This window comes from Dysidea avara, chromosome 4 (genome assembly GCF_963678975.1).
Source record: "Dysidea avara chromosome 4, odDysAvar1.4, whole genome shotgun sequence".
Classification (NCBI taxonomy): domain Eukaryota; kingdom Metazoa; phylum Porifera; class Demospongiae; order Dictyoceratida; family Dysideidae; genus Dysidea; species Dysidea avara.
In genome coordinates, this window is record NC_089275.1 from 32,632,952 (window position 1) to 32,777,130 (window position 144,179).

The 144,179-nt window shown below is 36.8% G+C and overlaps 4 protein-coding genes across 5 annotated transcripts in view; 3 read left to right on the forward strand and 1 right to left on the reverse strand.

Moving 5' to 3' along the window:
• Nucleotides 1-21,003: 21,003 nt before the first annotated feature.
• On the forward strand, nt 21,004-29,968 carry LOC136254710 (uncharacterized). Its single transcript, XM_066047447.1, has 11 exons — nt 21,004-21,617; nt 21,672-21,866; nt 21,925-22,092; nt 22,169-22,230; nt 22,349-22,704; nt 22,810-23,088; nt 23,756-23,915; nt 26,130-26,222; nt 26,277-26,390; nt 26,437-26,522; nt 29,662-29,968. Exons 1-11 carry the CDS (start codon nt 21,248-21,250, stop codon nt 29,867-29,869), a joined length of 2,091 nt encoding a protein of 696 aa, XP_065903519.1. The 5' UTR covers nt 21,004-21,247; the 3' UTR covers nt 29,870-29,968.
• Nucleotides 29,969-31,202: 1,234 nt separating this feature from the next.
• On the forward strand, nt 31,203-68,926 carry LOC136254708 (uncharacterized). Its single transcript, XM_066047445.1, has 19 exons — nt 31,203-31,297; nt 36,357-36,439; nt 37,784-38,287; nt 39,094-39,285; nt 44,871-45,356; nt 46,599-46,793; nt 47,623-48,129; nt 52,292-52,486; nt 52,539-52,727; nt 55,288-55,473; nt 55,532-56,401; nt 56,463-56,524; nt 56,919-57,253; nt 59,397-59,675; nt 59,799-59,958; nt 60,677-60,769; nt 60,822-60,935; nt 60,983-61,068; nt 68,600-68,926. The coding sequence occupies exons 2-19, from the start codon at nt 36,376-36,378 to the stop codon at nt 68,808-68,810; spliced, it is 4,728 nt and encodes a 1,575-aa protein (XP_065903517.1). The 5' UTR covers nt 31,203-31,297; nt 36,357-36,375; the 3' UTR covers nt 68,811-68,926.
• Nucleotides 68,927-70,592: 1,666 nt separating this feature from the next.
• LOC136254711 (putative beta-lactamase-like 1) lies at nt 70,593-84,416 on the reverse strand. 2 transcript variants are annotated; one of them, XM_066047448.1, is made up of 11 exons: nt 84,280-84,416; nt 79,089-79,271; nt 78,844-78,984; nt 78,380-78,504; nt 76,905-77,060; nt 76,355-76,489; nt 74,393-74,510; nt 72,581-72,659; nt 71,665-71,808; nt 71,499-71,608; nt 70,593-71,042 (listed from the first exon to the last, which is right to left on the reverse strand). In XM_066047448.1, exons 1-11 carry the CDS (start codon nt 84,343-84,345, stop codon nt 70,713-70,715), a joined length of 1,587 nt encoding a protein of 528 aa, XP_065903520.1. In that variant the 5' UTR covers nt 84,346-84,416; the 3' UTR covers nt 70,593-70,712. The 2 variants fall into 2 exon arrangements, 1 of the variants encoding a protein (XP_065903520.1); XR_010700697.1 differs by having other exon boundaries at nt 71,023-71,042; nt 71,499-71,619.
• A 54,047-nt stretch (nt 84,417-138,463) lies between these two features.
• The window catches only part of LOC136253244 (uncharacterized), a 48,727-nt gene continuing 43,011 nt past the window's right edge, over nt 138,464-144,179 (forward strand). The window contains exon 1 of the mRNA XM_066045879.1: nt 138,464-138,737. Coding sequence (XP_065901951.1) covers nt 138,501-138,737 — 237 coding nt within the window. The 5' untranslated portion in view covers nt 138,464-138,500. The remainder of the gene's footprint in view (nt 138,738-144,179) is intronic.

Below are 144,179 nucleotides of genomic sequence, written 5' to 3' on the forward strand. Positions count from 1 at the left end.
ATTTTACTATAGCTTTACATTTGTGGCTTGGCATTCCTTTGTTCCCTTCTTTACCACTCTGTACTTGTCTATCTGTCATTGACCAGTTTGGTGATCATCTGCTGGGGTGCTCTCATGGTCCCTTGAGGATCCAGCATCATAATGCTTTAGTGTCTGTTGTACACCATGCCTTGCTCCAAGATCACCCTGGTGTTCTTAGGGAGCAAGGCATTTCATCTGACCAATCTCGTCCTGGCAACATATACCACCCTGACTTTCATCTTGGTCGTCCTGCCTATTTTGATCTCTCCGTCAGGAGTACCACTCAGTCTGCTGTCATATCTTCTGCTTCTTCTCATGCTGGGGTGGCCGCTGCTGTTGGTGAGATAGGTAAGGACAACCAATACCAGGACATTGTGAATGATAATGGAGGAGATTTTATCCCTCTTGTATGTGAGACCTTTGGTATTTGGTCACCATATGCCCTATCAATTTTAGGATCCATAGCTGACAGAACAACTGTTAGAAACGGTTTACCTCGAAAGTTTGCTAGGCGCCAACTTCTCCAGCAACTGTCTGTGACTTTGTGGAGGTACAATGCGAAAATGATACTCCGCCAGTATTCGCTTACTGCTGAGGACGAACTTCCTGACTTTGACATTGGTTAAGTTAAGTACGTAGGTAGTAATAAGTATATAGTTAGGTAATAAGTAGTAGTATGGTGTAGTTTTCAGTATGTACGTGTGCTATGTCCCATTATTTATAAAAAGTATTGTCGTGGGTCACATATCAAACAATTAAGCGACTTTTTAAAAAAAATTTTATTCACAAGATACACGCGACTACACTGGAAGCAGGTTTCCAAGGCTCTGTCATGGAGCGTCAGATAACTTTTAAACCTTTCCCCGGTTCTAGCAGGAATGACCAGCATGACATCTACTTTCACGTAAAATGTAACAGCTTAATACGGCCTTTTTCATGGTACAAAGTAGGGGGTTAAACATTACACATAAAACCATTGGCAATGAAAATATTGGCTCACCCCAACAATCCAGGCGCAAACTTTTTAACGAATCCCGGTTATACAAGGCTAGATCGCTCCTTGCTTGAATACTTCAGCTAGTTATTCCGTTCGTGACAAACGTTTTAGATGATACAAATAATTTTATAAAAATCACCATCTCAATCCAATAGTCGGGTACCCCGGCTGAGCACTGATTATTAGTGATGCGCACGCTATATTGCATTGGCGAGTTGCAATGGAGAAGCATTCTGTTTTTGAATGTTTAATTCATCAACTTTTTAATGGTCAATAGGCCTTGTACATCATGCTAATAACACGTTAAACTATTTTGATCACATGATCCAAATTTGTATTTTTGTACATATAATCAATTAAATATTTTTACAAAAATGGTCGTTATAAAAGTTTCAAGTTAGCTGTTTGCAGTTCTCCAGCATGTAAACCTGTGGAAAAAACAGTCACATTTTAATTGGTGAACTTTAAACAATCTTTATCACGTACACACTACACACATGCACAAAATCACACTCACACACACACACACACTACACACACACACACACTACACTACACTACATATTCACATAAAAATAAAACACTACAAGGTATGGTAAGGGTTGTTTACGTTAGTTAATTTTGTGGTGCACCACATATAGCAACAAGGGAAATATGTATCTGTGATCAAGAATTTAATTTAGATTCTAATATCATAATTAGATGGTCAGACTACCTTTGTCAACTAGAGATGAACTGACTTTTGGTAAAAAGCGAGGGGTAGCCAATGCCTTGGGACTCTTGTATGCTATGTGAGAAATCCAATCAGAAATACACAAATATTTTAGAAACCAAATCCTAGATCCAAAATCACGTAAAAATAATGGAGAAAGTGAGTTTAACAAAGTAGACAATGATCGATCACGAATAGCTAGAACAAGATGTAGATCAACAACGGTACAGGTAGTTACTAGTTAGCAATCTCACTAAATGCTTTTTAAATACATAAAGATTGGGACTCTCGTACACACCATTTGGGTGCTTTGCGTGGGCGTTGGAAACCCCTCTGGTACACCATTTCAGTGTTTTGCGTGGGAGTTGGCTACCCCTTGGGAAAAATAAAAATAATAAAAGACTATACAGAAGCTGAGCCTGTACAGAAGATGAGCCCTGCACAGCTACCTGGACTTCTTTGTACAAAGCATACACTCACCTTATTTGCACATTGCCCAATCGTCATCATGGATGCTTCCACCTCCCACCATGCACTAAAGTAATAGAAACATCATTAAATAATATAAGCATTAATATTATTATAGCATAACACAGCAGCACAATATTACAGCATGATAAACAAACCAAAGTATTTATACAGAAAACTACGTCATAGACATTTAATCGTCTTTGAGCAAGGCCATTTTAACGAAGGCACAAATTGTGCGTGGGCATGGGCGGGCAATTCATTACATTCTGTTCGCCGTTTATAACTATCACTGGCAAACTAATGCATATACAATATCAAAGAACGTATATATTTAAACAGTTGCATGATACTTATAGACTGTTTTTTCACTGTCAACCACTTCTTGTGCATGGGCGGCCCACCACCCCTCCCCTCCGCACCCTCCCACCCACCCACCCCCTATATGATATACGTGCTATACAGATGAGCATATAAAAGTTGCTAAATTAACAGATTTTTGTAGAATCAGTTTTTTTTTTAAATTCTAATTGAACAAACAGTACATTTTCATACTATAGCTGAATGACATTAAAATATATTGAATTGTTCTGATATGTATTGTCGTCAAACTCACCTGGAGCTACTGTATGATTGATCATTTGGTAGTTCGTTCTCGCCAACGACTGGGTGTTATTTATCATGTTAAAGATTATCTTGGTCAGAGTGGTCTTTTTAAATCTTTTATTAGCCCGGTATGTGAGTATGGAAACCTTATCTTTAGGCCACTCCTAGAAAATACATTGTTTCCCATTTCCTGCCCGCATGCAGATTCTCTTCCCGCATGGTCATTCATTATTGCTGTCAATATTTATTATTTATCCTGTGACTGCATAGGCAGCATAGCAGTGACTAGTTTAGCATTAAGAAAGCCCTTTTAGCTAGCTTTTCACTGTTAAGGTTCTTAGTTTAAATATTTCTACTGTATTCTTACCTGTAAGTTAGTTATGAATTTCAAAAATTAGTGGAATATCAATAATGGATAATGAACCGCCCGCCCGCATGTATTTTTAAGGTCAATGAAATGGGAAACAAGGAATTTTGTTGGAGTGGCCTTATACTCATCTACTTAAATTAGACTCCATTCAGAAGATGGCTGAGAGGTTGTATGGTACCACCTTTTTCATCACTTACCTCTCGTCAAAATGCCAGCTCTATTGGCCTGTTGTGTAAATTGTTGGATTCACGATGTCGGGGACCTGTTCAGAATTTTTGCTTCTGTTATTCCTTTCGCCATGTCACAGATGACTTGACAGTTTGTCACTGCAGCAACCAATAAAATATAATTCACTGGACTTATTTATTAACAGTTTTTTGGGCACAATTCCTTCAATTTGGGCCACCATCCCATTGATTTGAGGTATTACTGAGGTATGGTCTGCCCTTCATCATTTACTCCAGCGACATGTTAACTATTGTATATTATGTACTTGTACGTAGCTATCATATATGTGTGCGCTGTATTTGACACTGTAAAAATAATACAATAGTTAAATGCCACGGGAGATGTGTGTAGCCATGATGAAACGCATAATCATTCTGGAGTTTAGGCACAGCATTTAATATTAGTCGAGTTAGCACAGTTGTATAACATAACTGGGAGCTGAAGCCTTCAAGTTTAGGAAATTATTGTTTGCACTAATGAGGGCAAATAGCTGCTGTTCGGTGTTGCCGTAGTCTGTAGCTCTATGCCAAATGTACTGAAGGTCAGAATCAGTTGTTCAGTGTGATGGAGAAGTTTTTTGATGGCAAGAACAAATACAGTAGTAATAAATAAAACAACAACAACAATAAATTAGACTATATTTAATCAGTCAAGTCTATAAAGCAACTCTTAAGTCAACTGCTGAGTCCTTAAAAGAAGAACGAAAACAACTTAGATCCCCTTAGACAAGTTATTGCTGAGTGAAGTAGAGAAAAGGTTAACTTGCACCTCAGTCAGTGAAGTGTTCTACTCTAAGACTGCTCAGAATGCTCAGACAACCAAGTAGCGATATGCTTGTAAACTACAGTAGTCATTGGATCCATTCCTTCAGTGCATGAAAAAACCAAAGGAGTAAAAGATTCATCTTCCACCTCCCATACCATCTCTTCATACGTACATCCTCTTTTTCTCCATCTCCACTCACCTGTAACATTGTGGTAGAGATATTGAGCAGTATGAGGGGGCTAGAGGATTGAAACACAAAGGCATGCTCAACTGAGAATGGCTTGCCACACACTGAAGGTAGTAATGGTTGTCGCCAGCAAATATCAGACAAAGAGCATCCCGAAAGGTCTCTTTGTGTAAACTAAAACCATATTCAGATAGGGGGAGTATAGTTAGCCAACTGGAAGAGCCCTTTTCAGCAGCTAACATTTATGAAACGATGCAAGGATGGTGTTAGCAAAGGTAAAAAGAGCACCACGACACTCTACAACAGATTGATTATGGGTACATACAATGAGGAGTTTTCCGGTCCGTGTGCATATAGATATTCATTACGTGTTAGCTATAGTTATGTAATACCTGTGGAAAATTGCATTACATACAGTACGTGTTAGCTATTCAAAAATAAAATTTTAGGTTCCGGGCCTTTGTTCATATCCGTAATATTATAGCTTGTCTTTAGGATCTGTAAATTTGACAACACTCACTCAAGGTTGCATAAATTTAATTAGCCACTACCGTATAATGGATTAAAAATGTTCAAATGAATTTAATTTTTTGAATTTTTAGGAAAACACAGGGTTTTCAAAAATTAAGCTCTTCGAAATTAGTGCAAAACAACAATCAATTGTGTACCTAGCTACATTGATCAATCAGCTTTGCTTGCTTCCAGCCTTGATGTGCAGCTACTGTAGTTACTATGTCATGCATCGCTGCTTCAAGGTATCAAGCAAGCTTGCTGATCCTAATTAACCATTGTCTAAGGAAATGCTAACAGAAGCTATAAAAGCAGCTAATGACAGCATTTAACAGGCCACTAAAAATATCGGCATCAGTGCCAAATGAAGCAGAGGAAAGTATATGACATTCACAGGAGTGCAACATACCCAGATGGTAAAATATGTTATAGACAATGGAAACAAGGCAACAGTTGAGCACTACAACAAGGAGTTCTGTGTCCAGCTTAAGGAGAGTATGCTTAGTACTTAGTATTATGAAGAGGTTTAAAAGGCGTAGTAAGAATAGACAGTTTGCTGAATCGGAGAAGGCCACTACTCATGGGTGACATACTGGATTATCAGGTGCAATCTTATGTTCGTAGTACTGGAGGAATGGTCACCACTATACAATGAATTTGGCAGCTGGTGAGGCTATAGTGAAGACCCACAACAAGAAGCTTCTACATGATGAGGACGGGGATAAGACATCTGGAGGGCTTATCAAACTAACCAGATTCTGGACCAATCCTTGATTGATCATGTGTGTTTTGTCAAAAGGAAAAAGGAAAGCAGCAACAGCAGCAAAAATAGATCCATTATACTTTGCTGAGCTAAAGGAACAGTATCTCTTGGATATTAAAGTAGTTGTGGAAATGTAAAAAGTCTCTCCAGAATTTGTCTTCAACTGGGGCCACACTGGAATTAATATTGTTCCAGGGTCACCATGTAGGATGGAGAAGAAAGGGAAAAAAGAGTAGAAGTTGCTGGGCTTAACGATAAATAACAAATCACAACTGTGTTTTGTGCTAGCCTTGCTGGTGAATTTTTACACTTGCAACTAATTTACCAAGGAAAGACACCAGCCTGTTTACCAAGCCATGATATGCCTTTCTGAACAACTGGAACATAACACTTATTCCAAAACCACTGGAGTAATGAGGAGAAGATGAAGGAGTACATTCACAAAATAATTATTCCTTATGTTACAGCCAAGCAGAAATATTTCAACCAAATCACACAGCACCTAGTGATCTATGATGAATTTAAAGGGGCAACTCACTCCAGCCATATTCTCATTGCTTGAAGCAAATAATATCATTGTTGTTATAATAAAGGTACCCGCAAATTGTACAGACCAACTACAGCCAATGGATCTGTCTGTCAATAAGGCTGTAAAAGATTTCTTGAAGAATAAGTTTCAGATTTGGCACTCACAGGTGGTAGAAAGGTTTTACTGGGCAACTGCACCAGGAAATTGCACTCTTGTGGATTTGCATATGAGTATACTTAAGCCACTTGGAGCTGAATGGCTTTTCAGTGTCTATCAGTATCTACAGAGTAATAGTTCTTTAGCCAGGAGTGGATTCCGAGCGGTAGGTACTACCAGTGTTTTTGAACTGTAATTGTTTATAGGAACATTATTTTTAGTAATGACTTCAATATTTGTAGCTATGTATTAACTGCATTGACTAAACAGGTTGTAAATTGCAGTAACCAATCCTGACAGCCAACTATAGAAGAAAACTCAAGACAATCTAATTTTACTGCAAAACCACATTACTATAAATACAATCCTAGACAGTCTAGAATAGAATGAATACAATTACAAAATTGCATCATAACCATAAGTGCATGTCACAGACTACCTGTCTAGGTTGCTAGCTTATTATTGCAACAGTGATCAACTGTTGATGTACCATGTGCTAAAAGGAAAGGTAAACAACCACCTCTTTCAAAACACTGCACTAAATGCAGACGCATTGCTTCCTGGTGGAATGGCTTATGGAGATCCTGTACAAAACAAATGACTGTGGCAAATGCAATTGCAAAAAGTCCACAGTCTCGGACATCCTGTTGCTTATGAATCTTGGCAACATCATGTTTATTGGAGACTCCAAACATTTCATGTACAATCGCTTGTCATCAATGCTGTCATACAGGGAGTCATACACCATCACCTTGTCTGATCCTTCTAGGTGAACATTGGAAGCAACAATCCAATTGTTGCCATGTAAATAAATTACTTGTAAGCATTGCCTCGAGTCCACTCTGCCTCTTTGCTTGCAGAACTGTATTCTGTAAATCACTGATACGTAGTTGGAAATTGCTTTTTAAGTAATTTTTGTGCAAAGTTTATAGTAACATGATTCAGCTCTTCTCCATTTAAAATCTTTCCTTTAGTAGACGAGCGTGGCCAGTCTTTACCCACTCTCGATCTACCTGTACATTTGGTGTCTGCAAATCAGTGTTTCACCAAGCGTAGCAGACCATAATTATTTCTTTTTACACATGATAACCTTGTATAACCATTTCGACTTCGATAGAGCGTGTCATTGCCATGTCCCCATTTCCAGTCATTTAAGAAAGTTGCCACGCTAATATAAGAAATTGATTATGTAAGCATCACGTGTGATGCACCAGTGTGTGGGTAACTGGGACATGACTTGTACAAAAATAAAACATTTGAAAATTGTTTAGTGGCTATGCTTCGAAAATTTCCTTCTTCAAAAATAACCCATTATCATAGTTTTCAATACTCAAAATAGCAATACAAGCAGGCGAATTTGTCTCTTTTGTTTATTTAATGACACTAGCTAGCTACTAGCTTAAAATAATGACAAAAGTAAATGACAAATATCAAACAGAATACAATGAGGAAAACTAGAGAAAATAAATAAATGATCAAGTTCAGATGGTACTTGCAGTTGGAATACTTGCAAAAGACTCCTTCATATCTCAATTACATATACTAATCATCACATTTTAATTTGATTACATGCACGTGGTTAATTATACAGATGTTGCAGAAATCTTAATTAGTGCATGGAACTCATGTACGTAGTTGCAGCATGAGCCTATCTACTACATTTCTCTTCAAACAAAAACTTGGAAAGTTAATGACATGTCCATACATAACTCAGCTTTTTTTTTTTAGATTTAGCTACATGTCACGGAACAGATTCAAGATTGTTTGTAAGCAGTATAAGATGGGGAAAGGCTCTCTAATAGCAAAGATCAATATAAAATCTGCCTATCGCTTGATCTCTAAGAAAGCTTTTTAGGCCTCTAAATTTTATTTTTAACTAAAACTATCAATGCTTTGGGCATAATCACTATCGAAATACATAGCCATAATTATGTGTTTTATGGTTTAATTTTTGAACTTATTGTTACATTGTATGTCACACTTTTGTTTATGAAACCAATTCACTTCTTCAACATGCATTTCTTGTTTGCCCTGTAACCTCTATTAATGTCAGAAATTTTTTCTTTCCAGACTTCATTCTATAATTACTCTTGATGTTTACTGTATATAATGGAGAGTATATACGTGTGTAGATGTACATAAACAATGAAAATTTGGTGCAACATGCAAAGCAGGTTGGCGGATAAAAATTTGGTGAAATTAATATGCAGCCAATATTATGATTTGCAAAAAAAATTGTAAACTAAAGTCATGTCAAACTTTCATCATTAATTTATGATGTTCTTGACATTAAATATTTGTTATAATGTAGAGTGTAGAAACTGACAGTGTGTAACCTACAAGATAGAAGAAGCACTGGTGCTAGCGGACTAATAAGGATCACTATAAATTTATACATAGTATGTTTGTATACATGTATTGTTTTAAAATAATATACATGATGAAAAACAAGATTCCAAGCTTGTTTTCCATGGTATGCTATGAACATAAAGTACAACTAAGAGTGCTTCATATCTCTGTAAATTATAGGTCAATCATGATAACATTACTTGCTTTTGTTTTGATCCTGCTAAATGTAGATCTTGGACTTTCAGGTAAGCAGATACAGTATATGCACAAGATTTGCCATTTCTGGAAATATTGTATGTCACAAAACGTTGACAACTGAAAGTCATTCATAAAAGTTGTCATCAATATGAGCTTTGAAATTTGTGGTATTTATATCGACATTTCTTGATCTACCGTAATGAAGCTAATGTGACAATTTGGTACAAGAAGAGAGCCTAAGGATTATGGTGAAATCGTTGGTATCACTGTTATTAACAGACAAATACCATATTTCCTCGTATAAATGCTGCATTTTCCTTGTAGTTATATTTGCCAAAGTTTTGAATGAAAACCTGTCTTGATTATAAGCTTGGGAATTTTCAACACATTTGGAAAATAAACACCTGGGATGTTAATGGAGTCTTCTGTTAGTAGCTTTTATTCTTTCCCTTGCTACTACTGTTCTTCAAACTTACTAATATTATGTTCAAAGCTTTCTGAGTAGTGAAAGTGCTACGAATGATCATGTGAGTAGTCCATTCGAGTCCGCATGCATACAAATTATGTATCATACAACTGTTTTAGACCTTCACTACACTTCTTTATGTTTATGTAGTCAACACACTGTGTAAAAGTTGTCTATGCCCACTGGTGTTCTAGCATGACTTGAATTTGATTAAACAACAGAGGTCGCTTTACGGAGGTCACTCAGACCTATCCAAACAAAATTCCCAGTCTCAAATAAGGCTCTATTCAGTTTACAGGTCAAAAATGCTGGGAAGAAAATATAAGTCCAGGCTTTTATATGAGGTATGAGAAAATATGATAATGAATAAAAATAAAAACTGGTTGCTGGAAGATATAGATTTTTGAAGAGTAGTGTCCATGAATGCACTCTAAGATGATGGATGGGTATCTTAAGAATTTTCCCTTTTGTATTGCAGTTATGTAAGGAAAGTTAAGAAAAATTGGAGCATCTGGATTCAGTGAAATGGAATGGTGGACTGAAATATAGAATGGTGAGAATGGCGAATTGGATAATTTCACCTAGTGATGGCCACTTTTACAAAGATCACCTCCAAACAAAAAAAAAACAGACCAATTTATGTCTAAATTGCTGCTATCTTCTTGTTTAGTGTGTATCCCATGGGATGGTTTTGTTGATCTAATTTCCTAGAAATTCCTAATTAATTCCTTTTAATTAGCTAATAATTTGGCTACCTTTTTTAATAGTGAGTGTAGAGGAGAAGCCAAATTACCAGCCAATTAAAGATAAAAGGAATAATAAGAATGCGGCAAGACTGCATGAGTCAATGATAAAGGACCATTGTTAGATTTTTTAATTTTTTAGACACACTAGATATCAGTTTCTTTAGTCACCAGTTACTTTTGCTTTTGTGGACATGCATTTTTGTACAGTCAAGCTGTTTTTACATAGGTTTAATGTCACTCTGGGCATGTGGCGCACAATTAGATGGATACACTCTAAACAACACGATAGTAGCAATTCAGATAATGTGGTCTGATGGCCTTTATATAGAGTACTAGGTAAAATTATCTAATTCAACTTTCCTGCCATATCACTCCACCATTCCGCTGAATCCAAATGGCTTAAATTTTACATTTGAGTAGGGATCACAGATAAAAGCAATGAAAGAATGAAGTCATCTACACTAACAGCTACATGTACTAATAGACATTTAATCCCCAGTTCATTCATATATAGCCTAGCTGTCAATGGTGTACCATTGACTAAAGACTAAAGAATTCAATATGCACATAAAAATCAATTGTGTAACCCAACACATGCCCTAACTGTCAAGTGATGTGGCTATTCTACTTCATTTTCAACTATGACTATATGTTTCACTCATTATAATTATAGTGTTACAAATGAAGGACAGTATGAGAAGTGCCTCTGCAATCAATCTATTAAATATGAAAATATAGTTCTAACACTGAAGCCATGAGTCAACACCTCCGCGACAGTATAAAGAAAGAAATTGGACACAAAAGAGGACAAAGGTAAGTCCATGATACATGTACTGTGTAGCTGCTACAGTTGGCAGAACGACATGTCTCGGGCTGATGCAATGTCAACCAGTAAAGAAATCAAGCCCATAGCATTATGCTTTGGCTTCTTATAATTTAGTCAATAGGGATTTTCCCACATGACTATTATATGGTACACCACCTTGTGAAGCTATCCAACATGATAAAACTGCTAAGAAGTGTGCTTGGATTTTAGTAACAAATCTAATCATTATAAGTGCAGCTATCCACTCCTCTTGATAGTAACTTAAGAGTTGTTTCAAATAATTTAATTTCATAGATCTACCAATGGAAAATCTAGAAAATTCTATGTGTGCAGTATTAGAAGTCCTCAAAAATGTGCACTTTATTAGAGAGTATTATAAAAGTATTAGTACAAAATTAATAGTCAAAGAAAAATATGTATGCTATATAATACAATTGTAACTTCTCCCTTTATTGCATTAGTAGATCAGGTGAAATGTGGTTTAAAACAAGCACACTCCAAAGCCAGCTTAAACGTACCATCTTTGTAGTGTATAAGATACTTAGGGGTATATAAAATACCCAAAAAGAATTGCTGTAAAATACATGCAAAACAGTGAAGCTGTTCAAAAAGTGCGGTCTTCAACAGTCGGGGTAAAAAATTGTGAAATCAAAGGTGGCAGCCAAGAAATGACTGCAAAGGTAAAAAAATTAATACTAATCAATTTTATATTAGCTGTGTGCATTATGTTCACATAAATTGATTGGCATAATTCAGCTATTTCTTGGCTGCTACAGTACCTTCTACAATTTTTTTCACCCAGGTGTTTGAAGGCCATACCCTTTTTACTGCTTGAGTGTTTTTGCATGTATAGTAAATTACATAAGTTATAATGAATAGTCTTAGTCATACAGCTGTATGCACACTTTTACAGTTGTTTGGACTTTATTGTTAGGTGGTGGAAGTTGCTTCAAGCAAGTCTCAGTACAACAAAGTGGGACTGCAGCATTGCTACCACGACTTCAAATTATAGTTCCACGTGCTAATTTCACTTGTAATGGTAGAATAACTGGTATAACTGCTAGTATGATGAAAGTCGGTAGTGATGGAACTGATCCATCTGTTGAAGTGTGGCATCCAAGAACACCCAGTATGGATGTATTCGATAAAGTGGATGAAGTTCAGTTAGCAGAAAGTGAAATAGTTGAAGAAGTTGATAATAATAACAATACTTACTGGCTAGTAAATATAACTCTTAATGATGATAGAATTGAGTTTGAAGCTGGAGATGTTATAGGATATTTTCATCCACCTGACACACGTTATAGAGTGTGGAGTATTGAAACTGAAGGATACAGGATTTTTGCTAATGAATTTCCTAATGCATCAAGTGTAATTGATTTAACTGACAAGGATATTAGTGTGAATAACCGACAACCATTATTACAGTTTACAATTGGTATGAATAAAATGTTGTAGCTAAATTTATACTTTATCTAATCCAAAACAGCCAAGCTGTAAAAAAAGTGTGCGGCCCTCAGAAAGGCTATGGTGAAAAAAGATGTGAAATCCAAGGTGGCGGCCAAGAAATGGCTGTGATGGTAGGTTGATGGTAAAAATTTTAATAATGACAATTCAGGTGAATTTTTGTGCCGCTTCACAAAAATTCACCTGAATTGTCGTTATTAAAATTTTTACCACTAACCTACCATCACAGCCATTTCTTGGCCGCCACCTTGGATTTCACATCTTTTTTCACCATAGCCTTTCTGAGGGCCGCACACTTTTTTTACAGCTTGGCTGTTTTGGATTAGATTTCATTTCTTTTTGTATTTGTATACCCCAAAGCCGGCCTATGGCCAGCTTTGGGACTTTTTTAACCTATGTTTTTTTCTTTACTACAGGAAGAAGAAAAGATGAAGTAGATGTACTTTAAATATTTTATCAGTAAATGTACAAATTATATATACTGTATAATACATATGTGACCGGATTTGCGAAAAGGGGTCCAATTTGCCAACTTTGACAATTGATAACTTCAGATTGGAAAGAGCTATTGCCTTGATATTTGGGCAGTGGTGAGCACCACTATAGCTGAATACATGGTGAAATGTTCAGGTTAATAATTATGTTACTTGAACACTGAGTTATGGTCTCCAACATTTACGGAATTGGATGTGTGTGGAAGACCCCTTTTCGCAAATCCGGTCACATATATTGATTACAGAAATCTCCATGGTGGTTTCTTTGTAACTGAACACTCTACAAGGTGACTTCTTCTAATTGCTCTCTCTACAGGGTGAATTGTTTGTAGCTGAACGATCTACAAGGTAACTTCTTCTAGCTGATCTCTCTACAGGTGATGTGTTTGTAGCTGAATTTTGTATAGGTGATTTGTTTGCAGCTGAGCTCTTTACAGAATGGTTTCTTTGTAGCTGAACTCTCTAAAAGGTAACTTCTTCTAACTGATCTTTCTACAGGGCAATTTGTTTCTGGCAGAATTTTCTACAGGGTGATTTCTTTGCAGCTGAACTCTCTACATGGTGGTTTCTTTGTAGCTGAACTCTCTACAAGGTAATTTCTTCTAGCTGATCTCTCTACAGGGAGATTTGTTTGTAGCTGAACTATCTACAAGGTAACTTCTTATAGCTGATCTCTACAGGGTGATTTGTTCGTAGTTGAATTCTGTACAGGTGATTTGTTTGCAGCTGAGCTCTTTACAAAATGGTTTCTTTGTAGCTGAACTTTCTCCAAGGTAACTTCTTCTAACTGATCTTTCTACAGGGTGATTTGTTTGTAGCTGAACTATCTACAAGGTAATTTCTTCTAGCTGATCTCTCTACAGGGCGATTTGTTTGTAGCTGAATTCTGTACAAGTGATTTGTTTGCAGCTGAGCTCTTTACGGAATAGTTTCTTTGTAGCTGAACTCTCTACAGGGTGATTTGTTTGTAGCTGAAATCCCTACAAGGTAACTTCTTCTAGCTGATCTCTCTACAGGGTGATTTGTTTGTAGCTGAACTCTCTACAGGTGATTTGTTTGTAGCTGAACTCTACAAGGCGATACTTCTAGGTGATTTCTCTACAGGATTCCTTGTTTCTAACTGAACTCTCAACGGTGGGTGATTTGTTTGCAGCTGAACTCTCTAAATGGTGGTTTCTTTGTAGCTGAACTCTCTACAATGTGACTTCTTCTAGCTGAACTCTCTACAAGGTGACTTGTTTCTAGCTGATCTCTCTACAGGGTGACTTGTTTCTAGCTGAACTCTCTACAGGTGATTTGTTTGTAGCTGAACTCTCTACATGGTGGTTTCGTTGTAGCTGAACTCTCTACAAGGTAACTTCTTCTAGCTGATCTTTTTCACTGCATATTTGTTTGTAGCTGAGTTCTCTACAGGGTGATTTGTTTGCAGCTGAACTCTCTACATGGGAGTTTCATTGTAGCTGAACTCTCTACAATGTGACTTCTTCTAGCTGAACTCTCTACAGGGTGACTTGTTTCTAGCTGAACTCTCTACAGGTGATTTGTTTGCAGCTGAACTCTCTACATGGTGGTTTCTTTGTAGCTGAACTCTCTACAAGGTAACTTCTTCTAGCCGATCTTTCTACAAGGTGATTGAGTTTTTTGCAGCTGAACTCTTTACATGGTGGTTGCTTTGTAGCTGAACTCTCTAAAAGGTGACTTCTTCTAGCTGAACTCTCTACAGGATGATTTGTTTGCAGCTGGATTCTCTACGTGGTAGTTTCTTTGTAGCTGAACTCTCTACAATGTGACTTCTTCTAGCTGAACTCTCGACAGGGTGACTTGTTTCTAGCTGATCTCTCTACAGGGTGACTTGTTTCTAGCTGAATTCTCTACAGGTGATTTGTTTGCAGCTGAACTCTCTACATGGTGGTTACTTTGTAGCTGAACTCTCTACAAGGTAACAGGGTGATTTGTTTGTAGCTGAATTCTCTACAGGGTGATTTATTTGCAGCTTAACTCTCTACAAGGTGACTTCTTCTAGCTGAACTCTCTACAGAGTGATTGATTTTTTTTGCAGCTGAACTCTCTACATGGTGGTTTCTTTGTAACTTAACTCTCTACAGGGTGATTTGTTTGTAGCTGAACTCTCTACAGGGTGATCTGTTCATAGCTGAACTCCCTATAAAGTAACTTCTTCTAGCTAATCTTTCTACAGGGCGATTTGTTTGTAGCTGAGTTCTCTACAGGGTGATTTGTTTGCAGCTGAACTCTACATGGTAGCTTCTTTGTAGCTCTACAATGTTACTTCTTCTAGCTGAACTCTCTACAAGGTGACTTGTTTCTAGCTGATCTCTCTACAGGGTGACTTGTTTATAGCTGAACTCTCTACAGGTGATTTGTTTGCAGCTGAACTCTCTACATGATTGTTTCTTTGTAGCTGAACTCTCTACAAGGTAATTTCTTCTAGCTGATCTCTCTACAGGCCGATTTGTTTGTAGCTGAACTCTCTACATGATGGTTTCTTTGTAGCTGAACTCTCTACAAGGTGATTTCTTCTATAGCTGATCTTTCTACAGGGTGATTTGTTTGTAGTTAAACTCTCTACACAATAGATTCTTTGTAGCTGAACTCTCTACAAGGTGATTTCTTCTATAGCTGATCTTTCTACAGGGTGATTTGTTTGTAGTTAAACTCTCTACACGATAGATTCTTTGTAGCTGAACTCTCTACAAGGTGATTTCTTCTATAGCTGATCTTTCTACAGGGTGATTTGTTTGTACCTGAACTATCTACATGATGGTTTCTTTGTAGCTGAACTCTCTACAAGGTAACTTCTTCTAGCTGATCTCTCTACAGGACAATTTGTTTGTACCTGAACTCTCACATGATTGTTTCTTTGAAGCTGAACTCTCTACGAGGTGATTTCTTCTAGCTGATCTTTCTACAGGGTGATTTGTTTGTAGCAGAACTCTCTACAAGGAAACTTCTTCTAGCTGATCTCTCTACAGGGAGATTTGTTTGTAGCTGAACTCTCTATACATGATTTGTTTGCGGCTGAATTCTCTACATGATGGTTTCTTTGTAGCTGAACTCTCTACAAGGTAACTTCTTCTAGCTGATCTCTTTACAGGGTGAATTGTTTGTAGCAGAACGATCTACAAGGTAACTTCTTCTTACTTATCTCTCTACAGGGTGATTTGTTTGTAGCTGAACTTTTTACAAGGAAACCTCTTTTAACTGAGCTCTGTACAGGGTGAATTGTTTGTAGCTGAACTATCTACAAGGTAACTTCTTCTAGCTGATCTCTCTACAGGATGATTTGTTTGTAGCTGAACTATCTACAAGGTAACTTCTTCTAGCTGATCTCTCTACAGGGTGATTTGTTTGTAGCTGAATTCTGTATAGGTGATTTGTTTGCAGCTGAGCTCTTTACAGAATGGTTTCTTTGTAGCTGAACTCTCTACAAGGTAACTTCTTCTAGCTGATGTATCTACAGGGTCACTAGTTTGTAGCTGAATTCTCTACATGGTGGTTTCTTTGTAACTGAACTATCTACAAGGTGACATCTTCTAGCTGATCTTTCAACAGGGTGATTTGTTTGTATCTGAACTCTCTACAAGAAATCTTCTTCTAACTGATGTTTTAACAGGGTGAATTGTTTGTAGCTGAACTCTCTACAGGGTGATTTGTTTGTAGCTGATCTCTATACAGGTTACTTATTTCTAACTGATCTCTTTAATTCTGTTCAGGGTGACTGCTCTATTAGGATGACTGCTCTATTAGAGTATCTCGATCTCGCACTTGCTACACCAAGTTGGATTTCGTGTTATAACTCCGTGGATTTAAGTCTGATTCTTCTACACCATTGAAGAGCCTTTCTAAGATGATAACTCCATCTGTACAGCGATTTTGAAAGCATTACCCCAAGCGGTTTACCTGGTAGGCGTGGCAAGCATAATAATAATAATAAAATAAAAATATTAAAAATTAGCTAATCTCGATTGCGTAATTGTTACACACTGTTGATTTTTTCGCTGTATCTTCCTGGTTTTTAGCTCGATTTCTTTCAAACCACAAAAGGTTTGAGGTTCAATAGTTAACCTATTCACCCACCGATTTTCAGCTTCTTCCCATACGCGGTTTACCCTGTAGGCGTGACAACATATTGGTGTTATTTTTCGTGCATAATCGCTCATAACTCTTTGTCTGTTTATGGTATTCCAGCCAAAGTTGGTACCGAGATGCGCCTTTATACCCCCCTTCTGTGTGCCAAATTTCAAGGCAATCGGATAACGCGTTCGAGTTTTATAGCAGTTTTTGTAAGTGTGCGACAAGAAAAAGAAAAATAAGAAGAAAAAAAAAAAACGAAGAAACTCAGCCAATTTTTGAAGTCGCATTTCTCGGGAACGCGCAAAGCGATTTCGCTCAAATTTGGAATGTAGAGTGCTGCAGTTGGGGGGCATGTCCACAGCAAAAATCGTCTTGTTTCATCAAGGAAGCACAGAGCTACGGAGGTGCGAAAATTGCGTTTTCTTTCTTCCTGTCAATATACTCACGGGTGTTACGCGCCGGCTTCTTGGGCCGCACGACACACTACCGTGTGTCTTGATACATGAGTTTTATATCTTTAGACATCCGATGTGATATCCTATCAACACCATCCAATGGAGAAATGACATGTAGTTCTGGTAGAGTAGGAGTGGGTTATGAGGGAGACACTTGTAGTTTCACATGTAACACTGGTTATGAGCTAACTGGTAGTGACAACAGGACCTGTCAGGATAATGGAAGCTGGAGTGGTGAAGATACAAGTTGTAAAAAGGGTAAATAACTACACAACTACACATACATGTGAATATCTGTAACAGAGAAATAAATATAGTTAGTTTATAGGTTTTGTTCTAGCAGTGATAAAATTTTCTGGCTCTCCATATACTTTCCAGCTTGCTTGCCTGCTCATGGCGAGTTCGAATGTGTTTTGTTCTTGTAGCCCCAAGGGTAAAAAAAAAGTGTCATGTGCATTTGTCTACAATCATCATTATCATTTCTTCATATAAAATGCTTTCATACTTCTATGTGTGAGTGACTACCGGTATAACTACTGTATTCTTTGGTGGATTTGTCAATCATGGTGAATACTTTTAAGTCAAATCCTAACTCGATGTAATTGAAAGTTTTGGCTACAAACTCAAGTGCCTGCATGTACTGTAGCTTATTTTCAGTACAGTTGCTTTACTAATAGATTTCTCTTCTCTTTCTACTGTCTAGCACTATAATTCTAAAACTATACTCTCCATAACAGGCTGAAACTTTAACCCATTTTTTGTACACTGTAGATAATACTGAAAGAAATTTGGAAATTGTATTAACTAAGCGTAGTTTTGTTGAAATGGTTGCACAATACATATACCCCATCACAAATGTTTCATAAAGCAGTTGTTTTACTATAGCAAAGATTTTACCCTCAATGTTAGTTTAAACAGCATTATCATTGAATGCTCTGTTGGAGTATTTCACGACATGTATGTTCATGTAGCTGACAATTGGTATCGTTTCTATGCTTGCGCCTGCACAAACCCGATCATCAACTTACTGCACCTAGATCATACTCTGCTAACATTCTCATGATCACCAAGAGCTAAGGCCATAAAACCACAAGGCTGCATATGGAATAACCTATTTTGCTGTGTTGTATAAGCTTATGTGACATACTCAACCAATGATTGATCTGTTTAGTTATATATACCCATGTACTCAACTTAATATGCTATAGTGGAATGTCTTGGTATATATTATGATTGCTATCCAAGTAGCAGTACTGACCTGCATGGTTCCAACCTTGCTGAAAATATTTGTTTAATAATGATGGTATGATGGTTGCTGTATAACACACTAATTTGATATTACAGCATGTTGACTGGATTATGTTGATAAGGAGACTAGCTACTGACTGAATATTGCAGAAGATTTAGATACTCTAATAGAGCAGTCATGTGTCTTAATAGCTACACCCTTACTGTTATCGGATGAAAATTAATCATGCAGTGTTACAGTAACTGTGAAAGTATTGACCCTAGTGTATGACATGTATATTATGTGTTTGTCTATTTCAGAATGTATAGCAGGTGTTGATGTTTATCAAGGAGGAGATGACCAGTTAAGAGTTGATAGACAAGTGATCATTCCATATGTTAACTGTAGTAACGGCAATGGAAGAATAACACATATTACTGCTAGTCTATCACTAAATAATAATGGTAGTGAGTATCCTAGCTTTCAAGTGTGGCGTCCCATGTCAGGTGATCCCAGTGTTTATGAAAGAATTGGTGATGAAATTGTATTAGAAGATAGTGAAGTAAGAGCAATGGATGGGTACTGGTTAGCAGAGATAGTTGTTAGTGATAATGAGAGGATAGAGTTTAATTCAGGAGATGTTATTGGATGTTATCATCCATCTAATGTACGTTATCAAGTTAATACTATTAGTGGTAATGGATCAAGTGTTCATGATTGTGATGGAGGGAATATGACTACTGTTATTGTTATTGGTGATGATGGCAACACAACATCAGTTAATGCAAGCAGTGGAGATTGTATCACAAATCCTCAACAGCCATTAATTCAGCTTTTATTTGGTAAGTTGTTGCATTCTATCATCAAATATCTGTGTAATGTTTTATAGACATCCAATGTGATATCTTATCAACACCATCCAATGGAGGAATGACATGTAGTTCTGATAGAATAGGAGTGGGTTATGAGGGAGACACTTGTAGTTTCACATGTAACACTGGTTATAATTTAACTGGCAGTGACACTAGGATCTGTCAGAGTGATGGAAGTTGGAATGGTATCGATACAGTATGCAGGAAAGGTACATTAGCATACAAATACTGTATGTAACTAGAGTTATAATAACCAGCCCACATGCAATAATTTTAAGACAGATGAGTTTACATATTTCAAGGCATTATGTACGTAATATATATATATATATATATATATAAGTAGCAAAGGTATTAAGAATTGTACTAGCAGCAGAATTGAATTGTACTGTTGAGTATTCTAGTGGGTGGGAGGGTGAGTGGGTGAGTGAGTGGGTGGGTGGGTGGGTGAGTTGGTGGGTGGGTAATGTAGGGGTGGGCACTAGCTAAAAATGTGGGGATGACAATTGATGACTAGATATGTTATTATAGGGCTGGGCTGGCTCCTTAATGGCTAACATCAAAATCAGCACAGAACACGTTGATGTTAAACTTGTGATGTCTTATTAGTATCCAATTTACTAACACCAAGCTCACACTATTCACTCACAATTCACTCTGAAAAGTGTTACACAATTACACAACACGGTCTTCCCTAAAGAGTGGTGAGCGGTGCAGCACCACTCTATTTCTACTTTGCTCAAAATTATTTTGATGTGGTAAAAGGAATGTATACAATTGACTTTATTTTGCTGGGGAAAGCTCTGCATGATAGTATAGTCACATTAAGGTAATGTTCTAGAACTACAAAAGGAAAATAATAGAAGTTACCAAAATAATTTTATGCGTGTCTTAAACACTTCAGTAACTAGTGAAACAATACATAAATTGATATACCTGTTTATACATTGGATTTGCCTATTCATGAAAAGTAAGAATATTTTTGTCTTGTTTTTGTACCATAAAGTAAACGTGAGTTACTGTATGTGTGTTTTTGTTTACATTGTAATAAAATGTAACTTTTCATTGCCGTTTCTAAGCTTGAACAGCCTTCTTACTTGAAAGCATGAGTGGACATAGGTAAAAAAAACTGTACGTAAATTCATTACTCAGTTCAAGGTTACCCAATTCCATGGCCTAGCTGTTGCACTAGTGACTTACATGTATGATTGTATGATTAATTAAATCATGCAGTGATTGTAATTTATTAAGCATGTTCACTGTACAAATTGATTGTTTTGCTCTTCCTGCTGTCTACTACTACAAAAGTATTTCCCAGATAAGGCTAAAACTTACAGCTAGCCCATTGGTTTTTCCCTCTAGAACACAGAGAAGTCATAAATGAAGTTCGAGAAAATTTCACAGTGGTAACGACAGGTTTTCGCTCAGCGAGTTACAATATTTTTCTTATAACACCCATTATTTCACCCATTGTTTTCAATACACTTTATGAAAGGTACATTGGTGTGAAGCTATATGAAATTTTTTTGGAAATAGTTGTATGTGTGCATGATTTGTAACTGTTTTCAATATCCTGTCACATTTATTTTATGATGGTATCTTATACACACAGGTGGGATAAGTTGTTTTGATGAAGTCCCAGTTCAGCAGAGAGGAGACCGTAGTATTCCACCACAACGTCAATCAATTTTCCACGTGCTAATTTTACTTGTAATGGTAGAATAACAGGTGTAACTGCTAGTATGAATAGAATTGCTTCCGGAAAAACTGATCCTCATTTTGAAGTGTGGCATCCAATAACACCTGATGTGGAGTTTAATAGAATTGGTGAAATTCAGTTAGCAGAAAGTGAAGTAGTTCAAGTTGGGAGTGGCAGTAGTGTATACTGGTTGTTGAATATGTCACTTAATGGGAGTGACAGAATTGAGTTTGAAGCTGGAGATGTTATAGGATATTATCATCCACCAGACACACGTTATCAAATGTGGACTATTGCAACTGAAGGATACATTATTTATGGCAGTACTTTAGTTAATTCATCAAGTACATTTAGCTTAGCTAATCCAGACATTGTTGCAAATAACCGACAACCATTAATACAGTTTTTAATTGGTATGAATATATGATTCTTTTAAACTTTGTATGCATATTCACGTATGCTTGTAGACATCCGATGTGATAACCTATCAACACCATCCAATGGAGGAATGTCATGTAGTTCTGGTAGAGTAGGAGTGGGTTATGAGGGAGACACTTGTAGTATCACATGTAACACTGGTTACAGGCTAGCTGGTGGTGACAATAGGACCTGTCAGAGTGATGGACTTTGGAGCGGTAGTGAAATCACATGCAAAGATGATGGTACGTATGTTAACTTAATTTGTTGAAATACACACTTACGTATGTGGGTACCTAATAGACACAACCATGGATCAAGCTGGTAGTAATGATGGTAGTACAACTACTATCATAGTGACAGTGGTTGTGTCATTCTTTGTTGCGTTAATATCTTTCATTATCATCATCATCATCATCATATTATTGTTCATAAGGCAAAAAAGAGAAGAAAACACAAATAAAAATGCAGGTAATTTACCACTTACTGTGTACCCATGAACAAGTCATATGTATGTGCAACTATTTACGTACTTATGACTCCATAGAAATGCTACATCAAGTATATGTGACAGTCAATCCCAGTGTTAAATACACTACTGAAGAAAATGTAAGTTTTTAATACATATATGTAACTAAAACATACGTATGGTTGACTAGACTACATACTTACATAAACTAGTTTATGTGAAGGTATTGTATGATTATTAATGACTTATTTATTCTAGCCAAATTCACATAACTTGATTTCACCCAAGAAGGAGGATGGTGTCATTCTGGGTAATCCTGCTACAATCAATAATTATGAGGTGCCAGTAGAGAAAGATGAAGGATCAAATGGACATAGCCCAGATGGTTATATGGAACCACCATTTGATGGAGAGCCTGAGGCAGAACCAGATAGTGATGGCTACTCTGTGGCATATGATGATTCAATAGTAGCCAAACCATCTCAGCAATATACTAACAGTGGTGGTCATTATCAACGTCTCCAATCATTTGTACAACCTCCTGCTTGTTTAATTTCATTGCTTGCTCAAATTAAAGAGACTATGGTGATGGAAATATCATCAGATAGCATTTGGTATGTATTTGAATACATGTTATTACTGTGTACATTTAATGATGTTGTTGACACAAAGATATACTTATATGTAAAAAATTTGTTTAAAATAATATTCTTTTGTAGTACAGTAAAAGAATTGGGACATGGAGAATTTGGTGTGGTTACCTTGGCAACATGGACAGATGATAACACATCAAAAGAAGTTGCTGTAAAGACTCTAAATCAAAGAGCTTCACAGAAAGATAAAATAAAGTTCTTTCAAGAAGCAGCCTTAATGGCTCAGTTTATTCATGACAATGTTATTAGAACGTATGGAATGGTCACAACAGATCCTGCAATGATTATACTGGAGTATGCCAAAAAAGGTGATCTTCGAGGATGTTTAATCTCACTGCAACCTGAGTAAGTTGTAAAATTAATTTGATGTCAATATTTATAAAACCAAAGTATTGTTGATGCTGTGTACATACAAAACTTGAACAAACTGATTCCCTTTCCACCCACTACCCTCACCACCCCACCCATGGTGCAGCATGGTCCATGGAGGTGCAATACGAGTTTATTGAATAGAGTAGAAATATACCTACATATCTGTGAAAAATATGTCATTTTACAGTATTGGTGTCCAGGTTATGATGGTCAACTCATGTGTGTAGCTCATTACTAAAGCCATTTTGATGACTACATGATAATTTGCGTTAGAGAGCATTGTGTATTATAATTTTAAAGATATATTTGATAACTGATTCTTATGTATCATGTCTTGGTTTTTTGTACTGTATACCATTAATTTTCATTTAGAAGAATATGCTTTTATCACTCTCTATTGTCAGGTAGAATACACAATCAATCTGACAAGTAAAGTGAGCTGTCGTAAAATTGCACATGCATGTAGGGAAGATACCAGTGCTAATACAAGATACAGTACAAGTAAAAATTTCTATTATTAGCAACAATTACAGAATATATAAATCTGGCATACTGCGTTTAATACCTACATTGTGTGTATTTTGTATATTGTACATAGCTAGTACTGTACCTCAGCATTCATGTTTCGGTTGGTATTTAGTGTGATGGAAGGTGAAGAAGTTCCAGACACAGTACCTCCACTACTGCTAAAGTTTGCCAGAGAGATTGCAGCAGGAATGAACTACCTTGCTAATCAAGGATTTGTACATCGTGACTTAGCTGCCAGGAATATATTGGTGACCGAACAAGATGTTTGCAAGGTTAATGAATGTTTACTTATGTGACCTGCTCAGCAAAAAACCTGACTAGTTAGCATTTTCTCAGGCTTCGTTTTATGACTCTTTTGTTGTCTTGAGGGATAACAGAGCTTTCCCCAGTAAAATAAAGTAGAGCAATAATAATAAAAAAAACTGAATAATGAGCTGCTAAAGTTTCAGGTTAATACTCTTGGAGTTATAGCAATAGACTAGTCTCACATAGCCAGACCCTATTTCTCCACACAGCATTTATCGATGGGTTTTCACTCAGCAGGTCACAATTATACAAAGTGTTTATGTGACATGTCAAAGTATGTGCAGCACTAGCAAGAACACATAGTCATTGTTGTGTAAACCCTTATGGAAATATGCTTCAACTTTATTCACAAGATAAAACTATTGTACTGATCTCTCTATAGGATGACTCGTTACATATATAGCTAAACTGTCTATAGAGTGGCTTATAATGTAGCTGATTCAGAACTTTCTACAGCATGATTTATAATTTAGTTGAACTCTCACTTTTGTGTAGCTGAACTCTCTACAGGGTGACGTTTAATGTAGCTTGATGTAATGTAGCTTAATGTAGTAATGTAGGGTGACTAGAAATGTATCTCTCTACAGGGTGACTTGTAATTTGTAAGAAATCTTGCTAACTGAGAACCACAATGCAAGCATAATGAGAACTCTGAAGAACATAATAGGTGAAAATTATGGGAAATTTCTGAAAGCATTTTAGGACAAATTTTGAGCATATTTCAGGCCCACTGAACTCTCTATAGGATAACTTGCTACTAGCTGAACTCACTACACGATGACTTCTTATGTAGATGAACTAGAAGGTGACTTTTTACATAGCTGAACCAGGAGCGTAGGAAGCATGGGTTCCATGGGTACTTGGGCACCCATAAATATTTCCAGTTGCGTAACTAACGGGTGTCAGCACACTGTACTATATATTACTGAAAAGATCAAGATACTCTAATAGAGCAGTCAATAACTCTAATAAAGCAGTCGCAACCTTTTTTTTTTTTTGGGTCTTCAGCTTTACCAATGGGCACCCATAAGTTAAATATCTTCCTACGCCCCTGTGAACACTCTAATAGAATACAATGTAGCTGAATGTTCTAATAGGGTGACTGTAAGGTTATCTCAATTGCACACATGCTACATGTACATATGTGACCGGGCCTGCGATAATAGGGCATGTGGGCACATGATTTTTGCCTACTTTTTCACACTTTCATCACTCATACCTTTTTGTACCATTATGCTATGGCATTACAATTTTCAGCTTTTAATAAACATTTAATTGGCATCATGATGCAAGTTACAGAATGCAAATATACTATTCCAGCACTAAGATATGACCTGTAGAGTGATGGGGTGTAGTTTGTGCCCACATGCCCTGTTTTCGCAGGCCCGGTCACATATGTAGTTGGTTGTCTTTTAATCTGATTCTTCTATGACACTGAAAGAACGATCAGTCCATCTACATACCAATTTTCAGCTCATTCCCATAAGTGGTTTGCCTAGTAGCTAGGTGTAAAACTAATGTTTTCTATTCCCAAAACTCGATCACACAATTGTTGCACACATTTGGTTTCACATTATATCTCCGTAGTCTTCATCTCGATTCCTATCTTAAGGCATTCCTCGACGGCTAATCTATCCACAAACTGATTTTCAACCAATTCCATAAAAGGGTTTACCTTGTAGGTGTGATAGAATTTTAATCATTTTATGCAAATAATTAGTCATAATTCTGTGAATATACATTAGATTTGCACAACATTTGGTACTGGGATTTGTGTTTAGACCTGCAACAAATTTCAGCTCAATAAGATTACACATTATGTGTTTTTGAAATGTGTGCAAAGCAAAAAGATGAAGAAAAAAAACCGAAACTTTGGTTACGTGTATTTCAGGGTTGGGTAATGGAATTTCCTTAAAATTTGGCATGTAAACTGTTACACCACTCCTGTTAAATTCATTACATTAGGATAGGGGAACACACAGTATGGAAATCACACTTTCTTCCTGTTAATATATTGTATGTACCCAGTGTGGCACAGTAGCTTCTTGGGCCACACAGCACACTACCGTGTATCTTAATCATGTAGTTAAACACCATGTATGCATATGTGAATCTTCATGCGTCAATCATACCTATCATTTGTAAGAGAACAAGATGTAGTGTTTCTTTTTGTTTTGCAGATTGCTGATTTTGGAATGTCAAGAGATTTGGATGATCACAAATACTATATCACATCTGGAGGAAAGATCCCTGTTAAATGGACAGCTCCAGAAGTGGGTTACATGGCATGGCAATCACACTGTTCTTCATTGCAATTTGATCTACAGGCCCTCCAGTATAAAAAGTACTCCACTTTCAGTGATGTTTGGAGTTTTGGGTGTGTTCTTTATGAAATGTGGAGTTTGGGCTGTAAGCCTTTTGAAGAAACTCCAGTGAAAGAGGTGTGAACAATTTCTCAGTTGCATATATGTTGCATATCCTCTGTAGATTCTCACACTAATCGACAGTGGTTACAGACTTCCACCACCATCAGGATGTCCCAAGTTAATGTACAAATTAATGATTCGATGTTGGTAGGTTTATCTAATTGTTTACATGTACCTGCATGAGTACATATCTCTCTGCATAAAGTTATATGCAGTGTTGGGCAAGTTACTTTGTAAAAGTAACTAGTTACATATTACATATTACTTGCAACTGAACTATTTAGTTACAGTTACATATTACCCATAAAATAAAGTAACTATAATAATATTACATATTATATTACTTTGTGTCCACAGCCTTAAACTTTCACGTGTGAAACTACCACTTTATCACTTGACATGATTGCGTTGTTGGACAATGTACAAATCTTGGCTATCAGTAAGAAGCTGGTGAATAAGCTTCATTCAGTAGGCTTCGTTACTTCGTTGTGGCTAGGCATTACTCAGAGGCTAACTAACGAGATTAGTAACTTCGTTACTTGTAGTAATAATATTACGTAATATTAGACTCGTTACAGTAACTATATTACTTAGGTAACGCGTTACATTTGTAAGTGAAGTAACATGAGTTACATCCCAGTGCGTGGGAGTATCAAAGTGCCGCGCTGGGTTATAACTACCATACAGCTAGACAGAGTGGCGCTGCTACTGTACGATATATTAGTTATCACCCAGTGATAACTAACTTATCACCCTGTTGCGGAGCCACTCAGTCTCTTTCGTGACATCATAATAACCGCGAATGGCATTGTTTACCAATGGAACAAAGAGCCAAATAAGGAAATATTGATACAAAACACACCAATACAGCACTTAAAACTAGCTAAATCTTACAAGAAAACTGTTAACCCTTTACACAATAACACTACAAGTTACCAATATGATAGTTTAACAAATGTCAAGAATAGTCCGTGACGATTTTCGCTCCAGCAATCACTCCCAACGGTCACTATGGTGAAGAACTAACTTCCTCTAGCTTCATCGTTCTATCTCGGACTATGGTAGCCACTTGTTGGTCTTTATTTTTCTCTTGCACACCACGCGACACCACCATACCAATTTCTGACAAAGGCGAATCGTACCTGGAACCGCTGCTTCATAACACCGCCCTTCGCTACAGTTTGTAGGCAGTATGTAAGGTCTCTCTTGTAGCTACGAAGTAGAATCTCCACACAATTCGGACGAAATCTTGAGCACAGTGGCAGGAACTCAAACCGGAACTTAAATTACTATCCGTAAACGTCTGCGCACTCCCGCGCACTGGGATATAAAATAGTTATATTCTATATACTCGGATGATATCACCCTCGTACCGGGATATAACTATAACTTATATTACCTGTTTTTATAGCGTATTTCGTTATAATACTTTGTTACCACAAAAGTAATAATATTACGTAGCGTGTTACTTATGTAACGCATTACTCCCAACACTGGTTATATGTAATACTTCCTGTAACAGTAGAACATTAAAATTACTGTATTTATTTGGTTAAATACTACAGCGTTTATTACCTTAGTTCATACAATCGATGCAGCAACTATACAAATTTGACCACCACTCAATGCTTGAAAATAATGTTGAAGCTCTTATTTTTAAAATCGATCATGACACCACTCAAGAGTGGCTAATACTGAAGGTGCAGCATTTAACCAAGTAAATATGGTACATGTATTGTAGAGCACTACCAAAAAGGTACATACATAATTCTATGTAACAGCAGTGAAATTTGATTATGTAACAGTATTGAATGAACTGGGAAAGGTTAAGGATAATTTGAACTCTGTATAGCATAATTGCATTGGACACTGTGTTCTTTACCATGCATTAGCTTGTCATGGCAGCTGGTAAAAAGATTGAATGCAATTGTGTACTTGTTGAGTGTATATGTAGACTCTCTTACATATTAATTATATGCATGTGCTTATTTGTGTAAGACAACTAGTTACCTGCTAAAAATAAATACCATACTGAGTTCTTATTCAAGCCATAGCTACTTAATTTTCAAACTAAACTAAATAGCAGAGTGTGTGTATTTTAAGAAACAGCTGTGTAATAGTATTTCATGTGTAGTAGCACAAGTACAGATGAAACCACTGTTTGTATAAAGTAGCCCAAACAGCTGGTGTTACAGCTGTAGATGCTAGTGATGCTATTGTTCCAGAACACCAGTTTATTTTTATTACTTCTTTTGTACATGGGTGGAATCAAACAGAAAAATATTATTTATTTTCCATAAAGTACAATTGCGGTATGAAATTTTACAGACCGCCAACTTGAGCAGGTTATACTGTCAACAAACCTCAGGACCACTGGGTGTCATAAACATACTGTAATACTGTAACTCAGTAAGCAGCAGCTAAGTTTACAGAAGTTAACAAAAATTGCACTAATCAAAAGGCTTCTATAATACAAAGAAGCAGCAGTTCATAACTTACGCCATTAACAAGTGTAAGAGTACTGTCTTGTAGGTGTACTTGGTTTCAATGCATTAGAAAAGTTCCATTTATAAATTATTTAATAATTGTTCCTTGTGATACGTATATACGGTGTATATGAAAAACAAGTATAAGGAAAAATTAAGAATTTAAGTTCGATTAGGGATCATAGAAATATGAAGTAGTGGAACAAGGGAGATCTCCTGCACCTCCAGATATACTAGTCGACATTGAATCCCTACTTCAGTTTACACCCATGACTGAATTGGGAGATTAAAATTATTATGTTTTCAGGTGTAGGTGACCTCCCTTGTTTCATTTCTATGATCCCTAATCAAACTTAAAATTCTAACTTTTTCCGTACTATTGCTTGTTTACTTTTTTGTAACGCATTACAGTGGAAAGAATGGCACCAGGCTTTTTTTTTCATTCCCCAACTACCAATTGCTGGAATAGCGGAAGTGGCCATTACACTTTATTTTCAGCTATGTTCAGCCAGCATTAACAATATTATAGCACTTATCTTCAATTCGTGGTAGCGTCTTGGCCACCAATCTTGTGTTTCCATAGAACGTGTATGCTTTTCTGTTAGAACCCATACTGAATTCAAGTAGAGTCACCTAGTAGACGCAACCATAGTGCTTTAACCTAATATTCTAGGGTCCCAAAGTAGAATAAGTTTATAAGCAGCAAACAGCTCTGTTAGATTCTGTGCATAACCATATATGTATATATATGGGTAAATTTTAATACGGTTGCATCCACATGCTTTGTTCCCTTTGTGTAGGCATCCTCGCCCTAAGAGCAGACCAGCATTCATACTGATCACCAAATACCTTAACAAACCTGATGAGGAACTATTACAAATCAGTGACGATGATGTTCAATTATATGGAGACTTTGCCTCATCACTTGGGAGAACACTATCATCATCTTCTTCATCACTAAATTATGTCAGTCCGTGGCACCATGAACTACAATCAGTGTATAAATAAGTATAGTGGCTAGTCTTTATATAAATTTTGTGCATGCAAACTTGGATTGTACTTTAATAGCAGAACCAAGTGGGTGTTTAGTTACATGATATATGATAATATTGCTGAAATAGTTTTATGAGCATGCAAAACTTTCAACTTTGAATCCATTTATCAAATGATGATTCTATACCACAATAATCTATAATAGTAGCCAACTCTTTTAATAGTAAGTAGCCATGCTGATGTATACAAACAATTGCATAGTGTACCCAGTGTATTAAGGAATGGCTGATGATGATAATGCCAATCATTTTTAATGATTACTCATCATTGGCTTTAATATCATTGCAGCCATACTGTTGCTGTCACCTTTGATTTCACATCTTTTCCACCCTGGAATTTTTATGGGCTGCATCCTTTTTTCACAGCTGTTCATCTAAAGTGTAAATAATCAAAATAGAATATTTGTAGTAATAGTATTACTAAATCAAAATAGCCAAGCCCAGTCACTTACTGTACTATAATACAACAGTCGGGTGTTAGTTGTTGTTACACTGTAGTAAAAGTCAGCTCTACAGGGACTGATCCAGGGGGGTGGATGGGGTGACTAGCCACCCACCTTGCTAGGGCATGGAGCTACATGGTCATAGGGTTCATTTGTATTACTGGAGTGATAAAATACTGCAAACTAGCCATCCACCATGTATGGTCACGGAGTTACATAGCTACTTAGTTACATGCAGGGTTACTGATGTGTTAGATGATGACCCCAATCATATTAACACATAAAGTACAGCACCAGTACACATTCTTCAGTTTTGTTCAGTTGCACTAAAAAGTCTACATATTATTGTATCAACATGTAGAGAACTAAATCCCAGCATCCAACATTTCAGTCAAAACTGCAGCTGCTTCCAGATTTAATCACATTTCAAATTTTGCTCTGAAGGAGCATACCCCAGAAGACATGCTTTGCATGCTAAACTGTACTGGCTGAAGTTGGGTGGAACCTGAAACCCCACTCTGAAATTTTTTAGATCCACCACTGATGGCTCCTCAGGAAGTTAGTTGCTTAGGCTGTCTGCAGCTGGGGCCATGGATCAAGTCTCTGCATTGATTTGATATGAATGCAATACAGCAATACTCCTAACTCCAGCCTGGACCAGCCACCCCCTTAGTATTTTTTTTCTGGATGATGCAGTGCCGCCTGCTCTAGCAGCATAAACTTAACTATTAAATTTGCACAATTAGCTTATAGAACCGAATTCGCTTCAGAATGTTGGCTATATTTCCTGCCTCTGTGCCTTATGCTGTATCACGATCCAAACTGCACGTGATGATCTGCGCGTGACCGGAATTTTATCGAAGGTAGCTACGTAGGAGGGGCCACAATAAATAAGGTCATGAGACCATTAAGAAGAACTTCTTTATGTTGTGAACACTCCGGTATGTAATTATTGTACGCTTATCTAAAATGTAATGTTTATAGTGTGTGCTATATATACTGCCGCAAAGAAAGTTGCCTTTTCCAGGGCGTGTCCCCGTGTAATGCAGACTGAACGCAGTAATGAATAAAGTCTACCATTGAAGTAATAAATGAAGTGTGAATTTTGTGACCCCGAGATATATAGTCACTGTCAGGCCTAGTCTTTTAAGGAGGGTCCCTCGGAGCATAGATAGTATATGCTCCACTGTGGTGAGCTAGTGTCGTGACCGCTTTTTTTCTCTTCGTATTTGGGTGGGGGGAAAGGGTCTGGAGTAATTCCAATTAAGGGTTGCGAACAAAATAATTATTTTCTCGTTCCTCATACCGCTGCTGCAGCTACTAAATGATTTTTGCAACATATCACCAACGCCCCCGCAAAACTCTAAATTGTGTACAAAAATCCTAGTATTTAAGAAGTTCACTTCGTATTTCCATAAATATTTGTAGCTAAATACTATGTTAATTAAATTTTTTTTACCAGTCCGTTTAACTTCTGCTTTGGAATATAACTAACTAAAAAGGGATCACAGGAGCCTCAACAGAAACACAGGTTTACTACAGTATGCACAGCTAGCGCTACAGATTGATTAATGGAACATCCAGGCAATCCAGCAGTCAATTAGCTTTTCCAAAACTAATAATTATTGTTGAACCACTGTCAAAGCCATCCTCAAAGCCTCGCTCAAGCCATGTATCTTTGAGTCATTTTCTTTATAGATCGAGGCCTTTGTCTCGTAATTGAGTTTGTAAATGGATGAAAATAAAAATAGCCAGTTTTGTATGTGATTCCAGATTTCAGAATTTCTAAATATTTAATGCAGATGCTGTATGACAACTCCAGGTCATTGACACCCATATTTCTGCAACAGGTGCACAAAGCAAAAACATAAGTTTTGCTTTGTTCATGCTTGTTTGTAACCCTTCACCAGAGTCTGAACAAAATGGCCATTGGAGTTACACTAGACCCTCCTTCCCCCACCCAAATACATAATGAAAAAAGCAGTCTGGGCAAGAGTAGGGGTGGGTGCAGTGGCGTAACTAGTAACTAGACTAACACTGATACTAGCTAGACTGTCTGGTTTGGTAAGCTGAAGAGAGAGAGAAAAAAGAAAGGTCACAACCTGCTGGCAATGGCTGCCTCCCATTATATTGCTGATAATCAAAATCTTTCTTTTGTAACTGCATAGTTGGGTACAGTCGCTACACTGCTTCTCTGAACACTGTGACTGCTTTATTAGAGTCATTATGCTCTATTAGAGTATCTCAATCTTTTCAGTAATATAGTACAGTGTGCTGACACCCGGGACCGGGCCCGGGTTTAGTTACGCCCCTGGGTGGGCAGTACAATATCATATCATGTTATATTAATTAGAGTGAGCCTGAGCGAGCCCCACACTGGCAGTAGTTGATTCAACTGTGGACCGTCATGTATCCTAAAGTTTACACAAAGAACACGGAAGTCCATCAAGACGTGGCAAAGGTGCACATCACATGTTCTCATGCACGTGGCTAGTAACACGTTCTCATGTTTTTTTGGCTTGTGCAGGTGGCACGCTCTCTCGTGTAATGGCTAGCAATGTGCCAAGAAGTGTTGAAACTGTGAGTGGAAGAGAAGAGAGGCTGAGAAAAAGAAAGGAGCATGACAGACTTAGAAGAGATCAGGAAACTGATGAAGAAAGACGAGCAAGATTTGTAAATGTGTGCAATACCTAGTGCTTCAATTTTCTCATTACAGTTATGGCAGATTGGCGAGACAGAAGAAGGTAAGGAAGATGGCATCTTATGCCCACAACATGGCTATCTTACAACAGTGGCTTTTGACAAAGATAATACTCGTGAAGTCTCAATAAAAACGAAAACATATATAGAACAAGAAGATAACTTTGAATCTAACATACATCCAGTAATCAAGAACTGCCACATCTACTAGAATATGTTCCACAGTAAATCATCAAGCCTCAATTTACACAGCTTCCGCCAACCATATGTGACCTAATTTTAGAAAACCGTTGATATCCGCACAATTTTCAAAATGCATTTTACTTGTTCTTTGTTTTCTACAGGAACAGAGGAATGGACTAGCGAAGTTTCAACTTCATAAGTTAAGCAGCATTGGAAATACAGCACTAGACAGCCGGACGAGCAAATAAATTGATATGTACAGAAGCTATTGAGAAAAGAATCTACAGGCGCTTACATAAACCATCATAACTTACTGATACAACAGCGTACGAAATTGAATCTATGTTCATTGTGTTCGCCATGAATTTGTGCATCCACCAAGGTATAGTTTTTGTCCCAGGCATGCTACTGTGTTCGAGAAAGAAGGCAAATTCACTGAAAAACGATCATCGGTAAATTCTTTCATCACTGCAACGTAAACAAACGTCTGTAACTTTGAAATCCTTTCGTGCATGGAGATGAAACAAAGAGTTTTGTACTCCCTATGAACAGGCGAACACGATGATGCCCAGGATTTATCCATTGGAGGCTTAATTCGCCCACCAGTGAGGCGATAAAAACTTGCGTAATTTTTTTCTGGAGCTTGCGTTTTTTACCAATACTTTTAAAATGTGTTTTATTACTATTGTGCGTATATCGATGGTTTTCCAAAATTCAGTCACATATTATGTTTCATTTGATAGTTTAATGATTTGATCAAAACCCTTGATTTCGTTCAACTGTCATTGTATGTTCAGTTGATTGCATTAAATAGCTATTTACTTCAAGATCAGGCTCACCCCACAATGCTTTTAGCATCTGTCTAGTTATAAATATTGTGATTACTAAATTCCCACTAAATAGGTATAAGGTTCCATTGCATCAATAGCCTCATTGTAGACTACGCTGTGCTTACTCTTCAAGTGGGAAAACAAAATTGAGGTGTTAGCCAACAAACAATTTCAACAGAGGTGACAAATAGTACCCCCCATATTTGAACCAAATCCTGTGCATGTGCTCCCTGGTAGTCACACTAAGATTCCAATAAAATAATTATCACTCAAGCCCAACCTTGCTTTTCCCTTTATGACGGCTTGGCATATTCATGCTTTTAGAGCAGTCTTCACAAATTTTTATGGAATTTAAGAAAATTATTAATTGTTGATTTACGTTTCAGATCCTTGCTACATTTTACTGCCTATATTTAACATCATGTCTCATCTCACTGTGTATGGGAGCAAGAGAATGATAATTATATGTTTATATTATAAACTTCTTGATGTGAGTAATAAACTAACTTGCTTACATAGCCAGACATTGAGGAAGGCAGGCCAGATGGACTGAAGACCCACCCCAATGTCAGGAGAGGGGCTTTCACTCTTTTGCTTCTTAATAATACTGCAGGATTATGTAGTAGAGCGGCTAAGCGAAAAAATTGTTCACTTTTTGATAAAAGCACCAAACTTGGTACAATATTTGTTTAATTTATATATTAGATATGGTGCCATTAAAATTACCAATGCTCAAAGCACCTGACAAGTAAAATCAATAGACAATGTATTTGTGAAGCCATAAAAGTGCTCCATAGGAAATATATACTGAAACTTTGTATCTGCATAGTGATGGTCACATCCAAAAGCTAATCAAGAGAGGTGTCCATCCAGGTCATTAGCTTGCCATGTTAAGGAGCAAAGAGGTCATGGTATATGAAGCCATAGATGTACAGTCTATTATTTCTAGGGACCTGTTGATTTTGCTGGAAATTTTTTTGGCTTAATAGGTGGGTAAAAGTAATGAGCAAAATGCTGGCATAATAGGTACAATTTTTGTGAAGTGCACATAAAAAATTGCACAAAAGATCGAGATACTCTAATAGAACAGTCAGACATGCTAAAATATTGACAATGCATAGCGAATTGTTACAGGAACAAAAAGTGACAATCGAGATACCCTAATAAAACAGTTACACATGTTGATTAAGCAAATATTAGCTAGCTTCTTGCTTTACATGTTTGAAGTAATTGCTGATTGAGATACTCTAATAGAACAGTCACTTTAAGGCGAAACTGTAGCTTTCCAATTGGAAATATTCAATTAACATAGAACAGTGCTGAGTAAAATTTATAATTCTTGAGCAAAATATAGGTGAAAAATAAAAGAATTGCTGGAAAGAAAAATAGGTAGAAAAAAAAGCAAAATAGACTAGTCCCTAATTATTTCTGTACATATTGATTTATTTGCTGGTCTGGGTGTCTACTGCTGTATTTCCCACACTGCTTATCTTATGAAGCTGAAACTTAGCCAATCCATTCCTCTGTCCCTGTAGGCAACAAAGAATCAATAAAACAAATTTTGATAAATGTGCACATATCGACGGTTCTCTAAAATTAGGTCATATATAGCCTTGTAGTGGAACTCTAACTAGTTGGCCTTGGCATTGCTAATCACACTGCTTACTGCAGTCTCTACCATTGTGTTTCATCGGCATTTTCACTGATGCCTCTCTGTTAGTAGTAATGAAGTTGTACAGTTTATATGCAATATTCTAATTATTTATATTACATTATTTTGTATTATCACATAGTCTGTGTTATAGCAACATGAACATGCTACACTAGCTATAGCTTCATGCACTTTGAGTATGCAGGTAGTGGTAACCTCAGACTTTAAAGTTTCATTGGAAGATAAATTATTTCCTTAGGTACAGTATCAGTACAGAATAGTGCCGTTTGAACTGATTATAAAAATAGTGTGTGCTACTAACTTGGTTAGTGAATGAGTTTCATATTGATCATGAAGTACGTATGTATACATCATGTATGCTAATGCAAAAAGGATAAAACTATGTATATATATATATATTCAGCATTCATTGCTATAACTTGCAGAAGTCTGAAACTTGCAGAAGTCTGAAACTTGCAAGTACTGGACAATATGTAAAAGTTCAATGGTATTAGTATGACTTTACATATTTTTAGCTCACACTCTGACATGTCTGTTGCCTAGTTACACAGTAAAAGTATGTATATATACTTGTCATTGAAATATAGTGAATTATGGTGGCATATGTACTTGCAGATTGCATGTTTTGGTAAAGATGACTATCTCACTTGCTGTCTTTGAAGTAATTTTAATACTGCAATGTCTAATAAATCTTTCAGGTTAGTACGTAAGTAATTATATATTTATTTATTTATTTATTAAGGCTTTACAGCACAAGTGCTGAAGGTCTGTAGGACGCCTGGTCCTACAGCCTGTTTAAAGTTGTTACAGAAAGTATGTGTATCATTGGTTTATGAATGATAGCATAATAGATAGTGCAAGGTGAAACCACATTAAAAAGACCACCTATGGACATATATGTAACCTACCAATGTGGCAGGTGCCATGGAACACATGTCCAAACATTTGTAGCTGATGTGCATGTCATGGCCACCCTAATAAGATGGCTGATTAACCTTATATAATTAAACATTATACCCACATAGGAAATTAGCACAATAATGCCAAGTGCTTATTTCACGCAATACCACTCGTGATTTATCAAATGCAACACTATTGAAAGATTTTAGAATTGCAATACAGTAAATATAATTAAGTTTTGCTTGATCAGTATTGTATCAATACATTTAACAAAAATAATTTAGAGCATACACAGAGCAACCTTTTCCTATGAAAATGTCTACTGAACATGTATGCATGTTTTGCTTGCAGCAACTCATATTAGATGTAATTAGACCATGGTACGCATGGTATGCTTTGAAGTTTGGTCGTTAATGAGGTATTTAAAATTCAGTAGATACCCGCGGGTAGGTATCTAAACTGGTTAGATACCCATGACAAAAGTTTTTGTCACGTGCGTCATGTGTTTTGCTGGATTCCAGTCACAACAGCCATCAGAAATCCTCACTAGAGTGTGAAGAAAACATCACTGGATAATAGAGATGATCATATTCATCTAGGAAGCCTACCAGTGAGTTGTTTTAACACTAATTCGATCAGGAAGCTGCCATTATTGGCAGTGACCAGAGCCGCAGGAGCCATAGTCTAAATTGGTTATTGCCCAAATCCACAGTATCTTCGCTATTTTAGAGACTTTCGGGATGGCACATAATCACCTCTGGCTTTGCCCTCGGTGATTATTGTGCCATTCCTCAGGTCTCTAAAATAGCGAAGATACCTGGATTTGTGCAATAACCTACACTTATTTTACCATAAACTATTAAGGTACACAAAATAATAATAGTAATATACATTTAATTTTTTTTTTTTTGCAAACCAAGGGTAAAACCAGAAAGTTTTAGAAGGTGAGGCACACCTGACTGTTCTATTATAGTATATCGATCTTTTGCAGTATTGAATTTCCTTCGTTCAAATACAGTTTCCAAACTTTACCAAGGCAGCTGCCTCAGTTGCCTCGATGGTAGCTACGCCACTTGTGTTAGTACATACACATGTATATTAGTGAACTTTACATGCCAGCATAATAACTGATGTGTTTGTAGGTGGAGAAATTTGCTTTGACAGTGTCTCAGTACTACAAAAGGGAACATTACGATATAACTCACCCCGTCAAGTAATTGTTCCACGAGCTAGTTTCACATGTAGTGGCAGAATAACTGGGATAACTGCTAGTATGATAAGAATATTGAATAATGGAGTAACAGATCCCTCTTTGGAAGTATGGCATCCACCAACATCTGGTATTAGTTTATTTGATAAAGTCGGTGAAGTTCAGTTAGTAGAAAGTAATGTAGTCCAAGTTGGGACTGGCAATAATGAATACTGGTTACTGAACATGTCCCTTACTGGAAGTGACAGAATAGAGTTTGAAGCCGGAGATTCCATAGGATATTATCAACCATCTGATTCACGTTACCACATATGGAGTACTGCAACTACAGGATATATATCTTACTATATTGAGATGCCCATTTTGTTGGACACATTTAATTTAGTTACATCCAGTAATTCTATGAACAGACAACCGCTGATACAATTGACCACAGGTGTGTTTTACATTGATGCAAGATACAATTTAATGTAAAATATACTGTACATGGCTATACAAATTTGTGAAGAACTCTTATTGTTTAAACAGCCTACACATTTAACACACCGTACACCTGATATTGAAGTGCTAAAATTTCAATGATACGGGAATGTGCTTTTAACATAAACTGTTCTTACTTTCATCACCTCAAAATTGAAAGCACACGTCAGCCATAGATATACAGTAACCCCAGGTTTTTGAGTGACACTTACTAACCATGATATGGATGTCTAGGAAGTGGATAGCTTATGTGACTGTGCAATGTAATTCTCTTGATTTGAGTAGTTATAGAATAGTTGTGAAATAGGGTTCAGTAGCTACAATAAATTTGGAACTTGCTTGACACAGTTACTACTACAAGGTGTTCTTATCTTAAAGGTTAGTCTGGCACTGCTCACCCCTTTGCTCAAAGCAAGGGTCTTGCAAAATATAGATCTCATATCAGTTCCAATGGAATTCAATTAGACAACATACATAATCGTAATAAGATTTAGGTAGTCCAGCACCGCTTGTATACATTTACTAATAGTAAGGATCTGGTGAAATACAGGTCCCATATCAGTTCTAGTGCATAACTTCCGTGCCGGTCAATCATGATCAGGCAAAAATTGGGAAAAATTCCTTTATTAAAATTGTTGGGCCTTATGTAATAATGTATGAGTTGCAATAGCACTGTTTAGTAGATAAACAAAGCATTGTGCCATTTTCATTACTGCTACATGTATATACAGCATTTGATTTTTGTGCCACCTGTTGTATTAGACATCCGATGTGATATCCTATCAACACCATCCAATGGAGGAATGTCATGTAGTTCTGGTAGAGTAGGAGTGGGTTATGAGGGAGATACTTGTAGTTTCACATGTAACACTGGTTATGAGCTAACTGGTAGTGACAATAGGACCTGTCAGAGTAATGGAAGTTGGAGTGGCAGTGAAGTCTTATGTAAACAAGGTATACTATAGCTTCAATTAACAATATGTGTGCATTAAATATAATTGAATTTACTGCATTTGTGACAGAAAATGACAGTAATGATGTTAATATAATGCCAATGATGGTAGGGTGATCATTAAACTGATTGGCATTAGCTATACGTATCTTGGCCGCCACCTTTAACTTTACAACCTTTTTACCCTCACCTTTGAAGGGCTGCATCCTTTTTCACAACTTGGCTGCTTTGGTACCACCCTATGGCCGGCTTTGAGGCTTGTTTTTCTTTACTACAGGAATCATCAAACAATTGCAAGAAAAAGACTATAATTATTGTAGTGAATCTAAGAGTTTATTGTCAATTTGAAACTGAATAAAATGATTTTCATGTAGCTATAATTATGGTGACTTGCTATGCACTGCAAAGGGTGTTTCATTTAGTTATATACAGAGTGACTTTTTACACTCTTTAGGGTGACTTGTTTATAGTTAAACTCTCTACATGGTAACTTGATTCACGTTCCTTGTAGTCGATCTTTCAACAGGGTGACTTCACCTGACTTGTTCATATAGTAACTGAAATTTCTAAGATGATGTTTTTGTGGTTGAGTTCCGCACAGGGTGACTTGTTTGCAGCTGAACTCTCTACAGAGTGACTTATTTGTGCATGACTAAACTCTCTACAGGGTGTCTTGCTTGTGCCTGTAGAAGGTATATCTGCACACAATTCACCCTGTAGAGAGTTCAACTACATTGCAAATCGCCATGTAGAGAGTTTAACTACAAATAAGTCACCATGTAGTAAGTTCAGGTACAGACAAAGTCACCTTGTAGAGAATTCAGCCACACGACAAGTCAACTTAGAGAGTATAGCTACGGTAATACAGTAAGTCACCCTGTAAAAGTTAAACTACAGCAAGTCACCCTGTAAAAAGCTAAGCCACAGTAAGTCACCTTGTAGACAGCTTACACAGTAAATTTGAAAGTATGAATTTCATACCAAAGGGATGACTCCTGTGGTAACTGAATATGACCCTCATACTGATGTTGCCACAGGAAGTATCCCTTCAATATGAAATTCATACTTTCAAATTTACAGTGTAGCTTTACAAAAATTCACCCTGTAGAGGTATTACAAGTCACCTCGTATGTAGTGAGTTCAGCTACAATCAAGTCTCTCTGTAGAGAGTTTAGCTAACAAGTCACCTTGTAGAGAGTTCAGCTACAAAAGTTTATCCTGTAGAGTTCAGCTACATAATTAAGTTGGAAGTTACCCTGTAGCTACAATCAAGTCACCATCAGCATGTAACCTTGTTTGTAGCTGAATTCACTACAGAATGACTTGATTGTAGTTAATCCACCTATACACTGATTTTCAGCTTGTTTCTATAAGTAGTCTGCTTAGTAGACATGGCAACTAAATGTTTTTTACTAACAAAACTTGATTGCATGATTGTTACATGCTAATGGTTTTTCGCATTTTATCATTGTGGTCTTAACATTGATTTCTTTCAAACCACCAAAATGCACTCCTATGATGGTTACTCTATTTCTCGAAGCATTTTACCCTATAGGCGTGACAGAAATTTTATCTTATTTTACACAGATATTTGAATGGATTCCCACCAAGGCAAATTTCAACTTGATTGGAGTACACGTTTGTGTTTTATGGCAGATTTTGCAAAGCATGCAAAAAATTAATAGAAAAAAAACTGGACCTTTTGCCGCTCATATCTCCGTGGTTTCAATCTGTTAAGAGATCATGGAGCTACAGTAAATATGTATATATATACTGAAAATCATATTTTCTTTCTTCCTGTCAATATACCCATAGTGTGCCGTACTGGCTTCTTGGGCCACATGACACATTACCGTGTCTATTGATATTTGTAAATGCATGATAACAATTATTTGCATTTTGCTTGCAAATAATGCAGCAGCTATGTGGGTGAACTTTTTAGTAATGATCATGGCCTTTCAGACTACAGTATCAGTGATTTGTAAATTTATAAAAGTAGTGTTAAATACAGTATGGTAGTAGGTATCCTCCCAAAATGATGCTCACCACCTAAAACGCCTCCTTTAAAAATCATCCTAGAATGATCTTACGTGATGAAAATCACCTTTACAGAGTAATATTAGTCCATCTAACATCAAATGCAACATTACTTACAGGCGGTCAGATATAGAATTTCAAAAAAAAAAAGCTAAAACTTGAACTTTGCCTGCCTGCCTGCCTGCCTGCCTGCCTGCCTGCCTGCCTGCCTGCCTGCCTGCCTGCCTGCCTGCCTGCCTGCCTGCCTGCCTGCCTGCCTGCCTGCCTGCCTGCCTGCCTGCCTGCCTGCCTGCCTGCCTGCCTGCCTGCCTGCCTGCCTGCCTGCCTGCCTGCCTGCCTGCCTGCCTGCCTGCCTGCCTGCCTGCCTGCCTGCCTGCCTGCCTGCCTGCCTGCCTGCCTGCCTGCCTGCCTGCCTGCCTGCCTGCCTGCCTGCCTGCCTGCCTGCCTGCCTGCCTGCCTGCCTGCCTGCCTGATGGCAGTCGCAAGGCTGGAGGCCAAACAAAGCAGTACATGGCCACCACTTTACGTCACAATAAACAAACTCACCATGGGATGTGCCTTTTGGTGTTCCAATGAGTATGTGTCCTCCACGCCTTGTCTTTCTTTTTGTCATCAATCAGGCTGGTTTTTGTCATTCATGCAATGAAACACGTTAAGTTTCCCTATCAACACTTTCCTTGAGCAGCATATTTAGATGCTGCAAACTTATTTAATTCCTTACGCTCAGTAGATACTTGTGTCTCACGATAGTATTAACGCGATCTTGGTTGATTAATCAATAATGATCAAGCACAAAGACCACACCTCTTAGCAATCTCTTTACTCCAACATGATGACACATCCTGTTATTACTGGTCTAGCTGCATTCATAATACTAGCGCAATGAAAATATGAAATAATGACGAGATACTCTAATACAGCAGTCACCCTAATAGAACAGTCATACATGTAAAGTTGTATGCTATAACAAAACAACCAAACAAACTAGTTAAAAAATGAAGTAGGGATCCAAGCAATAAAAAGTAGTGAAACAAGAGATGAATGATGATTATAGTATGGCTCAGTTGGAAAATCCTTACTTTGGCATTGAACAAAACCATTGTTGTAACATATCAATATAAGGATTTTCCTACCGAGCTATGCTGTAATACCGTCATTCATCTCTTCTTTCACTACTTTTTATTGATTTGATCTCTACTTCATTTTTAAATTAATAATTTACTTGAATAGTACCACACCATGAGGATGTGTTACTTTTGTTTAAAACCTGCCAACTATTACCATCCTTTCTAGTAAAATTATAAAGAAATACAACCTACTTACTACTACTCATCTGTTTATGTACTTACAACTTTCAAGTCATCATGGCATGATAGTGATATATGATTAGAATTCTTTACCATCTGACATAGTTATGGCCACTAAGGATAACACCAATTCTTTTATGAATTTGCTGGATGTATGTACATAGAACAAATCATGGATTTACTATACTGCAATGTGTGTACTTTAAGCTTTGCATTTTTTAGAACCATTAATAATAAATAAATAATTGCACCCATAGTACATAGTGTTATGTGTAGGTTTACTCAGGATAATGTCGTGATTATTGGATGGTTGTTCCAAGATACCAAGACAGAATTTTACTTTAAGACGAATGCTTATGGCAACACTAGTATTAGACAATTACTAACGTGTACATTTGTGTAGTGCAGTACTATTGGAGGATACAGTACACTTTAATAGTGTTAATACTCTGACTGTATATTCATAAGGCAATGTTGCACACAATTTCAAGGACTCTGCTAGGTGATCTTCAAGAATTTGTTTAACTGTGGTTCCATTGTATAGAGTATATTGAACTGGTGCAATCCATTGTTACGCTACTTCTATAATCCAGGCACCCATGTGTGCAGTTACGTAATACTATCCCATTAGGTAATTACTTGATCATGTATATTTATGTTAATGCTATTAATTCAGCTAAATAATTTAAAAAATTTAAATACTGTAATTTAGTGTATTTCTTAATTCATAAATTATTTTGTAATTCAGTAATTACATTGCTATGCACTGCTAAGAAATTATAACTCAAACAACTTTTACCGCACAACTGTTATATAATGTGTCTATTGCATTACCTCTTACAAATTGTTTAGAGAAAACCTGAAGGTTGCCCTTCATATTTGTTCATGTAAGTATGGGACATGCCCCTTTCTCCTTGAAGGAATTCATTACTTCTGGTAGCCTAAGAAGCCAGATATGCCTTTTTTGGTTGTGTTACACTTTGTGAAAGGAATTCATAACATTTTCAGGAACTCTGTTTTTCAAGCCGCTGGCGTGAATAAATTGCCTCAAAGCAAAAGCTTACCTACCGGAACTGGTTCTTTGCAGCCTTCATTTCTCACATACAAGTTGCTTTAACATACGTAAGCCATTGTGGGTGCGGAAAGATACATACATACATACATGCCAGTCTTGCATGGCCAGACTGCTTTTTCGCCACCGCTTTTTCGCCACCGCTTTTTCGCCACCACTTTTTCGCCACCGCTTTTTCGCCAAGTGTCAAGCTCCACTCACTCTGGGACCACTGGAGTGTGGTGGGTGTTGATTGATTTCACGTAATGTTTGAGTAAGGGGTTAATTTCCTTGTTCTCATTGTTCATCATTGCTTCAAAGCATTAAGATTCTTCACCTTGCCAGTGGTAAAAACGAATAGGACTTGAGACTTGTCCCAGTCCCGTTTTTGGAGCAGGCACTTATAATCTCTAATTGATAAGTACCATGGCAGAGAAAAAGCGGTCTAATCACGCAAAACTACATACAAACACACACATGTTTTTCGGAAATTAATTTCAGTAAACCAGGTGTGCGTCCACGATAGTTGTGGCCAGAAAAGTCCAAACCTTCATGATCCCCTATACATGTACAGTAGTATAGTGCTATCATACTGTATGATAAGCACTGAAGTATGGCAACTTTAGTTAAAGTTAGTGATGCACCAATACCACTTTTTCACTACCGATCCGATACCGATACATTTGAGGCCAGAAATGGCTGATACCGATCCGAGACCAATACTTTGCCCCACAGGCATTTCTCACAAGAAACAGCTATGATTAAGCTTACTAAACCTATTTGCTAATCTCATCAACTGCAGTTTGCTGGTTTTGTGGCTATCAATTATGCCATGATAATAGTTTATGGCTTCAATGAATCTTATTTCATGGCTTACTTCAGTTTCTACTGTATTAATAATGCTAGTGTCTGGCTTCTTTTAAGGAATTCATGGCTTGTATCAGCTTTTGCTCAACTCCGTTCGATGCGCTATGTACGCCGCCATCTTGATAAGTAATTAAATAACGTCATTTAAAGTATTGGTTGGTATCGGGCATTGATAGCTTTATCGATACAAGTCCGATACCGCCACAATAGGGCCGATACCGATACTAGTATCAGTATCGGTGCGTCACTAGTTAAAGTCACGGTATATAACATTGTTGCTATGCCTGTATACTCACAAACACACTTTGCATACTTTATCTCTTAGGGTGTATAGCGGGTATCAATATTTACCAAGGAGGAGATGACCAGTTAAGAGTTGATAGACAAGTGATCATTCCATATGTTAACTGTAGTAACAGTGATGGAATAATAACACATATTACTGCTAGTCTATCACTAAATAATAGTGGTAGTGAGTATCCTAGCTTTCAAGTGTGGCGTCCCATGTCAGGTGATCCCAGTGTTTATGAAAGAATTGGTGATGAAATTGTATTAGAAGATAGTGAAGTAAGAGCAATGGATGGGTACTGGTTAGCAGAGATAGTTGTTAGTGATAATGAGAGGATAGAGTTTAAGTCAGGAGATGTTATTGGATGTTATCATCCATCTAATGTACGTTATCAAGTTAATACTATTAGTAGTAATGGATCAAGTGTTCATGATTGTGATGGAGGAAATATAGAAACTGTCAATACCAGTAATACTGATTGTGAAATAAACCCTCGACAACCATTAATTCAGACATTATTTAGTAAGTCACACTGTACAATGGTATACAATGTATGGAACATCACATTTCTGAAAACCAGTAATCTAATAAGCTTTCAGTTATTGACACTGAAAATGATTGCTCTACACATTAGAGTACATTAACAATTTATTATTTATAGGCTGCATCAATGCTAAGAAATAATACAGTAGGGGAACAGAAGACTTAGTATAGAGCTTTATGGCAGCATAACAGGTGACAGGGCCTGCAAAAATAGGGCATGTGGGAACTTAAATGTGAATACTTTTCCAAATTTCAATGACTCGTAACTTCTGATTTTTGGCATAGCTATAAAATTTTCAGCCCACATTAAATACTTAATTGGCACTATAATACTAGCTACAGAATATAGATATTCCATCCTGGCACTTAAATAATTATGATCTGTTATGTGATGGGATGCAGTTTGTGCACACGTACCCTATTTTTGCAGGCCTGGTGGACGATTGTTAAGATATTTAAATAAAGTTAGGGACCCGCCTATTATGCTTTTTATTTTACCTATTATGCTATGGTGCACTGCTCAATATGTTTACCTATTATGCTCAAATTATGCTCAGTGTTTAATATGCCTCAGTTCCCATGTTTTACTAATAAATTTTCATTTTATAGGGGAATAATAAGTAGCTGAAGCACACAGATTATAAATCCTTGCTCCACAATACTGTTACAATACAGTCAGCTACCTGATTGTTCTATAAGAGTTACTGACTGTTCTATTAGAGTATATCAATCTTTTTCTGTGATACGTAATTTTGACAAGCAAGGAATTATAGTATTGCACACACGTATTCTGCCTATTATGTTCAATGCTTTTAGACACCTATTATGCTCATAATTATGCCAGCATAATAGGCAGGTCCCTAATTAAAGTTCTTCCAAAAAGACAATCACACTTCACACCAATGAGATCAATATATTTTAATACAGCAGTCATTTACTTTAACACAGCAGCGCAGTCAGAAAATACTGATATACTCTAACAAAACAGTCAACTCTTGATCATAATTTTGAGTATGATAAGCTGGATTTTTGAGTGATGCTCAAAAGCATTACAGGGTATTATTTGACTCCAGCAGTAAAGTTTTACTAGTCATTTTAAGGTGACTTTACAAATAAGTCAAGGACTTATGAACACTAGGTGACCCATAGTTGCAGGGTTTAAGGTTCCTTCCACTGTATGTGTTTTTTACAGTAGCTTGTTATGCATATTGCCTTTTGCAGGTATTCGTTGTTATAACCTATCAACACCTTCCAATGGAGAAATAATGTCATGTAGTTCTGGTAGAGTAGGAGTGGGTTATGAGAGAGACACTTGTAGTTTCACATGTAACACTGGTTATGAGCTAACTGGTAGTAACACTAGGACCTGTCAAAGTAATGGCAATTGGAATGGTAATGAAACCATATGTACACAAGGTATGGATATGTGTGTATTGTACATTTTAGCAAACTACATTCAATCATTCATTACACTACATGTACTAATTATGATTTGGACATCACTATCTTATCAAGAGTCATGGCATTAATGAGTCACAAGGCCAATAAGTACAAAGTGCACTCCACAAACAATCACTTCTGTGAGCCATTTACATATATGATGGAACAATTTTGCAATTATTTGAAAAAACTATGTAAAATCTGCATGGCAAAATTTCAGCTTTGCTGAATAATTGTACTTTCTTACTGGAGACATCCAATTTTCATATTATTAGTAACTACCACACAAAAACTCCACCATACTGTATTTGAGGATCGTTTGTTTGTTTGCTGTGGCATTGCCCACATGCAGTACTGTGATTAGTTGTTTTTCATTGGGCCATCATTTTCATTTTTTCTTCGATTCATCATTGCATCCTTTTCATGAACAACACTCTAGCTACATTTTCAAACTTGATTGAACAGCACTTATAATTTGTAATTGTTTGGGCTTAATCAGCTTTGCTGTCTGCCCTTTTCCTCCAAATAATAATAATAACACCCTTACCTATGAGGCAATCTTCTAAACTAACAAGTAACACGAACTATAGATGTGCATTTAATTCAAAGCTTTTGAATAGTGAAAAAACCTCATTACTGTATGACTTCTGTAGTCTTTGAAGAATCAAATTTACCACCATAATGACATAGAGTCATTAATATAAGGTTTTTTCATTGTGGACCCTACATTTAGCTAACAGTCATCAATACTGACATAACACTGTAGCTATTGTGCATACATACGTTCAGGTGAAGTTTGTTACAGGTGGTGCAATCTGTTTTGAAAGTGCAACAGTTCAACGAAGGGGAACAGTCAGATATAGCTCACCACGCCATGTGATTATTCCACGTGCTAATTTCACTTGTAATGGTAGAATAACTGGTATTACTGCTAGTATGAACAGAGTACAAAGTGGTGTATCTCAGCTTTTTGTTGAAGTATGGCGTCCACAAACACCTGGTAGTGATGTATATAATAAAGTGGATGAAGTCCAGTTACTGGAAAGCGAAATAATCCAAGTTGGTCATGACCTTACTGATAGCAATATTTACTGGCTAGTAGATATAACTCTTAATGATGATGACAGAATTGAATTTAAAGCTGGAGATGTTGTAGGATATTATCAGTTCCCTGATTCACGTTATGAACTATGGAGTATTGTAACTAGTGGATATACAGCTTATACTCTTTCAATTGATGCTTCAATGAATGCTTCAAATCTAACTGATTATAGTACTGGTACCAGACAACCATTGATACAATTCACTATAGGTATGGCCAAAGATAGTTAGTATAAAGTATGTATTTTGTGACCGGATTTGCAAACTAGTACCTTTTTCATTTGACCTATTTTTTGAATTTCATTGCTTTCTTACTGTACAATGATTATGTGTACATAAGTACTATTGTAAGACATGCATTGCTAGGAATCTTCAGTGGATAAACAACCTGACCGGGCCCAGTGGAGACCTTGCTTTTGTATGTGACCCAAATCAGTCTTAATGTCATCCCTGAAACACTTACAATTAAAAGGAAATTATTCACCTGTTGGAAATTTCACAGCATTAATAATAATAATAATTATAATTTGAGGTATTTATTACCAAATAGGCACTGTAAGTTTTTAATCAGCTTTACAGTACTAAGTATAAAGCTGATAGGGAAACTTTAAGTGCCTTATATGAGTTTTCATGTGTGATGTTAAGTACTGATTTTCTGAAATCCAGTCACATGTACCTTGCCATGTTTATAATTATACTACATACACTGTACAGTACCTCTACATGTCTCATTGTCTAGTTCCACATAGCCAACCACTTTCTCTGTCATGATGTCTATATGTAAATCAAAAGGCTCTGGATTGGCAGCTGACTAGCGTAGGTCACTCATTTAGCGCACTGGTCCTTTGTGTTGATGCAGCCTATGCAAACTTTGTTCAAACTACCATTCTAGGAATTATTCAGTTAATAGTCATCTCAGGCGGCATAAGCAGCTTGACAAACAGACCCCACATTCCACATGGCACATGAAGGTGAAAATTCATTAACAACCCACTTTGGCCATAGGTATAATACATGCATGAGTAGCCTACTGTGTGCTAAACAGTCCAGATTAATTTATGGTATAGCTAGGTGCGTAGGTGCTTATGATATTTTCTATATACACCATGATACCATGTTTCTGAGGTACCTGTAGCTATAAACATTGTGTTAAAAGTACGTATACTAGTAAAATGCAAAGAAAGTTGGGTCCCAGCTGATGCCGCTTGAGTCCACTGTCTATATACCAGTATGTCTTATGGTACAGCAACGTGATGCCCCATGGCACAATATAATGATATACCACTTTAGCATGGTGGTTCAAAGGTGCCACTTGGGGTTTAACTCGCATATTGCCTAGGCAATTGCATAGGAACACAATTTGCTCATGGGATTGATGTCCAACCAGTTCAAAGGGGTACGATACACCTTGACTTGATATATTGAATGACATTGAATGTTTAATTATGGGTTTGGGTTTACAGGTCAGTGTAGTTGCTATAAGTTTCAACTAGTTGACAGTTTCTATAAGCAATAAATAATGAGTAAGGTAGTCGTATATGTATCGGCCATTGTGCAGACCACGTAACAACACAAAGAGGACAACTAGATTTAAATAGGTGAGTAACTTATAGTCTTATTAACTTACTGTCCCAATAGTGAAGTTAGTAACCGGATCCCACAATCTCAATTTTCTGTAAAGTATAATGACATAATTGTACTACCAGATTTGACCCTCGGTAATACTAAAACTACTCGAGGCTGGTTTTGACAGATGTCTTTTCTGGGTGGTGTGGAGAGCTCGAATGGTGTTTTCAGGTCTTGTGAAGAGCCTGGCTTGGCAAAAATCAGTGGTTTACTGGTGGATGGCCTGATAATGTTGGCCAAACATTTTTTTCTGTTGTTTTGCTGCTTATCAGTCACTAAGATGCCAGCACAGCCCTGTAATCTCATGTCTGGACTACAATTGTGGTCTGCCTACATTTTTGAAATCTATCTCTTTCCCACCCCACCACCCCCACCCTCCTTCCCTTTATGAGCACACGTGATACTACTTCGCTTGTCCAACTGCTCAGATTTTCTATTTTATTTGGTGGGAAACTCTACAAGCAGCTACAAGTACCAGAAGTGGTCTGAAAGCTAATAGATTGATGCACATCTTGTGTAAATTTCATACGCGTGCTTGCCATCCTTGGCGAATTATGTATGCTGACTTGAATTCTTTAAAACTGTTTATCTCAAAACTTCTAATGTGCAATTTGGAACGTTTTCCAAAATTCAGTCACACAATATTAGATCATTGCTATCACGATAACAGTATGAGATGATAACTATATTGAGGTTAATTTTGCACATTGCAAGATACGTATAGTATCAATTTCATGATATAATTATTATGATACATTGCTTACAAAATAAAACACCTGTTGTACAAATGCAATCAGGGGCGTAGACAGGATTTTTTTGAAGGGGGTTCGGATTTAAAGTGGAATGTCTTAAGGGGAAGGCCTGGATGCTTCCCCTAGACCATGTTTGGACGAAAATGATCGATGCATACACAAAATGTGCCCTTAGGCAGTAACATTAAAAGGTGCTGTTTGTGCATCTAGCTAGCTAAAACCTACACACTACTGTTTATGCAGCTTATAGAAACTATAAACCTATTGTAAAACTAACTGATCTTCACTTCCAGACAGCATACTGACAGCCAACTTCAATTTCCTAGCACACGCCGGAAGCCCTTAGCCCTCCACACTCTGAGTCCCTTAATTGGCAATGCTTCTTTCCAGCTATACAATATTCCCGGCCGGTCCTCCTGTTGATAGTCAATAACTTCAGACATGGCTTGTATTCCAATATGTTCGAGACATCATGTGCCCACAACATGTAACAAATTATTCATGAAGTAAATATACATCAACAATTCACAGTTTGTGCTAACCTGACTGACACATGTATAACACGACCACTCAAGTGCTGCCTCATAATATGTCTCAACCGACCATTGAACAGTCCTTCGCCATTTCACTCGCGCCATTTCAACCATGCATCACGTGCGCAATTGATCATGTGTGCAATTGATCACGTGATGCAATAGATATGCTTTGCAATGGTTCAGCATTAATGTAATGTGACCCTCAAGAGTAGTACAGAGGAGCGCCAGTGGGAAAGTAGTTACCAGAGAGCTCCAGAGCTGTAAGATTTGGTGTGATTTTTAATTTACAAAAACTCTGCCTCTGGAAGAGGGGTTCGTCCAAACCATCCGAACCCCCCCTGCCTACGCCCTTGGCAATAAATAACATCTTATATGCAGTGTTTGTAGCTTAAGGTTATTTATGGGATGGATGCAGCAATGCAAGCCACAGCAAACTTGTGCATGTGAATATTAAAATGTAAATATTGTGTATCAATTATCATGATATTTCCATAATTGCCATGATGCCTTTTCATAGGCATAGAAAGTGGGAGTGATGCCCACCCTCCAATGATATGACTACCTATTTCAAGTCATCTCTTAAGTACTCAACTGTCTACTTACAACCAATGCTTCAGATTATTCTATAAGTAACCTTTCTGTTCAATCAGCAATGCATAAAGAATTTATGAAACTATCAGCTTGCACAGTTACTCCTCAGAAACACTTCAGATTGACGATTGTGACAAGTGCCTCTAAAATTAATTTTCATAGCATTTGTAGCATTTGTGAATAGATTTATGACTGACATAGAAGTACGTTACTCAAGTAAGGATGGACTGCTGTAATCTTTCAAACATGTTTTTACTGACTAAATTGCTCTGAAATTCAATCTCAGAACATTAGTTTTCAAAACATTTCCCTGGGGGAATTCCCCCAATCCCCCTAGTTTATAGCATGCTTTGCGTGCTCAGCTATCTTACCATTGTCTGGCCTGCCAACCATGAGGTGCTTGCTACGCCTATGACTTTTTCAGTGTCTCCCAACAAAGTGAGCAAGACACCTGTATTTATTATACATATATGTACATGGTAGGCAGATACAATAGTTCAGTTGTTGTAATTATATACTTTTATTTAATGGTGATCATGCAAGGTAAACCCATGGGATATCCCTCACAGTTGCAAATGCCACAGCTTAACCTGTAAAGTATCCTAAGCAGGTATTGTTTTACAACACATTTAAGTTTAATATGCATGTACAATGTGAGTACTTTGTGTGTTATGGAATCCAGTTGCCCTTGAGCTGTACATACTAGCTACAGGTATTTAGACAATGAACTCCATGTAACTGGAATTTTGTTAATGCAATTTGTTTGTCAAAGTTTATGTCTTACCCAGTAAGTCATCTCAAGGTGGTACTGTATTACCTGCAAATATCAAAACTTTCTTTAATTGCCACATTATCTAATATTCTGTAGACATCCGATGTGATAACCTATCAACACCATCCAATGGAGAAATGTCATGTAGTTCTGGTAGAGGAGGAGTGGGTTATGAGGGATACACTTGTAATTTTACATGTAACAACACTGGTTATGAGCTAACTGGTAGTGACAATAGGACCTGTCAGAGTAATGGAAGTTGGAGTGGTAATAATACTACTTGCAGAAGAGGTAACAAGTATATGTGTATTGTCACCAGCTAATTTTATATCTAATTTTATAGTCACTTGTCCATCGATTGTTCATCCTACCAATGGAGTGGTCGATTGTTCTTTGGGAGATGATGGAGTCCTTTCCTATGAAGACACTTGTAGTTTCACATGTAACACTGGTTTTGAGCTTACTGGTAGTGACAATAGGACCTGTCAGAGTAATGGAAGTTGGAGTGGTAGTGATACTGAATGTGAAAGAGGTAATAATTTTATTGTGCAGTGTGTAGATCAAAAGCTGCTGTTACAGTACTTTCAGTGTTGCAGGTTATTTTTAAAAACTGATTATTAAAACATTATACCGCAGTTAACCAGTGGTTGCATTTACAAGAGTATTACTACAAAAGACATCACACAAACTCATCAATGTACAGTGTAATGGTAAATAAGACTTGGGTTTAAACAAACAGGTGCAACTGGAGGCTCGACATGCACCGGCTGAGGACTAGTGGTTAGGTGTCATAGCCTCGAGACCACTCCCTAACTAGGCTTAACCAGTTTGTGGTGCCATTTACTAACAAGAATTCCTGGCACAAAGTGGTGTAAAGTGCTTGATCCATTGCTCTTGCAAGCTCTTGTTTCAACCCACACACCCACTCTCTTCATCACATAAGCTTGCTTTGCAGACTTGACTGATGTGAAAATGGGCAAGTGCCGTAGCATTAACATCTGTTACAGAATTGTTCATAAAGTTCTGTACTAAGGATGCATGGGTTGATAAGGCTTAATATTGTCTTTGTCAAAAACGTAGCCTGGTACAGGAGGACACAATAATGTCATACAGTTTTTAAGAATAAATCATGTACCAGTCTACAACAGCACAACTGCCCATACACTTACTTATATCTCTCCACTATGGTCCCCATTATCCAGTCATGACCAAACTTCAATGACCAGAGCCATAACAAGTTATATAATAAATATATAATAATGCAGTATACCACTTTAATGTGGGTTATGGGAATGTAGCTTGCTCATCACTTTGATGTCCAACCAGAAGATACAATACACTCTAACTCGTTTTATTGAGCAACCTGGAGTGTTTAATTGTGGGTTTGGGTTTACAAGTTAAGCTATAGGCTCAGTGTAGTTGCTAAGTTTCGACTGGTTGATAGTTGCAAAATGACGAATGATCGGTAAAATAATCATTTTGGCAATGCGTGGATGCATATAGTGTATTTCTACACACCATGTGTCAGCAGACCACTGAACAACACAAAGAAGACAACTACATAGGATAGCATCTTATAGCCATAAGTACTTAACTATGTTAACTTAATTACTGTCCCATAGTAGGCTTAATGTAGTAAAACTATCAATTTAGGTGTCCCACAATTGCATTTTTTCTTACATTGTGTGTAAAAAGCATAATGATGTTGCAATAATGTTCTGAGGGCTATTGGCCCATGCTATTAAAACCACTATGATATGTATCAAGAAACAGGGCGTGTGCTCTATAGTTCTTTCACGTGAGTGTGATATGTAACATAAAGATAATACCACGGCTGCGAGCAAAACAGCCAAATTGAAAAAATGGTGTGCCCCCCAAAAAGTTGGGTTCAAAACTTGTGAAATCAAGGTGGAAGCAAAGACATGGCTACAATGATGTTAATGTTAATCAATTATAATAATGCTAAGTCATTATTAAAATTTATTGGCTTCATTACAGCCAATTCTTGGTCACTACTTTATTTGCATAACTTTTCACCAAGACATTCAAAGGCCGCACCCTTTTTACAGCTTTGCTGATTTAACTGGATTTCATATTTTTGTTTTTCACTATATATGCTTCGGAGTTTACATTTCTATTTACCTACAGACAAAGTGTTAGCCAGAAGTTGCATTTGTACTGTATTGCACATTATATTTGACTATTTGTTAATTTTGTTTTACCACTCAATAAAGTGCAAATTGTTGGACTGTTAATAGAATGCATACTAGCATTTCCATTTGTAGGTCAATGAAAATATACATTTTTACTATTAAATGAGATTAGTGTCAAACTTAGTGCATCAAGCAACTTCTGTGTGTGCCAAATTTCAAGGCAACCAAGAAAAGGATTTGTGTTAACTGTATAGCATTTTATTAAAGTGTGCAAAAGAAAGGAGAAATTAATTAGAAGTCCCTGTTAAAAAAATTTAAAAAAAAAACACTTAAGTATGGGCTACCCATATCTCGAGAATTGCTGGAGAAAGTTTGATCAAATTTGGAGTGCAGCCTGCTGTACATAGCAGACAGCTATAATTCAAAAACAGTATGCTTTAAAGAAGGGACCATGAAGCTATAGTATGTATACAAGTAAATAGATGCATAAAAATTGCATGTTCTTTCTTCCTGGCAATATACCCACAGTGTGGCATGGGCCTTGTGCCTTAATCTCATGATGTTGTTTCTAGCTGATCAGCATATACATAGCCCAGCACAGATATTGAATGTTAATGGTTAATCTACCATACTGAGACCTGCACTACCATCAGGAAAACATGTAATTGATGATAAAGAGAACTTATAAGTGTCATATATTAATATGTATCTCAGAACAGTATGAACAAGCTCATCACATTGCACCAAGAATATTTCTGTACGCTGTACCTTTGTAACACCCCCTCTCCGCATCATGAACTTCCTCTGTAATACCTGTGTGACAAAACAATCAACTATTTAGTTGCTCTATACATACTTCTGGCATCATGCTTACAAATCAAATACAAATCCCACAGATACAGTACCTGTTACGTACCTAATTCTATGTCATATTTACAGTTACTTGTCCACCACTTGTGCTACCTAATGGAATGGTCAACTGTTCACTGGGAGACGATGAAGTTCTTTCCTATGAAGACACTTGTAGTTTCACATGTAACACTGGTTATGAGCTAACTGGTGGTGACACTAGGACATGTCAGAGTGATGGAAGTTGGAGTAACACAGAAGTCATATGTCAAGAAGGTATGAATACGTGTTTAGCATTTACTACTAACAGATACACTGCATGTGTAATACATAGGTGCAAATGAGACTTCAAGCAGTGTTCATATTTCTACTAGTAGCCTAACAACTAATAGTACAGTTGTTATGATACCTACTACAGATTTTCACAGCTCTACAACTACTGTGGTTGAATCAGGGAATGTTTTTACATCCACAATGACCATCATTGGATCAAGCAATGATCTCTCATCAACTAGCAATATTATTACTTCAAGTACAACAGCCATGATTACTACCACAGATGCAGCTATGCTTACTACCACAGATGCAGCTGATAGTAGCAGAATGACCATGGCTATGTCAAGCAATAATGCCTCATCAACTAGCAGTATTGTTACTTCAAGTACAACAGCCATGGTTACTACCACAGATGCAGCTATGCTTACTACCACAGATGCAGCTGATAGTAGCAGAATGACCATGGCTATATCAAGCAATAATGTCTCATCAACTAGTAGTATTATTACTTCAAGTACAACAGCCATGGTTACTACCACAGATGCAGCTATGCTTACTACCCCAGATACAGCTGATAGTAGCAGAATGACCATGACCATGTCAAGCAGCAATGCCTCATCAACTAGCAGTATTGTTACTTCAAGTACAACAGCCACACTCATTACTACCACAGATACAGCTGGTATACGTAGTAGCAGAATGACTATGGTTATGTCAAGTAATAATGCCTCATCAACTAGCAGTATTATTACTCCAAGCATAACAGACAGGCTTAATGCTACCACTGATACTAGCAGTAATAACAATACAACTGGTATCATTGTTGGAGTGTTGGTCGTTGCACTGTTTGTTTTGCTATTCTCTCTTATTGGTGTTTGTGCTGTTTTTGTAATCAGAAAAAGAAGACAGAAATTTAAAATTAGTACAGGTGAATAAATGTTGTCTACATAAATTTTAATGAAAAATATGGTTGTTCGTATTTACTTTAGTTATGAACAATCACATCTTTGAAGCAAACAATCCAAATTTTCGATACACTGATGATGACTATGTGAGTTTGTGTAATAATTATTATTAGAGATATGTACATATGCAATCAAAGCTTAATAAGTCACTCTCTAGAGTTCCTATGAATATGTATACTTGAAATTGACAAGGAGAAAACATCCTGACTGCCTGGCAGACTCCTGTAAGCGTTTGAGCGTTAATTGTATGGGTACAGGTTCGAGGCTGCCCAGGTCCAGTCATGGATTTTTTCTCCTTTCTCCACCTTTTCAAACACACTTTATGTAATAACTTTAAACAGGCTGTAGGATCAGGTGTCCTACAGACCTTCAGCACTTGTGCTGTAAAGCCTTAATAAATAAATAAATGAATAAATATGGCTTATAGTATACAATGTCTAATGGCCTAGTTTATTTGTGTGTAATTGTTCTCCTAATTAGCCAAAGGATGATGATGGTATAATAAACCCATCACCAATCAGTGATTATGAAAAGCCAATAGAAACATTTAGGAATACTTCACTTTCCCTATCTGTTCCAAATGACTATACTGAACCACTGTTTGATGATGAACCTAAACTAACACCATCTGTTAATGGCAACTACTCTGAACCACTTGATGGTTCGGTGAAAAGGCCAAATCAACTGGAAACAAAGACAAGTGGTCATCTTGACAGACGTTCTGACTCATTTGTGCAGCCTGCTGCTAGCATGAAGTTATTAGTTGCTCAAATCAAAGAAACTATGGTCAAGAAAATATCACCACAAGGAATTTGGTACGTATGTATGATGCAGCATGTATAGTCATACCTACTTAGCACACATTCACATTCAATTTTTCTTGGATTTTGATTTGCATCTACTTACATTATTATTCTATTCACTGTGGCATAGTCACTGGATTGTTTTTGATACTAGCTTATGTGTCTTTCTGGCAGATTTTGGATGGTAGATAAAAGTAAAAGCATGCTTATGTATATCTTAGTTTGTGCATACGAAATTACATTACTGAGAGTATCAGTGACATCTACATTATGCATAATCCTAGAGCCATGACAGAGGCAATCAGATAAGTTTTCATTCTTTACCAAAAGTTTCATTAACATTACATACCCCAAAAATGATAATTATATTTACTGTATATTAGGAACTGGGCTTTTCCAGCCAATAATATCACCCTAAAACTAGCCTCAATTTCCCTTCATGACAGCTTAGCATCATTGGCTAGGCACAGCCAAGCCCAAAATCATCTGCAGACCAACCTAAACCCTTCCAAAAAATTTCTGTGAAATTTTTTTTTACAAATTCTAGTTAACAGAATTTTGTGTTGATGACTGACTGATACAATGGATAGGGGCTTGATTTGTTCACTGTTCGACGTCACTTTGTGCCTTTTTGCCAAGGCCACTTCAAGTAAATCTGTTGTTTCTCAGGCCAAATTCAGCCAAGTATAGGGTTGGTAGATCAGTCAAATTAAAATAAAATAGTAATTTTTGCCAGCTGAAGAGTGATTTTGCAAGTCAATCGGTGGCTAAGCTACATCATGATTGCTGTATCGCTTGTGAGTAGGCAGCTATATGGTTAGATATTGAGTATTACCACTCCATGGGGACTATGGCATTTTCACTGTTTGTAAGGTGATCACATGATTAACATAAATAAAAACTATATAGGGTCGGTCAGGCCCGAGAAACAAACATCATGGACTTGCTAATACATACGTACATCATGGACTTGCCTTTGTCCTCCTTTGTGTTCCAGTTCTTTTTGCTAACAATGCAAGGTGTCAAATTGCAACATCATTATACGGCTTCCCTGTGGCTATATTAGGTATTATGTACTCAAAAGCTTTTCTGATTTCATTCAGCAGTCTGTTACCATCAAATCTTCCATTCAACAAACTCTTGACAGTGCAGCTAATACATGCATATCCTGCTCACAAAAATTTCCTTGGCCAGGGAATTGACACCTTAGTTTATGTAATAATGTATCAAATTTTTAGTTTACTTTTTTTCCTGATTTTGCCATGCCCACACAGATCTCCTTGTGGAGCCTGGTTGTGGTCACACGAGATTGAGGTCTCATCTTAAATATTGTAAAGTATTTATATGTTTCCATAATGATGGTTCTCTCTCTGCTTATCACCTGTATATTCCGTAGCAACTGGATTGATCACAGAGACGCTTCTTGTACTGTTTGTTTGCAACACTGTGTAACAGGTGAAACATAGCTGAAAACAAAGCATAACGTTGATCTCCCTTTCAATTTCCATTACATAATTGATTGATGGGGTGTGTGTTCTGACACAATTACTTGCCATTTTTTTTTCTTTTAGTGCTGTTCATTTGTCGTAATTGTAAAAATTAAGCAAACAAGTTAAGTTGGATTAGGGATTAAAGAAAAAAAGTAGTACAAGGGAATAGCTAAAAAGTGGTGAAACAAGGAAGGTTGCCTATAACTGAGATATACTAGTGGACATTTAATCCCTAATTCAATTATGGTTAAAGACTGAAGTTTAGGGATTAAATGTCCACTAGTATATCTGTAGGTATAGGCAACCTTCCTTGTTTCACTACTTTTTCTTTAATCCCTAATCCAACTTAAAATTCCTCTACTTACTGTTTCTTGCATTTGGATGATTATTTACAACTATAAAAACATATTAAGTTACTTTAATAGAGCATCACTTACTCTAATACAACAATCAGGAAATACTAATAAAACAGTCTCCTCATCTTGTTTATTATGGTTTGAGCATATTAGGCATTTTTTGAGCCTTGCTCAAAAGCATAATAGACTGCTTCAAAGCATATTGACTTCATGTTACAGAATTAGATACTCTTACATTGCAGTATAGTGAAACCAGCCATATGTTTTAGCATAAATATTTATCATATCTGTTATTATTTTATCGTATAGTACAATAAAGGAGTTGGGATATGGAGAATTTGGCATAGTTACCTTAGCAACATGGACAGATCAGGGCACTTCAAAAGAAGTTGCTGTTAAGTCTCTTAACCAAGAATCTTCTGATAAAGATAAAATAAAATTCTTTCAAGAAGCAGCTTTAATGGCACAGTTTATTCATGACAATGTTATTAGAATGTATGGAATGGTCACAACAGATCCTGCAATGATTGTACTGGAGTTTGCTAAGAAAGGAGATCTTCGAGGATATTTAATCTCTCTACAACCTGAGTAAGTTGTGCTTTTTTTTATGGAATTTTTACTTTTTAATGATAATCTGTTCTTTTTCTAATTCAATGGCCAGAATAAAGTTGTTATGCAATATTATACTCATACGTTCATTTGTTGCATTAGTGTGTTAGAAGGTGAGGAAGTCCCAAACACAGTACCTCCACTCCTACTAAAGTTTGCCAGAGAGATTGCAGCAGGAATGAACTACCTTGCTAACAAAGGATTTGTACATCGTGACTTAGCAGCTAGGAATGTTTTGTTGACTGAAGAAAATGTCTGCAAGGTACATAATAATTGTTTAATAATAGGCTAAGAAAAGCTACACACACAAATACACCTCAATAATTACACATATCAGCTATTCAATGACATGTACCAGATTGAAATATCTTTAATCTATAACTTGTTGGGAGGATCAAAGTGCCAATTTACTGTATCTTCCTTACAGCACTGAAAAGCAGGAACAGTACAGTTAATGTTAGTTGGGCAGATTTATTAAAAGAATATTACATGTACAATTACAAAACCTGCCCCACTGTCAGTATGATTGATCAAATAAATGACATAGTAAATCACTTAAACTAGGTACCTCAACTAATGCTAACTATTTTGTTTTACAACTAGGTATGGAAACTTAATGATGGTCAAAACTGACAACGTTTCTCGATGTAAATGCATTGAGGGAGACACTATTCCTATTGCCTCATGCTGTATTAGTATCTCAACGTGCCCCCTTGTGCTGTACATGCACAGCTGTGCTTTAAGGAATCATTTTAATGAGTTTTGAAATATGCTGAAAACCTGCATCTTGATGCTTAATCATGATAGTTTGAATGTAATGAGACATGAAATTTTACTACATATGTAATCTGTTGTCCATATAACAAGTTTTTAATTGCCCAGTCACATATTAGCATGCAGTTCATCTATATGTGTACTGGAATTTCACTATGCAAAGTAACTATAGCACTGTAGTAGCTAACTATAATTGTTCTCTGCAGATTGCTGATTTTGGAATGTCAAGAGATTTGGATGATGACAAATACTACATCACATCTGGAGGAAAGATCCCTGTTAAATGGACAGCTCCAGAAGTGTGTTATTTTGTAATCAAGTTGTAGTATAGTAATTGTACTGTATTCACAGGCCCTCCAGTATAAGAAGTACTCCACTTTCAGTGATGTTTGGAGCTTCGGTTGTGTCCTCTATGAGATGTGGAGTTTGGGGTGTAAGCCTTTTGAGGAAACTCCTGTTAGAGAGGTGCGAAAGATTCTTGAATATTTGCATCAAACTCATATTATCTGTAGGTCTTGACACTGATCAATAGTGGTTACAGACTTCCACCACCATCAGGGTGTCCCAAGTTAATGTACAAGTTAATGATTCGATGTTGGTAAGTTGTACTGCTGCTACACTTGCAAGTAAAGTGATGTACTACACAGCTAGCAATAGTGTAACCATTCAGTTATAGCGTTAAAACATCTGTGTTATGTGTACAACCACAATTGATGCAATCAACCAATGATTACTGTGTCTAAAACACTAAGTGTCAAACATGTAGCTGAACTAGGAGCTGTTTAAAAGCAATGGAACATTTCAAGATGAGACCTGAGGCAACTTTCATTGTACAATACTCATGTAATAAGTGCATTGTTTTCCATGTTACAACTACCAAGTTGGGATATTATATTTCCCATAAGGAGCATTCTTTGCAATGCTACAACTTTATTGGAATGTAGTTAGAAAAATGCCAATACTTTTTTAGTCTACCAAACACATTGCATAACTTGCCATTCACTAAAAACACATTTCATATTTTATTAAATCCTAGTATTTTAAAAATTGTTAATTTTAAAAATTAACGAAGTAGGGAATTATACAATAAAAAGTAGTGAAACAAGAGATGAATGATGGTATTACAGCATAGCTCAGTGGGAAAGTCCCTACTTTGGCTTTAAACAAAATTATAGCTAATGTGCCAAAGTAAGGACTTTCCCACCTAACCATGCTGGAATACCATCATTCATCTCTTGTTTCACTACTTTTTAGTGCAAAGATCCCTAGCTACTTCATTTTTAAATTAACACTTTTTTAAATACTAGTTTGTTCAGTTTTTTGTTGTAGCACAGCTACGTAGTTACAGTGTCACTTGTGACTGTTCTATTAGAATGTCATACATGACCGTTGTATTAGAGTGACTGTTCTATTAGAGTATCTCGAGTCAACCAAGGGATGAGCTAGACCAATAACGGGTGAAGTCATCTTGTTCATTATTAAGTAAATAGTTAGATTGTTAAGAGGTGTGGTCTCTGCACTCTATCACCATTAGTCCACTTAGATCTTTATTTGATGGGTGTGGTTGCAAACCACACCCATCAATGGGATCCCAATCGCGAAGTTGCAGATATCTAGCTAAGTATACCTATAGTAGCACAGGGACTGAAGCACTTCTGAAATCCAGCTCTGAAATAATTCTGTGACGTCTAGATATGCTGTTGAAAGGAAGTGTTGATACAGAACATGAATGCCTTGATATGATTTCATTGGATGAAGAAGAAGACAAGCAACCAAGGGATCTCGAGTCAACCAAGGGATGAGCTAGACCAATAACGGGTGAAGTCATCTTGTTCATTATTAAGTAAATAGTTAGATTGTTAAGAGGTGTGGTCTCTGCACTCTATCACCATTAGTCCACTTAGATCTTTATTTGATGGGTGTGGTTGCAAACCACACCCATCAATGGGATCCCAATCGCGAAGTTGCAGATATCTAGCTAAGTATACCTATAGTAGCACAGGGACTGAAGCACTTCTGAAATCCAGCTCTGAAATAATTCTGTGACGTCTAGATATGCTGTTGAAAGGAAGTGTTGATACAGAACATGAATGCCTTGATATGATTTCATTGGATGAAGAAGAAGACAAGCAGCCTGATTGAAGATAAAAGAAACAACAAGGCAAGAGGTTGGAACCCCAAAAGGTACATCCCACTAGTGAGTTTATTATTGTGGTGTAAAATGGTGGCAGTGCGCTGCTTTGTTTGGCCTCTAGGCTTGCAACTGTGGTCAGTGAGTGAGTGAGTGAGTGAGTGAGGGAGCAAGTGAGGCAGATGAAATTTCAAATTTTGGCAATTTTTAAAATAATTCTATATCCGGTCACCGGTAAGTGTTTTTTTTGTTTTTAATGCTGTATTTTGTGTTAGATGGACTAATATTATTCCCTAAAGGTGATTTTCTTGGTGTAAGACATCTCTAGAATGATTTTTGAAGGCGGAATTTTAAGTGAACACCTTTTGCTGCTACATCATACTAGCATTTATCCACACACCATTACAAGAGATGTGCTTCGAAAGTATTGTACAAATCACTCAATTCTCAGATGGTCCAGTACAGTGATCATGCCACGCTCACATCCCACACTCAAACCAAAATTGGAAGTATAAGTTATAAACAGCAAGTCATGTGTATAGAAAGAAGTCAGCTAACTAGGAAGTGTTACATGGACATGCTCAGGAATTGCCTGATATTTACACCCTCAGGAATTGATATGAATATAGCATAATATTATTATAATGCATCACGTTGTAATGCTCTTAAATTTATGTAGGCACTGTAATTTGCTTTAGCAAAATTTCATATTAGCAAAAAAATACTATGCAAAAGATTTTACTCATAGTTTTGCTAAAAATAAGGTTTTAGATTTCTGTCTTTGTTAACTGCCTTTAATATTGCAGCTATAGCTGTTAACTTCACATCAAGAAAGTATCAACTATCTGTGGCCAGCATTGAGATTCTCTAATAGAGCAATCATGCTGGCTTTTAGGGATGCACTGATTTTGCACATTTTGGGGTGTAATAGGGTCATGGTGAACAACATCAACTTTGCACATTTTGCATTTTAATAATGCAGTCACATGGAGTAGCAAGTTAGGTACAGTATTTTAAAGTTTCTTGTTATAGGAATAGCATCTAGAGATTGGGATACTCTATAGTAACTACATTGTGAAAACAGAACAGACACACTTGTCACTTGTTTTTGAGCATAAGATACTTTTATGCATAATGACTTGGCCTGTTTAGTTGCCAGGGATAAAAACTAAATGCCAGATTTTGAACAAATGGTGGGTCTCAAATACAGGACATTTCTGTACAGTGTCACAATTGATGATATTAACAATGAAGCAAATAGAATTATTTGGCCTTCCTTTCAAAGTTGAATCTGAGTTCTATGCTGAGAAAAATGTATCTAATCAAAAACAGCCAAGCTGTAAAAAAAGGAGTGCGGCCCTTGAAAAGGCTATGGTGAAAAAAGATGTGAAATCCAAGGTGGCGGCCAAGAAATGGCTGTGATGGTAGGTTAATGGTAAAAATTTTAATAACAACAATTCAGGTGAATTTGGTGCCGCTTGGTCAATTGGCACAAAATTCACCTGAATTGTCATTATTAAAATTTTTACCATTAACCTACCATCACAGCCATTTCTTGGCCGCCACCTTGGATTTCACATCTTTTTTCACCATAGCCTTTTCAAGGGCCGCACTCCTTTTTTTACAGCTTGGCTGTTTTTGATTAGATTTCACTTCTTTTTGTATTTGTATACCCCAAAGCCGGCATATGGCCAGCTTTGGGGCTTTTTAACCTATATATTTTTCTTTACCACAAGAAAAAGAAAAAGATGAAGCAGATTTTATAAACACTTTAACTCATTCTGATTTTATCAGTAAATGTACAAATTATATCATTATATAATGCATATATCAAGAGTTCATAATATAAAAAGAGAGCATATATTTATTACATGTCAATTAATCTCCACAGGATAATTTGCAGCTGATCTCTCTACTGGGTGACTTGAAATGTAGCTGAAATCTCTACAGGGTGATCTGCTTGTACGTAGATGAACCCTTTACAGGATTCTCTCTACAGGGTGACTTGACTCTAGCTGAACTCTCTGCAGGGTTATCTGTTTGTAGTTGAATTCTCTACAGGGTGACTTGTTTGCAGCTGAACTCTCTACAAGGTAACTTCTTCTAGCTGATCTGTCTACAGGGTGACTTGTTTCTAGCTGGTCTCTCTACAGGACGATTTGTTTGTAGCTGAATTCTCTACAGGGTGATGTGTTTGCAGCTGAACTCTCTACATGGTGGTTGCTTTGTAGCTGAACTCTCTAAAAGGTGACTTCTTCTAGCTGAACTCTCTACAGTGTGATCTTTTCATAGCTGCATGAACTCTCTACAGGATGATTTGTTTGCAGCTGAACTCTCTACATGATGATTTCTTTTTAGCTGAACTCTCTACAGGGTGATTTGTTTGTAGCTGAACTCCCTACAAGGTAACTTCTTCTAGCTGATCTATCTACAGGGTAATTTGTTTGTAGCTGAGTTCTCTACAGGGTGTTTGTTTGCAGCTGAATTCTCTACATGGTGGTTTCTTTATAGCTGAACTCTCTACAAGGTGACTTCTTCTAGCTGATCTCTCTACAGGGTGATTTGTTTGTAGCTGAACTCTCTACAGGTGATTTGTTTGTAGCTGAACTCTCTACAAGGTGATACTTCTAGGTGATCTCTCTACAGGATGACTTGTTCCTAACTGAACTCTCAACAGGGTGATCTGTTCATAGCTGAACTTTCTACTGGGTGATTTGTTTGCAGCTAAACTCTCTACATGGTGGTTTCTTTGTAGCTGAACTCTCTACAAGGTAACTTATACTACCTGATCTCTCTACAGTGTGACTTGTTTCCAGCTGATCTGTGATTTGTTTGTATCTGAACTCTGTACAGGCTGATTTGTTTGCAGCTGAACTATCTACATGGCGGTTTCTTTGTAGCTGAACTCTCTACATGGTGACTTCTTCTAGCTGATCTCTCTACAGGGTGACTTGTTTCTAGCTGAACTCTCTACAGGTGATTTGTTTGCAGCTGAACTCTCTACATGGTGGTTTCTTTGTAGCTGAACTCTCTACAAGGTAACTTCTTCTAGCTGATCTTTCTACAGGGTGATTTTTTTGTAGCTGAATTCTCTACAGAGTGATTTATTTGCAGCTGAACTCTCTACAAGGTGACTTCTTCTAGCTGAACTCTCTACAGAGTGATTGATTTTTTTGCAGCTGAACTCTCTACATGGTGGTTTCTTTGTAACTTAACTCTCTACAGGGTGATTTGTTTGTAGCTAAACTCTCTACAGGGTGATCTGTTCGTAGCTGAACTCCCTACAAGGTAACTTCTTCTAGCTGATCTTTCTACAGGGCGATTTGTTCGTAGCTGAGTTCTCTACAGGGTGATTTGTTTGCAGCTGAACTCTCTACATGGTAGTTTCTTTGTAGCTGAACTCTCTACAATGTGACTTCTTCTAGCTGAACTCTCTACAGGATGACTTGTTTCTAGCTGATCTCTCTACAGGGTGACTTGTTTCTAGCTGAACTCTCTACAGGGGATTTGTTTACAGCTGAACTCTCTACATGGTGGTTTCTTTATAGCTGAACTCTCTACAAGGTGACTTCTTCTAGCTGATCTCTCTGCAGGGTGATTTGTTTGTAGCTGAACTCTCTACAGGTGATTTGTTTGTAGCTGAATTTTCTACAAGGTGATACTTCTAGCTGATCTCTCTACAGGATTACTTGTTCCTAACTGAACTCTCAACAGGGTGATCTGTTCATAGCTGAACTTTCTACTGGGTGATTTGTTTGCAGCTTAACTCTCTACATGGTCATTTCTTTGTAGCTGAACTCTCTACAAGGTAACTTCTTCTAGCTGATCTTTCTACAGGGTGATTTGTTTGTAGCTGAATTCTCTACAGGGTGACTTGTTTCTAGCTGATCTCTGTACAGGGTGACTTGTTCCTAGCTGAAGTCTCTACAGGTTATTTGTTTGCAGCTGAACTCTCTTACATGGTGGTTTCTTTGTAGCTGAACTCTCTACAAGGTGATTTCTTCTAGCTGATCTCTCTACAAGATGACTTGTTTCTAACTGAACTCTCTACAGTGTGATCTGTTCATAGTGGAACTTTCTACTGGGTGATTTGTTTGCAGCTGAACTCTTTGCATGATTGTTTCTTTGTAACTGAACTCTCTACAAGGTAACTTCTTCTAGCTGATCTCTCTACAGGGCAATTTGTTTGAGCTGAACTCTCTACATGATGGTTTCTTTGTAGCTGAACTCTCTATTAGGTACCTTCTTCTGGCTGATCTGACTACAGGGTGACTTATTTGTAGCTGAATTCCCTACAGAATAACTTACAATGTAATATAATTGAGTAAATTATAAATGCAGCTGAATGCTTTATTAGGGTGACTGTTCTATTAGAGTATCTCGATCTCGCATTTGCTACACGTAGTTGCGTTTCGAATCATAACTCAGTGGTTTGTAATCCGATTCTTCTGTACTACTGCAAGGACTTTCTATGATGATTATTCCAGCTACATACTGATTTTCAGCTCATTGCTCTAAGCGGATTGCCTGATAGACACGAAAACTAATAGTATTTTTATTCATAAAAATCGATCGCGTAATTTTGACACAGGTTGGGTTTTGTGTCATATCTCCGTGGTCTTTATCCCGATTCCTTTCAAACCACAAAAAGGCACTCCTACGATGGTTGCTCCATCTACATAGCAATTTTCAACTGATTCCTCAAAGGAGTTTACCCTGTAGGCGTGACAGACCTTCGACCTTATTTTACGCAAATAATCAGTCAAAACTCCGTGAATGTTCATCGGATTCCTACCAAAGTTGGTACAAAGATCCGCCTTAATGCGCCCTTTAAGTGTGCCAACTTTCAGCCCAATCCTAGCACGCATTCGTGTTTTATGGCGAATTTTGCGAAGTGTGCGAAATGAAGAAGTAGAAGAAAAAAACGAAGAAATTAAAACGAAATTTTGTTCGCTCGTATCTTGGAAATGGCTGGAGCGAGTTTCTTCAAATTTGGTGTGTAGACTCCCCTTGCTGGCCGGCACCTCTCTAGCAAATTTGGTTCCAATCGGATAAGAGGTCACAGAGCTACATAAGTGTGAAAATTGCGTTTTCTTTCTTCCTGTTAATATACTCACGGGTGGCACGCCGGCTTCTTGGGCCGCACGACACACTATCGTGTGTCTTGATACATCAAGAAGAGTACATCTAGGAGGAATGACATTGATTCTAAGGAATACGTGATTGACGGTCTTGTGTAGTCTCCAGTGTCATTTAGTTGTTGAGGTAAAAAGTTGCTTGAAAGATATAAATGCTCAGACAATAATTTGAGACAATAATTTGAGACAATACAGTAGATACAATTTGAGTAAAATATTGGGCATTGTAAGTGAGAAAATACACAGGTGAAATAAGCAAAATAGACTCATCTCTACCAGAGCCACTTGTCTCTAATTGCGCAATCATGGGTAGTAGTTTTCTAAGTGTATAAGAATAACATAATTTTCATTCATTGAATTCGTAGGGATATAACACTTATTGTTTTACTGTGATTTAATATTGTGCACTACTCCAGCTTGTTTCAGTACTTTTTATCAATGTGTTATGGTCCCTACTCTAGTTGAAAATTCCAATTTTTTTGTGTAAACTAATTTTACACTAAAGCTTAAATTCACAAGGTGAATTTCAGTAGAACCTGTTATGTACTACAGAATGTAGCTAAAAAGTATGACTGGGCCTGCAAAAACAGGGCACATGGGCATACAAAATTTGTCCACTTTTTCAAACTTTAATGATTAATAACTTTTTGTCATCACGCTATATAGCCAAATTATTTTCAACAATCATTAAACATTTAGTTGGCTTTATTATACAGGTTTCAGAACCCAGATATTCTATCCTAGTGTCAAGATATAACCTGTTATGTGACAGGGTCTAGTTTGGGCCCACATGCACTATTTTTGCAAGCCCAATCACATATGTATGCATATTTTAAAACACATATATGGTGTATATATAGGCATCCTGATCCAAAGAGCAGACCAGCATTTATATTGATCACCAAATACCTCAACAAACCTGATGAGGAACTACTACAAATCAGTGATGAAGATATTAAACTATACGGAGTTGCTGCTTCATCTCTTGGTAGAACACTTGCATCATCATCACCACCTGATCCATCCAACGTGAATACATTTTATTATAACTTACAAATGGTTTATAAATAAGTTGTAAATCCAACATTACTTTTGCAATACAATATTGCTCTGTAAATATTGTGTTTTTACATTCAGTGGAATACAGTGTGTGTCTGATCCACTTTTGTTATATGCATAGTACTATATAGTGCAAACATGTAATGGGAGAAATTTTTGACAATTTGTTTGTCAAATTTTCCATCTTAAAATTTTTGTACTTGGCTTATTCTCTTATGCAATATTTAAGCATTTCGAATTCCCTCATCAAATATGGCTACAATATAAGATTACACACTGAAAAGTGACAATTACTTAAATAGTCCAACAAGTAGTTACATATGCCTTTTACTCCTTTGAAATAATGCTAGCAAAGTAAGTGTTTTATTAGTTTCTATTATATTAACATTAATTAGTCAAAAATAATGCATGACAAATTAAAGTTAAGTACAGTGGCGCCTCAGTTCCCTGGGGAACCATCTTCTGGGAAACTCTACTAGCAGCTACAAGTACTAGAAGTAGTCTGAAAGTTAATAAACTGATGCATCTCTTGTGTAAATTTCACATGCATGCTTGGCAAATTATAATGGCTTCAAAACTTTATAACCATTTATCTTGAAACTAAATCCAGTGACATACGCTGTTCAGTTATGTTAATGCCAAATAAGATAAAATCTGAGCAGTTGGCTGAGCGAAATAGTATCACAAGTGCTCACAAACAATTGGGAGGCAGGGAGTGGAGTGGTGGGAAAGAGGTTAGACTTCAAAATGGAGGTATAGCACAAATGAAGCCCAGACACGAAATTACAAGGCTGTGCTGGCTCCATATAGCAACAAAAATACTGTTTGTCCAACCATATGAGTCTATCCACTTGTGCATCACTAATTCTCATGAAGCCAGATCCATCACAAGGCCAAAAGCCACCATTCAAGCTTGCCATACCACCCAGAAAAGACATCTGTTAAAACTGGTCTCAAGTATATGGTTTGTGTAATGTTGAGAGTCAAAACCAACAGACTGGCAGTGTAGCTATTCACTGGTGGTGTTAGTTTGATTTTTTCTGATATGCGATTTAGATTGGTTTTGTAAAATCCGGTCACACATATATGAAACCTACATATTCAGGACATTTTGAGATCAACTAAATGTCTAAGGATTACTAAGGTGTCCTCATTTCCAGCTAAGGGATACATTCAAAGTGACCAGTCTATGCAGGTATCCTCATTTTCAAGCATCTATATTAAGCAGGTTCCACTGTAACTACTGTAATTCGCTTTATTTTCATGTAAGAAATTTTCGTACAAGTTGCTGCAATATGAAAATTATTTTACAACGAAAAAAAGCAAATTACGGTATGTGCACTTACAATACAGTAAAGAATATAAGGTGTGTAATCATGTTGGTATACAGTGCACTAGAACATCAAGACACCTTGACACACTTTGGTTGGTCCCAAGGCCTTGAATACACAGGTTTAACTATATACCAATACCTACCCTGCAGGTACAGTAGCTAAATAAATGGCCAAACCCTGTACTACATGCATATTTCATAATCAAGTGCCATAGACTTACTCTCAGCTGATTTCATGAATGGGCTCATGGTACTTGCTCATAGACAGCAAATGTACAGAGTGTTAAGTGAATAGCACACCTTCCTCATTGCAGATTAGCTAAGTGAATTCCGGGGTTAATACTAATACTGGAGACAGATAGACACAGATGCCCACATGTCTTGCCCATGGCCAAGATTAGCAAGGTCACATGACATCACAGCTACTACATTTTGTCCGAACAGTTGTATACCCAGAAAACTTTTCATAGCTAAAATTAATTTTGTTGTTTCGTATATCTAAGCATTGTAATGTACAACAGTGCACAATCAACAGTTTGTTAACACAAAGTTTGGATTATTACACAAAAATTAATTTTTTGTTACTTTCTGGTGAAGTGTAGCTCTCCAAAATCCCCGGGTATACGAAGACTAGGAATTTTACCAGTTTTCTTATCAACGTCATCAAAGTAAACCCATGCCTTAAATGCTGGAAATACTTCATAAATAAAACAATAATCGGGAACAACTCGAGGCTCAACCAGTTGCATAGAATGATCATCATGGTATGACAAGGGCACAGTTTGATTACCAACATAGTTTGTTGGTAAATGCATCATCAGAGTATCATCTTGTTGAAATATACTAACCTCACCAATGAAGAAGTTAGAGTAATTGCCTATGTACATTTGTGGATTTGGTATGGATGGAACCTTGAAAAATTAAAATATGCATTATTATATATTACAAATCCAGGAATACATTCAAGTAATAGCTACAATATAATTACACTGCTTACAGTAATACACTTGGAGCAATTTGATATTACAAAGTAGACTACACTAAATGTACGTATATAAAATTTCAAGCATGTCAGTACCTGTAGCTAAACAATTATTTATCAAAATAGGTGGCTGTAATTTATGATATTAGACGTGTCAAATTTCAAGAAAATATTTGTGATACTTTGAAAAATGTATGCAATAGTACTAGCTACATAGCATCTTAAATCACACATAGCCATTTGCAAATTATATGTACAATTTAGTTGTCTGAGCAACACAATCAAATATATGCATAATTTTTGGTTTTAGCTAAATGGCATGCCCACACCATATGAACCACTCTAGTTGGGCCACTAAAAACATACTACATATGTAATGGCTAACCTTAGGTTGAATAGTGGATAACACATTAACAAGTGGCTTAAGGAGTTCATCATATACATACATCATTACTCCACTGATGTCAGCATCACCACTGATGGTCATACAAAAGCCTAAAATACCACTACAATAAAATTCCATATACGTAGATCTGTCTTGCATTACTTACTTAGCTGCAGTTCAGGTGAGTAAGAGAAATATGATGTATATCCATTGATCCTCCCTCCTTTACAACGAATTAAATAACCTCCTGAGATCAGTACCATTTCAAATGGGGTTCCGAATGCTGTTTTGTAGTCATAGTCTATGAAAGCTGCCAAAAAACATATACAAATAGTTTAATAGCCTGATTCAAACACATAAATATTACATAGGTGACCGGATCTGTGAAAACCCGGCATAATGACACAAGCCTAAATTTACAGTATAAACTAATGCATAAAATAAGTAATTATTTCAAAAAAAATTCTGTAAAAACGTTTTTCTTTGTTACCAGTAAAAACTTGATATCATTTTATTTGCCTATTTAAGATGAGTTCGAAAACCTTTGTTTCATTGCAGTAGACCAATGGATACATGAGTTATGGACCTTTGTTTACATCATGTCGAAGTAATTATATATACGAGATCGATCTTTCGTTACTGATTTCATCTCTGTATGTAGTGAAGAATGGTAATATATAACTTACAAGGAAAGCTTACCCAGCAATGAATCCATCTATTCATGGCAAACACAATGGTACAAGTTTCAACTCTGTATCATTGTGTTCGTAAGTCACAACCATTTTTGTAAGTGCCAGTAATTTACTTCCCTATACCTGCTGTATAAATTGATCATTCTGTTGTTGCTACTTTGTAGAGCTGTGACTCCCAACGTTAATGGCATACGAGGCTGAAACTTTGCCAGAATTCTTGACATTTTATGGTCAAGAATTTTAAAAATGCATTATCATGTGGATTTTCACAGATCCGGTTACATATAATTCTAAAGATAACTACGTTCAATTATAAAATCAAGGAAATCCACTATACATTAAGTAAATCATGTATGTACATCATTACTAACTAAACACTTACACACATACCAGGTAATCCAATTTCTTTCACAAAATTTGGCTTAAGTATACCTGCACAGCCTTCATTCATCTTTAAACACTTGGCAAGCTAATTATAAAACATGAAAGTATATACACACATTTCTAATCGTTAAAATGATATTGTCAAAGTATTGTACATGTTAAAGTGAGAAGCTAAGTGTTCATGCGTACACGCATTGAAACACACATTAAACGATCTATGAAACTAAATGTGTTAAAGTAACTGACATTATGGAATCTAGCCATATATAATTTGCATACTTTAAAAGTAGGGATTCTTTCCATGCAGCTACGTACACAACACAGTAACTAGATAATATTCCATCATGCCACTTGTTTCAGTACTTTTTTGTAACATGGATCCTACTTCAGTTATAAAGTTTAGAATTGTTATAATTTAGTTTGCTAAAAATTCTACTTGCTTGCAGTGTCAGCAATTAATATCTAAGATACACAGTAGTGTGTCATGCGGCCAAGAAAGCTGGCACACAATACCGTGAGTATATTGACAGGAAAAAAGAAAACAGCACTTCCACACATGTATATAATTCCATGGCCCCTTCTCCAAAGCACACTATTTTTGCATTATAGTTGTCCGCCAGGTAGGGTAGGCCACTCAGCAAATTTGATTAAATTCACACCAGCTATTTGCAAGATACAGTATGGGAATTCAAAGTTTCGATTTAATTTCTTTGTTTTTTCTTCTTAAGTAGATTATATGAACACTTGCTGATAGTCTGATCTCCAAAAATTGAAGCAGTTCAGGTAAACCTTCTGAGTAAGACAACCTTAAATCACCCCCTATGCTTGTGTACACAAATAATATAGCACTCAGCGGACTTCAGTTGCCTCAAGTTACAGTATAATAATGAGTCTTCTGACACACACCCTCAAGCTGTATTTTCCATACACAGTCCAGTGTTCTCAGGTACGTAAGTTCACAGGGTAGAGTGCATACAGGTAAGTTCACAGTGTAAACCCTTTGTTACTGTACATACAACTGAAATATATAGCAATAGTCATGGTATGCCTGGGGGCTGATATTTCACATAGTCATGCATTTCTATTTTGCACCCCATGCATGACATAATAAGCTGCATGTGTACTGCCAGTCATCCATGGACTATACATAACTCTGACCTGAACCTGTATTGCATTAATACAGTAGTCTCAAGTCACTTCAGTTTATTCACCAAGTACTGTATAATAATACTAATAAACTGGATGTATCACCAATGTGACCGGATCTGTGAAAACCCAACACAATCACACATTTTTGAATTCCTGTTTACTAAATAATCAACTAGCCAAATGCATGCTCTGGCAAAATTTCAGCCTCATATACCAATAACTTTGGAATTACAGCCCTACAAACTAGTAACATTTGTACAGCAAGTATAGGGAAAATAAATTACAGTACTAAAATGCTTGTAACTCATGGGCAGAAGGACACATGGAGTTGACGTTTGCATCACATGAGTAGGGAATCAATCACTGGGTAAGTGTTTCCTTGTATCACCTTTCACTATATACAAAGGCAAAATTAGTGAAGAAAAATTGATTGCATACTATCATTTCGACCTGACGTAAACAAACTCCCATAACTGCCATTGCATCTACTGCAACGAAACAGATTTTCTCTTAAGTAGGTGAATAAGATGATATCCAAGTTTTTGTTATGCAAGTATTTCACCCATTGTATTCAATGCTATATACTGTAAATTTAGGCTTGTGCAATTGTGTCGTGTATTTGCAGATCCAGTCACAAATATATAGACATGTGTGACTACACGTCAATACTTTCATCAGATCATTCACAGTAGAGTACATTTGTCCAGATGGTCCAGCCCAGCCCAAGTCATAAAGAGGTGCTTTAGAGCCATCTGCATTGTAACCTACTGCCATAGTTGATCTAATCCTATAACAGTATCTTAGTATAAAGCAATAACAGAATACATTCTTAGACTGAGACATACATTATAGCATTATCAGTTGATCATCTGAACAACATTTGGATAATCACAATTGTATGGTTATATAGAAAGTACTTTCATAAAGCATACATCCGAAGAAAAGTACACCAATGGCCATGAACCTTCATATTTTACTGTTTAGAATTCAGATAACTATCAAAAGAATATCATAAGGCACAACAAATTAGGGTAAGTAGAATTGTAGTAAAACAGTAACAGGACGGAACAGGAATGAATGTCTGATAAAGGTCATCATGTCAATTATACAGGTTGGATCCAGCAAAATGCTTCTTTGCAGCATTGCTGTGTATCCTTTAGCTAAAACGATCGAAACACTCTAATAGAACAGTCACCTGTATTAAACATTAAATATTCTAATAGAACAGTCACCTGTATTAAACATTAAATATTCTAATAGAGCAGTAAGAATTTTCCCATCAGGGGCTCACATTGATAGTTTGTGAATTGATGGACTTAGATTAGGTATATATAAGCTAAGTCAAACTAGCTACTCCTTGGAAACTATAAACAATCTAACTATAAAATAGTGATGACCAACTGAGGTTCACAAAGTATTCATAGCCTATAATAATTATTATAGGCTTCACCTGCTGCTTCTAGATAAGAAGTTATATGATAGGATTACGCATGCAGCACTGGTATGCTGTCAAGCTGAAGTGGCTCCAAGAGGAGTCTCCATTACTGGTCGTACTGTCTTTAGTTTTCTCATTGGAGCCATGCACTACTACAGCTGCCACATGCTCATCATGTGACTTTTTCCTGAGGTTGCAGGTACAACATCCCACATCTACACGCAGGTACTGTCAGATAATTAGAATACTTTCTAAACCTATTCATGTTCAATGGTAAAATTTATGGAGTAGTATTAATGACTTAGCTAGTCTATATATCTAATCTATGACAGCTATAGTCAACCAATTCACAGGCTATCAATGCAGGTGATTGCTCTATTAGAGTGTTTCAATTGTTTTAGTGTAAAATCCAACACAATGCTACATTGTACTGAATCCAACCTGCATATTCACATGATGACCTGCATTTTCCATTGGTCATTCCCATTCCTGCTTTCCATTCCCATTTCCTAGAATTCTACTTACCCCCCAAAATTATAGTTTAATTTAAAGCCTTCAGGATTAGTACTTGTATTCATGTATATCATTTAGCTTAAGCTGTGCTCAGAATATTAGAAACACTCCTGGACAAGATAGTCACAATTTCACGTACAGTACACAAAAAATATAACAAAGTCATGAGGGTTCATGAATGTCGATGTGGTCAGGTAGGTCGCCAACAGATTTTGTAAGGTTTGCAATTGGTATGCAAAAGGATCACAAAAGGCTTACAAAGTGCTTGCATGTAGATTGTGTATTTTGGTGGGGTTCACACATATAATAAGAAACAGGATCAATTAGTGGTCATGTATTGCAGGTTATTTGTCTGTTGCTACAGTTGGGGTGTATGTTAATTACACACAGCACCTAAAGTTAGGAGCAAAGCACAACCTTATACCAACAGCTTATAATTTAAAGCCTGATTCAATTAGTAAATACAACACAACAGGGCTTATTATACCAATTAGCTCACATAGTGTTCGTAAAGCCTATGTGACCAGCTCTTGGAGCCTCCCATGTGCAAACTATCACCACTACTTCCATTGCTTTTTCGTGCAGTGTACCATATAATACTGCACACAATCTTACTCAAACATATATAAATGCATACATTCATATAGCTATGTGTGTTCCAGTACACACAGTCACACACCTACCTTTCAGTTAATGTAAATCCAGTATTAGTCATATTGAGTGGTTCTAGGATGTACTTTTGTACATAGCTCTCATATGTTAACAAAGGATGAAGTTTCTCTATCAAGCAGTGAGCCAATAGGGCATAGGCTGTATTGCTACAAGAATATAATGTGACAACTTGTACAATGGATAAATGCGCATTAAAACTTAGTCACAGTATATACTACACTTCACGTTTATAGGTATGGAATGTACCGTATTGTCCTTAATAGTGGCCCGGGCGTTTATCTTTCAAGCAACTTTCACCCAGATCCAGTGGCCTGGGTGAAAACCTACTTCAGTGAAATAATTGTGTAGGCAACTTTTTACCCAGGCCATTATTTGAGACCAGGGTATATAATTTGAGACTAGGCTATTATTTGAGACCAGGCCACTATTAGAGACCAGGCCACTATTTGAGACCAGGCCACTATTTTAGACTGGCCACTATTCAAGGCAATAGGATACGTACCTATACACATCCATGAAATTTTACATGTACTGTCCATAATTTACATACTGAAATCATACCTGTATATTGGTCTTGTGTAAGTTGGTCGCACCACATACTGCTCACTTAGTTTCTTAATCATATTAGCAGTTGTGTCTGGACAAAATTTCCCTAAGAGGAAGTCAGGTTGACAAGGTGGGTACTGTGGTAATCCTGACAATTGAGATGCCATTTGTCTGCAATGGATAAAACCGTTTGACAGTTATTGGAAAGAAATTCAAATTCAAAATTTAACAGTTGCTGAAAATGCATGCACATTTTCACTATGTATTTAAGGCACTTTATTAAGTGGCTGTGTTCATCTCAAACATTCAGATGTTGATAGGCTTCATTTATAACTTGCATTCTTCCAAATCTTCTGCTACTGTATAAACTTCATATACAATGCACTAATGCATTTTAAAGGTATCATTCGAGTGAATCATATCAAACAGTATGGTAATACTGTTTAATTAGGGATCTCCCTAATAATGGTACATATCACCTAACAAGGCCACCTTTAAAAACCATCTTAGAAATATCTTATATGATGAAAATCACCTTTACAGAATAATATTAGTCCAGCTACTGTAACACATCAAATACAGCATCAACACAGGTGGCCGGATCTAGAATTTAAATCAAAATTGCCAAAACTTGAATTTTGGTCTGCCTACCTGCCTACCTGCCTGTCTGACCACAGTAATAAGGCTAGAAGCCACATAAAGCAGTGCACGGCCACCACTCACCAGTTGAATGTGCCTTTTGGGGGTGCTGACGAGTGTGTGTCCTCTGCATCTTGTCTTTTCTTTTATCTTCAATCAGGCTGGTCTCATTCTTCTCCATGCAATGAAACCATAATTATTGAGGTGTTAATTTTGTAATAGCATAGTTAGATACCACAAACTTATTTAAGTTTGTGGTGTCTTAACTACGTGATAGGTTCAATACCATGCCCATTAATGCAACCTTGGTTGATTAATAACAGTCAAGCACCAAGACCATGCCTCCTAACAATCATTTACTTGATCACGATTACATACCCCCTTATTATTGGTCTAGCTGTATAGCACAATGAAAATATAAAATAGTGGCACACACCCAAAGGCCGACTCATGATACTCTAATACAGCAGTCACCCTAATAGAACAGTCACACATGCACAGCTGTAAGCTATAATAAAAAAAACCCGAACAAACTAGTATATTAATTTTAAAATGAAGTAGGGATCCAAGCAATAAAAAGTAGTGAAACAAGCAATGAATGATGGTATCACAGCATAGCTTGATGGGAAGATCCCTACTTTGTCATTGAATAAAATCATTGTTATAACATGATAATGTAGGGATTTTCCCACTGAGCTATGTTGTAATACCATCAATCATAGTTTGTTTCACTACTTTCATCGCTTAGATCCCCACTTCTTTTTAAAATAATATACTAGTCTTATCACATAGCAACAACACAACACTATCTAATTAATTATCCTATACAAATAGAGTGTACGCCACACTACCTCAGAGTGATGACGTTATCATCATCAAAAGGATTGTGCATAGAGAAGGATGGACAGTAATCTGTGATAGGATCATCCAATGCTTTAACCTCCCCTCTGTCAAATAACTGAAATAACATTAGCACCTGCATGGGTAATACACAGAAATTATGATTCCATGCGTGACATTGATGTTTCATACTGACATTTGCTTATACAAAAAAATCTGAAATTCAGTGCACAGGAGTAGTAATTTGACCAATAAATATATTGCATACACCAAACCCAAAATGATTGCTCTATTAGAGTAGTTATAGTATTTGATCTATTATAATAACATTTAGTTGCATTGAGGAATAAGTTTATATGTCATTTGCATCTATTCCACACATCCCTCAGAGATAAGAAACTCCACTATTCGATTATTTAACACATGACTAAAAAGGTTCTCTACACTATATCACATTTTAAAATTATGATCTTACCACAAACACTTTCGACAGACTTCCAATACGAAATATAGTGTCACCATCTGGTTTCACATCAGGTTTCTTCTTATCCTTCACACCATATGCAACAGACAACAGATCAGTATCTCTGTATGATATCCTAGCTACCAGTCCCGGCTGTGCATCAAACATAAAAAATAATGGACAATTACAGTAAATGTACACATGCAATTACACAATACAATGTAAAGCAAGTGAAATCAAATACATGTATAACTCACAGCTGTTTCATTATCATACAACACTTCAGTAATATATTGAAAGATGTTATTGAGGGCATCACTGATCACACCAGGTAACGGTGATGGTAGTGGTACTGGTTGGGGATGGTAAGGACATGATGGTGATGGTGAAATGTTGTCATCATCACCAAATATACTACTGAAACTGTACTGATCTGGTAACTAAAGGAGTATTGGAAGTCAATCATATACATCTATAATGTACTATGCTATGTAATATCAAGAGTTCATAATATATATCTAAATATTATATATTATGAACTCTTGGTAATATTTAATATCATAACTATGATCGTGACTTGCTGTAACATCACTATGAGCTTTTATACCCTTGTACCTGATTCTATAAAAGAACAGATTATTGCTATAATTTTGAAAATCTCGCAAGGGTCCATAGGACGTGATATGAGATTACAATTCTACGAGTGATAAGGTAAGTACATGACACAGTACATTTGGTCCCAAATACCAATATTCAGGGCACCAGCTGAAAAAAAGCTTTTTTGGGCTGATGCTGTTTTCCCTGACTAAATAAAATTTTGACAAAAAAGTTTCAACAAGTGAACAAGCAGATGGATATGTCAACAAGCAGATGGATATGTCAACAAGTTGTTATGCACATAAACAAGCAACTGGTCAGTCCTCTAAGAACAATTAAATAGCAAACTCTGTGTGAAGAAAAACGTCACAAATTGTAATGTTGTGAAGTGGTCTGTTTGCAACATAATTCTTCACAATAAATAAATCTGCTATACAGTATATAAAATTTACAGGGGTGGAATGTCTTCTTGTGGAGGACACATAGTACAGTATACTTTGAGTGCACATACAGTGGACCTTGTGTGACTACTGGCCAGAACAATCATGCTCCAAGTGCTTATCAATTAAATCATTTTAAAAATTATAAGTGCCAGCTATAAGACCTTCCAAAAAATGATCTGCTTCTCATCCTCCACACACTGGTATGTATTTTAGCAAGTAAAAATTTGGGATTGACTAGATCTCAGAGATCTGCTGTTTTTACTTAAAACTTGGAAAAAACAGGGGGGAGGGGCAGGGAAGAAAAAGTAAATAAAGATATTTCTGTACTGAATCTCTTCACTTTTCCATAATGCATCAGAGTCCTAACCACTATACCACTGCTACTAGCTGCCAAAACCTTGAATATTAGATATACGTAGGTCAATCCAAGATAATAAAAATATGGTGATTTAGTGTATATTTTTAAAATGTGGCTGAACCCAAACTTAACTGGATTACTCTCAGGTTTACTAGCTAAAACTGAGCCCAAACCCTAACTTTGGACTACTAGAATCATGAAAATTGGTTCCTTAGGTAGCAGAGCTGGTGTGTTAGCACCCTATGTAACCGATTTTGCTTAATATCATAATGTCATAAACATAATGATGTCAATCATGACATCAGATTTTCGAAATTTAGTTAGACCCTAAAAAATTCCATTATTCTGCGTGAAATAATATGAATATGAGATTCCAGTGTGTGTTAGAAATGTACAAAATGTACATACAAAGAAAATTCTTAGCAAAAATCTGTAGTACAACAATTTCTGTTGTAACACTCTTGTAGCTAGCTGAAACTACGCTTTCTAATGGATACAATGGAATTTCCAGGACTACAGTAGAAACAGGAGAGTAGCCTATAATTATCTGATAATACTGTTGCCCACTGTAGTTATTCCCTTAGATGATCAATTTTGCCCATTAGCAGAAATTTGAACGCTCTAATAGAAAGTTGTATAATAGTAATTTCAAAGGTAAACGATCATGCTACAGTAGCTTACTATATATACCATGATCCATTAGAAAACTACAAAATGCACCATAAGTGGTAATAAATTCATTGGTGGTATGAATCACGTTATTTACTACACTTGACCACGAATGTCGCCAAAAGCCATATGAACACACTTAGCATTTCTAAGGATATAATTAAGCAGACATACCATAATAGACCACCACTCAAGGATCCACTGTATACTCAAGTTAGATCTACAATTATACTGGAGATACAAATTGAATTACAGAAAAACTCTCTAATAGAGTAGTCACCGCATACAAAGACGAGGGTACACAGAAAACTTATAGTCTGCAAGTGTGCTCCCCACACACACATACATTGGATACAAATACATACTGAAATATAGCTAGCTATAAGTACTAGCCTACACAGTTGCAAATGGGTTACAAAACAGAACACAGAAGGGGACATCTCCAAACTGATTTTGGTAATGACAAAGGTGGTGCTAAAGCAATAACGCACATTCTTGACAACAATCTGCTGTGTCTCAACATGGTCTCAATTTAAGACATATTGAAAGCTAGTACTTAATTTTGTATACAAATAAACTATGCATACAGGAATCTATCATTGGTAGAGAGTATAAAGCGTAGAACTACTCTCAAACCAAGAAATCGGTGGTACTTAGTGGACCACAGAAGACGCGTTATCTCTCAATAACCTCAAGTTTTAGTTCCAATACTTCACATGACGAAAGCATACTATTACAAGAATCATTCTACGTATCAATAAGTGGAAGCGATTTACAAGTCGAAATATACGGCGTTTACAAGCAAATGAGAGCCTTGTTCCACCGTTTGTATCAAGCGAAGAAGCCATAGAATGGATATACGATGTACTGATAACCATTCATACGAGGTTTCAACCTGTGTCTACAGAGAAAAGATAACATTTGTAACAGGCTGTAAGGTGAGTCGAAACAAATAATAATTATTAGTGGCGCTTGTTTTCACGTTGTCAAGGTTGTCAATTTGTTGTAAAGGTGCGTTACATTCCACCTGAACTGTGTAACAGCAGCTGCTTGTTATTTTTGCTAACAACTCACCTGTTATTCCTGGCTGTTTTTTATGCTTGATAAGTTTATTATGGTTTTGCGCCGAATTAGCTGCTGCCTGATTTACCACAAATAGACAAATTCCATAATAAGGCTTTATAGCATATAGAAATAACCGTTGCCCCTAGCAACCTGAATTTCCCAGTAGTATTAGGTGATGATGCCTACAGTAACTTCTCCAAACTTTGAAACGATAGCATGTATATGTCATAAGATATGACATTTTGAAACTTGTGGTTTTCCCATACATATCTATGTGAGAGGGCTACAGTTGCCCCTTCTCGGCAATCACAAAAATGAGGTATTTCAACATATGCAAAAAGTAAAAATTCAAAAGTACATATATCTCAATATTACATAATTTGTAGGTGTGAATGTCAACAATAATCTCCCCAAGTTTTAAATGGATAGTGTATATAGGTCATAAGATATGACCATAGATACTACACCTTGAATCCCATGATTTGTGTGATTACTGAGAAGGGGCAACTGTTGCCCCTATCATTGACAATGTATGGGAATATTGCAACTTCAAAATGTCATATCTCATGACTTACTTATGCTATCCTTTTAAAACTTGGAGAAGTGACTTAAGACATTGACACCTACAAAATTATAATGTAAAATTTAGGTTGCTAGGGGCAACGCTTGGATTTTTCATTATTATGAAATTTGTCTATTGCGTAGTATATGATATGTTACGTCATATGTATTTGCTATGGCTTCTTATGCGCATCATTGCTTATCGCCACCTTAAGCGGGAAGGGGGGTTCAGCCCATGACATTATTAGTCTTTATTAAAGCAGTTTAGTGTAAGCAGCTATAGGAATATAGAAAGTGATGTGATTAAGTAGCTATACTGTGTAGACTATGTTTTCAGGTAAAGAATATTATGTTTTGTGCTTCTATTGCCAATGCATTGTTTTCATAGTGTGACGTTAAGGAGGGGGAGAGGAGGGGGGTTGAAGTTAGCGTCATTATGATGTTAATTGTACCAAAATCAGTGTGGGGATGCTCCCTAAAGTTCAAAATAAAACAACAGAAGTAGAGTAAATGGTCATTCGACGGACACCATCACATGGACATCATTATATCAGCCGGACCAGGATACTAGCTGCAATTGAAACTGCAATACTTTGAAGTACTTGCATTACTTGTTCTTGCATAAAAATTATAGGATATAGCACAGCCACTGTGGATTTGAGAGCTACACTTTTCAAGGCCATCCGGACCATCGTTTAATGGAGCAGTGATGCATATGCCAGACAACAAAGGAAATACTTCCACATTGCAAAGAAACGTAATCCTTTTAAGCTAACTACATGCCAGTCCATGCACATCATTCTATGTACTCAGTCCCTGTGGTTGGCAAGGAGCAGTCAGCCCCTCTCTCCCTCTTTAATGCAGTCATAAAGGTGCCAAGTAGCTAACCCTCAATGCACGGACTATAGCTAGCTACAAAATGCACAAATTCCAGTGCATAGTTTTGGTAAATGGTATTATTTGAAGTCATTAATAGCACATTTTGAAAGATTTCATAATGCATATGTATTACTAGCTACTATAAAAACCATAGCTGCATTAGCTAGCTAATCACATGCAGGGTTGACTGCAATTCTGTAAAGTTTTCTATAGGCTCCCGCTCCTAAATGTCCCTGCTATTGTTTTCTTTACTTCAAATGGCTAAATCAATCATCTTAGGTCTGCCAGTCTGTACGACAACCATTGCCTTAGCTTTTTAATAAACAATATTTACAATGAGTTAAGGTCTTAATGAGTTACACTTGTCAACACTATAGTGCTGCATCATGCGTGATTATTAGCTAGACAATTAGGCGTCACCTCCCACCCACACTGCGAATAAATACACAACGTAGGTACGGTGCATGAGTAGTAGTGTCCGGAATTAGATGCAGTCCGCTATTATGTGGTGTCCGAAATTTGAAAACATACTCTAACCGCCTACAGTTCAAAATACAACACAGAAAAACAAACAAACAGTAAAAGAAATTGTCCCCATTGTTGTTGTTTCAGTTGTGTCCACCACACATACCTATTGTGCTGGGAGGTGGTAGGCGGGTAGTAAAAGAAAGCGACAAAGAGCACTAGACGCGTGCCCTAAAGTTGAATACTCGGGGCATAGCATACAAATAGTGTGCTTGATAGTGAGAGAAATCTAGTGGACTGTCAGAACACTGAATACAGCTCAGTCTAGCCAGACCGCAAAATATTTCCGGCTGCCCGGAACAATAGCAACTTCGCAATTATTTACCTATGTACCTACCAAACAGTTCATACCTTGCCACGAACGCATAGACCTAGCATCAAACTTGTTATCACACAAATGAATACTATCCGAGACATGGCAATTCCTTGATAGCGACCGCTCTCAGTTTCTTATCGGAAGTGCCACTCAGACTGCACGTGATCATGACTGGACAGAAAAACAACTTTTGAAGTTTGTTATCATGCTCTGAATAACATGCAGTCTTTATGGTACGTATAGCTACAAATGTTAAATAGGAGTAAAGGTTGAGCCGGGGTGGTGAATACTACCCTGATTCCCCTCATTCTTACCTCTGAGTCATGCAATCTGTGTGTGCCCATGCCTCAACAAGACAATCAGTGCATTTAGTAATCACATGCAACTGGTAATTTACAATCACATATTATACACAGTAATAACGAGCAGTGAATATTGTGGCAAATAGTGAGCATCACTGTAACAGTATATTTTAGTGACTGTCACTAGTGACGGTCACTGTTTCAGTGCCACAGTATTCACTACTCTGTATATATAGCTACCCAATAGTGAGGTAGCTACAGGTTGCATATCACAGGGCACAATTTTATATTGAACTCGATGCTTTGCAAAAACCTTAAATTGTTTATTTAAATGAATGTATCAACAGTATGCTGGGAATAGCTACTGCATGATTAGCTCAATATTCAGGAAATTTTTTTATTTGAAGACTACAACTCTTCCAGTCACTAGCTTTAGTTAGTCAAAGTTTGCATTAGCAAAAACATCTTGCCACTTAACAGTAGCCATAGTATACAGTATGTGACTAATTATTCACTAAAATTAGCTATAAAGTTTAGAAATCTGAATAGATGCACATACACAGTGTATTCTAAGTCGGTTAGACTATCTAAAGTATAATATTTTCTTTCTAGTAAAGTGTAGCTCTTCACAATTGCCAGGTATATGAAGGCCATGCAGAAATTTAGATACCATTATTTGTGACCTGAATCAGTCTTATAGCCCGTCAAATTTTGACCACTATTTGAAGTTTGATAACTTAATCTCTGAACATGATAACCAAGCAAACAAAGTTTTTACTACTTATGTCAAAATTCCTGGACATTTTTTCCTGAAGTTTACAGAGCTATCATATACATAAAAGGTGATACACGATATTAAGTAAACATATGTATTTTTGAGCTATAAGACTGATTTTGTCAGACTCGGTCACATTTTATATAATTATGCAGTATTAACTTCGTTATTGTACACTTGTGAAATTGAATAAGGAGGAGCTCCTATCCTTGAAAACTGTAAAACACAATACATCACAAGATTTCATGCACATTTAGCAGTTTGTTTGTGTGTAAGTGTGTGTGTTGGGTGGGTGGGGGGGGGAGGGGGTCAGTCTTTTTCAAGACTATGTTAGTTAGCACCTCCACATGGCCAGTGATCCCTGGGCAGTGTTTGTTGTTTATTGGAGCTACAGACACTGGCAAAAGCCAACTATATAGCCAAATTTGGTATCGTGTGAAGGTGTGTTCTAATCATACGTGGTATTACCTTTCTTGAGCTTGCAACCCAAGAGAAGGCTCTTGCTTTTGCACTAGTGAGTGACAAGCTTTTAATTAAATGTACAGGAAACAAATTAATGATTTAACCATTTCAGGGACTGATTGGGGGGTGGGGGGATTGGGATGCATGTCACTCATATATGCAATATTACTAAAATGATTCTATAATCATAATGCCAATTATGAATAACAAAATTTCTTTATTATGTTAACAAATTATTTTCACATTTTGCATTCCTGCATTGCCAATCAGATTCCAATGCTACCCAGTCTATCACCTTATGTATATTAGGTTGCATAGCACTATGCATTACTGAATGAGTGAAACAATTTACCAACATTTATCCTCGACACAACTGACTACAACATTTTCTTAACAAATTTATACTTACTCTTAATCAACAATTAACTGCATGTATATAGGTATTATATTAATTAAGTCTGTAAATTAATTTGTTTCTTTTTTTCTCTTTTCCTGGGCATATACCAGCTGTGCTTACTGCCTATGATAATCGGCAGTGTTAGCTACCGCCAGGTAGAGGATCTTGAAGGAAAATAATTATGGAGTCTGTTTTAGGACTGAGCTGGAGTCAATTTTACTTTTATGTTATACCATTATTCTTGTACAGTTGCCCTTTAGGGCTGTTGCAGTTGGTATAATGTGACCGCATTAAAATTAGTAAAATTTTGCAGTTGGCTATTTAATAGCAAGTAGTGAAAAACATATACAGGGAAATATTATAGTTACAAGGTAATGTTTCCTGTGGGGCATGTGATTAGTGAGAGAGACTAGTTCACATTTACAAACCTAAGCTATCATCTCCTACATATCACATACATACAACAGAGAGGAATGTGCAGTATGTGTGGAACAGATGTTACAGGTGTACTGCACATGATATTATTTTAACCACTGGAGTTTACTCGTAACCAGCTTGTACTGGGATAACAAAATACATGATATGTGCACAAAAGCTATCATGCTACTGTGTGATTCACTGTTCAAGCTATATAGACAGTAACATTGTCAGCTCTTTCCCTAATGTACAGTGTAAATACCAGGACTCTCAGTATTAGTTGGAGGAATTGGTCCTAGTTAGTAATTCAACTGTAGATAGAAAACTTGATTTGTTTGTGGGAGAACTCAAGAGGTATAGAGTTTTTGTGGCTGGAGTTCAGGAAACGAAATATGGTTTGGTTCTGATGTGTGGCCAGCTGCTGATGGATACATCATGTTACATTCCAGAAGATCAATCCACAGGATGGTACTGCTGTAGTCAGGAAGGAAGGTGTAGGAATTATTTTGAATCCCAGAGCTACAGTACAGCTACTTGGAGAGCAGCAGGTGAAGTGTGGAAAGCAGTCAGCTCCAGTTTGATTGTGGCTGGGCTTGTAAGAGATGGCATCAACATAAGGCTTCACACTTTGTATATATGCACTCACTGCAAAGGCTCCTCCAAGTGTAAAGTCATCATTCCTTAAAGAGTTACAGGATTGCTTGGATAGTGTTCCTCAAAATGATACCTGGCTGACTTCATTGCACATGTTGGTGTATATGATGATGATGATGAAGTATAGTCTGGTGAGCTTGGTAAACATTGCATTGGAGTATGTATTTTGTATGGTCTATGAAGTAAATCAACTCTCTACTACAAACAGCATTTTAAATAACAGTTGATTATGGGCATGTTCCTTCCCTCCAAAAAAAGATGTTATACAAGTTTGATATACTCTAATAGAGCAGTCATTCAAATACTCTAAACAGTAACACTATTGAGAATCATCCATAGTTGCTGAGTATGAAAAATAGCATTATTCCATGCATGGGCACACTTAGCCTGCTAAGAGTATTTTGCCAAATGAAATGCATATGGTCTTGCATATATATGCCATTCTCAATTTGGTCATATAGCTAACCTGTAGCTAGCTGAACTACTCATGACTGTCACTTATCCCTGTACAACTCTTTATCACTTAGAAAGCATTATAATTTAGATATTTGTGTATAAAACCACTCCACATCAAAATTTTTAGTCCTGAAAAATGAAATAGCTGTAACTTCTGGAGGGCTAGCTGTTCCGTATACCTACTACCCTGGTGCATCCCCTTGCCAAACCCTGGATCTACCCCTAGGTACAGAGTGTTTGCACTCAAAACATGTGCATACTGTTTTGCCGCCTATAAGCCATCTGTAAGATGTTAAATGCTTGCAACTATTTAGTGGCCTTCTACAGAGGTGACCTTTATTCAGAGGGTCTTACAAGTATGCACTGTGGTTCATGTACTAAGGTATTTAATACTGTTTATAACAGAAAACAGAAGTTCAAAAAAGTTGAGTTATACACATTTTGTTCAATTGTGCCATTTTTTTGGACTTTTTGATAATCTTTTTATTGTTTATAACTGTTTAGAGTATTTATGATGATGAGCTAGAGGATGTTATTGCTGCTATACCTACTCTACCTGCCATCACTGCTTCACTTTGATGATCCTCCTACTACAGAGGAACTGGAGGTTGCCTTGTCTCAGCTGAAAATTAGAAAGGCAGATGGTCTGTCTGGTATTTTGCCGGAATTGATTTTGTTTGGTGATTCTGTTCTGCGAGATAGGCTGCTTGCATTAATGAAGGATGTTTGGAATGAAGGTAGAGTTTTTAATGCATGGAGGGATGTGCTGATAGTGCCAAAGAAAGCTAATATTCAATCATGTGAACATTGGCGTGGCATTCACTTGTTTGATGTTGTGGGGAAAATCTTCACAAGGAATTTCTGCAGGTGATTACTGAGGGACTGCTGCCAGATTCTCAGTGTGGTTTCTGTAAAGGTATTGGGTGCACTGATATGATATTTGTTGCCACACAACTGATGGAGAAGACCCAGGAGCACAGTAGGGATGCGGGAATTATGCCCGAATAATTTCAGGAATAATGATGGGGTAAAAGAATTGAGCATTATTCCAGCATTTTGATGCATTTTTAGAGCATAATTGGCCTAAAAATAAATTAAGATCGAGATACTCTAATAGAGCAGTCACTTACTCTAATAGAACAATCGGCGTGGAATATTTCGTTACCCATTATACTAGTAACTGAGCATCTTACTAGCAAAAAAGCTTTTCTGACGAATTGACACAGCTAGATTTAGTACTTTAAAGTCTTGCTGTACAATTTACTTACTAAAGAGAAGAACAAGTTATAAAAAGTAGGAATAATTTTGGGAATAATGAGTATTTTTGGGAATAATAAAAGGCATAATGATAAGTTTTTAAAAGAAATTCGGAATAGAATAATGATGAAAATTTTGAGCATAATTCCCACAAGCCTAGAGCACAGTGATCACCTGTTTTTGTTGTTTGTTGATTTGAATAAGGCATACAACTCACCCTTGAGAAGTGTGGTGTGCACCCTAAGATGTTGGTATTGGTAATGATGATGTTGCTCCATTGAATGTGGAGGGAGATGAAGTGCAGATGATGACTGAGTTACTTACTTGGGATCGTGTCTGTGTGTTCACTAGGGAGGTGGCATGTAGAACTGTGAAAGCCTCTAGGTGTTTGGTAGCTTGAGTGATGCTACAGTATTTTTATGAATAGGACTTTTTCTGGGTCTACCAAAAGATATGTGTATAAAGCTGTTGTGTTGTCTGTTTTACTTTATGGTGCAGAAACTTGGACAATAAAGGCTCACCTTTAATAACCGATGTGTCCACACTATTTTGGGTGTGTCTTGATACCAGCAGTTGAGGGAGCGTATTACAACTAAGAATTTATCAGAGGAATTTGGTATGCAATGATTGATTACTGATTTTATTATGGAGAAGTGCCTGGTTACCTTGGTCATATGAGTGATGATAGACTACCTAATTAGCAACATACTGTTTGGAAAACTGCAGAGGAAGCAACCTTTTCATGGGACCAAGACACAATGGCATTATGGAGTGTTGTTTGACCTGAAGGCCATCAGTATTGAAGATTGCTGGTATGCTTTATGTCAGGATAGGACTGAGCAGACTAAACTATGTAGTGCCCAAGTAAGTGAGGCACAGTCAAGGAGGCAGAACACCTGTACGTGCTGCAAACTCTCTCCAGAAAGGAATCAGTTATAACTGTTTCTGTGGTCAGCAATATAACGTACAGCACACAATTTTCATTCTTTATAGCAAACATTTTACATATCTGCAGGGACTCAATAGCTTCTACAATCTATTTGGGACTCCAAGACGGCTTCACATCAGGTTTCTACTACCATATGCAGCAGACAACAGATTATTTAAAATCATGAATGTAATATCCAAGTGTTGTTTAGTTATACTCACTTTAGGTAAGATGTTGAGAGCCTACAAACCATGGCAATATAATGCTGTCAAGATTACCAACCCTCAACACTCCCAGACTTAGATGCTCAATGTGTAACCACTTTACCATTGCACAGATACAAGCTACATATTCCTATAACTTTTAGAGACATTCATGCTATAAAACAGACATGACATAATACTTGGCAAATTATGTGCAAGAAGGATAGGTAACAGAGGAAATTAGAAACACTGAGTATGAACTTAGTATAAAGAATAGTTGTGCAATATGGTTGTGCATGTGATCGTTCCACAGGCACTTCATTCACAAATATTGAATCTCTCCATGCCAATTAACTGGAATCACCATGCAGCCAGAATGAAAGCAATCACATGAAGCTACTTTGGTAAACTGGACTAAACAAAGCAATTGAAGGTGTTCAGCAAGTCTTGTCAATCATGCCAAGCTAACCAAATGCAAGTCAAATCCTGATGCATCACCTTTACACCCTTGGATATGGCCATACACCCAATGGAAACGTATTGATGTTAGGCCATACTTGGGTAGCATTTTTTCATCGTCGTAAATGCACACTAAAAGTGGCCAGAAGGAGAAGTGATGTCAACCACTACTTCTGAGAAGACAATTGAAGTCCTAAGGTCACTGTTTGCTAGCCATGGATTGTCAAAACAATTACAATTAGGATTGTCAACGTCCATGTAGCTCACATATGGTTCGACAATGTCAACTTAATAAGCTGCTGTGTATGTTGTCCAGAGTTCATTACATCAATTAAAGGGATAATATGTAATATATTGACGCCAGAAATAGGAATCACGCATTCTCACTGCATTCATAAGTACAGAAATCCAATGGGCAAATGGAAGACAACAGCTATAAATTCACTTTACATGCTTATGTGCATGCATGTACACTATATGTGACCGGATTTGTGAAAAGGTACCTTTTCCACACATTTGCCGTACCAGCAAACAAAATGTTATAACACTTGACCCCTTATACTGATTAATTTACTCTTAGTACACTGTAAATTCAAATGGGTACAAATGACCCAAATTTTTGGGTTGTTTTACCTGCAATTCAAACGACCGATTCTTTGGTAGTAATGACCCAAGGATGTATTGGTTTATTTTAACTTCGTAAGATACAGTCATATTACCCATATGCTCTATAGTATCTTCAACCTCTAGCCAGGTGTCTGAAATAACCTTGCCATCATGGTTATTTTAACCATCTGTGGTGAAATTAACCCATGTCACAAAAGATTTGTTTATTTGTTTGTTTGTTTACATTAATTAACAAGTCAGTCATCATTAGTAATAACATATATTAATCTATCTACGACAATAATTGTTACATACTGCATTTTAATACTTTAAACATACCTGGTCTTATAGAGTTTTCAAATTGTATTTAAAACCTATGTTCTCCATGTTCACTTTTGATTGTGGGATGTAACACAACTATTATAACGGCCAGTGTACTGTAAATTTAACCATGTAGCTGGTCATCTAAACTTTACCATAGTAGACTTGACAATTCACACTCAAATCACCAAAATATGTTATTTCAGCATCTTAAGTGAACAGCTGTATTGACCTTTCCTGGTTATTTTGACTGGTTTAGATCAAATACCTACTCGGGTTGCAACCACTTTTAGATGGTCATTTTAACCAAAACTTCTGCAGTTTAAATTTACCCATGGAGGTCAAATTGATCCATTTGAATTTACTGTGTATCAAACTGTAGCCAGAAACTGTAGCTATATTCATTGAAAATTTCAAGCAAATACATGCCATGATCAAAAAACTATGAAGTTTTAACGTTCCAAAAATGGGTCAAATTTTGTGCATGAAAAAGGTACCTTTTCACAAATCTGGTCACATATATATTCAGTCATGTAGTGTAACTGATTGACTCAGTAAAATAAGTTACCCTACATGGCTAATTCCACACGGTCAAGAAATACTCTTGAGAAAAGTAGGACACATTGGTGATTATGACATGTTCTCTCTGCATGTAATAAAATGAACTTCCTAAGGTGGTGTATAGGTGTGTGTTCTATTAGGATTTTGGCTAAAAACATAGGCAATCTCTATTATGAACCACTACCATAATAACATGGAAATAGCTAAAAGTAGTGAAACAAGGAAAGTTGCCTCTACCTGCAGATATGCTAGTGGACATTAAATCCCTAATTCAGTCATGGTTATTGACTGAAGTTTAGGGATTTAATGACCACTATATAGTATATCTGCAAATTAGAGGTAACCTTCCTTGTTTCACTACTGTTAGCTACTCCCTTGTTTCACTCCTTTTTTTCTTTAATCCTTAGAATTCCTAATTTTTCCTTCTACTTGTATTACTTATACCATAGCCACTAGGGATTTGCCTGATATATATGTCTGTACCCTAGGGCCTGTGGCTTCCATGCTTGGGCATATTATATCATGTGGCCCTTGGGCTTTGGCATATATGTATCAGGAAAATCCCCCGTGGCCATGGTATAACTATTAATTGTAACTTATGTATCATTTTGACAGCATCAATGTGCTCTGTAGAGCAACACATTGATTTGTCACTAAGTTTGTGAGTTTTTAATCATGTATACATAAATGAGACAAAGTAAAAACAACTCAAAAATTTTTTTAGCATAAAATTGAGTATAAAGCTCACCATACCATTTATGCTACACATAAGCTACAGTACGGTGCTAGTTAACATGTATGTACCGACAGATGCATGGAGATGAGTAGTCCAGTAAGATGTTATTATATATAAGAATCTTGTCATTGGCATAATACGTAATAGCTAAGCATTGTGAAAAGTACAGTAGGATTAAAACATAGCTAATTATAATTATAAGCTTTTTTTGTAATAGGCATAGTGTATTATTATACTCCACACTTTCATATATTTAGATATACTAATCTTTCTGTTATTAGAACTATAGTACTATAGGTACACATGTGATGTCTCTCTATATCATTGATATTACTGTAGATGGTGTACTGCAACTACTAAAGATTGGTCTACAAAATAATTCCATCTATCAAGTTCCTGGAAATTGTAATTCCAATTGATGACATACATGCATAACTGTGTGCACATGTGTTTGTGTTGTGTAAGTGTAGCATGAATGTGTTTTTTGTGCCAAGTGTTTAGAGTATCAGTCTGTAAGGTAATCACACAATTCCAGGTTCAAAGCTCCAACATGCCCAGTTGTTGTTGATTGTTTTAGTCCACCCATTTGTATAATGGAGACTCAGGGAAGCAAGTGCCAAGCTGTCCTTGTCTTGGTTAGCAGTTAGGGGTCATTGTGAAATTTCGTTGTGGAACTTCAGGTTCCATGGTCCCTATCTGTAGCTAACACTGGGACTAGTAGTTGATTAATGATCCTACCCCAGGAGGATTTGCCTGCACAGTCTCAAATGTTTAGGTGGTTCACAAGCATCCCAGTAGTGGCTCAACTGGTGGTGCAATACCTACGTTTCACATGACTGCAGGAGGCCTTGTGGCCTGGTGTCAACTGGGGAAGCAGCCCACCCATGAAGCAGTAACATCAATAGAGTGTAAAAGTGGGGAAGCAAATGCTAACTTCCCATGTCTTGCAATCCAGATGGAATTTCAGGTGCCCACGCCTTCACCTGTGAGACATGGCAACCTTCTTCAGGTTACTAGTCCTGCCCAAGGAGAATGCTGGCCCATTGGATATTATGTGTAAGTATGACCGGCAGCTAAAGGCCTTTGCATTGTGTGTGTGTTTGTGTGTGTGTGTGTTTGTGTGTGTGTGTGTGTGTGTGTGTGTGTGTGTGTGTGTGTGTGTGTGTGTGTGTGTGTGTGTGTGTGTGTGTGTGTGTGCAGCTGCAGCCCACCCAGCTATAATATCAATGCATGGTATTAACCAGGGAAGCAAATGTCAATTGTCACAAAATGGGTGAAGGCTCAGGTAGGAATTCAGGTGCCAACACCTTCTCCTATGAGATAAAGTACAGCCTCCTGTGGGGTATTAGCTCTGACCCAGAATAATTTACCTGTGTTGACTCACAGCACCTGAGTAGTGCACAGGTGTACCATGCAGTACTGGTTCACTCAGTAGGAGTGTCATGGTGACTAGCAGCAGTGGAAGGCGCATGCATGGTGTATATAATTAAGTGTTATTTTATTGTTTTGACTTTACTGTCAAGTTATTTATTTACATGTCGGAATCTCCTGCAAGTAATTCTGTTTTAGGGAAGCCTAGGACAAAATATATTGGCATAAGGTAATACTTCCCTGTGGAATACCTTAGAGAATGAAGAACCTTGTAGCTAGCTACATAAATAAATTATTGAAATTAGAATGAATTGTATTGTTACATATTTGCCACTACAATAAATAAAAGTGGTTAGCTACATATAACTAAAGTTAACACTACTGGATTAGGTGAATGAATAAGTTAGTGAACACACACTTGGCACTCATGATTCCTGTTTCACAGGGTTATACACCATTGTTTGGTGTTGTCTGGTACTTGTACATCATACTCAATAGTGTTGTCAATGTGTTTCTCATTAGCAGAGTTCAGTTGTTGGTACAAGCTGAGTGCAGTCTGACCAAGGAACAAGTTTGATGTTTGGACTGCTGTACAGTTGGCATACTGCAATATTATCTTGTTAGCTAATGCTTCTGTGGTAGAGCAATCTGTATCAGTGGAACCCAGTTGTAACTATATGTAGAAAATGACGTCATCATGTAAATCAGCTGTACATTCAAAATTATGGCCATCATTTGCAGCTTACCATAAATTCAAGGGCTGGCAAAACATTTTCATTTAATATTTTGATGATAACTTCTTCATTGTCCAACGCGGCTGTCGTGTAATTCTCTTTGATCTCCATTGATATGCTGGCGTTGTAGTTGTATTCAGCTAGTTTTAGTTGAATGATGAATTCGTTGTAGTATTCAGCTAAACGTTGTCTGCTAAAAGTGGAACGATCTAGGTCATTGCACGTATCATCTGCAGCCTTGCTGTTGAAGACGCGACCTCTGCATACTTTGCGTTCCAACCGTTGATACTATACAAAACACATGAAAATATACGCGCATGCGCATGCATAACAGGTTAGGTTCATACTTCCACAGTTAGCCAAGTCTCGTTTGTAAGACTCCGTGCTTTTTTCCATAGTTGTAGCAAACCATTGGATTCATCTTGGAGATCTGTGAGTTGGTCAACTGCTTCCTGCGACATCTTAAACGTTGTATGAGCTGTCGGCAGCGAGCAGCTCCCAGAGCCACTCGAGGTCAGCAGGAACTCGGTTTGCCTCGGTAAGGACCACACGATGGTGGTAGTAGCCAGAAAGGCTGCAGTGAAAAGTTGTAGAGTGAAGGAGTACATCGTCTTGTTGGTGCTTCCAAATAGCAAGCGAACAGCTGTATCAGTGAGAGACTGTTATTATCCGGCTTTCCTTAGCTGAGTTATAGCTATAGTAAACTACGTACATTGTATAGCTTGCTGATTTTCCAGTCTATTTATATCTGGTATTGTTTGCTAGTACTTTGTACAACACGATACAGTAACTACGTATTGAGAAGGGACAATACCGCAGGGAATGTGTGTATGTGGTAGATGTGTGGCGGTTTTCCGCGTAGCTACATTAGTTTTATTTTAAAGGCCTTTTTAATGCAGCAAGTTTGCATTAACGGTCTGTGCATGGGCAAGCTGCCTACAGCCTGGGAGCGTGTACAGTAATTACAACTACAATTATATATGCTACTTAGCATACAATTACAAAAAATTATTAATTAATTTACAATATCTACTTATACTTACTTGACTATAGCTGGTCCGACTGTTTTGTATGATTTGATTTCTATTTCTTTGTTGTATAAATTGCATAGTTTTATGTTGTAATTATTGATAGGCAATAATTTTTGTAAAGATCAGGCTTTACAGGCTCCTTGAGCCTCAAACTCCTTTACCTGTACCTGTATACCTAATACTAATACTAAGGTATCAAAGTATACAGACCGGGATTGGCATCTTGTACATGGTCATAGAAAATGTAGACTGCATGAATTATTAGAATGAAAATTGTTGAGAAAATGATAAATGATATGAAATATTTCAGCTGTTTTTTGATGGTTGTGTCCACTGATTGTTGAGATTGATAATTGGCTTAGGGAATTCCATATGCGAGGAATTAGAATGTCTTGTGACACTGTTCAAAGATATAGTGTGTTTCAATTTCTGAGCTTTAGAAAGTCAAGTATAGTTCCAGAGAAATATAGATAATGTATATAGCTAGTTAATTGCTAATGTTGAAACCGACAGTTGGAGTTTTCAAGGATTTGATGAAGTATATTATGTCAGAGATCTCAAATTGATACATAAATGGTAAAATTTTGAGTCACTTTCAATAGTCACTGGGACAGTCAGTAAATTTTGGTTCAGTGCACGTTGCTGAATTCTCTAGGTCAAGACTGTTGATATCACTAATAAGATAAAACTGCCAAGTGGGAGAACAGTAAGGTCAAACTACTAATATAGAGCTTGATTTCTATAAGATGATCTAATAATATGACAGACGAGTCCTAAGATTCTATACACTTTGGCTGAGATGTGAATGTAAAGATTTCTTCATGAGAAATGATGATTCCAAGGTCATGGTGACTGTCTAGTTTGGGAATTTCATCCTGACTAATACAGTAATTGGTGCTCATCGTAAACCTGAAGGAGTATTCCACCAAACACCTACATGTGTTGGTGTGCCAATATTAGTCATTCCGGTGTTGATGTGATGCAGCTGCATATCCCGCATCTATTAGCTAGATGCATGCATAGATAGCTATACAGAGTCTTATTGCATATTTTCTGTTAAGCCCATGTAAACAATTTTTGTCGTGCAAACTTCATAGTGAGTTTGTCCCTTTTAAAATGTGCTATTTCCCAAGCCTCAAATATTTGTCATCCAAACTATATCATTACAAGATTACACCTCAACACAACCGATTCATCACTGATGCTCAATAGAAATTTCCCTCAATTTATAGCAGCCAGCAAGTCCATTGGGTGAGTTGATTTGACTTGATAAAATAATTACATTGTTTATGCAGAAAGTGTTCCCTTATACCAAACAACAAACAGGAAATAGTATCTAGACTATTACTGTTAGAACTAAAGTGGTTCCATCAAATGATCACTCACTAGCAACTAGTAAATTAACTGCTTCCCATATATGTACGTATATGGATGTTTAGTATTATCAATATTTGCCAATATCTCTCTAATAAGAATGTGATACAGGCTGTGGACATTGTGCTTATTACAACTACTCTTGTGTTGTTATGTTTTCTCTGTTACAGAGCAATCCTGGACTACATAATCTAATGTTTTACAAATTGTTAGGACACTTGTTAGAGGTATGATGGTTAAATGACTATTATACCAACTAGGTTTTATCTTGTTATCTGTTCAGACAGGAAATGTGAAGCAGTACTACAATGCAGTATATCCGCCATCTTTTAGGTACGTATGGCCATTGTGGTAGAGAATTGTTGGCCTTTAGAATGATAATTATATAAAGAATGCTATATGTTTGCATGCTACTAGTATTTTATTATCATGCTGTGTGGCTTTGTTTGTCATAGCTAGAGGTCTGTTGAGATTGCACAATTTTGTTTATTACAACAACAAAACATCCTGGAATACTCTACAACTATGAGAAAATTAAAAAGTTACGGCCATGCAGTGACAGAATTTGACAATTAATTGCAAGCAGTATAGACTCTCAATTTGGTTATAGCACTATACTTGCATAATATAGAGTGTTTGTGATGGAGCATGAAGGTAGATTATTAGAAACAGCTTTAGATGAGAGGGAAAATCCCATAAACTACACCATGCAGGCATGAAGGTGATTACAAGGATATATAATTATACAGGACTTCACATTTGTAACTGGCCCAGAAGATGTTGATCATGCATCTTTTATACATATAACAATATTTCGTTCACCATATAACACATTACATGTCATCTTCTTAATAACATCCATGACAGTAGAAAATAGGGCTCACTATCTGGTAAGTGCTACCATTTTAAATTCACAACAGATTTTCACTTTAATGTTAGCTATGTTCAAGTTTAAAATGAAAGGTTAAGTTCGTTGTCATGAACTTGCCGGTAAAATGTAAAGTACGATCTGCAGTACCACATACAGAATATTACTATTAAAAGTATATATAGTAAGAAGGTAATTTCCTGTAACATTTATTCTGTGTTAAGCTCTACTATACTAACAACTCCACAACATCTGCACTTGTGCTGTAAAGCTTTAATAAATAAACAAAATAAAAAGCTAATCGAAACTGTTCAAATTACATGTATTCCTGAAACATTATCAGACTGTTACTGGCTGTGAATAACTTAAAACTACAATTTCAACTTACAGCTATAGCCTTATAGATAAATAAAATTAGTACTGTTGCACACTACCTGAATATTATGGCCCTAAATTGGAAATATGAGACAAGAGATCTAGATCGTGGTATTTGCAGCTCGCCACATAATTATAGCAGTGATTTAAGGATGCAACTATTATTATATTATTATTATTAAACTATATTGTATACTGAATGTACTAATAACAAATCTAGAAAATATATACGAAAGTCTGATTATGTAGTAAATACATTACTGTATAGTGTAAATACACATACTGACATACATAGAAAGAAAGTTCCATATTACATAAACTACATGTACTTAACTACAGTGATCAGAAAAAAACATACTTACAGTACAGTGTTTATACATGCAGTGTTTACAGGTTCTTTTTAATGCTACCATGAGCTGCTCACATCCATAACTACTGATCCTATCCCCACCCACAAGGTTGCTGTACATCATGCACAACATCCAGTATATCTTTTAACTAACATCTGTTCTTCTGCATGGTCTGACAAAACAGTATGTGAAAAATGGCATTCACTTTACTTGATTAGGTAACACCATTCATATACATAAAAAATTGGTGAACAAGGAAAAAACTTTCTAAGGTTAAACCAGATATGGCTGGTATCTATGTAGTAGGACATCTGTAAACAATAATAAATGCATGCCTTGAAGCCATCATGTGCAATAACAGGCATGCATCTGCTATGTGTGTATACATGGTGGAGATATACGGCTTGAAATGCCTATGCATTTTTGCCGTGAAAACTAAATCCCCCTACCCCTCATGGAATGTACCATGAAACTCATTTCATGGGATACTATGAATTGTTTCACATATAGACCATGAAATGCCAGATTTTCATGGCATGTGTTGTATGTTGTATCTGGTATACGCATATCCTTTGTGTTTTATCCAGCTCATCAGTGCATGTACTACACAGGAATGCAGTCAACTATTTCTATAGCTCAAGTACACAAGCTGTTAATACAAACTTTCAAGACAGTCTATGGCTACCCATATTGTATTGTATTGCAAGTCTCCCAAAATATTCATACCTGCATGGTGGTGCTGGACCTATAGCTAATCAGAACTGTTGTTCTACATGCATATCCTGATGCAAACCATGACACAGTACACCGATTGCGTGACATGTGTTGTCTTTACAATCACAAAAACATCACTAACACATCTGATGGAACTACTGGGTAACACGTGAAGTATATCATACGCATGACTGTGAATGTATTTTAATGTAACGTAAAGATACAAAGAGATATATATATTATAGATACAGATTTGTGAAGGAGAATTCTGTTAGTGGTTAACTGCTATATTCAATGCATCTATCAAAGTTTTGCCCCATGTGGGCAAAAGAGGGGCATAATGAGGGGATTAGACTAGGGAAACTAAAATGTATTTGAGCAAGAAGAATAGGGATCCTTATAGTTGTGATCATGAAAAACAACAAGTAATATGACGGAAAAGGGATCTCTGAGGTCAGTGTCACTATTTTGCCTTTGTAGAAACAATTATTTTGTGGATTACATTACCAGCTCAGCAATCCCTTCTCCATCCCTATGTTTCTGCAATTTTTCATGGTCACAACTAAGAATCCCTATTCTTCTGATTAAAATTTACAAATTTTTGTTTCCCTATAGTTTACGAACTTTTTAATGTCCATTAGTTTTTATAGTGCTAGCTTGCCGCCTGCAGGTACAGTAGTTCATTAAAATGTTGTACTGGTGATCAAGGATGTCATTGCTCTAATCTTTCTCTTGCTCTTGAGAACATAAAGAATGATACTGAGATTAAGCTATTGTCTGATATATCGTTACAAAGTTTATGAACATATCAAATGTTACAATAACAGGTAATGATCACACTGTTCAGTGTAATCATCAAGGTGGTTTAGTGGGTGAGAATATCATCAATATTGTAATACAAGGTGTCACTTGGGATAAGTGTAATGAAATTCTATTTAGCAATTTTACTAGCATTTATGTACTTGATTCTGTGTTTCAGCATTCAGGAAATTACTTTGTAACTCTTATGTTGGCAAGTCATGATTGGACTGCCAGTTACTTGCTTGCATAACTATTTGGGCCTAGCATGATCCATTGAAGTTTGCAATTCCAATTTCCATGAGACAGGATTAAGTATATTATTACAAGTTATTGATAAATTCAAATCAGTCTAGAAATAGTGCTGCGGTGATTTAGCTTTTTTCAATTATGATTTTGTTGAAGAGTGTGTTCTTGATGAATCTTGGAAGGACAAGAATTTGTTTGCCTCTTCTCCCTACAGTATAACTATCTTTGATGCAGTGGTAAAAGCAAACATACCTTATGAATCAGGTGGATTTGTTTCTTATTGGCAAAGTGACGTACAATTTAAGGCCATTGTTTTAGATTACCTTAACATTTTGCAAGTTCAGTAGAAATTTATATTAGCAGTGAACTTAACAATTGTATACAATACTCCTAACCAAATGAATGTGACAATGTAGATGTACCTGCCCACCATTATATTGTTGATAGCATTCACAATGGTGTGACTTTAATTTCAAACAATACTATAGACTGTAGCTGTCTAAGCATTTTTGATAAAAGTGTAATTACACTGTTTAGGGATAATACACTATTTAATGTGGTTGTAGAGTGGAAGGGACAATTGTCTAATAAAACCTGTGATGACATAGCACACTACTATGGTGATAATGGCAAATGTATCTCACTTTCATGTAGTAAGTTATCATCTGGCAATTTAATGAAACCAGGATTTAAATGCTCTCACACTGATGGTTACTTAGCGGTTACACACGGTTGCTGGTATGATAATGGATTGTGTCACTATGTGATATCTTGTCCTGCTGATTACTGTAATTTCAGCCATTGGGCTTATAAAATACTTCCTGGACCATTTCTTGATCAAGATATTTAATGTAAGGATAACTGGAAAGGATTCTCTTGTGGAGAATGTTGCCATTTAATAAAGTATTGCTCAACAGACTGCATTACATCAGATAACTGTCTAGTGTCTTTAGTTCCACTCAATTTGCTTGTACTGTTTGTTGTTTCATTCTTTTATTGGTGTCTGATAAAAGCTTTCATCTTTGTATTATTACATTTAAACTTCAATTTTACAGCAGGGTATGCTTTCGGCATCATTTTCTATTACAGTGTATTGGAACAAGTTGTCAGTGCACTCAATAAAGTTGTGCAAGCCAGAGAATGTGCTATTTACGAAGATTACTATTTCCCTGGATGTGATTTAGAACCAGAGTACATTTCTGAAAGTCTTCCATTCTTCTCCAGTATTGGTAATCTAAAGCCTCCATTTATGCAGTACTTGAATTTCTGCATGGAGAGGTCATTGATCACAAGTTCTTGGTGTATATATCCATCCCTTGATTGTGTTCAGTATGGTAGTCACCATCTTTGTCTCAGCTAGAAGGTTTGTGTGTGTTGTGCAATATGTTGGCAGATATATCAACAGTAAATCCATCTGTTTGCTTGTACTGCTATCATATAGTTCAATGTCTTATACTTCAGTACAATTGCTGAGACCATTAGCATATTTCAAATATGATTTTGATGGTGGTATTACTCAGCTTGGGTCGTACTGGTCACCTGATATAACCTATTTCCACGGTCAACATCGATATTGTGTCATCATTGCAATATTATATGAATAATAATTGGATGTGGATTTCCTTATTCCAACGATACTTGACTCGTCACCACAATATAAATTTTATGAGTATCAAACCAATAATAGATCAACTACAAGCATGTTACAGAAATGAGTGTTACTGGTTTTCTGCATATTATCTGATATGCCAATAAGTGAGTGATCTATGGTTTTGACATTGTATGTGACTTTTTGCTTGGATTTTGGATGCTCAGTGAGGAATACATTCTTGCAAAGGATATTGCACTGCTGTTTGTTTATTGTCTTATTATGGTGGTACACATATGGTTACAGCCATACAAACTAAGAAGCCTGAATATTTTGGATGGACTAATTCTACTTTCCTTGCTACTTCTCCTCATAAGTAGCTTGGATGGAAATAGTTACAGAATTTCTCTTGCATTTTGGATCATATTCCCTTGGTTCTCTTTATTAACTTTTTGGCTTATTCTACAAAGATACAACATGTGCTGGTCCTATAGTCACTGTAAGTGGACTAATTGCTTTGTTGAATTTGATAGTATTTTTACCTATTAGAGCACAGATTTTGTATTTTGAGCAACCATTGGAAATAGGAATTGTTTACATATTGTTTATGTCAGTTTTAGTATGTTTCTTCTTCATAGCATATATTCTTTATGTGGTGAAGAATATGATAAGAAATTATGTAAACTACAGAATTTAGAAGTTCCTTTGCTAGCTGCTGATATTCAAAATAATAGTGATGAAGATGACAGAGATGATGATGATAGTGATGAAGATGACAGAGATGATGATGATAGTGATGAAGATGACAGTGATTGACAGGTATGCATTTAGTTGTCACAGTTCTATGTAAAACTATGTAGTGACGTGTAACCATGGACAGCTCACCTACGTAGTAAGTTTAAACACATACTGTAGTTTTAACGTACTGCTGACAAGGGAACATTAGTAAAAAATACAGTGTATATAGATCTGAAACACTTTTTATGGTTGGTTTCTATAAACGTTGGTTTGTACACAGACTATACATGTAGTTCCAAAGGAATTTCTATAAATGCTAGAGTTGAGAGATCGAGAACTGTTTGATTGTGATCATTGTACTGTATAACAGGAAATTTTGATGAAGGAAAAAGTTGATGAATCCACAATGTATCAGCATTGACAATTAAATGTTGACTAGAAAACTAAAAAAAAACATCATAGATCTATACACTGGTTCACTTATGGATGTTTGGCAAATTAAAACTTATGAATTTATTACTGATTCGTCAACTTTTTCTTTCATCAATTCCTGTCTTACAGTATTGCTTCTTCCACCCTAATCACATATGCATTGCCTTTTACTTTTATGTAATATAAACTCAAAGTCAAGTTTTGTGCCATATCTCTACTCTATGTTTCTTTAATAATATGCAATAAAGAGGCATGTATGTACGTACATGCACTGCTGGTTGTCTATTCACAACAATGATTCAGCTGGTTGCATGAAAGGAGTCTTTGATCAATCACCACAGCTTCTGTTAGATAATATTCCATCCAATTTGTGAAATTTGCTACTTCACTGTTTGTCCAGGAGTAGCAGACTGCTAAATGTTTCACGCTTGACTTTTATACACTGATAGAATTTGGTGTAATACACATGCATCTAGCTCAAGTATCCACAAAGCCCACACTGTATAATTGCAGTTGTAAAATATAATTTTCTTGGTGTGTGCATGGTATGCATGTGTATGTATTGAACAGAGGTACTGTACATTTAGAACAAGCACTGCTTTTGAACTTACTGCATGTGGAGTGTATGCAAGTTTATTTTGTGATTATAGATTTCAATCCTGTATATGTTGCTATTCAGTTTTCATCTGCTTAGGTGTCAAGAAATTGATTGTTTCTGCTGCTTGAATACAACTGCTCTCTATAAGTGTGTACAGTGGAATCTCCCTTATCCGGACCTCTATTATCCAGGCACCTCCATTGTCCGGACAGCCCAAAGTAGTAATGTGGTTTGTAGTTTATTGACCATAATGAAGTTTGGGATAGATGAAAGCACAAGGAGGGAGCCTAAAGGGGGCAATTGGAAACAGTGGAAACAGAACTGAGAACGGAAAGTGGAAATAGAAAACGGAAATGGTCAAATCATCATATAAACGTACCCTAGAGTGAAACCCAAACCCAAAATATATTGGCATAAGGTAATACTTCCCTGTGGAATACCTTAGAGAATGAAGAACCTTGTAGCTAGCTACATAAATAAATTATTGAAATTAGAATGAATTGTATTGTTACATATTTGCCACTACAATAAATAAAAGTGGTTAGCTACATATAACTAAAGTTAACACTACTGGATTAGGTGAATGAATAAGTTAGTGAACACACACTTGGCACTCATGATTCCTGTTTCACAGGGTTATACACCATTGTTTGGTGTTGTCTGGTACTTGTACATCATACTCAATAGTGTTGTCAATGTGTTTCTCATTAGCAGAGTTCAGTTGTTGGTACAAGCTGAGTGCAGTCTGACCAAGGAACAAGTTTGATGTTTGGACTGCTGTACAGTTGGCATACTGCAATATTATCTTGTTAGCTAATGCTTCTGTGGTAGAGCAATCTGTATCAGTGGAACCCAGTTGTAACTATATGTAGAAAATGACGTCATCATGTAAATCAGCTGTACATTCAAAATTATGGCCATCATTTGCAGCTTACCATAAATTCAAGGGCTGGCAAAACATTTTCATTTAATATTTTGATGATAACTTCTTCATTGTCCAACGCGGCTGTCGTGTAATTCTCTTTGATCTCCATTGATATGCTGGCGTTGTAGTTGTATTGAGCTAGTTTTAGTTGAATGATGAATTCGTTGTAGTATTCAGCTAAACGTTGTCTGCTAAAAGTGGAACGATCTAGGTCATTGCACGTATCATCTGCAGCCTTGCTGTTGAAGACGCGACCTCTGCATACTTTGCGTTCCAACCGTTGATACTATACAAAACACATGAAAATATACGCGCATGCGCATGCATAACAGGTTAGGTTCATACTTCCACAGTTAGCCAAGTCTCGTTTGTAAGACTCCGTGCTTTTTTCCATAGTTGTAGCAAACCATTGGATTCATCTTGGAGATCTGTGAGTTGGTCAACTGCTTCCTGCGACATCTTAAACGTTGTATGAGCTGTCGGCAGCGAGCAGCTCCCAGAGCCACTCGAGGTCAGCAGGAACTCGGTTTGCCTCGGTAAGGACCACACGATGGTGGTAGTAGCCAGAAAGGCTGCAGTGAAAAGTTGTAGAGTGAAGGAGTACATCGTCTTGTTGGTGCTTCCAAATAGCAAGCGAACAGCTGTATCAGTGAGAGACTGTTATTATCCGGCTTTCCTTAGCTGAGTTATAGCTATAGTAAACTACGTACATTGTATAGCTTGCTGATTTTCCAGTCTATTTATATCTGGTATTGTTTGCTAGTACTTTGTACAACACGATACAGTAACTACGTATTGAGAAGGGACAATACCGCAGGGAATGTGTGTATGTGGTAGATGTGTGGCGGTTTTCCGCGTAGCTACATTAGTTTTATTTTAAAGGCCTTTTTAATGCAGCAAGTTTGCATTAACGGTCTGTGCATGGGCAAGCTGCCTACAGCCTGGGAGCGTGTACAGTAATTACAACTACAATTATATATGCTACTTAGCATACAATTACAAAAAATTATTAATTAATTTACAATATCTACTTATACTTACTTGACTATAGCTGGTCCGACTGTTTTGTATGATTTGATTTCTATTTCTTTGTTGTATAAATTGCATAGTTTTATGTTGTAATTATTGATAGGCAATAATTTTTGTAAAGATCAGGCTTTACAGGCTCCTTGAGCCTCAAACTCCTTTACCTGTACCTGTATACCTAATACTAATACTAAGGTATCAAAGTATACAGACCGGGATTGGCATCTTGTACATGGTCATAGAAAATGTAGACTGCATGAATTATTAGAATGAAAATTGTTGAGAAAATGATAAATGATATGAAATATTTCAGCTGTTTTTTGATGGTTGTGTCCACTGATTGTTGAGATTGATAATTGGCTTAGGGAATTCCATATGCGAGGAATTAGAATGTCTTGTGGCACTGTTCAAAGATATAGTGTGTTTCAATTTCTGAGCTTTAGAAAGTCAAGTATAGTTCCAGAGAAATATAGATAATGTATATAGCTAGTTAATTGCTAATGTTGAAACCGACAGTTGGAGTTTTCAAGGATTTGATGAAGTATATTATGTCAGAGATCTCAAATTGATACATAAATGGTAAAATTTTGAGTCACTTTCAATAGTCACTGGGACAGTCAGTAAATTTTGGTTCAGTGCACGTTGCTGAATTCTCTAGGTCAAGACTGTTGATATCACTAATAAGATAAAACTGCCAAGTGGGAGAACAGTAAGGTCAAACTACTAATATAGAGCTTGATTTCTATAAGATGATCTAATAATATGACAGACGAGTCCTAAGATTCTATACACTTTGGCTGAGATGTGAATGTAAAGATTTCTTCATGAGAAATGATGATTCCAAGGTCATGGTGACTGTCTAGTTTGGGAATTTCATCCTGACTAATACAGTAATTGGTGCTCATCGTAAACCTGAAGGAGTATTCCACCAAACACCTACATGTGTTGGTGTGCCAATATTAGTCATTCCGGTGTTGATGTGATGCAGCTGCATATCCCGCATCTATTAGCTAGATGCATGCATAGATAGCTATACAGAGTCTTATTGCATATTTTCTGTTAAGCCCATGTAAACAATTTTTGTCGTGCAAACTTCATAGTGAGTTTGTCCCTTTTAAAATGTGCTATTTCCCAAGCCTCAAATATTTGTCATCCAAACTATATCATTACAAGATTACACCTCAACACAACCGATTCATCACTGATGCTCAATAGAAATTTCCCTCAATTTATAGCAGCCAGCAAGTCCATTGGGTGAGTTGATTTGACTTGATAAAATAATTACATTGTTTATGCAGAAAGTGTTCCCTTATACCAAACAACAAACAGGAAATAGTATCTAGACTATTACTGTTAGAACTAAAGTGGTTCCATCAAATGATCACTCACTAGCAACTAGTAAATTAACTGCTTCCCATATATGTACGTATATGGATGTTTAGTATTATCAATATTTGCCAATATCTCTCTAATAAGAATGTGATACAGGCTGTGGACATTGTGCTTATTACAACTACTCTTGTGTTGTTATGTTTTCTCTGTTACAGAGCAATCCTGGACTACATAATCTAATGTTTTACAAATTGTTAGGACACTTGTTAGAGGTATGATGGTTAAATGACTATTATACCAACTAGGTTTTATCTTGTTATCTGTTCAGACAGGAAATGTGAAGCAGTACTACAATGCAGTATATCCGCCATCTTTTAGGTACGTATGGCCATTGTGGTAGAGAATTGTTGGCCTTTAGAATGATAATTATATAAAGAATGCTATATGTTTGCATGCTACTAGTATTTTATTATCATGCTGTGTGGCTTTGTTTGTCATAGCTAGAGGTCTGTTGAGATTGCACAATTTTGTTTATTACAACAACAAAACATCCTGGAATACTCTACAACTATGAGAAAATTAAAAAGTTACGGCCATGCAGTGACAGAATTTGACAATTAATTGCAAGCAGTATAGACTCTCAATTTGGTTATAGCACTATACTTGCATAATATAGAGTGTTTGTGATGGAGCATGAAGGTAGATTATTAGAAACAGCTTTAGATGAGAGGGAAAATCCCATAAACTACACCATGCAGGCATGAAGGTGATTACAAGGATATATAATTATACAGGACTTCACATTTGTAACTGGCCCAGAAGATGTTGATCATGCATCTTTTATACATATAACAATATTTCGTTCACCATATAACACATTACATGTCATCTTCTTAATAACATCCATGACAGTAGAAAATAGGGCTCACTATCTGGTAAGTGCTACCATTTTAAATTCACAACAGATTTTCACTTTAATGTTAGCTATGTTCAAGTTTAAAATGAAAGGTTAAGTTCGTTGTCATGAACTTGCCGGTAAAATGTAAAGTACGATCTGCAGTACCACATACAGAATATTACTATTAAAAGTATATATAGTAAGAAGGTAATTTCCTGTAACATTTATTCTGTGTTAAGCTCTACTATACTAACAACTCCACAACATCTGCACTTGTGCTGTAAAGCTTTAATAAATAAACAAAATAAAAAGCTAATCGAAACTGTTCAAATTACATGTATTCCTGAAACATTATCAGACTGTTACTGGCTGTGAATAACTTAAAACTACAATTTCAACTTACAGCTATAGCCTTATAGATAAATAAAATTAGTACTGTTGCACACTACCTGAATATTATGGCCCTAAATTGGAAATATGAGACAAGAGATCTAGATCGTGGTATTTGCAGCTCGCCACATAATTATAGCAGTGATTTAAGGATGCAACTATTATTATATTATTATTATTAAACTATATTGTATACTGAATGTACTAATAACAAATCTAGAAAATATATACGAAAGTCTGATTATGTAGTAAATACATTACTGTATAGTGTAAATACACATACTGACATACATAGAAAGAAAGTTCCATATTACATAAACTACATGTACTTAACTACAGTGATCAGAAAAAAACATACTTACAGTACAGTGTTTATACATGCAGTGTTTACAGGTTCTTTTTAATGCTACCATGAGCTGCTCACATCCATAACTACTGATCCTATCCCCACCCACAAGGTTGCTGTACATCATGCACAACATCCAGTATATCTTTTAACTAACATCTGTTCTTCTGCATGGTCTGACAAAACAGTATGTGAAAAATGGCATTCACTTTACTTGATTAGGTAACACCATTCATATACATAAAAAATTGGTGAACAAGGAAAAAACTTTCTAAGGTTAAACCAGATATGGCTGGTATCTATGTAGTAGGACATCTGTAAACAATAATAAATGCATGCCTTGAAGCCATCATGTGCAATAACAGGCATGCATCTGCTATGTGTGTATACATGGTGGAGATATACGGCTTGAAATGCCTATGCATTTTTGCCGTGAAAACTAAATCCCCCTACCCCTCATGGAATGTACCATGAAACTCATTTCATGGGATACTATGAATTGTTTCACATATAGACCATGAAATGCCAGATTTTCATGGCATGTGTTGTATGTTGTATCTGGTATACGCATATCCTTTGTGTTTTATCCAGCTCATCAGTGCATGTACTACACAGGAATGCAGTCAACTATTTCTATAGCTCAAGTACACAAGCTGTTAATACAAACTTTCAAGACAGTCTATGGCTACCCATATTGTATTGTATTGCAAGTCTCCCAAAATATTCATACCTGCATGGTGGTGCTGGACCTATAGCTAATCAGAACTGTTGTTCTACATGCATATCCTGATGCAAACCATGACACAGTACACCGATTGCGTGACATGTGTTGTCTTTACAATCACAAAAACATCACTAACACATCTGATGGAACTACTGGGTAACACGTGAAGTATATCATACGCATGACTGTGAATGTATTTTAATGTAACGTAAAGATACAAAGAGATATATATATTATAGATACAGATTTGTGAAGGAGAATTCTGTTAGTGGTTAACTGCTATATTCAATGCATCTATCAAAGTTTTGCCCCATGTGGGCAAAAGAGGGGCATAATGAGGGGATTAGACTAGGGAAACTAAAATGTATTTGAGCAAGAAGAATAGGGATCCTTATAGTTGTGATCATGAAAAACAACAAGTAATATGACGGAAAAGGGATCTCTGAGGTCAGTGTCACTATTTTGCCTTTGTAGAAACAATTATTTTGTGGATTACATTACCAGCTCAGCAATCCCTTCTCCATCCCTATGTTTCTGCAATTTTTCATGGTCACAACTAAGAATCCCTATTCTTCTGATTAAAATTTACAAATTTTTGTTTCCCTATAGTTTACGAACTTTTTAATGTCCATTAGTTTTTATAGTGCTAGCTTGCCGCCTGCAGGTACAGTAGTTCATTAAAATGTTGTACTGGTGATCAAGGATGTCATTGCTCTAATCTTTCTCTTGCTCTTGAGAACATAAAGAATGATACTGAGATTAAGCTATTGTCTGATATATCGTTACAAAGTTTATGAACATATCAAATGTTACAATAACAGGTAATGATCACACTGTTCAGTGTAATCATCAAGGTGGTTTAGTGGGTGAGAATATCATCAATATTGTAATACAAGGTGTCACTTGGGATAAGTGTAATGAAATTCTATTTAGCAATTTTACTAGCATTTATGTACTTGATTCTGTGTTTCAGCATTCAGGAAATTACTTTGTAACTCTTATGTTGGCAAGTCATGATTGGACTGCCAGTTACTTGCTTGCATAACTATTTGGGCCTAGCATGATCCATTGAAGTTTGCAATTCCAATTTCCATGAGACAGGATTAAGTATATTATTACAAGTTATTGATAAATTCAAATCAGTCTAGAAATAGTGCTGCGGTGATTTAGCTTTTTTCAATTATGATTTTGTTGAAGAGTGTGTTCTTGATGAATCTTGGAAGGACAAGAATTTGTTTGCCTCTTCTCCCTACAGTATAACTATCTTTGATGCAGTGGTAAAAGCAAACATACCTTATGAATCAGGTGGATTTGTTTCTTATTGGCAAAGTGACGTACAATTTAAGGCCATTGTTTTAGATTACCTTAACATTTTGCAAGTTCAGTAGAAATTTATATTAGCAGTGAACTTAACAATTGTATACAATACTCCTAACCAAATGAATGTGACAATGTAGATGTACCTGCCCACCATTATATTGTTGATAGCATTCACAATGGTGTGACTTTAATTTCAAACAATACTATAGACTGTAGCTGTCTAAGCATTTTTGATAAAAGTGTAATTACACTGTTTAGGGATAATACACTATTTAATGTGGTTGTAGAGTGGAAGGGACAATTGTCTAATAAAACCTGTGATGACATAGCACACTACTATGGTGATAATGGCAAATGTATCTCACTTTCATGTAGTAAGTTATCATCTGGCAATTTAATGAAACCAGGATTTAAATGCTCTCACACTGATGGTTACTTAGCGGTTACACACGGTTGCTGGTATGATAATGGATTGTGTCACTATGTGATATCTTGTCCTGCTGATTACTGTAATTTCAGCCATTGGGCTTATAAAATACTTCCTGGACCATTTCTTGATCAAGATATTTAATGTAAGGATAACTGGAAAGGATTCTCTTGTGGAGAATGTTGCCATTTAATAAAGTATTGCTCAACAGACTGCATTACATCAGATAACTGTCTAGTGTCTTTAGTTCCACTCAATTTGCTTGTACTGTTTGTTGTTTCATTCTTTTATTGGTGTCTGATAAAAGCTTTCATCTTTGTATTATTACATTTAAACTTCAATTTTACAGCAGGGTATGCTTTCGGCATCATTTTCTATTACAGTGTATTGGAACAAGTTGTCAGTGCACTCAATAAAGTTGTGCAAGCCAGAGAATGTGCTATTTACGAAGATTACTATTTCCCTGGATGTGATTTAGAACCAGAGTACATTTCTGAAAGTCTTCCATTCTTCTCCAGTATTGGTAATCTAAAGCCTCCATTTATGCAGTACTTGAATTTCTGCATGGAGAGGTCATTGATCACAAGTTCTTGGTGTATATATCCATCCCTTGATTGTGTTCAGTATGGTAGTCACCATCTTTGTCTCAGCTAGAAGGTTTGTGTGTGTTGTGCAATATGTTGGCAGATATATCAACAGTAAATCCATCTGTTTGCTTGTACTGCTATCATATAGTTCAATGTCTTATACTTCAGTACAATTGCTGAGACCATTAGCATATTTCAAATATGATTTTGATGGTGGTATTACTCAGCTTGGGTCGTACTGGTCACCTGATATAACCTATTTCCACGGTCAACATCGATATTGTGTCATCATTGCAATATTATATGAATAATAATTGGATGTGGATTTCCTTATTCCAACGATACTTGACTCGTCACCACAATATAAATTTTATGAGTATCAAACCAATAATAGATCAACTACAAGCATGTTACAGAAATGAGTGTTACTGGTTTTCTGCACATTATCTGATATGCCAATAAGTGAGTGATCTATGGTTTTGACATTGTATGTGACTTTTTGCTTGGATTTTGGATGCTCAGTGAGGAATACATTCTTGCAAAGTATATTGCACTGCTGGTTGCTTGTTGTCTTATTATGGTGGTGCACATATGGTTACAGTCACACAAACTAAGAAGCCTGAATATTTTGGATGGACTAATTCTACTTTCCTTGCTACTTCTCCTCATAAGTAGCTTGGATGGAAATAGTTACAGAATTTCTCTTGCATTTTGGATCATATTCCCTTGGTTCTCTTTATTAACTTTTTGGCTTATTCTACAAAGATACAACATGTGCTGGTCCTATAGTCACTGTAAGTGGACTAATTGCTTTGTTGAATTTGATAGTATTTTTACCTATTAGAGCACAGATTTTGTATTTTGAGCAACCATTGGAAATAGGAATTGTTTACATATTGTTTATGTCAGTTTTAGTATGTTTCTTCTTCATAGCATATATTCTTTATGTGGTGAAGAATATGATAAGAAATTATGTAAACTACAGAATTTAGAAGTTCCTTTGCTAGCTGCTGATATTCAAAATAATAGTGATGAAGATGACAGAGATGATGATGATAGTGATGAAGATGAAGATGACAGAGATGATGATGATAGTGATGAAGATGACAGAGATGATGATGATAGTGATGAAGATGACAGAGATGATGATGATAGTGATGAAGATGACAGAGATTGACAGGTATGCATTTAGTTGTCACAGTTCTATGTAAAACTATGTAGTGACGTGTAACCATGGACAGCTCACCTACGTAGTAAGTTTAAACACATACTGTAGTTTTAACGTACTGCTGACAAGGGAACATTAGTAAAAAATACAGTGTATATAGATCTGAAACACTTTTTATGGTTGGTTTCTATAAACGTTGGTTTGTACACAGACTATACATGTAGTTCCAAAGGAATTTCTATAAATGCTAGAGTTGAGAGATCGAGAACTGTTTGATTGTGATCATTGTACTGTATAACAGGAAATTTTGATGAAGGAAAAAGTTGATGAATCCACAATGTATCAGCATTGACAATTAAATGTTGACTAGAAAACTAAAAAAAAACATCATAGATCTATACACTGGTTCACTTATGGATGTTTGGCAAATTAAAACTTATGAATTTATTACTGATTCGTCAACTTTTTCTTTCATCAATTCCTGTCTTACAGTATTGCTTCTTCCACCCTAATCACATATGCATTGCCTTTTACTTTTATGTAATATAAACTCAAAGTCAAGTTTTGTGCCATATCTCTACTCTATGTTTCTTTAATAATATGCAATAAAGAGGCATGTATGTACGTACATGCACTGCTGGTTGTCTATTCACAACAATGATTCAGCTGGTTGCATGAAAGGAGTCTTTGATCAATCACCACAGCTTCTGTTAGATAATATTCCATCCAATTTGTGAAATTTGCTACTTCACTGTTTGTCCAGGAGTAGCAGACTGCTAAATGTTTCACGCTTGACATTTATACACTGATAGAATTTGGTGTAATACACATGCATCTAGCTCAAGTATCCACAAAGCCCACACTGTATAATTGCAGTTGTAAAATATAATTTTCTTGGTGTGTGCATGGTATGCATGTGTATGTATTGAACAGAGGTACTGTACATTTAGAACAAGCACTGCTTTTGAACTTACTGCATGTGGAGTGTATGCAAATTTATTTTGTGATTATAGATTTCAATCCTGTATATGTTGCTATTCAGTTTTCATCTGCTTAGGTGTCAAGAAATTGATTGTTTCTGCTGCTTGAATACAACTGCTCTCTATAAGTGTGTACAGTGGAACCTCCCTTATCCGGACCTCTATTATCCAGGCACCTCCATTGTCAGGACAGCCCAAAGTAGTAATGTGGTTTGTAGTTTATTGACCATAATGAAGTTTGGGATAGATGAAAGCACAAGGAGGGAGCCTAAAGGGGGCAATTGGAAACAGTGGAAACAGAACTGAGAACGGAAAGTGGAAATAGAAAACGGAAATGGTCAAATCATCATATAAACGTACCCTAGAGTGAAACCCTTTTTTAGTGGCCAGCTCTTAAAGACCACCTTCTTATAAAAGATCACCTCCATACAAAGACCACTTTGTAATTAGATCTCAAAGATAGCTGACCTTGTAAGACAATTTCATGGTCCACTGAAAGACCACCCTCTTTATAAAGACCACCTCTCACATCTTAATAATAGCTAAGATTCCAAGCATCTATTCCAAGACTTTATCAAAACAGCTAGGCTCTTACGGTCCTAGGGTAAAACCTCACTTAGTGTCACTTTTAAAGACCACCTCTGTACAATGAAAGATCACTTCTGTACAAAGACTACATTGTAATTAGGTTTTAAAGATAGGTAAGGCCACTTCGTGGTCACCTTTTATAAGACCACTTCTTTACATGGTAATATTTGATAAGCTTCAAACATGTATTTCATGACTCATAAATGTCATCTCCCATATTTTGGTCCATGGCACACTTCATTCAAGTCACCTACCATTATCGCTTTGTACCAGAATGTGCCAAGTCCTTAGTCTATGCAAGTGAAATGTGGCTAGTACACTACGACCTATTGTATGAACAAAAAATGAGGTCTCATAAAGAGATGATGACCTTAATTAAGAGTGTAGTAATTTTTAGCTATTTTGATAAGTCATGAAATAGATGTTTGGAACTTAGGTATTACTACAATGTGGAGAGATGGTCTCTGTAAAGAAGGTGGTCTTTATAAAAGGTGACCATAAAGTGGTTTTATAAGGTCAGTATATGCCTTAACCATCTTTGAGATCTAATTACAAAGTGGTCTTTATATAGAGGTGGTCTTTATAAGAAGGTGATCTTTAAGAGGTGGCCACTACACAAGGGTTTTACTCTAGGGTATGTTAATATGATGATTTGACCATTTTCATTTTCCACTTTCCGGTGCCTAAAGGTTGCTGTTTATGTGACCTGTGTGGTGGCTTGTTAATTCTACTAATAATAACTACCACTTGGTTGCTAGGTGATAATGCATTTTTACAGCCCAGGGTAGTGACCATGAATGCTCTGTAGTGACTTCCCCCTCTACCCACTAAACTGCATAGCATTAACTGATGGCAATAACAATATTACTTGTAATTAAGTCAATTACTTTAGTATATTAGCATGCAATTCTTAGTTACGGACATTTCTGAGATATGGACAGTGTTATGTACCAGACTGCCTGGATAAGAGAGGTTCCACTGTACTTATAAATACTAGAATCCATACCCTATTTTAAGTTGCATTAAATAAGTGTGTGTTAATAACTATCAGATTGAAACCATACCAATTTTTTAGTTAGATTAAACTGTAGCTGTAATCTCCTAACAATTATCACTTGTAATCATTCTGCACTACATACCTTTGTATATGTATGTCATACAGTTTTTGTACACCAACAATGTGACAACATAAATGCACCTATATAACTTAATATGTACCATTCAGCGATGAGGCATATCACCAACCCTCAGTCTGCTGGCATTTATGAGATTGAAGGTTTCAAGTTATGAATTGTAGCTTACCACCAAACTAATAAGAGTACGATAACTGTATACATACATACATACATACATACATACGTACATACGTACGTACGTACGTACGTACGTAAATACATACATACATACATACATACATACATACATACATACATACATACATACATACATACATACATACATACATACATACATACATACATACATACATACATACATACATACATACATACATACATACATACATACATACATACATACATACATACATACATACATACATACATACATACATGCATGCATACATACATACATACATACTGTAGCTACATTTGCCATGCACATGTTTTTAAAATGTTTATACTTTGAACAAATGGCACTAAAAGCTCCAGATTGTACACCTGCATGTACGCGAAACTAGTATGCATGCTGTAGGTGTTTCGCATAGTAGTAGGTAGAACTACAAGTCTTATCAACAGAACCACTCCCATACAAATAACAGAAAGTTTCAAAAAATTACAAAGCATATAAAGGATAATAATTAAGTAGTTACACCTGCAATAATACTTTTAAAGTTCAATTTGAGGTTGAGTAACTTACAATTGGGTATAGTATTTGGGTATTATTATTTGGGTATAGTATTTGACCAAACAATGTCTTTTATTCCACATATAACAGCATCACATCCAAAGCAACCAGAACTTTGAATTTTGTTAAACGGAACTTGTGTAATTGCTCCCAGCAAACTAAATCTAGAGGCCTACACTAGCCTCGTCAGACCAACACTTGAATATGCTAGTTCTGTGTGGGATCCCCACCATAACAATCATATTGCCTCCATAGAAAAAATTCAAAGGAGAGCTCTTAAATGGATACTATAATTGCAGTCACAGTGTCACCACCATGCTACAAAGTCTCAATTGGCCTACATTACAACACCGTCGTAAAAGGATACGTCTTACCTTGCTGTAGCTACAAATTTATTAATGGCCTTTTAGCTCTAAAAATTCCTAATTATTTCACTGCGATTTCCACAAACACAAGAATTCATCATCATCAATCATGATGACTTACCGTCTCAGCGAATACCCGTCTAGTCCCGACAAGCCATGAGTATCGAAAAAATCGAAATTTTAAAATAATCCGTAAAATGACATATGCTAAAAGAAAAAATATGTAAGATTTTATCGGGCCAGTACTCGAAGAAGGAAGATTCAAATCGATTAAACTATACACCATCTTACTCATGGGGAGTTCAAAAATCTTCCAATGGTTTGCGTGTCACGTGAGTTTGTTTACAGATCAGTAGACGTAAACAAAGTTATTGCTGTTTTGTTTTTTTTAACAAAACCGCCTTCATACCCCTATGCACAGGTGAATGCAAGGCAAACACTATACCTTAGTTGATCTGCCAATCCATGGTGAACATTGTAAGCCAAATTTCAACTTTGTAAAGTAATCCAAATGGAAGTTATGGCTGCGAATGTAAGTGCCTGTAGTTTATTTTTAGTTTATAGTCACCGTACAAATTGATTTCCTTGTTCTTCCTACTTTCTAGCGCTGTAATTCCAAACCGACTCACCACAGAAGGCTGAAACTTTGGTGAACCATTCCTTGGACTATGCAGATAATGCTGAGAAATAAAAAATATATATTCGGAGGTTTGCGAACTAGACAGGTTTTCACTGAGATGGTCACATGTATGATTATTGTACATACATTCAGTGAAATTAAGTAATGGGTATCTTTCAATCTTTCTTTAATATTGTTACTCTGTGTTGTGTTGGCTGGTCCATCTGTAATGCTATAATTTTTATAGCATACTGTAGTATTGTTACTAGGTTGTACTGAGAATAAAGCAGATGGGGTTGATAATGTTCCTGTTCAGTGTCATACATGGTATTGGGGACATTAGCTTTATATAAGTTGACCATATAAAATTTTTTATGTATGTACACCGAGCACAGAGTTGACGTTTGTTTTCTGTGTAATAGTGTTGTGAACCGGTATGGAAAAACTGATTATTACTGTAACTGGTATTGTCTTTTGCCCACTCACTTGGTAGACTTCTGCTGACGAGTGATAACGTCATAGCATAACCTCAAAGCATGTGTAAATGCTGTGTAACAACAAAATAATATTTAGGCAATTTGCAGTTGTCAATTTGGCGAAATACACATTATTTAATTTTTATTAAATTTACTGGTAAATTGTCTCTACACTGTTGCACATGTTGTAGGCTGACAGAAGGATGAATTTGTATCCTGAATGTTTGTTGTGCTGAAATGTCTGCCTTGTAGATTTAGTGCTCAGTCACAGTGAGCTGTTCACTGATCCCTTTCACAGGGTTAGATCATCCGATGCATAATCAAATATCTGGATTGGATCATGTGTGCAATGTATCAATTAGTTCACATTGAAGTGTTTTAACTTAGTCCTGCTACAATCTTTTTTGTTGTGAGCCACACCCACTTATCATGATCATGTACAGGGTGTGTATCTCTAAGTAATACAGTAAACCTTTGATTTCTTTAGGATGTCATATCAAGTTATACATACAGTGTTAAGGAGTGTTGACAATGTCATCAGTGGACTGCTTGTTGCAAACTACAAGGGTTATTGAAACTGAATGCTGAGTAGATACCCTGACCAACTAACACATTAAAAGTGACTATAGGTATTGCATCATCGCTTCGAGATATGCGTATATGTACAGGCTATACTGAAGTAGGATACTCTCCTCTCTTTATATATTATGAACTCTTGCTAGTGGCCATGGGCTTGGCTCCATGTAAGCTTACAGACAGCATCAAACATAAGATTCATGTAGACTGTAATACTCTAATTGATGAATGAATACAAGCAGCGTCTTATAATTAGAGTGAATTTGCCAGCTTGTGTGTAAAATCACTGATATGAGCAGTTTTTCTTATAAATAATACTTGTTAGTGTTTCATGTATACAGCTTCCCTAGACATATCAGTACTGTCCATTTGGTGCATATAGGCACACATGTCAGAGAATAATACTATAGCTTTGAGCATCTTATTTAAAGATCACTTTCACCATACCTTGCAGCAGTTTGGATGTGTGACTACTGGTTAAGACCAATCTATTGTAGATACACTTTTCTGTACACTTCGTAGAATGAAATTAATTTTGTGTATAAACATGGCTTATAGCTACCGTAGCAAATAAACCTATCACTTTACAATTATATCAGAGTACTGATGGCTACAATAGCAGTGCTAATGTAAAGGTAATGAGCTAGTCATTTTGGGAGTGCGTAGCCATGTTGGTAGTGTGCATACTAAGATTCTATCATATAAACTATTGGCATATAGCTTATAATGTATGTGGACAGTATAGATCCTCGCTAATCCAAACTCCTGTAATTTGAACACTTGCTAATCCCAACAGTTAGAAATGACTGTTCTATTAGGGTATTTTGAGAACAAGTGTTTGTTCTATTAGAGTATTTGAATACGGTTCTGTATATAGTCAATAATCTGAACAATTTTACTACTTTTATCAACTTGAGAACAGTGCTGTTCAGATTACTGAGGATCCACTGTTTAATAAATTGCTATAATATCCATTATTAGTTTACAATGTGTGACTGTTGTGTACTGAGCTTTCAGTGTCTTTGTATTGGTACTGGTGACATCAACTTTATAATATTGCCATGTATTTTGTGTATGTACACTGTGTACATGGCTTGCCCCTTATTATCTGTACAGTGGTCCTTCTATTATTTAAATTCATTAAATAATGGGAAGTTAAAACCGATTGATTTATATACAGAATTCCATTCAAATACTCTAATAGAACATACAGTGTACACTCTGAAACAAAATACTGTAATAGAACAGTCACTTCTGTTTGAATAACAAAACATTTGGGTATCGATGGCCGAACATTAAAGGGACCACTGTACTCAGGAATGTGTGACCTATTAGAGTATTTTGCCATTACATGAACATTCTATTAGAGTAAGTGTATGTTTTATTAGAGTAGTTGAACATAACTCTATATAAACAAATGGGCTTCATTTATTTGAACAAATTCACTTAACTGGAAGCTTTTAACATTGAACTGAAACAGATGTTCGGATAATGGAGGTCCTACAATACTTATTATACATCACAATTAGACAAAGCAAATACAAGTTGTTTTATATGTTAACAAATTTACTTGGTTATGTGTGACCCGGTCCTAGTAATAATAATAATAATAATTGAGTGGTCAGATGATGGTGTTTTTCATATGTCAGGTGCAATGTTTTTTTCAAAATCTTGCATTTTATGTAATAGTTACATAAGCACAGTGATTATCTTAAAGTTGTGGCATAATGGGAAACAAAAAGGCATAGTACCTAACACCTTTGTTGGTAATGATAAATTAAAAGACAGGGTCGATTCAATTAATGCATAATACACTAAACTACAAGTGTGTTGTAGCTTAAGTGTTGAATATTATGCAATAGTTGTAGCATGGGCACAACAGCTTTACCAGATAAGCATGTTACCTGAGGATGATGGCACACATATCAGACAAAAGCCTTAGTCCTCCATGTTACAACTAATGATCGACAACACCTGATTCGTTATAATTGCCCACGATAGATGATCAAGCCAATAAGAGCGCAACTGCTGGATGTATTATTATTATCTAAACCAAAACAGCCAAGCTGTAAAAAGAGTGCAGCCCCCAAAAAGGCCAGGATGAAAAAAGATGTGAATCCAAGGTGACGGCCAAGAAATGGCTGTTAATGGCAAAAATTTAATTACGACAATTCAGGTGAATTTGGTGCCGAATCCGTGGAGGAGGCAACGCAAATTCACCTGAATTGTTGTAATTAAAAATTTTGCCATTAATCTGCCATCACAGCCATTTCTTGGCTGCCACCTTGGATTTCACATCTTTTTCACCTTGGCCTTTTTGGGGGCCCACACTTTTTTTGCAGCTTGGCTGTTTTGGTTTAGATAGTGTGTATGGCTTTACTTTTTGCTGAATTTGTAGTTTTATAATGTGTAAGGCTTCAATTTGCTTTGATTGCACTTCTTTCAACTGAATGTGTACATATTTCCGTATAATATGTACTGGGGTTTAACTACAGTACCATTCCCGGGGTTTAACTACCATGTACTCCCAGTTTTTTATTTTGATGTAGGACTTCAGTGGGATAGAACTTGGATTAAACACTATCTTTACAATAGAAGCCAATGAGTAACAATAGATGGTATTAGTAGCAACTCCTCCACAGTTACATCTGGTGTACCTACAAGGAACCATCCTAACCCTCTTTCTCCTTTTATGTTTTGTGAATAATGATATGTGTATCCCTAATCGTTACCTCTACAATAATTCTCTATGCTGATGATATCTTGTTGTATCATAAAATCAATAGAAGATTGTATTTCTCTCCAGAATGACATCAATAAACTGATCAAGTGGTCCAAAGACTGGCAGTTTTATTCAACTTTGATAAGTGTGAATTTCTTTATGTCACAAACAGACGTTTGCCAATAGTCACCACCTACAGCATGGATAGTAAAGCCATAAACAAATACCATCAGTTAAATAATACCTAGGAATCATTAACAACAAACTAAACTCATACTTCCAAAATCTCTAAGTTCCGCCTTAGGTTTCTTACACAAATATTTAAAATCCTGCCCTTCCCACATTAAAGAGTCTTATTACAAATCCTTACTTAGTCATAACACATGTACAGAATTTTCAACTAGTCTAAGAGTAGGTACCATATCACATCGATAAAAGTACTGAACCAAGCTGGAGTAGAGCACGATATTAAATCACAGTAAAACAATAAGAAATGTTATATCCCTACTGTGCATTTCTATCATGGTATCTTGAGCATAGTAAGGATATAACACTTCTTATTGTTTTTTTTCTTTGATTTAATATCATGCACTACTCCAGCTAGTTTCAGTACTTTTTATTGATGTGCTATGTTCCCTATACTATAGTTGAAAATTCCAATTTTTTGTGCACTTGTTTGTTAATTTTTTTGTAAAGTAAAATTTTATGACTGGTGAACCCATGCATATTGCATCAAAAGAAATAAATGGTGCCGTGCATCCTCGGTCATCAATTATCATCTGATGTATATGCAGTATACGCAATGCTTCAATGCAATGTTGCACTTTAATCTAGAATTCTCTCTCAAGTGTTTTAATCTTGAATAGCCATCTCTTATCATGCCAGCAAATCAGGCACTCCAGCAAGTAGCAATCACTTGTAGTTTCTAGAGTATTGCATGAACACTGTTTACTTAATTACAAATTGCACTAACCCATTTGTCACTTTGTAAAGGAGTATGGCAATACATTTGGACGATACTTTATGCGTACATACATCATGAAAAAATGTGTACGCATCACCATGTACTGTACTTGTATGTATCAAAAATGTATTACAAGAAAGTTTGGTAAATATTCTAGCACTACAACAAGGGAAGCTACACCTGTTATTCATTATCAAGTGGGTGCGAAGGAGAAAAGTTTGAACAATTTTTTTTCTTCCCAAAATGTGCTTGCTTACTGTCAAACTTTCCTACTATATACAAGGTGATGGATGAAATTTTTACAATGTTCTGTCTACACAGGCAGTGATAGGTAGTGGTGACAGGAGTGTTCAAGCATGTGCATAGCTGACCAAAATACTCCACATTCTGCTTTGAAGATCCTCTAATAATTCTGTAATACAGTAGACCCTCATGCAGTTACTTGTTTATCCTATCCAAAATTGGAAATGACTGTTCTATATTATACAGTACGATAGTACTGTATAATAGGGACGACAGGTGTAGGCATCGCCCACAAAAAACATCACCCAAAATCCAGTTTCACTTTCTTTGACGACGATGAGGCAGTATTGGTTAGGTAAACCTAAGCCCAAACAAGCCTTCAGATTGACCCAAAATGATTTCAATAAGTTACTTAGGAATTTTATTTAATGGAATTTTCTAGTGATGACTGACTCAGTGACTGAGTAACTGATGCCTTCAGACAAGTGTAACTTGATAACAGCTAAGGCTACGGACTTGATTTTTTCACTGTTTGATGTCGCTTCAGCCCGAGAGGTGCCTTCTGGCATACCGTAGTACATACAATGCATTCTTCATGGACTTACCAGTGTCCTTCTTTGTGTCCCATTCATCTTTGCTGACAACAAAAGTGTCAATTTGGCAGTAGCATGTGATGGATTCCCTTCGTAACAGAAATCGTCCATATTTTTCATAGTGGCTACTTTGATTGCAGAGGTGCTTTTCGAACAGTTCTTGATTCGTACTGCTGTGTAATGGGTTGACAACGAAGTGTAATGGATACTTCAATTTTCAGACAATAATAATATAACTGGGGCGCACAATGCCATTTCTTTCTTTTGTTGCATTATAAGTGGGCTCACCTGAATTATTTACAAAAAAAAGTTATCAAACAAATACACAAAAAAATTTGGAATTTTCAACTAGAGTAGGGACCATAGTACATCAATAAAAGGTACTGAAACAAGCTGGAGTAGTGCAAGATATTAAATCACAGTAAAACAATAAGAAGCGTTATATCCCTACTGTGCATTTCCATTATGGTATCTTGAACACAGTAGGGATACGTAATTCTTATTGTTTAACTGTGATTTTTAATATCATGCACTACTCCAGCTTGTTCCAGTACTTTTTATCGATGTGCTATAGTCCCTACTCTAGTTAAAAACTCCAAAAACTTTTGTGTACTTGTACAGTATAAATGTTCTATTAAAATATTTCAACAGGGCTCTGTATGGGTTTCAGGTATCTGAATGTACTATTCACTTATCAGAACACACTTTTACCATTGCCTGGAACCATTGGGTTTGGATAACCAGCCTTATTTTTCTTACACCACAGCTTAGCAGCATTGGTTAGGTGTAATTGAGGCCAAAAATGTCTTCAGAGCAATCCCAAATCCTTCCAACAAGATTTTATGAAATTGAAATACATTTCTTACATATAATTATATAGTTGTTGAATTCCATATTTATCAAGGGATAGTAGTATTAACTGGGTGCCTGGTTTTTAACAACTTCCAACTTGTTATCCTGAACACGTTTCCCAGAAGATCATGCAGTGTAAGTGATTATTTCAGTTTTTACTAGTAGACCTGTTCTATACTACAGCAAACCTTTAAGATTGGGATGATGTTTGCTGAGTGTTATAATGATACTTAGTAAAAAAATTATTGGCGATTTCTATCAGTACCCACTACTGTGGTTCTTTGAAAGTATCAAGACACACGGTAGTGTGTCGTGCGGCCCAAGAAGCCGGCGCGCCACACCGTGAGTATATTGACAGGAAGAACGAAAACGTCATTTTCACACCTTTGTATCTCGGTGATCACTTATCTGATTGGAACCACATTTGCTACACAGTTGCCCGCCAGCCAAGGGAGTCTACATTCCAAATTTGAAGGAAATCGCTCCAGCCATTTCCGAGATACGAGCTGCCAAAGTTTCGTTTTTTTTTTCGTTTTTTTTTTCTTCTTCTTCGTCTTTTCGCACTTGCAAAAATTGCTATAACAAGCAAACGCGTACTCCGATCGCCTTGAAATTTGGCACACAGAAAGGGAGTCCAAAGGCGAATCGTAGCATCAAATTTGGTACAAATCCGATGAATGGTTCAGGAGTTATGACCGATTATTCGCGTAAAACAAGATCGATTTGTTGTCACGCCTACAGGGTAAACCGCTTCATGGAATGAGTTGAAAATTGCTATGTAGATGGAGTAACCATCGTAGGAGTGCCTTTTGGTGGTTTGAAAGGAATCGAGATAAAGACCACGGAGATGACACAAAACCCAACCTGTGTCACAATTACGCGATCGATTTTTATGAATAAAAAAAGTATTAGTTTTCACGCCTACTAGGCAAACCGCTTAGAGCAATGAGCTGAAAATCGGTGTATAGCTGGAATAATCTTCATAGAAAGTCCTTGCAGTAGTACAGAAGAATCGGATTACAAACCACTGAGTTATGATTCGAAAGCCAACTCCGTGTAGCAAATGCGAGATCGAGATACTCTAATAGAACAGTCACCCTAATAGAGCATTCGGCTAATTTATTTACTCCATTATAGAATTTTATTACATCACAAGTTATTCTGTAGGGAATTCAGCTGCAAACAGTTAATCTTATAGACAGTTCAGCAAGAAGACAGTCACCATGTGGAGAGTTAAGCAAATATACCACTATAGAGATTCAGAACATTACAAGTCACACTGAAGAAAGTTCAGCTATAAACAAGTCATGCACTGTGTAGAGAATTCAGCTACAATTCAGTCACTCTCTAGAGAATTCAGTTACACAGAATTCAGCTACACACAAGTCACTGTGGAGAGAGTTCAGCTACAAACAAATTACCCTTTAGAGTGATCAGCTACAAACAAAACACTTTGCAGGGTGTTCAACTGCAACAAATCAATTACCTTTAGAGCGATCAGCAATGAACAAATCAACACAAATCTACCTGTAGAGAGATCAGCTAGAAACAAACCACCCTGAAGAGAGTTCAGCTACAAAAAATCACCCTGTAGAGACATCAGCTAGAAACTAGACACAATGTAAGGAGTTCAGCTACAAGCAATCACCCTGTAGAGAGTTCAGCTAAAACAAATCAACCTGCAGAGAGATCAGCTACAAACAAATCACCTTATAGAGAGTTCAGCTACAAACAGATTACCTGTAGAGAGATCGGCTACAAACAAATTAACTTGCAGAGAGATCAGCCATATACACACAAATCAACTTGTAGAGAGATCAGCTACAAACAAATCACCCTGTAGAGAGATCAGCTAGAAACTACACACAATGTAAGGAGTTCAGCTACAAACAAATCACCCTGTAGAGAGATCAGCTACAAACTAGACACAAAGTAAGGAGTTCAGCTACAAGCAAATTACCCTGTAGAGAGTTCATCTACAAACAAATCAACCTGTAGAGCAATCAGCTAGAAACAAATCACCCTGAAGAGAGGTCAACTACAAAAAATCACCCTGTAGAGAGATCAGCTAGAAACAAATCACCCTGAAGAGAGGTCAGCTACATAAAAATCACCCTGTAGAGAGATCAGCTACAAACAAATTGCCCTGTAGAGAGATCGGCTACAAACAAATCAACCTGCAGAGAAATCAGCTACACACAAATCACCCTGTAGAGAGATCAGCTAGAAACTACACACAATGTAAGGAGTTCAGCTACAAACAAATCACCCTGTAGAGAGATCAGCTACAAACTAGACACAAAGTAAGGAGTTCAGCTACAAGCAAATTACCCTGTAGAGAGTTCATCTACAAACAAATCAACCTGTAGAGCAATCAGCTAGAAACAAATCACCCTGAAGAGAGGTCAACTACAAAAAATCACCCTGTAGAGAGATCAGCTAGAAACAAATCACCCTGAAGAGAGGTCAGCTACATAAAAATCACCCTGTAGAGAGATCAGCTACAAACAAATTGCCCTGTAGAGAGATCGGCTACAAACAAATCAACCTGCAGAGAGATCAGCTACACACAAATCAACTTGTAGAGAGATCAGCTACAAACAAATCACCCTGTAGAGAGATCAGCTAGAAACTGGACACAATGTAAGGAGTTCAGCTACAAGCAAATCACCCTGTAGAGAGTTCATCTACAAACAAATCAACCTGTAGAGCAATCAGCTAGAAACAAATCACCCTGAAGAGAGGTCAACTACAAAAAATCACCCTGTAGAGAGATCAGCTAGAAACAAATCACCCTGAAGAGAGGTCAGCTACATAAAAATCACCCTGTAGAGAGATCAGCTACAAACAAATTGCCCTGTAGAGAGTTCAGCTAAAACAAATAAACCTGCAGAGAGATCAGCTACACACAAATCAACTTGTAGAGAGATCAGCTACAAACAAATCACCCTGTAGAGAGATCAGCTAGAAACTGGACACAATGTAAGGAGTTCAGCTACAAGCAAATCACCCTTTAGTGAGTTCAGCTACAAACAAATCAACCTGCAGTGAGATCACCTACAAAAAAGCACCTTGTACAGAGTTCAGCTACAAACAAATTACCCTGTAGAGAGATCGGCTACAAACAAATCAACCAGTAGAAAGATCAGCTACACACAAATCAACTTGTAGAGAGATCAGCTACAAACAAATCACCCTGTAGAGAGATCAGCTAGAAACTAGTCACAATGTAAGGAGTTCAGCTACAAGTAAATCACCCTGTAGAGAGTTCAGCTAAAACAAATCAACCTGCAGAGAGATCAGCTACAAATAAATCACTTTATAGACAGTTCAGCTACAAACAAATTACCTTGTAGAGAGATCGGCTGCAAATTAATCAACCTGCGGAGAGATCAGCTACACACAAATCAACTTGTAGAGAGATCAGCTACAAACAAATCACCCTGTAGAGAGATCAGCTAGAAACTAGATACAATGCAAGGAGTTCAGCTACAAGCAAAATCACCCTTTAGTGAGTTCAGCTACAAACAAATCAACCTGCAGTGAGATCACCCACAAAAACGCACTTGTACAGAGTTCAGTTACAAACAAATCACCCTGTAGAGAGATCAGGTAGAAGAATTTACCTTGTATAGAGTTCATTTACAAAGAAACCATCATATAGAGAGTTCAGCTACAAAGAAATTACCCCGTAGAGAGTTCAGCTAGAAGAAGTCACCTTGTAAAGAGTTTAGCTACAAAGAAACCATCATGTACAGAGTTCAGCTACAAAGAAACCACCTGTACAGAATTCAACTACAAACAAATCACCCTGTATAGAGATCAGCTAGAAGAAGTTACCTTGTAGATAGTTCAGCTACAACAATTCACCCTGTAGAAAGATCATGCTAGAAGAAGTCACCTTGTAGAGTGTTCAGTTACAAAGAAACCATCATGTAGAGAGTTCAGCTGCAAACAAATCACTCTGTAGAGAGTTCAGCTACAAAGAAACCGCCATGTAGAGAGTTCAGCCTCATACAAACCACCTTGTAGAGAATTCAACTACAACAAATCACCCTGTAGAGGAGCAGTTACCTTGTAGAGAGTTCAGCTACAAAGAAACCACCATGTAGAGAGTTTAGCTGCAAACAATTCACCTGTAGAGAGTTCAGCTAGAAACAAATCACCCCGTAGAGAGATCAACTGGACGAAGTCACCTTGTAGAGAGTTCAGCTACAAAGAAACCATCATGTAGAGAGTTCAGTTGCAAACAAATCACCCTGCAGAGAGTTCAGCTACAAAAAAATCACCCTGTAGAGAGTTCAGCTAGACGAAGTCACCTTATAGAGAGTTCAGCTACAAAGAAACCATCATGTAGAGAGTTCGGCTATAAAGACACCACCATGTAGAGAGTTTAGCTGCAAACAAATCACCTGTTACAGAGAGTTCAGCTACAAAGAAACCATCCTGTATATAGTTCAGCTACATTTCAAGTCACCCAGTAGAGAGATCAGCTGCAAAAAAAATCCTGTGGGGAATAATGAGCATGTAATAAATATATGTATATAATTTGTATAATTACTACTAAATCAAAAATAATTGAAGTACTAAAATTCTTCTTTAAGTTCTTTTCTTCTTCCTGTGGTAAAGAAAAAAACACATGGGTTAAAAAAGCCCCAAAGCCAGCCATAGGCCGGCTTTGCAGTATACAAATACAAAAAGAAGTGATATCTAATCAAAAACAGCCAAGCTGTAAAAAAAGGTGCGGCCCCCATAAAGGCCAGGGTGAAAAAAGATGTGAAATCCAAGGTGGCGGCCAAGAAATGGCTGTGATGGTAGGTTAATGGTTACATTTTAATAACGGCAATTCAGGTGAATTTTGTGCCGCTTGGTCTTGGCACCAAATTCACCTGAATTGTTGTTATTAAAATGTAACCATTAACCTACCATCACAGCCATTTCTTGGCCACCACCTTGGATTTCACATCTTTTTTCACCCTGGCCTTTATGGGGGCTGCACCTTTTTTTACAGCTTGGCTGTTTTTGATTAGATTGAAGTATACACCTGTCTGTCCAGTTGAATTTTTACAGTGTTTTACTATCATTCAAGCATTAATTGCCATTTCCCAACCTTATTTCTTTTGTCATTTTTATAATGGCTATGTATAGTACTTAAACATACGTATATGATCTCAAATATGGTATAATAGATATGAAATAGTATATGGTCCCTATTTGGTTAATGAATCAAAAGAAATGTCTGATTACATCACAGGGAATTTTGTGAATAGTAATGAATGCTGAGGTATATGCATGCACTTCACCAAGTTAGCTAAAGAATATGAACTGGAATATGAGTATAGTAGATCTAGACTTATACAGTAGAGCTATATACAGCTGGTATAATACTGTAGTTAACAACCAGGTATCACGGCTCTATATACACTGTATGCAAACCGTGTCAGCAATAGCACAACTACTATTGAATAGATTTTAGAAGCTCAAGCATGCATGCATATTAAGTTCAAAATCGGCTTATCTAAGCTTTTATATATATCTAATCAAAAACAGCCAAGCTGTAAAAAAAGGTGCGGCCCCCAAAAAGGCCATGGTGAAAAAGATGTGAAATCCAAGGTGGCGGCCAAGAAATGGCTGTGATGGTAGGTTAATGGTTACATTTTAATAACAACAATTCAGGTGAATTTGGTGCCAAGACCAAGCGGCACAAAATTCACCTGAATTGTCGTTATTAAAATGTAACCATTAACCTACCATCACAGCCATTTCTTGGCCGCCACCTTGGATTTCACATCTTTTTTCACCATGGCCTTTTTGGGGGCCGCACCTTTTTTTACAGCTTGGCTGTTTTTGATTAGATATCACTTCTTTTTGTATTTGTATACTGCAAAGCCGGCCTATGGCTGGCTTTGGGGCTTTTTTAACCCATGTGTTTTTTTTCTTTACTACAGGAAGAAGAAAAGAACTTAAAGAAGACTTTTAGTACTTCAATTATTTTTGATTTCATTAGTAATTATACAAATTATATACATATATTTATTAAATGCCCATTATTCCCCACAGGATATTTTTTTGCAGCTGATCTCTCTACTGGGTGACTTGAAATATAGCTGAACTATATACAGGATGGTTTCTTTGTAGCTGAACTCTCTACAAGGTAACCTCTTCTAGCTGGTCTCTCTACAGGGTATTTTGTTTCTAGCTGAACTCTCTACAGGTGATTTGTTTGCAGCTAAACTCTCTACATGGTGGTGTCTTTGTAGTCGAACTCTCTACATGATGGTTTCTTTGTAGCTGAACTCTCTATAAGGTGACTTCGTCTAGCTGAACTCTCTACAGGGTGATTTTTTGTAGCTGAACTCTCTGTAGGGTGATTTGTTTGCAGCTGAACTCTCTACATGATGGTTTCTTTGTAGCTGAACTCTCTACAAGGTGACTTCGTCCAGCTGATCTCTCTACGGGGTGATTTGTTTCTAGCTGAACTCTCTACAGGTGATTTGTTTGCAGCTAAACTCTCTACTAGGTGGTTTCTTTGTAGCTGAACTCTCTACATGATGGTTTCTTTGTAGCTGAACTCTCTACAAGGTAACTTCTTCTCTACAGGGTGATTTGTTGTAGTTGAATTCTCTACAAGGTAGTTTGTATGAGGCTGAACTCTCTACATGGCGGTTTCTTTGTAGCTGAACTCTCTACAGAGTGATTTGTTTGCAGCTGAACTCTCTACATGATGGTTTCTTTGTAACTGAACACTCTACAAGGTGACTTCTTCTAGCTGATCTTTCTACAGGGTGAATTGTTGTAGCTGAACTATCTACAAGGTAACTTCTTCTAGCTGATCTCTATACAGGGTAATTTGTTTGTAGTTGAATTCTGTACAGGTAGTTTCTTTGTAGCTGAACTCTGTACATGATGGTTTCTTTGTAGCTAAACTCTTTACAAGGTGACTTCTTCTAGCTGAACTCTCTACGGGGTAAATTCTTTGTAGCTGAACTCTCTATATGATGGTTTCTTTGTAACTGAACTCTCTACAAGGTAACTTCTTCTAGCTGATCTTTCTACTGGGTGATTTGTTTGCAGCTGAACTCTCTACATGGTGGTTTCTTTGTTGCTGATCTCTCTACAGGGTGATTTATTTGTAACTGAACTCTGTACAAGTGCGTTTTTGTGGGTGATCTCACTGCAGGTTGATTTGTTTGTAGCTGAACTCACTAAAGGGTGATTTTGCTTGTATATAGCTGAACTCCTTGCATTGTATCTAGTTTCTAGCTGATCTCTCTACAGGGTGATTTGTTTGTAGCAGATCTCTCTACAAGTTGATTTGTGTGTAGCTGATCTCTCTGCAGGTTGATTAATTTGCAGCCGATCTCTCTACAAGGTAATTTGTTTGTAGCTGAACTGTCTGTAAAGTGATTTATTTGTAGCTGATCTCTCTGCAGGTTGATTTGTTTTAGCTGAACTCTCTACAGGGTGATTTACTTGTAGCTGAACTCCTTACATTGTGTCTGGTTTCTAGCTGATCTTTCTACAGGGTGATTTGTTTGTAGCTGATCTCTCTACAAGTTGATTTGTGTGTAGCTGATCTTTCTACTGGTTGATTTGTTTGTAGCCAATCTCTCTACAGGGTAATTTGTTTGTAGCTGAACTCTGTACAAGGTGCTTTTTTGTAGGTGATTTCACTGCAGGTTGATTTGTTTTAGCTGAACTCACTAAAGGGTGATTTGCTTGTAGCTGAACTCCTTACATTGTGTCTAGTTTCTAGCTGATCTCTCTACAGGATGATTTGTTTGTAGCTGAACTCTCTATAAGGTGATTTGTTTGCAGCTGAACTCTCTACATGGTGGTTTCTTTGTTGCTGAACTCTCTACAGAGTGTTTTGCTTGTAGCTACTCTCTACAGGGTGATTTGTTTCTAGCTTATCTCTCTACAGGTTGATTTGTGTGTAACTGATCTCTCTACAAGCTGACTTGTTTGTAGCTGAATTCTCTGCAAAGTGTTTTGTTTGTAGCTGACCTCTCTTCAGGGTGATTTGTTTCTAGCTGATCTCTCTACAGGGTGATCTTTTTGTAGCTGACCTCTCTTCAGGGTGATTTGTTTCTAGCTGATATCTCTACAGGGTGATTTTTTGTAGCTGACCTCTCTTAAGGGTGATTTGTTTCTAGCTGATCGCTCTACAGGTTGGTTTGTTTGTAGCTGAACTCTCTACACGGTGATTTGCTTGTAGCTGAACTCCTTACATTGTGTCTAGTTTCTAGCTGATCTCTCTACAGGGTGATTTGTTTGTAGCTGATCTCTCTACAAGTTGAATTGTGTGTAGCTAATCTCTCTGGAGGTTGATTTGTTTGTAGCCGATCTCTCCACAAGGTAATTTATTTGTAGCTGAACTGTCTAAAAGGTGATTTGTTTGTAGCTGATCTCTCTGCAGGTTGATTTGTTTTAGCTGAGCTCTCTACAGGGTGATTTATTTGTAGCTGAACTCCTTACATTGTGTGTAGTTTCTAGCTGATCTCTCTACAGGGTGATTTGTTTGTAGTTGATCTCTCTACAAGTTGATTTGTGTGTAGCTGATCTCTCTGCAGGTTGATTTGTTTGTAGCCGATCTCTCTATAGGGTAATTTGTTTCCAGCTGATCTCTCTGCAGGGTGATTTTTTTGTAGCTGACCTCTCTTTAGGGTGATTTGTTTCTAGCTGATATCTCTACAGGGTGATTTTTTGTAGCTGACCTCTCTTAAGGGTGATTTGTTTCTAGCTGATCGCTCTACAGGTTGATTTGTTTGTAGCTGAACTCTCTACACGGTGATTTGCTTGTAGCTGAACTCCTTACATTGTGTCTAGTTTCTAGCTGATCTCTCTACAGGGTGATTTGTTTGTAGCTGATCTCTCTACAAGTTGAATTGTGTGTAGCTAATCTCTCTGCAGGTTGATTTGTTTGTAGCCGATCTCTCTACAAGGTAATTTATTTGTAGCTGAACTGTCTAAAAGGTGATTTGTTTGTAGCTGATCTCTCTGCAGGTTGATTTGTTTTAGCTGAGCTCTCTACAGGGTGATTTATTTGTAGCTGAACTCCTTACATTGTGTGTAGTTTCTAGCTGATCTCTCTACAGGGTGATTTGTTTGTAGTTGATCTCTCTATAAGTTGATTTGTGTGTAGCTGATCTCTCTGCAGGTTTATTTGTTTTAGCTGAACTCTCTACAGGCTGATTTGTTTGTAGCCCATCTCTCTACAGGGTAATTTGTTGGTAGCTGAACTCTCTACATGGTGGTTTCTTTGTTGCTGAACTCTCTACAGGGTGTTTTGCTTGTAGCTGATCTCTCTACAGGGCAATTTGTTTGTAGCTGATCTCTCTACAGGGTGATTTTTTTGCAGCTGACCTCTCTTCAGGGTGATTTGTTTCTAGCTGATCTCTCTACAGGGTGATTTTTTGTAGCTGACCTCTCTTCAGGGTGATTTGTTTCTAGCTGATTGCTCTACAGGTTGATTTGTTTGTAGATGAACTCTCTACAGGGTAATTTACCTGTAGCTGAACTCCTTACTTTGTGTCTAGTTTGTAGCTGATCTCTCTACAGGGTGATTTGTTTGTAGCTGAACTCCTTACATTGTGTGTAGTTTCTAGCTGATCTCTCTACAGGGTGATTTGTGTGTAGCTGATCTCTCTGCAGGTTGATTTGTTTGTAGCCGATCTATCTACAGGTAATCTGTTTGTAGCAGAACTCTCTATATGGTGATTTGTTTGTAGCTGATCTCTCTGTAGGTTGATTTGTTTTAGCTGAACTCTCTACAGGTTGATTGCTTGTAGCTGAACTCCTTACATTGTGTCTAGTTTCTAGCTGATGTCTCTACAGGGTGATTTTTTTGTAGCTGAACTCTCTTCAGGGTGATTTGTTTCTAGCTGATCTCTCTACAGGTAGATTTGTGTTGATTTGTTCATTGCTGATCGCTCTAAAGGTTGATTTGTTGCAGCTGAACACCCTGCAAAGTGTTTTGTTTGTAGCTGATCACTCTAAAGGGTAATTTGTTTGTAGCTGAACTCTCTCCACAGTGACTTGTGTGTAGCTGAATTCTGTGTAACTGAATTCTCTAGAGAGTGACTGAATTGTAGCTGAATTCTCTACACAGTGCATGACTTGTTTATAGCTGAACTTTCTTCAGTGTGACTTGTAATGTTCTGAATCTCTATAGTGATATATTTGCTTAACTCTCCACATGGTGACTGTCTTCTTGCTGAACTGTCTATAAGATTAACTGTTTGCAGCTGAACTCCCTACAGAATAACTTGTGATGTAATAAAATTCTATAATGGAGTAAATAAATCAGCCGAATGCTCTATTAGGGTGACTGTTCTATTAGAGTATCTCGATCTCGCATTTGCTACACGGAGTTGGCTTTCGAATCATAACTCAGTGGTTTGTAATCCGATTCTTCTGTACTACTGCAAGAACTTTCTATGAAGATTATTCCAGATATACACCGGTTTTCAGCTCATTGCTCTAAGCGGTTTGCCTAGTAGGCGTGAAAACTAATACTTTTTAATTCATAAAAATCGATCGCGTAATTGTGACACAGGTTGGGTTTTGTGTCATATCTCCGTGGTCTTTATCTCGATTCCTTTCAAACCACCAAAAGGCACTCCTACGATGGTTACTCCATCTACATAGCAATTTTCAAATCATTCCATGAAGCGGTTTACCCTGTAGGCGTGACAACAAATCGATCTTGTTTTACGCGAATAATCGGTCATAACTCCTGAACCATTCATCGGATTTGTACTAAACTAGATGCTAGGATTCGCCTTTGGACTCCCTTTCTGTGTGCCAAATTTCAAGGCGATCGGAGTACGCGTTTGCTTGTTATAGCAATTTTTGCAAGTGTGCGAAAAGACGAAGAAGAAGAAGAAAACGAAGAAAAAAAAACGAAACTTTGGCAGCTCGTATCTCGGAAATGGCTGGAGCGATTTCCTTCAAATTTGGAATGTAGACTCCCTTGGCTGGCGGGCAACTGTGTAGCAAATTTGGTGCCAATCAGATAAGTGATCACCGAGATACAAAGGTGTGAAAATGACGTTTTCGTTCTTCCTGTCAATATACTCACGGTGTGGCGCGCCGGCTTCTTGGGCCGCACGACACACTATCGTGTGTCTTGATACATGGTAAATTCACTATTTCTATCAGACGTACCAGGAAAATACCTGCACTGTGGAATCATCACACTATATTTCTTGTACAAATTAGAGCTTAAACAAAAACCATGATCTAAAATAAATAAAAACTATATATGTTATGATTCTTTTGCCAAACAAGAATCATATACTATTTCACTATATGAAATAGTATATGGTTCTTGTTTGGCAAAAGAGTGCCTAATTACACTACAGAGAATTTCAATGAATATGAACTGTAACTGTATACTCTGTATGCAATTCTTATAGTTTCACTAAGTTAGCTATAAGGAATGTGCATGTGATATGAGTAGAGTATAACTACACCATACTACTGGTATAATAGGTAACAATCAGGTGTCATAACTGTGTACTGTACACAAATTAAGCCTATGGTTGTGCTGCGTCATCAAAAATACAACCAATAATGTATTGAATAGTACTATAATAGATATTTTACTTTAGAGATCATCAATAGCTTTCAGCTATCTAAACAGTGTTCAAGCATGGCATGCACACATGTGTAAGTTTAACATCAGCGGAATTTCTGTACAGTTACATATGTACTGTAATTTTTATGTACAGCTGGACTATATAATATAGAGGTGTTGATCCTTATGACCATGACCAACGTAGGCTGGTGATGTCATTTAACTGCTGAAAGTTAAATTCCTCCATGCAGCCAACGAAACTTAATCTAGACCACTGTGAGCTTATAACTAAGCTGTTACAATAAAGTCACAGTATGCTATGCATGAGAGTGGTAATTCTTTATTCAGACAATAGGGTAGGTGGTTATATATTAGTAAAACTGTTCTCAGCTATATCGATTGGAGTCCACTAGACTGAGTACATGAGTAGACGTCATCTAAGCTTATGCGGTTAATTGCTCCTCTAATCCACTCATCAAGTAAACCTATGCTCTCACAAGTACCAATGGCCAAGTAAACCTACAAGACCAAAATGGCATTATCATTGCAACATGCACTTATCAATGGATACGGAGAAGACATCGTATAGAAAGCTAGCAATGCACATTTCAGTTAATATTGGTTCCTTTTGAATTCCTATTATGCTAACTCACTTCAGTCACTTGTGGACCTAGCTCAAATCAACCGGCTTCTATAATCATGTTTTCTTTGAAATTGAAAATGTTTGTTTTCTATTAGTATAGTGAGCATTCTATTAGGATATTTGACAACACAAACACTATAAATTTTACAGTGTAACTACACTGACGTACAAAAAAGGTCGATAAAGTGCCAAGAGTTAGGTGCATATAAATTACAAGCACTTATGGAATACTGGAATTCTGTGCCAGTACTGGCAAGTTATTGTGTTACTTACCAGCGAATACTCAACTTAAATGTTAACTTATAACATTAACATTAGTGTAATGAGTTGATGAGTTCTTAACTTATGATCAAAACTATAGACATGATCTAATTCATGATCTTACAAACTTATGATGACTCTTACAAATAAAATTAATGTAGTTGCTGTAGTACAGTAAGAAATGTTAATGATGAACGTATACAGTATAGGATCTCAATAAGAGTCATGGTATGAAAAAAGAACTATCTATAGCTAGTCTACTTAGCTAGCTACTTGGTAAGGGTAGTTATGGAAGTGCAGGAATTTTATGAATGTTGTAGAAGTCCCAGTAAAGCTGAAAGATGATAGACTTGATTGTATTTTCAAAAGGATGTAGTATAGCTAATTAACATTCCTACATGACAGTCAGGTGCCACAGCATAGCTAACCATTCATTGTTTGAAAAAAAAAATGAGTTGGTAATGCACTTGTCAATTTCATCCCCCTCCCCACACCCCAAGTGGGGATTTGACATTGCTCCTGGTCCCCACCCCTGGGGCAATTGACAGTTGCCCAATTCACTGACTGATTTTTGGTATACCGGTAGTTGCATTTCTAAACAATAAAATCGCACTCGCTATAATTTTACTAGCTACAGGTGTATACCAAGTTAATTACTAGTCGCATGCATGAAATAAGCGCTTATTCTTGAGGTGCTGTCAGGGGTGGGGGAATACAGGGGATTTGACAAATCGTCGGTGGTGTCAATTTCCCCACTACTGGGGCAAATCGGCTGTCAAATCCCCACTATGTCCCCACCCCCTAGTAGGGGATTTGACAGCACCTCAAGAATAAGCGCATATTTCATGCATGCGACTAGTAATTAACCTGGTATACACCTGTAGCTAGTAAAATTATAGCAAGTGTGATTTTATTGTTTAGATATGCAACTACTGGTATACCAAAAATCAATCAGTGAATTGGGTAACTGTCAATTTCCCCAGGGTTGGGGACAAGAAGCAATGTCAAATCCATTCGGGGGTGGGGGTGGGGCATGAAATTGACAAGTGCATAACCATCATAGCAATAATGAGCATTAACTCATATTAAATGTTTAAAGGATTAAATGTAAGTCTCATAAACCCATCCGCCCGATTTTTGAATTTTGGACTTTTTATATGCTCAAAAGATAAAGTATTGATTGCTTATCTCAGGAATATATAGTTTGTAGGGTTGGAATTAGCTACTTTGGCATGCACAGTGCTTAAAAACTGAAAAAAGGTACATTTTTTCTCCAGGGCTCCCCAAACATTTTAAGGGAAAATGGCATGATTGAATCAGGAAGCCATCTAGCAATCTGTACTATCTAGAAACTGTAGTTACTTCTAGCTGCAAGCTTATACATGTAATGAGAGTAACTTCAGATCTTGTCGGATCCCAGCAATCTCTGGGTATGCTTTGTGGTGAGCAAACATGTTTCACCTACTGCACACTTCTCAATACAATGGTGTATACCCATAGGCAAGTGGCTATCTCAAGTAAGTAAAAAAATCAAGTTAACAACTTATAAAGGTAAACAACTAAAGTGGAGGTGCCACAATGATGCAACAATAAATACCCGTTGTGGTTTCAATTAAGGTATTGTTATTCCGACTTTGATGTGGTTTATGATACTTTTGAGCTGTTGACACAGCCATCAGAAAATTGCTCTGGAGCAGGCGTTTACTTTCCACCCAGCAATACGTTTTAAAATATTCTACATATTACCAAGAGTTAATATATTACACTGAAACAAGCACCGGCGATAAAACTAAAAATTTTCATAATGACTGATCAGCGTGTGGACAAATCCCATAGCGATTTTCATCCTCATTCTGCTCATTGGAGCTCGGACTACGGAGCAATCCCAAGTTAAACGCGAGCTGTTATTTGTGCCAGGGGGGAATATACGGAGAAAGGATAAGTTACTGGAATGCCTAATATAGATATAGCTATATATAGTATAGATCAGAGACTAGCGACATCAGTTCAAATACTATAGTTGTGAAAAGATGTTGGCTATTTTTGTGATTGCTTCGTGTGTTGCCCTTTCAGCAGCTCAGCGTCCAAGCACAGCCTGTATCAATGCTTTTAACGCGACATTTAACACACCGACGACCTGCCTGTTGGCTGCTAACAGGCTAGTGTCGGAAGGAAGCACGGACGAAAATGACAGGATGATGGTGTGTGAAGAAGGACAGTCCTGCAACCAAATGATAAGGAACGTGATTACTCTCTGTGGTGATACGGTACGTTCACTACGTTTATCAGGTAGAAATAGTTAGCTAAATAACCGCTATGACTGTAGTCTGTATAGTTACAACGTAGCTAGGTAGCTAAATAGGGTTGGACTGGTGCACCTAGCTTTAAATTGCTGTTGTATTGGGGACGTGACTGCAGTGTAAAGTACGTGATGTGTGTGTGGCAGCAATGCTTGGGTAGCTACATGCATGGACTATTTATTAGACCACATAAACTTAATTATTAGCTTCTCATCTTCCTGTATTCAAATTGTCAGTGCGGGAGGGCGGTTTTTTTTTACTAACTAAGTAGCTGAATATTAGCTAGCTATATGACTCAGTTTCCTTAAGCTGCTCTAGCAAGGTACCAACTTTAAAACATGCTGGATGGCTGCACTCAGCCACTAGTGGTGTAAAAAATCCTTGATGAGGTACTGTAAGAACAAATGGTGATGCGGGCAGGGATGAGAAACTAATAATTAAGTCTATGTGGCCTTAGGCCATCATTATTATTTTTATTCCTTGTTTCCCGTCACCATCCACAACAAAGTTTTAGGTAGCCACACCAAATTTTAATTATTATAGATCACGTGAATGTACACTGTGCTATTTCATGATGGAGGAAAGCACAGAATGACTGAGTATGAAGGTAAATGTATTTAGCTGCGTATATAAACATGAGTAGCAGAGAGGTGACTAAAGGGACCTTGCCATTAACAAAACTTTGTCAAGAGAAGCTGGACACTCTCTCAGTACTGTGTAAGTTTGAAAACAGTGCTACTCTGGAAGCAGAATCAAAGTTGTGGAATCGGCTTCTGTTAGGATTTCACCCAGGCCAGCTCTCATTTGTGCTACAAGCTTCATCTGATACCCTGCCTACTCCATTATCACTGGCACATACAAATTGGAGCAACTTGTTCTCTTTGTCAGTTGCCTCGTCCTACTTGCCATCATATATTGAATGGCTGTCCTGTGGCTTTACAACAAGGTAGGTATACTTATCATCATGATGCTGTATAGTCATGCCTGATGGCTGAACTGCGAACGTGTCTAGACAATGTTGGAATACTTGCTGATTTGGATAGCCAACATGCATCAGATTCACCTCCTGCCACAATTCCGCCTGTTTACTAGTATGCCCATACCGGCCTGATATTATTGTGTATAACAAAGAATTGAAAGCTGTCTCATTACTGGAACTCACCTGCCCCAGTTAACTCTTATACTGACCTTACTGCTACACGTCAGCGTAAAAAGGAATGCCTGAGTACCAATAAATTGTTGTTGAGCTTTTTTGCTTGGGCTTTGTGAGTCAGTACTACACTGTTGAAATTGGCTGCCTTGGCCATTACTTTTACAGCAATGAAAAACATTTCAAATCAAAGTTTCTCCCACTCTAAAATAACATTTGATAGAGCAGCAGCAATTGCTATCACTGCTATCACCACGTCCCAGAGAATATTCTTTGCTCGTAGCAAGGATTATTTTAGTTGTTTTATTTTTGTATCCATCCTTGCCATACCTAATTTGACTTTGTTCTTTGTGCAAGGAATTATTATATGTGTTATTTAACACTTAATTCATCTCTCTTGGAGCTCTTCCATTCTTGTTCAACAGGATACACAGTCTTTAGCACCTTCAAGATCGAGATAGTTACTCTAATCTAAACAGCAGTCATGTATAGCATGTAATGTTCACTCTAGCCCTCTGCTCATTGTTTATGATTTGTCAACTATTTTGGTATTGGGGTGATAAATAACTGAAACAATCTTGCAAGTGGTAATGTGGAAAACGTAGAGCTAATTTATTTTATTATTAAAGCTTTGTGCTGAGGGGACACCTGGTCCTACAGCCTGCTCAACGACATTAGATACTAAGACATTAGCTACTTAAGGTGTGTTTGAAAAGTTGCAGAAAGGAGAAAAAATCCATGACTAGACCTAGGTAGCCTCGAACCTGCAGCCATCCGATTTACGCTCGAACGCTTACAGGAGTCTACCAGGCGGTCAGGATGTTTTCTCCTTGATATTTTCATGTAATTATATCCATAGGAATTCTAGAGAGTGACTCCTTATCTCTAAGTACCCCAAGTAGAACCAAATAGACACTAGTTATTTTATTAAAGCTTTACAGCACAAGTGCTGAGGGTTTGTAGGACACCTGGTCCTAAAGCCTGCTCAAAGACATTAGATACTAAGACATTAGCTACTTAAGTTTAAATTGGCTGTAGTATAGATAACTAACTTCATAACTTCAGATATATGTTCTTTTGTTGTGTTCATTGTATCTGCTGTTGCATGTATGTGAATGAATGGGTGTACAGGCTTTTCAGCCTCAATACTGAACAATAATCATATATGTATTCACATGGAATAGTCAAGTGTAAAATTAATAATCAATCCTGCCCGCATCACTTTTTGCTGCACTATGTGACAGGAAACATGCAATATACGTAATATTGATAACCTTAACTCTTGAAGCAATGTAAGCTGGTCATACATAGCTACTGTTTATGTATAGCTATAGATTTTCGGTACAGTGCTGGTTATGTAGGAAACTGAAATAGTTGTGAATGTATATTAATGATCATGCAACTATATAAGGCATGCACCAAGTGGTCCAAAACTTGGTGAAATATCATACACTGCTTGAGTGAAATCAGAAATCTCGATGGTAAGGTAATTACCCCTAATCCACTGTAATTGTACTGGAGAATTTGTTTTCATGTCAGACATTAAGCAGCTTTTCTTTCATTGGTTTTATTTTTGTAACTTAGAAATTGTGAAACAATGAGTGATGCCAAAATTTCATGTATAAATATTTTGTACCCTTATAAGGCACATGTGGAGAAGCCATGCCTGACTCCAGGTGGCTCTGAATTGAAAGGAGGCATCACAGGCATGGACAGCAGCTATTAAAGTAATGTACATTAGGTATGCTTCAGCTTAGAAGTTAAGACTCTTCCAATGGTTATGTGTCCCTTATACTGTAACTAAACATTTGTATATCACAATACAAGTTCAAAAGGACAATGACATGGTATGCACCTTTCGCAGCTTATGGAATCCTGGTATAAATAATATCATAGCTATAGAAGGGACGTTGTAAAATATGGAATATGGAATGGAATGGAATAAATGAAATGGAATGGTAGTATGTTCCTTTGTTGACTAATAAATTGGTTATGCTTGATCATATTCACGTAAGGTCTTCAGTCACTAAATTTACTATACAATGTGTTCTTGGGCCCTTAGGAAAGTGACAATGCACTCTAGTATCTGTGTAAGGACATCTGCTATGCAGATTTGCTCTGAACAGCTACTTACCATATGAACGTGTTACCAACCACCTAGGGGTACCAACCATCTAGGGGTACAGTATTAGGGGAGAGGCAACTGGAGTAATTTTCCCCTACCCTGGGCTGCTTGGCATTCTAGGAAAAATGCGTTTGATGTACTGTAAGGGACCTACTTTTATTTTTTGCCCCTTGTCCCTGTTGGCCCTCTCAGATAGACGAAATGATCTGTTGAAGCAAATATGCCTAGTTGACTCCCACCTTATCCCACAAGCCACACTGGCAGAGCACACTGGCAGGGGAAAGGGGTAGAAAATAAAAGAGGGGTCTGTACAATATGGAAAAGTACATCAAACACATTTTACTGAGGCCTCAAACAGGAAAAGATTGCTCTAGTTGTCCTTGCCCCATGTTTAAGTGGCCCTGCACACTGGTAGCACACTAACATATGGTAAATAGTTGTATCAGAGCAAATCTGCATAGCGAATATCCTTTACACAGATTTCAGAGGTGCATTGTCACTCCCAAAAACAGATGGTTGCTCTATTGACCTTGCATGAATATGATTAAGCATAGCCAATTTATTAGTCAAAACCTTTTACCAAAGGAACATACTTCCATTCCATTCCACATTCCATGTTTTTTACAGCATCCTGTTGGGGCAATTGCTATAATTCAACTACAGTATATTGCTGCAAACTCACTGCAAATGAAAGAGCAGATGCAGCATGATAAGCGACATACTCGGGGCTTCATATTATTTATACAGTAGTCTATAGCTAGCTTTCAGACCACGTGAACTTTAATTATTACTTTCTAAAAGGCTTTGTTTCTAAAATGCTAAAGATCACACCAAATTTAATGATTTGCAACTTTTATGAAATTAGTGTTTTTGAGCCATTATCATCTGTATCATAGTTTCTGTGTACAGAACTTGTGGAACTGTTTATATTTTAGGATACACCGTTGTCAAAGGCTTGAAGCTTCAAGCCATGAATAAAATAAGCCATGAATATATAACTAAACATGTGTAGGCTTGGTCAATCAAAATTGTTTGTGGTGTGTAGGCTTAAGGTTACGGTCAAGTCGAAGCCCTTCAATCTAGGGAAGCCTACCTGTGCACTGTAAAATGTCATTAACTGTAGTGCATTGCATATTAAAATTAATGGTAATTGCTCCAAGGCTAGATTTTATGTTAGGTTTATAGTGCAGTCATAATAATGTTACAAAACAAATACAAGGAAAAATTAGGAATTTTATAATTCAATTAGGAATCATAGAAATAAAAAGTAGTGAAACAAGGGAGGTCGCATATGCCTGAAGGTAGCTGTAATTTAATCCCTAATTCAGTTATGGGGATAAGAATTAAATGTCCACTAGTATATCTTCAGGTGTAGGCAACCTCCCTACTTTTTTATTTCTTGGATCCCTAATCGATCTAAAAATTCCTAATTTTCCTTATACTTGCTCATCTATGATATCCTGTGTGGAAATGAGTGATCCTTAAATAAACCATAAATCCTGAACTACATTTTTCACAAAATTACATAACTTGTATGTGGGTCATTCCATACCAAATCAACAAAAAAAAATCCGGACCCCTTTCGATTTTCATGAAATTTGGCACAAACATGGACCCTATCAAGAAACTTTCTCACACCAAAATTTAGCTCATTTCATTGGTCTCCCTTTAAGTTATGACCACTCAAAGTTTCTGCTGAAAATTTTATTTTGCTTACACGTCTTCAATAAAATGACCATAACTTTGCTTGTGATTGATGTAGAAATTTCTAGTTTAGAGTTTTGAAATCCTTATTTAATTCTCGTTCAGGTGATATATAATATTTTATAATTGCTCAAAGGAAAAGGTCAAACCACAAAAAGGTAGCTTTTTCCTTTGATCTTCATTTTCAAACATATATATTCTTTAATTAAATTTATTTTTGGTTTACATGTTGCTCTAATACCTATCATTCATCACTGTGAGTTTAAAGTTGGGACCAATAGTAGATCATGAGTTATAAGTGTTAATGTGTAGCCTTGTAATCACTGCTGTTTGTATAGTATTTTTACAGTGTAATTTCTAATACCAATTGCAAGTAGCCTTATATTGGTATGTTAAATATCATTTATGCATTAAAATAGTATTGACAAGG

What these genes read in the sequence shown, in the direction of transcription:
- LOC136254710 (XM_066047447.1), top strand. Translation starts at nt 21,248, where the DNA reads ATGAATAGAATTGCTTCCGGAAAAACTGATCCTCATTTTGAAGTGTGG. An exon ending in AATACACTACTGAAGAAAAT is followed by an intron (nt 22,231 to 22,348) that starts GTAAGTTTTTAA and finishes TATTTATTCTAG; the next exon opens with CCAAATTCACATAACTTGAT. An exon ending in AAGAAACTCCAGTGAAAGAG is followed by an intron (nt 26,391 to 26,436) that starts GTGTGAACAATT and finishes TATCCTCTGTAG; the next exon opens with ATTCTCACACTAATCGACAG.
- LOC136254708 (XM_066047445.1), top strand. Translation starts at nt 36,376, where the DNA reads ATGACTATCTCACTTGCTGTCTTTGAAGTAATTTTAATACTGCAATGT. An exon ending in GCTGATACAATTGACCACAG is followed by an intron (nt 38,288 to 39,093) that starts GTGTGTTTTACA and finishes CTGTTGTATTAG; the next exon opens with ACATCCGATGTGATATCCTA. An exon ending in TAATACTACTTGCAGAAGAG is followed by an intron (nt 52,487 to 52,538) that starts GTAACAAGTATA and finishes CTAATTTTATAG; the next exon opens with TCACTTGTCCATCGATTGTT.
- LOC136254711 (XM_066047448.1), bottom strand. Translation starts at nt 84,345, where the DNA reads ATGTCTCGGATAGTATTCATTTGTGTGATAACAAGTTTGATGCTAGGT. An exon ending in GTCTATGCGTTCGTGGCAAG is followed by an intron (nt 79,272 to 84,279) that starts GTATGAACTGTT and finishes ATACTCCTTTAG; the next exon opens with TTACCAGATCAGTACAGTTT. An exon ending in TATCCACTATTCAACCTAAG is followed by an intron (nt 71,043 to 71,498) that starts GTTAGCCATTAC and finishes TAATTTTTCAAG; the next exon opens with GTTCCATCCATACCAAATCC.